The sequence below is a fragment of the Tasmannia lanceolata genome, unplaced genomic scaffold (assembly GCF_043159265.1).
Source record: "Tasmannia lanceolata isolate RefF3 unplaced genomic scaffold, GAP_Taslan_0.1 ptg000044l, whole genome shotgun sequence".
Taxonomy (NCBI): Eukaryota; Viridiplantae; Streptophyta; class Magnoliopsida; order Canellales; family Winteraceae; genus Tasmannia; species Tasmannia lanceolata.
Genome location: NW_027518721.1, coordinates 17,295,496 through 17,439,674, shown reverse-complemented (window position 1 = coordinate 17,439,674; position 144,179 = coordinate 17,295,496). Strand labels below are relative to the sequence as shown.

The 144,179-nt window shown below is 39.3% G+C and overlaps 2 protein-coding genes and 1 long non-coding RNA gene across 9 annotated transcripts; all 3 read left to right on the top strand.

Moving 5' to 3' along the window:
- The first annotated feature begins 24,677 nt into the window (after positions 1-24,677).
- Positions 24,678-28,286, top strand: LOC143863902 (uncharacterized). The gene is made up of 6 exons (XR_013241024.1): positions 24,678-24,982; positions 25,708-25,761; positions 25,892-25,957; positions 27,043-27,182; positions 27,655-27,684; positions 27,800-28,286. It is a non-coding gene; the product is annotated as an uncharacterized LOC143863902 (long non-coding RNA).
- A 14,992-nt stretch (positions 28,287-43,278) lies between these two features.
- Positions 43,279-51,361, top strand: LOC143863897 (alcohol-forming fatty acyl-CoA reductase-like). The gene is made up of 10 exons (XM_077374676.1): positions 43,279-43,405; positions 43,503-43,606; positions 43,747-43,949; positions 44,048-44,148; positions 44,365-44,557; positions 45,707-45,868; positions 46,126-46,207; positions 48,795-49,061; positions 49,972-50,099; positions 50,959-51,361. The coding sequence occupies exons 1-10, from the start codon at positions 43,315-43,317 to the stop codon at positions 51,110-51,112; spliced, it is 1,485 nt and encodes a 494-aa protein (XP_077230791.1). The 5' UTR covers positions 43,279-43,314; the 3' UTR covers positions 51,113-51,361.
- A 9,684-nt stretch (positions 51,362-61,045) lies between these two features.
- LOC143864040 (alcohol-forming fatty acyl-CoA reductase-like) lies at positions 61,046-127,177 on the top strand. 7 transcript variants are annotated; one of them, XM_077374859.1, is made up of 13 exons: positions 99,021-100,093; positions 101,490-101,616; positions 101,821-101,861; positions 105,050-105,143; positions 108,556-109,130; positions 109,838-109,951; positions 110,896-110,968; positions 111,113-111,152; positions 111,553-111,625; positions 115,350-115,415; positions 121,776-121,839; positions 122,179-122,338; positions 122,424-122,786. In XM_077374859.1, exons 1-11 carry the CDS (start codon positions 99,963-99,965, stop codon positions 121,816-121,818), a joined length of 1,377 nt encoding a protein of 458 aa, XP_077230974.1. In that variant the 5' UTR covers positions 99,021-99,962; the 3' UTR covers positions 121,819-121,839; positions 122,179-122,338; positions 122,424-122,786. The 7 variants fall into 7 exon arrangements, with proteins under 7 accessions (XP_077230969.1, XP_077230970.1, XP_077230972.1 ...); XM_077374858.1 differs by having other exon boundaries at positions 122,416-122,786; XM_077374854.1 differs by lacking the exons at positions 99,021-100,093; positions 108,556-109,130; positions 109,838-109,951; ... (5 more) ...; positions 122,179-122,338; positions 122,424-122,786 and adding exons at positions 61,046-61,185; positions 61,708-61,910; positions 62,251-62,351; ... (4 more) ...; positions 84,001-84,128; positions 96,268-96,395 and having other exon boundaries at positions 105,050-105,125.
- Positions 127,178-144,179: the final 17,002 nt, after the last annotated feature.

Here is a 144,179-nt window from a genome sequence, read left to right as displayed (position 1 = left end):
TGCTGAGATCAGGCACTTGGATTGGAGCCTAGGAGATTTCTTGCTTTCTTTCATTATTCGAGTTAGAGACTTTTGTTATTTTATTAAGGTGATCGTCTAATAAGAATTGTTTGGATTTAGACTTATGGACCTAATCTATATATGTATTTCATTTGAGCTTTAATTGAGACTAAAATTTCCGCATTTATTAGTTGCTCTGAATGTTGAGAATAGTTGATTGTAAAGGAGCCTTGCATGCTTGTAGGGGCGACCCTATGGGCATGCGGCGGCTGTCACGTGCGCCTTACCTCGAATTCTGGGTTCGGGGCGTGACAGAAAAGTGGTATCAGAGCCGATGTTGATTTTCATTGTCCTCAATTTAAATTATAGTTGGCTCTGAATAGAATATCTCTTTAGTAGGTAGGATATTTTTGGAAGCTCTATCATTTCAAGATTCAAGCTTCGTAGGTTTCCTCCTATAGTTTTTCAACTAGTAGAAAATAAGGTAGCTTCTATTTATTCAAAAGGAAAATGACAGGTCAATAATTCCTTGTTAGAAATATTGCTTGCATAACAAAAGAAAAGGCATGTGAGCCTCATCGTTTTGGACAGTTCCTATGGGGGACATTTTGGGTTATCGTATCTATAGAAAGGAGCCTTGCATGCTTGTGGGGGCGACCCTATGGGCATGCGGCGGCTGTCACGTGCGCCTTACCTCAAATTCTGGGTTCGGGGCGTGACAAATAGCCTAATAAGTTTTCTTAGACATTTGATTCGTCAGGGAGAGATTGGTCAGGATTGTCCGCTTGGCATCATTTCCATGTGGGACCCACTTAAGATGGGCAATCTACTTCGGTTTTATCAGGGGGTTGATATGGACTTCCAACTTTGTCTCATATGAGAAAGAAGAATCCTATAAAGATTTTTTTTCCCTAAACGTTTAGCCCCAAAATTCCCTCTAATCTACTCTTGACAAGTCTACACATATCCCACCCTTGTCACCTCCTTGTCGACTACTACTTGTGCGAATATATCATTTCTCTTATTAGAAATTGTGTGTCTTTTCTACATGAGATAAGGAATATTATGAAAGTGGAGTGATCATAGAATCTACACATCGGTGAATAAAAATAAAAAGAAGTGTAATTTGAGAATATGGAAAGGTTCTTCTCCAGTAGATCATTATGCTTTCCACGGATAGATTTTGTAATTTAGCGAATCTTCAAAACTAGGTTATTATCAGCCAAATTTAACGGACGGATTTCAGCACATACACGGGTGTAGTTGAGTCTAGTTTTTGCAGTGGGAGAATCCATATACAAGCGTCTTCCTATTGTGCTAGCAATCTTGCTTAGTTCTTGAGGGAGAAACAATGAGCCCAACCAACCATTATTGGCTAGATGGAAGTCATCTAGGCAATTTGACTACAGTTGAACAAGCGGACAGTGAAACCGTCCGTTAAATAATTCTTTCACATGACAACACCTCCGTTAATACTTTTCATCTTCACAAGTAAAACCGTAGGAAGTTTGTGTTTAAAAGTGAAACACAATGACAATGACAAGAATCCAAGGAAAATTCTCAGCTAAAAAATTTCGTCAAACCCTAAAATATTATGTATCTTTCTATCTTCCTTTGTTTTCGGAAACTCACCCCAAAAAGGTATGTTTGTACACATGGCCGATTCATGTTTAGGGCACCCGAAAAGATATCTTTCGATCATGAAGAGTATATTTCATAAAGAAGGGTCCCCATGTAGAATAATGGAGTTGGGGACCAAGAGTGTAACTGAACAAATAGCCTCTTAACACACTAGAAGTCTTTCTCTTGATTTTTGGCATTTTCTCCACGAAATTGGCAAAATTACTCTCATGTCCACTCTCAATTTGTTAGGTTATTTGGGGATTTGTTAGGTTATACTCTCATGTCCACGAAATTGGCAAAACTAAGTCTAGGATTCTTTGATTAGATATGTAGCTTTATACCCTGCATTTCCTCTATGCTATGAAAGCTCCACTTTGTCCAATTAAACTCCTAATGCAACCAAAAATACAATTGAATTTTTATCATTCTTAATTTAACTTCTAAACCGTGCATCGCACGGTTGGTCCCACTAGTGTATATGTGGGTGCGTGGATGGGTGGGTGCGTGGGTGGGTGGGTCAAAAGTAACATTCCTCGAACTTTGTGTAGACACCCCGACCAATTGAATTCCTCCAACTTTGCATAAACTGATAAACTACTTGAGAAGGGCAAATCATATATTCCTCCAACTTTATATAGACTAATAAGGAAGAGTAGATCATATATCCCTCCAACTTTTCAGAGACTCTCCAACTATTCCGAAGGATTGAAAAAAAAAAAAAGCATCATCAAACAGCATATCTCATCCTCTGAAAGAACCTGTCTACGAAGGTTGGTACATATATAGTCCACAGGGAAGCTACCTCTCTCTAGGGACACGACTCATTCCTCCTTATTTAATTACTAGGGAAAAATTGCCAATGGGGGATACCAAAATACGAGAATTGCCAACGGGGAACACTCATTTCAAAAATTATAAAGGGAGATCGAAAACGGGGTTATCAAGTCTAAAAGGGGTTATCAAGTATGTAAACAGTGAAAACCTGTCCAAAATGTCTCTAGAGGTTAACAAGTATGTAAACAGGGATTGTCAAGTTCATAAAGAATTGATAACCCCTGTTTAGACTTGATAACCCCTTGTGAGACTCAATAACCCTGTTGAGAACTTGATATCCCCAGGGGAGATTTAATAACCCGGTTTAGGTTAGAGTTGTTAAATCATATTTAGACTTGTTAACCAGTTGATAACCTCTTTTTAGACTTGATAACCCCTAGGGGCATTTTGGTTAGATTTTCTTGCAAATTCTGTTTTCGACCCCATTTATAATTTTTCAAAAGAGAGTCCCCCATTGGCAATTCTCGTATTTTGGTGTCCCCCATTTGCAATTTTTCCTTTCAAAAATTATAATGGGGGTCGAAAACTGAGATATCAATTCTAAAAAAGGGTTATCAAGTACGTAAACAGTGAAAACTGACCAAAATGCCCCTAGGGGGCCATCAAGTACGTAAACAAGGATTAACAAGTTCATAAAGACTTGATAAGCCCTGTTTAGACTTGATAACCCCTTAGGAGACTCAATAACCCTGCTGAGAACTTGATATCTCCGGATGAGATTTTAATAAACCTGTTTAGATTAGAGTTGTTAAATTATATTTAGACCTGTTAACTAGTTGATAACTCCTTTTTGAACTTGAGAACCCCTTTTTAGACTTGATAACCTATAGGGGCATTTTGGTCAGGTTTTCTCGCAAATTCCATTTTCGACTTTCATTTATAATTTTTCAAAACAATGTCCCCTATTGGCATTTCTCGTATTTTGGTGTCCCCCATTTGCAAATTTTCCAATTACTAGTCTCGAGCTAGGACCCTCACCATAAACAAGATGGAAGACTAGTGATTATGTGCAAGTTGACCCAATCTAAGCCCCACCCTTACCATATTTGAGATGGAAGACCCTAGTGATTATGAGAAAGTTGATCAAATCTTAAGCTCGGCTAGAGAAATGGAAAATTTGCCAAAACCTCCAACTAGAAACCCAACTTTCAAAACCCAAGAGTGCATTACATTTGACTCACCAATCCTTGGTCCTAATGAAACCTCCCCAAGTGAGAAAATTCCTCAAGGTGTAGAAGAATAAGGATTTCTTTTCCTTTCCTTTTCCTCAAACAACTAAACATATTCTTCTCTTCTTCTTTTTTGACACATCATTCCCTCAATTTGTACGACCTGGAGAACAAAATTGAATAGAGCGTAAAGATAAAGTGGATAGAACTTTTGATTCCTCTATTGTAACAATTATATGATCAAAATGGCTAGGCACATACTTCTAAGAATCATTTTTATTACTTTTTAATCCTAAGTATCTTCTCTATATTTATCCTTAGGTTTTGGTAAATGGGAGGGGCAAAACATTTTGGGGCAAATCATTTTAGAGTAGTGTAATGACTCCAAATTGATTTACCCTCGAATTAATTTCAATTGTTATAACGTAAACTAAGGGGAACCCTTTCAATACTTTGTGATAGATTGGATCATCAAAATAAGTGAGGCCACTCTATGATCCATTTCATAGTAATATTCCAGACCGTTTGAGGTGTTTAGTAATGTTTTGAACCTCTCTGGGCCAGTCCTTTTACACCAAATATATTATAGGGCTAGGATAATCTTCTTAAGAAACTTTTCGGCCACGTCCTATCTACGACCGGTACGGTTGGGGTTCGGGTCATTTTCTTGATAAAATTTTTGGCCAATGGCCTACCAAGGTGGGAACACAAAAATTAATGACTTGGATTGGCTGGATTTGATCATCTTCTTGAGACGTTTGGGCCATGACCTACATACGATGGGTACCAATAAATGAATTGTTTAGATGTTAGATCATGTGGTCGTTAGCCCTCGATCAGAGATCCGTGATGCTCTGATTGTGACCATTTGTGAAGATCATCACATGACAATCCCCAGATATGTATCGTTTTCTAAATTATTATGTAAATATTATTTTATATAAAAGTAGTTACTTTTCAAATGGGTATCTTTATCAATCTCATGGCATGTGCATTGAGGACAATAAGTTATGAAGACTGAAAATCCACACCCTCCCGAGAGAACACTGAGATTCAATTGGGAGATATATACCCTAACTATCTCTAATCCTCCCTTTTGCATGTCCTGACGCTTGGCATCAACACGTACCCCTACAATCTTCATTAGATCATGCAAATACGTGAACACTTCTTTCTGTGTGCTACATATAAATTCATATGTAAACTCCCGTTCTGCTAAATCTTTTTATACTCGCCATTTGTGTTGCAAAAAAATAGATTGCAAAGTTGAGGATCTCAGTGGATTCGAACTATCATCCCCTTGAGAAATTTTGAGGCCATAGGCCATTAGTGAGAAACTTTTTTAAAGTGACACATCTACAACAGGCCTCATATGACTGATGACGCTGCTTCAACAGCGAGAGAAACCGCGCATGTTGTGTAAGGTCAGAGTCTTATCAACTTAGTCCTTTGTGAGTAGAAGAATCAAAATTCTCCATTATCATCCAACTTAACAAAAGAAGGATTCCTTCTATCAAAATATGGGTAAAGGATAGTGTCATGTGGCTTCCATGCCTTTTAGATGCTCATTCAAATTCTCCAATATAAAACATAACGATTACTTGATCAAATTGAGGGGAAGGTAAGAAATATTTATATCTAATCCTTCAACCAAGACTCTATCCCTTTTAAGAAAACATGGCAGGGCATTTTTGTCATGTTTTTTTTACCATAGAGGTGTGGCTTTGTTTATAGCTAAATGCTTAAGCAAAGAAGAGAATCAAATCAAAGATACGATTCAAAGAGAGATAAACGAGACCAAGTGGGCTACTGTCCTAGGCTACAAGCATCCCCTCTAGCAATACAACATTTCTTGTCTTCCTTATAAATCTCCTCTCTCCTTCTCTTTGCACTACAACAACAAGAGAATTACTATAAACAAAAGCTCATATATCAAGACCAGATGTCCTCCAAATCCTTAAGCACAACTAGGCAGACTCTAGAGACGGCACCACCGCGTATCATTACAATTGAAAGAAGGCTGAGTTTGGAAAAGAGGCTTGAAACCATTCACGAGGAAAGCGAAGGCCATGGTTTTAAGGAAAAGCCTTCGGGTTTGGCGGATTCAGCAGGAGACTTAGTAAAGAAATGCCCCTCTATAGTTGTTGGGTGACGGGACTCATATGTTATTCACATTGAAGATCTTGTCTAGTGTAATTTGTAACTATTTCAGGTAAACGGTGAGATCTACACCCAAACAGGGCCTATGTGTGCGTGCGACATAGAGTACACTTTTAGTAGCTAGGGGTGCAGGGTTGGGTTTGGTTGAGTTCGGGTCGGGTTCAGGTTCGGGTTGAGTTTTTCAAACCCAGGTTGAGTTCGGATCGGGCTCAGGTTGAGGGCTTGGGCAATCCGACCTGAGTAAAACCCTACATTTTTAATCATATTTTTTTCTACTATGCTTAAAAACACGAGCTGGGTCGGGTTGAACTCGGATTGGGTTCAGGTTGATTGAGGGCAAGTTGGACTGGCTAGGTACAACCTGCAGCTACACGGTGTCTGAGAGTGTGTGTGTGTATATATATATATATAGTAGAAGAGAAATTGGAGAATTATTGTCCATTTAACACGTTAGTGTACATGATTTTTACCCTTTTTTGCCCTCCCCACTTATCTGTACATAATATCTATGAGGATAAAATAGACATTTAATTCACCCGAAATATAGCAGTCATCATTATTCTTTTACCATTAACCCTTTGCTGATATCTAACATCTAACTCTATGAGAAATTATTTGAGGGTAAAATCATAATCTACATACAAAAAGTACCAACACAAGGTTCCTGTCTATGACAATTACGGAAAAAAACTTCCGAGAAGAGGTAGAGACATATGACAAAGACGAAATAACTACTTTATATTACTCATGCCGGACACTTGCAAAATATTGACGAATTTTGAGCACCTAAAGAGGAACAACAATTACTGAAACCTCTCTCGATTGGAGAGCTAGGATCAACCTATGGAAATTATTTTATGGGTACAACCAATTGATGTTGTGTTCCATCACATGGACAGTTTGGATCAACCTATAAAGCCACATAATTTCAATCTTACCCCCCTATTTTATGCTTTTTTAATAAAAAATCTATAGGGTGATCTTAACCATCCGATTTAAGAGGAACAACATATTATGGAAACCTCTATAGATTGGAAGGCTAGGATCAGCCTATGGAAATGATTTTTGGGGCACAACCTGTTTATGTTGTGTTCCATCACATGGACGGTTTGGATCAACCTATGATGTGGTCCGTACAGTTCTTTGTCGGGGTATATATATATATATATATGAGAAAACGGTTCCTACACATATGTGTAGAGAGTTCTCTACACACTAGCTTAAAATACAGTGGGGGCCCACATTGTTTGGGTGATCCAAGCCATCCATTTTAAAGGCCCTCACATAGATAGGGTGTCTACAAAAAATCAGATCCATAGGATCATCCCAACCCTACGATTTGTGGAGGTAAAATGGATGTCTTTAAACCTTCACAAATTAGTCCATTTTTTGCCTCCACAGTTCGAATGGTTAGGATGATCCTATGGATCTGATTTTTTATGGACACCTATCTATGTGAGGGCTTTAAAAATGAATGGTTTGGATTACCCAAATAATGTGGCCCCCACTGTATTTTAAGCTAGTGTGTACATAACTTATCTACACATATGTGTAGGAACCGTTTATATATATATATATATATATATATATATATATATATATATATATATATATATATATATATATATATTAGATTGGAGGGCTAGGATCAGCCTATGAAAATGATTTTTGGGGCACAACCTATTTATGTTGTGTTCCATCACATGGACGGTTTGGATCGATCTATGATGTGGTCCGTACAGCTCTTTGTCGGCCCGTGCATCGTATGGGGTTTTTTACTAGTATATATATATATATATATATATATATATATATATATATATATATATATATATATAGGGAAGTTCCTATATAGGGGTGGCAATGGTTCGGTTTCGGTTCAGTTCGACCTCAAACCAAACCGAACCGAAATTTGAATCGGTTTGGTTTTACCGAACCGAAACCGAATTTTCGGTTCGGTTTCGGTTCAGTTCCGCCAATTTTGCCACCCCTTACTCATAATCATTGAAATATTCGGTTTCGGTTCGGTTTGATCCCCGAACCGAACCGAAATTTGAATCGGTTTGGTTTAAGCAAACTGAAACCGAATTTTTGGTTCGGTTTCAGCTCGGTTCCGGTTCGGTTCGGCCAATTTTGCCACCCCTATTCCTATAGTCCCTTTCCTCTCCTCTTGAATGCAGCAGTACTCTCCCCATTAAAAGTCTCTATCTTGTCCGCTGGCTTGGGGTTGGAACTCCCACCTGTAGACTTTTTTTGGTATTCTAAGAAGACATTCACTATTGGATTTAATAAGGGAGAGATGAATAAGCCTTGAAATACAAAGCTTGCAAGCACTCTCAAAAATAAAAAAACGTTAAAACTCTCTCTCTGCAAAAGAACGTAAATGACACTCTAAATTTTGTTCACTTCAAGAACAGTATATATAGATCTCGGTAATTTGAATGATGAAAGGACTTTGACCACATATCTACTACTTGCTATCTCTAGCGTCCTACGTAAAATAAAATATTTCAACCTCATCTACCACAAGTCCTATAGAACCAAAAGTCTTTAGTAGGTATCTAACAAGGCATATCCAAACCGTTCAAGTAAAGAGTAAAAATAAATTTTCTAGAAATCACAGTCCTAAAATTAAAAAACTCCATGAGTCGGTGGTGATTAGTTCACATGCACCACCTATATTATTCAATAGAGTTGTACTAACTAGAGGGCTGCGGACATGAGAAAAGCCATTTGCTGTAGTTGTACTAGTGAAGGAAGGTCCCCTTAATGCATCAATACCTTGCGCGCTCGCGTGCTTGCGTACTTGGGGGCCGCGTCCTAAATAGTCTAATCAAACCTGAATTATCACATTTGAGTTTCCGGTATAGGCTCTCCTACGTTAAATATGAAAAGTCTGGTGCCCTGCTCGCCATTCATTGAGAGCAAGCTCTAACTATCAGTTCTCACTCAATCCAAGGCGAAAACGAAGCATTCATTTCATCTTCTTCCTGTAGCGCATCCGGCTCCTCGCCCTATAATTTTAAGAAGTATAATAACTAGAAAACTGCTAGGCCATATGAACTTGATAGGGAAAGACGGCCCTCGAAGCAACTCATACAGAGACAGAAAGCCCACCCGAGGTGCAGACGTTCCTTTGTCTGAACCAATGTAGTCTTTATGTTGAAACTGCAATTGATCGCGACTTCCCAATTGAGATAGATGTGGGTTCGCCCGCCCTTCAGCCCTAGCTTAAAGGTGTGAGTGGATCTTTCTCTCCGGCCCGGGAGATCGCTTCGCTTCTGGTGACTAACTTCTACCACTTCAATCAATGGCAAGCTAAAGCTACCTTTCATCAATCAATGAATGAATGAAAAGGAACCTCCATGTGAGGGGTTCGAGGACCTGTTGGTCAAAGGAAAGGGGAGGTCCAGATTTCGGGATGGAGCCGTATGACGTGAGAGTGTCACGTACGGTTCCTTTGAGAAGGGTGTGGCTCACTACCAGGAAGTTGACCATTGCGAAAGCTTGACAGGGCGGTTCCCAGACGAGGACTGGGAGTTCGATCTGTCCTTCCACTTTAACAATTTCTCCCAAGAAACTGAACAAATCAGAGTTCGCCGGCTTCAAGCGGTCGTCTCCTATCATCATCTGTTTGAATGCATGATAGTAGAGGATTTCGGCCGAACTCCCGTTGTCGACGAGGATTTTCTTCAACTCCCAGTTCGCAACTAGCATGGTTATGACAATGGCGTCATCATGGGGGAGTATCAAGTTGCAAGATTCGCGCCTGAGAAGGAGATCTCATTCTCTGTCTTCATCTTTTTGCTGAATGTGTGCACGACATTGACTCGGTGTGCATAGGCCTTTCGAGCAGCAGATGATGTACCTCTGGCGGCCGGTCCCCCCATAATTGCGTTGATGACCCCATTAGGCTGGGATCGGCGCATCTCCGGCTGTGAGCTTGATGGTGGGGGAGATTGATTCCACGCAGGGGGCGGCTGTGACAGTCGAGGGGTCTGGCCCTGAAGGCTCTTCTCCCTGCGCTCTCCCCTGTGGCCGTCATCTTTGACATATTTTTTCAAGTATCCCCGATTGATCAGCAGCTCGATCTTTTCCTTGAGCTGCCAGCACTCGTCTGTGTCGTACCCGTGGTCCTTGTGGAACCGACAATACTTCGACTTATCTCTCTTGTTTCCTTTGGAGATCATCCTGGTCGGCCATCTCACGAATTCTTCTCCTTTGATCGCGGCCAGTATGTGTCTCCGGGAGGTGTTGAGAGAGGTACAATTCTCTTCTCTCCTCTGGGGGTGGCCTTTCTCTTCTGGAGACCTTATCATCCATACGCTGCTTGGTAGGGGTTGTTTTCTTCAGAGGTCCTCCTTTGGTTTGAATCTAAGGCTGCCAGAGTCTCCTCCACGACTATGTACTCCTCGGCTCCAGCCATTAGATCCGCCAGTGAGTGCGGGTTTTGGCGAGCTACTGATCGACGAAAATCATTGGATTTGGCACCGGTGAGGAGTGCATTCATGGCGGCTGAAGGATCCAAATTTGGCACTTGGAGGGCCTCCCTGTTGAATCGGCTGACGAATGTTTTCAGATGTTCATTATCCTCCTGCCGCAAGGCCATTATGGATGCTGTTGTTTTCCTTGGCCTCCGGCTGCTCATAAAATGGCGGACCAGATCGTCCCCAAAGTCCTCAAAATTGCTGATGGAGTTCGGCTTAATCCTTGAGTACCAGTCCTGGGCTGCACCGGTCAGTGTGGTCGGGAATGCTCTGCAGAGGAACCCGTCAGAGGTGCCGTGGAGCAGCATCATAGTCCTGAACGTCTCCAGGTGGTCTATAGGGTCGCTGGTTCCGTCATATTGCGGAACGATCGGCATTTTGAACCCTCTGGGCGCTGGCGCATTCATAACGTTGTTGGTGAACGACGGTCTGTTTGAGAACGTCTTTACAACAGGCTGGCCATTCTTCACTTCTAACTGCAATTACATTCAGCACTGGAAAGTGGTTGTAGAGAAATCAAGAAAATTTTGATATTTATGCATAATACCCTTTATAATCATACTTTATGTACTTTGGGTAACTGCAGAACCTTCGATATATTTATAGTGAATTACAGAAAGGGGAAGTTGAGAAGCCTGCCCATAGATAGAAGGATGATTCTCGATGGGGTAAGCTTGCTCCCTATGTTTCCTTTCATGGTTATGAATGTATAATATATGTATTAATTATACTGTGTGGCATCCTTCCTTAAGTTGCATGTAAAGAAAAAAAAGGGAAAACTTTTGAAAAAAATGTCCCACAGAACTAATAAAATATAAAAAAATTGCGAAGAAAATTCAAATAAAATCACAAAAACAATAAAGAAGATGTGAAGATTTCTACTATCTTTGAGAATACTCAACTCAACTCAACAAAGCCTTTGTCCCAAACTAGTTGGGGTCGGCTAAATGAATCCTTTAGAAAAAATTCATGAAGATGGTGAAAAGAATCTACCCGACTCTAATCCTTGCTCTAGTTGGGTTCTTCTACGTGGATCATTTTCTTCCATTCTATCCTATCCAAGGTCATGGTATCTGTTATGTTCCTAGCTATCAAGTCTTTCCTCACTGTTTCAACCCAAGTTGTTTTCGGTCTGCCCCTACCTCTTTTTACTCCATCAACTTGACACGAATCACCTCTTCTACAGATGTCTTCATTTTTAATTCTGTCTAACCTTGTGTGGCCGCACATCCATCTAAGCATTCACATCTCTGGTACATTCATCTTATGCACATGCTACTTCTTGGTGGCCCAACATTCTTAGCCGTACAACCATGCTATCCTCACAGGTTTCTTATAAAACTTTCCCTTAAACTTGGTAGGGATTTTACGGTCGCACAGAACCCTTGAGGCAAGCTTCCACTTCAACCAACCTGCTCTTATTCTATGGTTTACATTATCTTCAATCTCTCCTTCCTTATGTAGAATTGAACCAAGATAGCGAAAGATATCCCTCTTAGGTACCTCATGTCCAGTCATATTTACTACACCCTCGTCCTGCCTCCTTGCATTGCTAAAGTTGCACTCCATATACTCTGTCTTAGTCATACTCAGTCTAAAACTTTTGGATTCCAAAGTAGTTCTCCATAATAATAGGGTTAAATGCTCTTTCTCTCCTCCACAACCTTGAAATTAAAATTGTATCATATGACCCTAAAACGAAGCTCCTTAGGAATATAAATACTTTCAAATACCAAAATTACCCTTAATACATGATAAAGTGTAATACTACCTAGAAGATCAATCATCGACATAATATAAATCACAATGAATCAATGGTAACATTCATTTACATCTTGTTAGAAAATGTTAAATAAAAATTAGTTCACAAATAGCATAATAAGTTGATAATTAAGATAGTTGTAAACAATAAATTTAATGCAAATTTGCAGCTATGCATGGATGCGTGCATGTATTCTATATATTATAGGATTTGCTAAGGGACCATCGCAGAAGGCATTTTGCGGAATGGCTGTTCCATGAGTGTGCAGCTATGTAGGCTCACTTTTCAACAAATTTTGTCTTATTCATTCAATTCATCTAAGGTGGCTGCACTCTCATGAAACAGCCATTCCGCAAAATTCCCTCCAAGATGGTCCTAGCAAATCCCATATGAGAATGTCTAGACAATTTCGCACAAAGATTTTTTGTGGCCGAGGGAAGAGCAACATCATAGTCTGAGTTGTCTAGTGAACTGGGTTTTCAAGGAGCGTTGGTTTTTGTTGTCCGAGCTTGTTCCGGACTAGGAGTGCGCTCCCGGTCTTTGCGGAGACGAGCCGTGGCGAACCAAGCAGTGAGTACCCTAGTTTTAGTGAACTGGGTTTCCAAGGAGCGTTGGTTTTTGCTGTCCGAACTTGTTCCGGACCAGGAGTGCGCTCCCGGTCTTTGCGGAGACGAGCCGTGGCGAACCAAGCAGCGAGTACCCTAGTTTTAGTGAACTGGGTTTCCAAGGAGCGTTGGTTTTTGCTGTCCGAGCTTGTTCCGGACCAGGAGTGCGCTCCCGGTCTTTGCGGAGACGAGCCGTGGCAAACCAAGCAGCGAGTACCCTAGTTTTAGTGAACTGGGTTTCCAAGGAGCGCGAGGAGATTTGCAAAAGAGTTTCTATCATTCACATTCAATATATGTTTACAAAGTCAGTTTTACGCCGGGTGGTCTATCACTGGTAGTATTTCCGGAGGTTCTTTGAGTTCCAGGCATGGGGTAGTAGCTGCTCCCCAAGCGTCTCCAGCTTATAACTTCCCGGGCGAATCACCTCTTTTACTTGGTACGGCCCCTCCCAGGTTGGGGAGAGTTTTCCGACCTTCTTCGGTTGGGAGATAGCAGCTTTCCTTAGGACTAGGTCCCCTGTTCGGAATTCTCTGGGGCGTATCTTCAAATCATGATAGTTCGACACTTTCTGCTTGTAGGCGGCGACCCTCATCCGGGATTCTTCCCTGGCTTCTTCCAATAAGTCGAGATTTGCGCGGAGCCCGTCCCCATTGAGCTGTTCGTTGAAGTTGGTGACTCTGGGAGATGGGGCGCCTACATCGACTGGTATTACGGCTTCCGTTCCAAAAGACAAGTTGAATGGTGATTCCCCTGTAGGTGTGTGCGGAGTAGTACGATACGCCCATAAAACGTGAAAAAGCTCGTCTGCCGATCGGCCGGCCTTTTCGTCCAGCCTTTTCTTAATTCCCTGCAGCAAGATTCGGTTCGTCACTTTTGTCTGCCCATTTGTCTGAGGGTGCGCCACTGAAGTAAATCTTTGCTCGATCTTCAAGTCAGTGCAGAATTTTCGAAAGTTCCGGCAGTCGAATTGTCTACCGTTGTCTGTTATCAGGAGGTGTGGGATCCCAAATCTGCACACCACCGATTTCCAAAAGAAGTTCTGCACGTTTTGCTCTGTGATCTGGGTTAGAGGTTCGGCCTCCACCCACTTGATGAAATAGTCAATGGCCACCACTACGAACGCGCGTCTTCCGGAGGCCGGTGGAAAGGGGCCCAAGATGTCCATCCCCCATACTGCGAAGGGGAGTGGACTGATGATTTGGGCCATAGACATAGCAGGTTGGTGGATGGTGGGGGAGAATTTCTGGCATCTCTTGCACCTCCTGACCAGATCCAGTGCGTCTTGCCTTAAGGTGGGCCAGTATAGACCTCTCAACAACACTTTGATCGCCAGGGCCTTGCCCCCTAGGTGTTCCCCACAGATCCCCTCGTGCGTCTCTTGTAGGGCGTACGCGGCGTTGCTGGGCCGGAGGCACTTCAGGTATGGGAGGGTGTACGACCTTTTGTACAGGCTCTCACCATCGAGGGAAAACCTAGCTGATCTCTGTGTCACTTTGCGGGCCTCCTTCTTGGCTTTGGGGAGTTTTCCACTACACAGGTAGTTGATGATCTCGTCCATCCACCACGACTCGTGCTCTACCTGCATCACTTCGGTGGCTTCATTTTCGTTACTGGATTTCTGTAGGAACTCCATACATATACTCCCAAGAGTGGTGTATCCGGATGCGGCCAGCTTAGACAGCACATCTGCTTTTGTGTTTTCGATCAGCTCATTGATGCCACCGCAAGTCACGAATTGTTGAGCTTCATGGACGCCTTCTCCGGATACAACCAGATCAGAATGTATGAGTCGGACATACCAAAGACTTCCTTTATAACGGATCAGGGGACGTACTGTTATCGTGTCATGCCCTTCGGCCTAAAAAACACCGGGGCCACGTATCAGAGGCTCGTGAACAAACTCTTCCAGAATCAGATCGGTCCTAACATGGAAGTCTATGTCGACGATATGCTGGTCAAAAGCCGAAATGCACAGAATCATGTGTCCGATCTGAGGGAAACATTCCAAGTCCTTAAAGAGCACAACATGAAGCTCAACCCCACCAAGTGCACTTTCGGCATCAGCTCGGGAAAATTCTTAGGGTTTATGGTAAGCCAAAGAGGGATAGAGGCCAATCCAGAGAAGATCAAGGCCGTGGTGGAGCTCACTCCACCGAAAACCATAAGAGAAGTGCAGCGGCTAACGGGAATGGTGGCCGCACTGGGTGCTTCAACTCAAAGTCCGCAGAGAGATGCCTGCCTTTCTTCAACGGCGTCAAAGGAATCAAGACAGCACCTTGGACAGAGGAGTGCCAGATCGCGTTCGAGGAACTGAAGCAGTACTTTTCCTCCCCACCGCTCCTGACAAAACCAGAGCCCGGGGAAGAACTACTCCTGTACCTGTCCGTGAGCCCTATGGCATTGGCAGCCGTGCTAGTTCGAGAAGAACACAACCAACAAAAACCGGTCTAGTATGTCAGCAAGGTCCTGCACGATGCCGAGATCAGGTACCAGCGGGTCGAGAAATTGGCCTACGCCGTGATCATGGCAGCCAGGAAGTTGAGACCGTATTTTCAAGCCCACACAATAAAGGTCTTGACCGATCAGCCGCTCAGGCAAGTTCTCCATAAGCCGGACACCTCAGGACGACTCGTGAAATGGGCCGTGGAGCTGAGCGAATTCGATATCCAATACGTGCCTAGACCAGCGATAAAGGCTCAAGTGCTGGCAGATTTCGTGGCTGAATGCACCATCCCTCAGCAGAGCACTGAACCTGAAATTGCCCAAACCCCGGCTGTGGAGAAAGAGACCACAACTGAGGAGCAAACAGAAGATAGGACTGGAGCAGAAATCATCCCCGTATCAGCAGAACAGGATCCATCGGCCGCCGAACCGCTCTGGGAAGTGTACGTGGACGGATCTTCGAACAAGGGTGGCTGTGGAGCAGGTTTGATTCTCACCGGGCCTGACAACTTCACTTTAGATTACGCCCTGAGGTTCGGATTTCGCGCATCCAACAATGAGGCTGAGTATGAAGCCCTCATCGCCGGAATGAATCTCGCAGTCCAGACCAGCGCCCAAAGGCTGAAAGCATACTGTGACTCCCAGCTGGTTGCAAACCAGATTTAAGGTGTCTATGAGGCCCGCGACGACTCTGTTGCCATTGGATCAAAGTAAGGCTAGAAGAGAATCATGAAAAACCGCTAAAACTAAGGATCTAAAACATGAAAACCTGTAAAGTCGGATGAAAACCACTAAAATCTAAGATGGTGAGTGAGATCAGCCCACTTCAGGAAGCCCTGTTCACTCATTAACTAGGGTAATTTTGGGGTGTTTCACCCATGATCATGTGCTTATGTATCATTATTGATCCTATCCTGCAATGAAACAGCCCCAAGATCTAATAATATTAAAACAAAAAAAAAGAAGGTTGCGTTAGGTTACCTTATGATTCATAAATAGGTGGGGCCTTTAATTGGTTTGGATGCTCCTAGTGGGCCCCTTGATGCATACATGGGTGAAAATCTGCAACAATCATCCTAATTTTTGTTGCAACCAATCGACTTACCCATAAGGTGCTATTGTCAGTATTGCAGGAAGAGGGATCACAACAGACGAGAGCGAGAAACTCCTGCCCGTCTCTCCCACGATGGTTACTATCCCAGAAAAATGACTTCGGCCATCTTTGTTAGGCCGACCGGCTCACATTAATTTCACTATTCATTTAATGATAGTGTCTTTTAGTTATAGAAATTATATAGAATCAATATAACTTACGAAAAGAACAACCTAACGTAACCTTGAGAACCTATCCTCTAATCAAACAGCCCCTACGAGTTATAAGATAAAAACTACCATTGCTTATGATTCATAAATGTCAATGTTGTACCAAGTTACCTTAATTATGGGGGCCTTTAATATCATTTCCCAAAAATAAAACATGTAAAATACTCGCACATGTTCCCTTAGTTGTACTAGATGTACTCCTTCATAAAGGCGGCATACTAAGGGCATTGATGAATTCAACCCCCCGCCCCCCCTATGGTTGTGAAGCCACAACCGGTGTACAACCATACCATCTCTCTCTCTCTCTATATATATATATATATATGAGGAAAATGATTGTAAGCTTGAGCGCACCAAGCTTAGGTGAACTTGAGCGCCCAAAACTCATGCGTCCTACATTTTTTGTGGTGATCCAAACTATTCATTTGCAAGACTCCATCATAGATAGGGTGTGTACGAAAAATCAGCTCCATTGGATCATCCTAACCCCTCCAAAAGCGGAGGGAAAATGGGCAGATTTGTGGCAAACGGTGTCTGTCCATTTTGCCCTCCACTTTTGGATGGGTTAGGATGATCCTATGGAGCTGATTTTTTGTACACACCCTATTTATGTAAGGGCCTTTCAAATGAACGCTTTGGATCATCCTAACAATATGGGCCCACATGAGTGTGTATATATATATATATATATATATATATATATATATATATATATCATGAACTTTTGGACTTTTGGTGGGTACGATAACCAATACTCTCCCTTCTATCTTCTCTCTTCGATGCAAATCCTTGGTGAGCCCAACAATGAATGGTTTAGATCATTGAAGAAGGTGGACCCCGTAAAAAGTGTACTCTTTTAAAAAACCACTTCTACCTACCTAGTTCAAAGATCCTAACAGTTCATTTTTGGGGCCCAACGTATAGAGCCCTTGCCCATAAAATCTCCATATATGATCCAAACCATCGGACAACCAAACACCGGTACAACTATTACTCTCTCTCTCTCTCTCTCTCTCTCTCTCTCTCTCAACATGAACCCTTGTGGGACCCGATCCCGCGAGAGGGGTGGGGCGCGAGCCGCCACGCCTTCTCTTGGTCTCTCGTACCCACGCGATTGGCGTGTGTATTTTAATTATTGATTTTAATTCATCTTTTATGTGAACTTAGGATCACTAAGGCAATCCGAATTCAACACAAAAGAGACTGACAGAGTCGCCACCTGGATGTAGGATCTATGACCCATAATTAACCAGAAATCTAGACTCGCTACCAGTTTACGAGAATGGAAGGTATGGGGAGTTATCCACCACATGCACCATTCCTACCCGATAATCGGTCTTCGATTCCAAAAGCTAACTCTTTTAAATTTATTTTAAATGGCTCATTCAACTCTCTGTTAATATGCGAACTAAGTGACATGCATCCTATGATCTAATTTCATTATGGATCCTAAATGTGTATCTTGATTCCTTAATTTGTTTGAATTCAATCTAGGTGCAAGTTCTCCTAAGATTCTAATTTCATGAAAAGTCCTAAGTGATTTAATTAAGCATTTACAAGAAAATTAATATACAAAACCCCACAATTTGTTGTGGAGCCGACTCGCGGTTGATATGCCATCAGACATCCAAGCTGCCTACGTACCCAAGCCTCACTGGGATCAGAGTCGACGTAGTTCGGTGCACCTAAGCTAAGCTACTTATGCCTAACTCATCTAGGACACCGATCTAGACTGGATTGACTGTTTCAACAGTTTTAAGAGAAATTATTTAATTCAAGTTGAAGATTTTATTATCCGAGGATTTCATCTAAGATTCTATATGATTCTTATCTAAATGCAAGTTGTTCCTTAGACTAATGCAGGTTAGCCTACATCCTAGTTTACTAGGCTTGTCCTAGGGAAAGATTGGGTGACTAGTGTAACTAGATCTATAGCACGGTTGCTATTCATAGCAAGCGTCCGTGATGAGGCTGGACTCCTAACTCTAGGATTCCCTAAAACCTAAGACTCCCTAAAACTTAAGACAAGACACGGCACCCGTGTTCCTAAATTGGGCTCTAATGGTTCTTATGACGGAAACCGTAACCCAACGGTTCCGAGAGACACGAGATGCATCGATTTCAGTTCTTGAAGTTAATGAATTTTAGATTTTAAAGATTTTCAGTTTATGGACAATTAAGGAATACCAATGGTTCTAGGGTTCACCAATTTCGGCCCAGAATGGCATCTAAGGAAGAGAATCGTGCGTTCTTCCCTTGCGCAATTTAATACTTAGGTTATAGCACCTTATTGCCTGGCATATCTCAGGATTTCCGTGGACAGTAACCTCGGAGCCAACAACGTGCTATAGCTTAAATATTCAAATTGTCAAAGATCGAGTGCAATAGGGATACAATTATGGATGCGCTGGCCATTTTTCCGGGGAAATCTAAAGATCCTAAGATTTCTGTTTCAATGGATTAAGGAGTTAATATGTGACAGAGATTTAAGGTTCTTTAGGGATTTTCAGATGATTTTCAATTAATTTCGGATTTTCAACGAATTTTACCAATTTTAAACATATGAGTGATTTTACAAGTGAAACTGTTGTAAACGAATTTGAAATGAGTTGAAACTTCTACAGCAGCAAGATACGATAAAATGTAGCTTACTGAAAGATTTTTACAGATTTTTACCTTAAGCTCATATTTAATTTTGATTTAACAATTAATTAATCAGATTGCAAAAATAACACAGAAACTACTAGAAATAGAAATTTAAATTCAATGAAATTTCTACAGAAATAAGATATGAGTAAATATAGCATGCTGTGAGATTTTCATAAATTTTAGAAACTATTTACTATCCATTTCGGATTTGTCAATTTTCAGCCTAGATTATGAATTAGCACTACATCCCATATGAAACAAGATCCAAAGCACTTGAAAATTTTACAGCAAATAGAAATATGGAATTTAAGACTACTGTAAAAATTTTGAGAATTGTATCTGTGATCTGATATCAGTAAAAATTCTCCCACAATCTGATAGTTTTCAAAGAAAGCATAAAATAATAAACCAAAACAGTTCTAAAAATTCTCAAAAATTCATGGTAGAATGTATCAGCAGTATATTATTTTCGTACGAAAGTTCATTAATTTTGGAATTCGTTTAGTATATATTTTATTTTTCTTCGTCGAAAAAAATATTTTTGAAGAGTTTTCTATTTTTAAAACACGATTTTCGAGAAAATTACGATTCCGAAAAATGTCCTCCAACCTTGTTCTGATGTGATGAACACAAGAAAATTTTAAAATTCCAAAAAATAGATCATCCTAAGATGGCTATTTTTTCGAATTTCGTAATTACTCAGCCAATATTTTAAATAAAATACCACTCTTCACTCAAATTCTAAAAAACTGTTGATCCAATGTCCGATCCGATCCGATAGTTATTTTACTCTATTTAGATAGATCGTTGTATTAAATTTCGGGACGAAACGGAATTGAAACACCCATGTAGATCATGATTTTAAGCACACACATTTAAGATTGAATTAAAATCATTTAAATGCTTAAAAATCATGCAAAAATCTAAAAAAATACCAAATAATTTCGGAAAAATTCGAGAACAGTGTACTTACCTATGGTGGAGTTCCTCGCCGCATCCAAATGCCTAAGAACCCGAAAAATCCCACCGACGCTGCGATCCGACCCGCTTTCTTCTCTTTCTTTTTTCTTTTTTTTCTTTTTTTTTTTGTTGTTGTTTTTTTTTTTTAATTTCTCTCACGGCTGGGAGAGGGAGTGATTGGGATATGGGGAGTAAGAGAAACAATGAGAGATATAGATAGAGGGTGAAAATGAAACCAAGAGATAAGGGGGATAGATAGAGAGAGTGCCGATGCTTTTTTTTTTTAGAAATAAGATGAGATTGAGAGATGAGAAACAGAAAAATAGAACATGCAGAGAGGTAGAGAATGGGTGTGAGAGAACAGAGGGTGGGAGGAGAGAGAGAGAGAGAGAGAGAGAGAGAGAGAGATACAAAAAAAAAAACAGAGTGTTTAAAAAAACGTTAATAACACACTGTTTTTTTCGTAGTTTTTTTTTTTTTTTCTTTTTCTTTTTCTTTTTTTTTTTTTTGAAGAAGGAAGGTTAGAGGGAGAGGCCGAGATGGGGATCGCTGTTGGAGTAGGGGAAACAGAGGGAGAGCTTGGTGGGATGAGAGATAGAGAGTATAAGAGAGATAGAGAGATGAAAATGGAAACAAAGTGAAGAAAAAAAAACCAAAACTACGATCCTCTGTTCTTTTGAGCAATGGGAGAGCTGCTGTTATCGTTTTTTCGTCTTTCTTCGCAGCTCGCCAAAGCTGTTGTTGAGGGGATAGGAGATGAGAGAAAACGTGTGAGGGTGATGAGTGAGGGTTGTGAAACAGAAAGAGATATAGAGGGAGAACGAGAGAGAGTTGGGAGGAACCACTGGTGAGGGGAGAACTGAGTGAGATGCAGAGGATGATGAGAGGTTGAGGGAGATGAGAGGCTAAGAGGGTGGAGAAATGAGAGCGATCATCCGCCCAGAAAGCTGCTGCCCCTACCTCAAAAACCTTGAAACAGAGCCTCCCTTTTTTCTTTCGTTTTTTCTTCGTTTTTCTTCTTTTTCTCTAACGAGTATCTTCTCCCCCAAAAAAGACAACCGGCTCATCCCCTTTCTTAGAAAAGAAGAAAAACTTCCTTTTTAATCAATCCTCACTCTCCTTTTTGTATAAATCTCCAACCAACTTCATATGGCAACCTTGCTATCTTCTTCTAACAATAGAATAAAGTATCCTTCATCAGAGAAGGCAACATGCAATTTTCGATCAACCATCCGCATATAATTCCATTCCATGGCATGCTGGATATAGCCAATTTCCAAAGAGACCAAAAACCTTATTCCTCTTGCTTTTTATTCTTTCACTCTCAACCCTTAATATTCTCTTGGTATATTTGGATAAATCTTATTTTCTATTGGCAACATCTCTCTTTTTTCAACAGAATACTCTAAACTTTATTCAAACAGTGGTGGGCCCCACTTCGGGTGAATTCTTCTTGCACTGCACTACTTGCATTCAAATCCCTTCCATTGGATGATCTCAGCCGTCCAATTTATGGGTCACGGCCCAAATAGATTGCGCGCCCCAAATCACTTCCATAGAATGGCCTGAACTATCCATTTGATGCAACATAATGTAGATTGGCCGCGCCCCTCTAAATCATTTCTGTAGGCTTATCCGAATAACTCAACTTGATGATCGTAATAAAATTGGTTGTTAAAACGACGTCTCTGAGATCTTGACCGCTCCCTTGATGGACATCTTTATCCATTAGATCGAAGCAGGCTCAAAAACTCATTTTTCATTAAAACCATATGCGAGCCCTCTGGTTGATCCAAATCTAATCAAAATATTCAACGCGGCCCACCAAATGGGTCCAAATTCTCTCTGGTTTGGATTTTTTTAAATAGCTCTTCTCAACACTCAGCGGAAAAATGCAAAACACGGCAGAAATGATCGGAAAGATTAAGGAAATATAAGAGACGGACACGGGAATGGAAAATACCGAAGAACCGATAGAAAAACACTGACTTCTGTGTTGACTAAGGCGGAGCAAAATGGGGTGTCTACAACCCTTGGTGGGGCCTAACAACTAAATTGTTAATTTAGATCTTTGAACAGGGATGGCTTCACCCATACTTATTGTCATAACCAATATTGTCTTTCTTCTCTTTTTAATACGAACCTATAGTGGGGGCCAACAATAAATGGTTTAGATCTTTGAAGGTGCACACCATAAAAAGTGTCATTTTTGAAAAAGAAAAAACTTCGGCTCACATTTTAAATAGGCCCCAGAAACCATCTCTCTAGGATGATCATACCCCTTTGATACCGCCGCATGGTGCCATCATATTAGATTGAAGGGTTAGATCATCTGATGGAGATCATTTTTTGGGGCACAGTCTATTTTCGTTGATTCTTGACAAATGAACAGTTCGGATCAGTGATCAAAGTGGCCCAATGAATTTTCTAAAAAATTTGTGGTATGTGATGTATGCACATAGGTGCCATATAATTGGTGGGTCCAAATGTATATTGTGTTCGTTCCTAGGTGAGTATATATTTTGAAAAATACAATGAAGCCCACTTTGTTTGAAGATCCAAACCTGTTGGGACCCAATATTACTAAATTGTGCCCCAAAAATCATCTCCATTAGATGATCCTAACCCCCCTAGTCTGTATATATAAAAATCTCTACAGATCCTAGAGTTAGGATCAGCCAATGGAGATGGTTTTCGTGGTACGACATATTTACGTTGGGCCAAACAACTAAATTGTTTAGATCCTTGAACAAGCTAGGTGGGCCCCATTCTTTTTTTTTTTAAATGCATGCACATGCATACAGACACACATATTTATTAAATAATTCATTGTGGCCCACATTATTCTAATATATTGACTGTTCATTTGATGGGCCTCAGTGTTAATAGGCCTCTCCCCAAAAATCATCTCCAGGTGTTGATCCTAACTCTCCGATCTGGATCATCTTATGGAGATGATTTTATGGGCAAGGCCTCTTTACGTTGGGCCCAACAAATGAACCGTATGTTTGGATCTTTGAACCAAGTAGGCACAAGTGAATTTTTTTTTAAAAAAAATACATTTTATGGGGTCCACGTTCAATGATCTAAACCATTCACAAACCAAGGGTTTGTGATCATGAGAGAAGAGAGAGTACCGGTTGTGGTAAAAGTTGGGACTAGGACCACCAAAGTTCATGTAGAGAGAGAGAGAGAGCACAAAAGGCTTAAACTAAAGGGAAGTGATAGATTCGCACCTGTTTTTTACTTGGGACATATCAGTAAGTTTTTTACTTGGGACACATCAGTAAGTTTTTCTTGTGCCAAGAGGCACCCAACTTCCACATATAAATACATTGTAACAGCATGTAAATTGTTGTCTATCATATCCTTGTAATATCGCCCTCATATAAGGGCATTATTGTCATGTAACAATATATTTTGTATATATAAAGCAACCAGAGAGTATTAGATTCAAACTCTCTTCACATTGCAGAATCATTTTCTTTCTCATTATTTTCTTCGAAATGGACTTCTAAATGGATTTGGGGTGTATTTTACAGTCTCTGGAGCACAAAAGCATCTTAGTCACTGGTTCTACTGGCTTTCTAGCAAAGAGTATTATCCTTTTTTTCTTTAGCTCTTTTGCATTGTCTGGTATATTTGTTTTCAAATGATAGTTTTTCTTTCAAATGAATGTAGTTTTTGTGGAGAAACTACTTAGAGTTCAACCTCATATGAAGAGGCTTTTTCTTCTTATAAGGGCTACAAATGATGAAACTGCTAGGCAGCGCCTGCAAAATGATGTATGCCACTACACTTCATTCTTTCTTGTAATATCATTTTTTAACTCCTCTATCACTCAAGCCTCTTTAAGGAGGAGGTATCATACCTGTGAAACAACCAGTTACTCTAAAAGCTTAAGCTTTTGGAGACGGTGTTATATAATCTTTTATACTTAACACTCCTTTCACGTGTGTGGCCCCTCTTTCTAGGGTTGGCCTACAGATGGCACATGTGGCTCATCTTTTGGGTTTGGTCATTGCATGTGGATTTTTGGTATCAGGGAGGTTTGAACTTAGGACCTTTGGCTCTGATACCATGTGAAAACTACCAGTAACTCCAAACACTACAAGAAAGTTCACCTTCAGCGGCGCTCTTTTACCAACGTTCCAAAAAAACGTCCCTAAATGATATAATTACCGGCGTTTATTTGGTTAACTCCAGTGCATGTAAATTTCATGCGGTCCCGTTGGTAGGAATATTCACCGACGTTCACTAAACGTCCCTAAATGTTGCTAATCAGCGACGTTTGCTATCAAAACGTCGCAAAACATGCGTTTATCCCATGGCTTGGACCAAATTTTGTCTTTGTTTTCAACGACGTTTTGTTAAACGTCGATAAATCGAGGAATAATCACTTTCTGGCTTTGTTTTCAGCTACGTTCAATGAAACGTCAGTTATTCTTATGACACCGGCGGGTTTTATTGACCCTCGGTGAAGGTCTTAGTAAAAACCCAAAATTGAAAGAAATGGACCACGCACGCAAATCCCTTTTCTCCCTCCCGCGAACTGTTTTCACCCTCCTCTTTGTGGACTATCTCTCCGGTAACCCTTTCTCTCCGGCGAGTATCTCTCCGGCATCTTCCTCAATACGTTCAATTGAAGCAGTGCCATGTTGTGCTTAAAGTTTGATTAGAAATACTCTTTATATGATTGCTTTGTGTTATAATTGTGATTTATTTGTGGGTTTTTTCCATTTTGAAATCCTGTTTTAAGGATTTCTTTAGTGTTACAAATGCGATTTGTTTGTGGGTTGTTGCCATTTTTTAGTGTGGATTTGGGTGTGGGTTTTGGACTATCCCATTTTTCAACACAAGTTCCTTCTGGCATTGTTTCCAGTACAAACACATGATTATCTCAGAATTTTGGCACCGACTAGCAGCCCATTCATCAAACTCGACAAACATTGTTATTACTTATGTTTGGTAAGCAATCAAGGAGCCATGTTTCAATATTTATTATGTGCTACCATTTTAACATGGAATGGTTGGTAATAAATGTCAAACAACCTAAATATAAAGCAATCCATGCTTAATTTTTTGCAAACTGACTATGCATTCAAAATACTTTATGAACCCAATAGAATTTTAGCAAATGGTCAATCGAAAACCATGATTTTATAGCACTTCAATAAATCATTGTGCGAAAATGTTCCAACTCACATCTCTCACCTTCCCCATTTTTTAGTACATATTATAATTTTATCAAAATGTGATGGTGGGAATGTGTGTATAAAACTGTTTATTCTTGCATGTCAATTTTTCCATCTCAGATATAAAAAATTATCAGTCTGTCCAACACTAGATTTCGAGTTCTGTTACCATAGATTATAGGTTGGACAATGTTTTATAGACTAAAGAGATATGACCCTTGATGTCCTAATGTTTTGTGTTAAACAACCAGTTAATCCAAAAGCTTAAGTTGTTGGAGAAAGTGTTATTAAATCTTTTATACTTTAAAATCAGTTTCCCTTGTTTTTACATTACCTTATGGTGCTTGTTTTTATACTTTAAAATCTGTCACACTGCTGCCTTGGTGCTTGTTTGGATCAAATGTTTATTCAATTCAATTTGGACCCATTTGGTATCTTATTTCATGACAGAGCACGGAACAAACATTTGAAACTTTATGTGTTTCCACTCTTTGACAGGTTCTACTGAACTTAACAAATGATAATCCTGTAGGCTGTCAGAAAATTACTGGTGTATTACACCGAATTTATAAGCTCCCTTTGTCATCTGAATGTGTCTTAGTCATCTTGAAATCGTCTCTCCCAATAGGTTGATCTTCTTCCTCCCCGTTTTTTTTTTTTTTTTTTTTTTTTGCCCTTGCAGATTGTTTAGAAGAGAGAGGTCTTACAAGGGTGATTGATTTTGTTTCCTCTCTTAACGGCATCTGCGGTATGCCTCAAACCTATAGTCTTTCATCTCATATCTCTCATTTCACATATCAAATCTCTCATCTATCTATTAATTTCTCAGTTATTATGGTCTTTATGGGGGTTTTTTCGGTGATCAAGACAGTTGTGCTCAATTGTCCTCTGATACCATGTAAGGAATCTATCACAGGTTCCACTAGAGAAACCAAGAGAAGAGGAGCACAATAGATACATAGAGAAGACAATGTCAGTGGAGATATACTACTAACCTCTTGGTTGCTGAATTTCTCAATTAATAAATATAATGTTGCAACATATTGAGCAACAATAAATATTACAAGATATTACAAGGATAGGAAAAGAAAGGTGTTGGTGATTGACCAAACTCAAAAGGACAGAGAGGTGGCTGATTGCCAAACTCTAAAGATAGAAAGTGATAAAGTTGGCCGGTAGCCAAACCCTTAAGATGGAAAAGACAAAAACGAAGACATAATGTTTTTTGAGAAAACTCTTAAAACAAGGATGGAACCCGCAAAGTGATCTGTTATCTCTTAAAATCCCCCCACCTTCGGAGCTGATCCCATGAAGAGATAGCACTGAGGTCACGCTCCTCCGAGAGAGGTTTCCGTTACCGGTGAATACATGAACAATGGGTCAAATGGGACTTATCATAGCTCTAAAATTACTGCTGTCACCAAACTGGCAATTCTTTTCTTCTTTCACCAGTGACTTGCGTGATTTAAGTTCAGAATTTCTGTACAATATGATTCAATTTGGATCACCATCATTTTTTGGGGGATTGGAATCTAATTGTAGAATTGTAACAATTTTTTTGCAACCTTATACTGATAAACTCATTTCTTTGACATCAAGATTTTCATCTCCTCATATACGAGTATGAGATTTGTTCTTATTCTGTAACACTACTATAGATACTGTTTTTTCACAGCTTAAAGAGAAAGGTTATTTTTTCATTAAGCCCATTACTGTTTTATATTTGGGTAATGCATAAGCAGTTTTCTTTATGTGTTCCTTTCCTTAAGCTTGTATGCATGCATTCAATTACCCTGTGTAAACTTGTAATGGAAGGAGCTTTTTTTTTTGTAGGTGCAATTGAAGGAGGTGACTGATTAGATTTCTGGATTTGAGACAAGTTACTGGATGTTTTGGGATGCAAATTCACCCTTGAATTTGTTTGCAATCATAGTGAAAAGGATGCTGAAGGAGATCACAGACGTAATGCTGGTGTAGGTTTACATATCATTTTCTGAATTTCTGGGAACTTTGGAAAGTAGAAATTGTTTCTACTTCAGTTAAATAGCAACATGCAATCTGAAATCAAACTAATAATCAAAAGCAGCTAGAGTTATATAGAGATGATGAGCTTTTACAGTACTTCATCAATAGAAAACAACTCATCCAAGTAAAGTCCCAACAATAAGTTATAACCGAGGGGAAAATCAACTATAATTAAAAGAAATCAGATCTCAATATATGTCTACCAAACGAATCCGATCTACTAAATAATATCCATGGCCCAAAAAGGTGTCTAACAGGATATAAGACTAATGGAAGTTAATAGGATAAGACTTCATAGTGTGGTGGAAAGCAAATAGGCAAGGAATAAGGTTTATTAAAAAGCTGTGTTTTATGGATTTGGTAGCTATCTTATTCCAAACACTGGTTGACTTTGGATGCTTTTGAAATCCTTCCTTGCAGGATGTGTTCAATCTACTTCCAAATCTAAATGTGAGTGAACTAATCAAGGCTTTTGCAGATAATGGCATCAATGTTGCTGAAAACTGTATTTTGGCCTTTCATTCATCATCTTGTAATTGTTACATCTAACTTTTTACTCTTGCAGTGAAAAAGAATGATATGATGCTGGTTATTTTCCTTTCGTCCCTCATTCGGAGCGTAATTGCACTCCACAACCTGATAAACAACAGGGTACTGTTGTTTCTCATGATATCAATGCTCAGTTTTTAATCTAAATTCATACTCTTAAATTTCTGCCTCCATGTAGTGGCCAATTCACTATAAATTCTGGGCTCTGTTAAAAATGAAAATTGTTGATAAGTTGATAACTATTTGAATTTCATAACTACTTGAAGATTCACCTCTCTCTCTCTCTCTCTCTCTCTCTCTCTCTCTCTCTCTCTCTCTCACACACACACACAACAGAGAATTGTACGGTGTAAGCCCGTATAGTCCAGTATTTCTCAAAAAGTACAGTAGAGCCCACACCGTAGGATGATCCAAACCGTCCATTTGATGGGCCACAACGTAAATAGGTTGTGCCCAAAAAAATCATTTCCATAGGATGATCCTAGCACTCACATCTATAGATGAATTGCATATTATGGAAACCTCTAGAGATCAGAGGGTTGGGATCATCATATGGAAATGATTATTTGGGCACAACCTATTTACATTGTGGATCATCCTATGGTGTGGCCTTTTATTGTCGATCTATGGATTTTTAGAGGAAGGGATGGAACCTTTTATATAATTTTGTTTCTTGTCATTGTATTTGAAACGATGGATGCCAATATAGTGTCATTTAATGTCCTTTAAATAGTCTTTTTTTAGTACTGTTGGATGTCACACTGAGGAAGAAGTTGTTGGTATATGGGTTGATTTTAGATGGAGATGGAGATAGTTGGTTTGATGATTTTTGTTTGGAGGACCTTCTTGGGTTTAATTTAAATGGAAATGGTGGTTTGATGACTTTGGATGCTTTTTTTTTTCTATCGTTTGGATGCCAATATGTGTATATATATGTTACTTTCTTATGGTGGTACAGGTTTTATACAGGTTCATATTCACTGTGCTGCTTTATTTCCAAAAAAAAATAAAATGCTAATCACCGGCGGTCATAAAACCGTCGGTGAATAATAAAAAGAAAACGCCTCTACATCTTTTACCGACGGTCCAGAACGCCGGTGTATGTCATCTACACCGACGGTTCCAATGAACGTCGGTATAGTTTAAAGAGAAAGTCCTAATTTTTAGTCTCATTTACCGACGCTCTTGGCCGTCGGTGTAAAAAAACCTTTACCGACGTTGTTAACAACCATCGGTGAATGTCCTTTTTGCGGCTCTTTCACCCCTTTTTTACCGACGTTGTTAACAACCAAAGAAGCCTACGTATTCCCGCCTCCACGAGAATCAACGCAACGTAGTTCTTCGCGCCTATTCTAAGCTAGGATGCCTAAGACACCTAGACCTCTATCTTAGACTCGATCTAAAAGACCGGAGTAGTTATTAAAGCTTCTTAAACGATTATTTAAATTCCAGTGAATTGTAGATTTTATGACACCCTATATGCCCTAACTAAATGCAAGTTAGCCCTAAGCCAATGCAGGTGGTTCCTACAACCTATATGTAACTAGGCTGTATTTCCTAAGGAAAACAATGGGATCACTAGCGCATTCTAGACCTAGTCATCAGTCGGCGATGTGAATCGCCAACTGACCGGACGGAGGCGCTCCTATAACTCTAGGACAAACCCCTAACTCTAAAACAAGCACACAATAACCACAACAAATCAAAGACAAATCCCCTAACTCTAAAAGAAATTCTTTATTTAGGAGAAACTCTTAACTCTAAAGGAAGAGCTTTTTGAAAACACGGTTTTAAAGAAAAAAGATTAAAATATATTTATTTACAAAGTTTGGCTGGACCTGAGATAAGAATCTCAAGCTGCACTACGTACCTCGTGGAAGAGGATCAAGCCAACGTAGTTCGAAACGAACTCTCAAACTACGCTTCTAAAAGAAACACTCAACACTTTAGATTTTTTAAGGTTTTTTATGTTTTCAAATGTTTTTTTATGTTTTAAATTTCTAATGTTTTTGGATTTTAAAGCTTTTCCAATACTCTGGACCTTTAAATGTTTTCAATCTTAAAGGGAACACGCAAGTAACACCACAAACTAGGGCAAAGCCCTAAATCTAAAGGGGAAACCCCAAATAAGCAACTAGCGTCTCAAAGAGACAAACCACAACAAGAAAGATTTCGCCCCAAGAACAAAGAAAACAATCTAAGATCCCAAGCAGGGAAGGCTCTAATAAGACTAAGTTAGTCTTGAACGGAAATACTCCTAACTAATGACACCAGGGAGGGAGTAGAAATGAGTCGGAGACTCTCTAATAACACTACCAAGTCAAAGACTCGCTCTAAAAGAGGAGGCCACTCTAACATGAGGCTAGGTAAGCCTCCTAAAGGGGAAACTCTCTATATGAGACAAGGCTTGTCTCTGAGACACAAATGACGTAAACAAGGGTTCTGATGAGACTGGGCAAGTCTCCTATATACAAAGGAGGGGAGCTCTACTCGGACTGAGCAAGTCCCCTAAGGATGTGCTTGGGCTAGCGCCTTCATCGCCCTCATAGAAATGGTGGCTCGCATTCCTTTTGATCAGCCCAACAGATACAACTCAACTGGAGGAAATCTCCTTGGGGCAGATCGTGTTAACCTGCCCTAAAGGCTTGCATGCAACTCCTTCAGTTCACATTGCAGCACTGGACATAGTCAAGACCAAAAGGAAATGTCCACACGGGATGAGGCTTCATTGCAGACAACTAAATAGAACAGACGAAAACACTAAGTAACATAGATAGGACAACAAATAGCGCAACTCTTATCCATTCATCCGCAGGCCAAAACAGCCACAAGAAAAACTTGCCAAAGGTTCCCCCTCTCAATACCTCTCGCCAAATTTCTGGTCGAGTACCAACATAAAAGGTTATTCAGATTATGCCCAAGAAGACAGCAAAGTGTCTAGATAGCTCCACATGTCCAACCCCTTGGCACCAACTCTAGGTAAGCCGAAGCACATCCAAAATAGCAAGAACCCAGAAGATTATAGGAAACCATATGTTGATCTTAAAAGGTCTAGATAAAAACCTTTTACAGCCGCACATCAATAGTTGTAGATCATTGAATCTGCAACTCCAAAAATGACAGAATAGTCTGTATTCGATAATTCTGTAAGATGGAAGGCCAAGAAAACGCTGTCACCTAGAATAAGCAAGACAAGGAGACGGAAGCTTCTAGAAGAACAAACTTTCATCAATATCAACCTAAAGATCCACTCGGAAGAGCAATCAACCAAAGATCCAGTCAACCTAGACATGCGGAAGATTTAGCGGCAATTGTCATGGACACCCTGCAAGCACCAATATATCTTTCATGGTTTAGATGAAGGCATTCCAAGATAAAGCACAAAGATCGCCTTACTGGCTGTGTTTTACATGGGCGAGGCAAGCGCACAATCAGAGTTACTGCCTGAAATAAGAACTAACCCAACGAAATCAAACACAGAGGCAGCACAATAGGAATCGAGATTTTCAAATCCTAAACCCCAGATTCAGGATTCAAGGCCAAAAGAATCAGATAAGACTGGACTTATTAGATTAACCCACCTGTGAAGGTTGAGTTTCTCATAAACCTTTTTCCTGGCAGATCAGTGACACAAGAATCAATACCAAAACTAGCATTTGAAGAGATCAACTATTTTGATATAATTCAAAGACCACAACCACTAAAAAAAATGAGATTTGAAAACCATATCCACGAACTAAGCATCATCCAATCAAAGAGAGAACGAGAACCAAAAGTAATCACCCATAGCTTAAAATATGATAGGGAAGAGTTAGGGAATCAAAGAACAGCGAAGCAAGCCATGACTAACACAATTCATGCGAATGAACTTGATCGAAAGATAAAGTAAGCTGGCGATTACCTCCTCTTGGGTGTGATACGGTGATGAACGATGGCTGGCCGACGATGAAGCTATCGGAAATGAGCTGCCGGAGATCGCGGATATCACCAGAATTAGTAGAAAATTGCTGGAAATGATGCTCGAATGTGATAAAATTTGATTGAACTGTCAACGAAACTTAGAAACCTCCAAAATGAAATGAAACCCCCCCCCCTAAAATCTGTGCCAGAACGGAGCAATAGCAATCCGGCTCATTCCGATCATACGCCGAAAATGGGAGAAGTATAGAGGTAGGTGGAATGAGGAGGTGGAAAATAACCGGAGCCTGGCCGGATTCCGACCGGAATCTCTTCGGAGAAGACAAAGATGGGTTAGGGTTTGGTGATTCTCTCCTCTGCTCTCTTTTTCTCTGTGTGTATAGGTGAAAATGGGCGTAGCTGTGGTGGGAAGAATAATGGGTTTCGGGTAAGGGAGATGGGAGAATCGAATGGTGTGGGTTTGATCGGATTTCGGCAAGCTTGCCGGAGGTGGAAAGGAGGCGAAAACAGGGGAGAGGGTTTGAGGGTTACAGATGGGGTGGCTGAGAGAGGAGGGTTAATGGATCTAATGGTGGCCGCAAATGGGTGTCAAAATGAAATGGGTTTGGGAGAATATGGCCGGAATTAATGGCGGGTGCCGGAGTAGGGTTTTGAGGGTGGGGATTGAGGTGAAGGTGGTGTAGAATGGAGGAAGAAGATGAGGGTTGGAGGAGAAGGAGGGTATGGTGGTGGTGGTAGGTAGGCGAAGAAATGGGGTTGGCCGGGATTAATGGAAGCTCGCCGGAGAAAGTGGGTTTTGGCCTAATCTAGGGTTTATAGGTATTAGGGAAAACGGTGGTCGGAGATTGTCTGATGGTGGCTTGGTGGAGCTGAACAGAGGAAGAGAAGGTGGAGGTGATCAGAGAAGAAGAAGAAGAGGAAGAGGAAAGTGGTGGTCGGAGGTGGGGTCGGCGATGGAAATGGGTGGGGATGGCGGCTCCTCCCCTTCTCTCTTGCGGCTGCAGAAATCCTCCCCTCTTTCTTTTTTTTTCTTTTCTCCAAACCCTAGTCGATGGATGGGCATTTAACTAAGGGAAAATGTTGAATTCGGCCCCCCCTCTTTTCTAATGGACAGCCCACTCTAGTGTATTTGACTATTCTTTTTATATCAATAGGGGGCTGTCCAAGCAGAAAATAGGGGTAAAGATTCCCCTCCCTCTACACGATCCTAACCCTCTAATCTGATCTAATGGTTCATAGACATTGCTTACAACAGAAGCAATAATCAAAATTACCAAATTACCCTTGTAGAGGTTGTAAATCCCCTTTCTACCAGACAAAGATATCCTGCATTTTATAGATAAAAGGAAATGATATCAGCACACCCAAACTGGATGATTCACTCCCCTTCTGCTCACTTTAACAAAGACAAAACAATACAACATTGATAACGGCATAAACTTGGCTTGTCTTATTTTCTAATTTTCGTCCGATTGCCGTGAAATTTTGCAGGGGGGGCCTTGGGGTTATCAATGATCTCTTGGGGAATTTGTACTCACAAATGTGCACAACAAGACGCCCAAAACTCGAGCCTTCTTCTTATTTTGGGCCCAGCTCTTCAGGAATCTTTCAGATCAATTTCGGGATGCTCCGGGACTCGGAATTGGGAATTTTATTCGACTTTGGGGGAAAAAAGGGTCCGGTCGAAATGGGGTGTCTACACACTCTCCCGTGAAGTTGAGGTAAACTCTAACTCCTCTTGTAATTCATCAAGTAGTGATAGTGGAAACATATCTTATGATGAATTATGCATAACTTTGCATTATCAAATTTCTAAAAATAAGGTTCTTAAAAAATCTATTTCAAAATTAGAAAATGAACTTGATTTTTTGAAAAATTAGTGTTCTTCTTACATTTCTCAAGCTAAAGTAAAACTTGAAAATTTTAAACTTGAGATTAAAACCTTTAAGGGTATTTTGGATGAGAAAACTTGCCAATTAGCACAATTTCAAAATGTGGCAAGCTCTTCCAAATCTTATGAAGATGAATTTAATGATTCTTTAAATCAAATAACACATCTTCATAATGAAAATGAAAGGTTAAGATTATGTCTCCATGGATTCCTAAATGGTAATAAAATTATTGACATAATCTTGAAAAAGACTAGTCGTAGACCTAATCATGCCTTTTATGATAGGACTAGTCTATCTAATCCTCATGTTAGATGCCATTACTGTGGAATAAATGTTCATTACCAATTCCAATGTGCATCTAGAATTAGGGATTGTGGTGGAACCAAGAAATCTTGGATTCCCAAAGTCCCCATATGATTCTCTTCATATATGGTTAGATTAGGGGCTCGTTTGCTTAATTATTTGTATATCTTTGAATTTTAAAATCCCCTCTTGTATTGAATTTGTTTTCCAAATAGGGGGAGTTCTATGTTTGTCTTTTTCCTTGAAAAAGGGGGAGCTTAAAATTAAAAATTTTATCCCTTTGATTTCCTATTACCCCATCTTTTTTATAGATGCCAAAGGGGGAGAGAAATCTAGTGTAAGGAAATATATGCATGCTTTTATTGGAAAATCTCTTCTGCTTGTCATCATAAAAAAGGGGGAGATTGTAAGCCCAATGGTTCCTACATTGGCAATTCCCATCTTATTTTGATGATTCTAATACACAAGTGATTTAAGATCACTAATGTGTCTAATTGTCTAAGTTGTAGATCATAATTGCTTAAAGACAAGATTGCTTGGATTAAGGCCAAGAAGCTCTCATTAGACCACTTAGGAAGGCCAAAGACATCGGAGATCCAAGACGCATGAAGACTTGAAGAATCTATTGAAGATCAAAGTCTATTAGAATGTATAAGATCCAATCTTAGTATTAGATTTTAAGATGCATAAATAAAGTTAATCTCACACACCCTAAATTGTTTGAAGTGATTGTCCTTGTGGTGTTCCAACACTTGGGAACCCTCATTTACAATCCCAACTTGGTGTAAAGTTGGAAGGCCAAACAAATAAGAAACAGAATTGAAAATCTGCTGCTGATAGGCTTCTCGGAGCTCTGAGCTCGGAACTCCGAGAAATCCTCGGAGCTCTGAGATTTGGTCCAGTAGAATTTTTCCATCTTCTGTTTGTATTCCCGGAACTCCGAGAGAAATTCTCGGAACTCCGAGAACACTTTAACGGGAAGAAATTTGACCGTTGGGAACTTTGCCAGATTTACGAAAATGCCCCTCAAACGGTCATAATGGGTTTTCCTATATATATTGGGTATTCCAAACTTCCCCATGATTAATCCTAACACTCAAAAACTTCATTTGAACATCCAAAGAGTGATTAAATCTTGTTTATGCCTCTTATCTTCTAAGATTAGGATTTGGATAATTAGGCTCAAATTTGTACATCTTCTACAATTTGTAAACCCTTGTGAGGGATTGTTTTAGGTTCTTTCTTTCTTTATCAAGATTGTATTAGGGCGAGTGTTCGGAGAAGCGGAGCTCACTCTCCGTGGTGAAGATTGCCACCAAGGTTAAAGGCATTCGGAATTTTAATCGGCATTGATCTTCGCCGAAGTTAAGAAGATCGAATAGTGAAGCCATCAACGGGTTTGGTTGGTGGAGTGGAGTAGGCCTCGCGTTAGAGGACCGAACCACTTTAAATCTCGGGTGCATTCTCTCTTACTCATGCTCTTAATTTGCATTTGCATTTAGGATTTAACTTGTGTGCTTCATTGTCATTCTTCATCTCTTAATATTCTAAATTTGGGTTAAAGTTTTCAAAAGCATAAAACTTTTTAGCAACCTAAAATTTCCCTCCTCATAAGTTGCCGTACTAGGGACCACCCTTAGAATTTCATGCTTGATCTATGGTTCATTCCTTAGTCTAGTCTTTCCAAGATAATGTCAATTTCTCTATAAGAGAACCAGACATGAATGCATCAGGTAATTTCATACCTTCCTTAGCCAATTCTCTAACTAAGAATTGATACTCATCAATTTTTCTAAACACATTTTTACTATCTTTCATGACAAAATCCAAAAATTTTCCTATAAAATATTTCTTATTTCTAACATTTTTTAAGTGCACATTTTCTATGTAGTGCATGCTAAATATTCAAAGAATGTGTATCATAATAGTATACATTGTATAATTCATTTAATATTCCATTCAAGTTATGATAACTGCAAACATAATCAGCTTGATTCCATCCATTAAATCACATTGCGTTTTCAACTGGTGATGGTTGGGTAAGTGCAACAGCCACCCCAATTTGCTTTAATGAAAATAGAATATGTTGTTTCCACCACTTGTAATTTGAACCATTGAACTGTTCGATTTTTGAAACATCAAGAACATTGGTTACACTGATGTTTGTAACAATGGTGGAAATAGAGGAGGACTTGGGGGCCTCAGTAGCCATAATATCAAAATATGATTCTTGATATATATTGTTGGAACAATAGATGTATGATGGATGCTCAATAATATATATATGGCGAAACCGAGTTTGAAGATTGTTGAAAAAACAAATTACTAATGAAAGTGGAGAGACAGATGCACTAATCGATTTTGACGACATAACCCTTGCTTGAAAAAAAAAAATTGTTTGTTGAATGAAGAAGAAAGCTAAGTCTTTCCACTTGATCACTCTCCTTAAGTATCGTATCCGCCCCCTACTGTACAATCCAGGATCCTTGGACCAACCTCCAAGATAAAACTTCTCTTAGGCTCCAATAGACATGAACTAGCTTATTGATCTTCATAGAATCACTTAAGAACTGCTCAAACATAGAATGGATATGGAGGAACATAGTGCGGAAAAACCTTAAGGAGAAAATCATTCTTTCGTCTATGTCTATATTGTTTTTTATGTATCTGTATTCTGGGTGCTGGTGTTCTTCCTTCTTTATAGAGAATACCACCCCCAATTCGAAAGGAAGGTATGCCTCTTCAGAGAAGACGGACCACAACATTTAGAAAACGGTAATAAAGATGTTAGATATAAATGGATGCTTAAATGGAGTCTGTTCATAAATAAAAACTATTTGAAACTTAATTGTAGATTTTGGACGACAAACAAGTCATTTAGGATGTAAAATAAAAGATTTTTTTATTGATGACCAAGACCTAGACCTCGGACCATGGCCACGACCGAACGCGGCGAGTGTGTTTGTTTATTTTAGTTCATGTAAAACTTGGCTCACCCAAACAATTTTAATGCTCCTTGAAAGGCCCAAGCCTTTTCCTGTGTACCACCTCTTATAAGGAGGAAAATGTTTCTTTCACTTTTCAATATGGGATTAAATGCCTTCCATTGGCTTTCAAACACACCCTCACAACAAGCATGGTTTTGGGTTTGAGGTTCAAGGCAGGTACGCTTCGCTACCATGAATTTATTTCATGATAAATTAGCTTTTCCATGTGGTGAGGAGGCTGGGCGAGGGATTTTTTTCCCGGAATACATGGGAGAGTCAGTGAGGAGAGGATAAGAAAAGCCTGAAAAATCACGAAACAAAAAACTCTACTCCAAATGTGATGGACTTTTGCTAACTTTTTAGCCACTGCTCACCCTCGACTCATTCCTGCCCTCTCAAATTCCTCCTTCTCCCACCAATTACATGACATGGAGACACTGATTTATCATGAAAAAAATCCTGGCTTAAAAGACAAGAACCCATGGATTTGCAGATTACATACACTACTATCGTCTATAATTTCATATTCTTCAAATTAGTTACTTGATTTATGACTTAGTTTGTTGACATACAAAAAAAATCATTTATTGACATGGGGTATCCACACCCCAATTTTTAGGGCGGGATTATTCCCTAGGATGCGCACAACCTCCTGTTAACCACGCGCATCGGGGAAGCCCGGGGGATTTGAACTTGCGTCGATGGGGACCATACCTATGACTCTAAGCAAAAGAGCCACACCCGTACGGGTTACATACCCCAAATTTACCTAACAAGAAATTTTAAAACATGTTAATGCTCCTGTAATCGATCTCTCTCTCTCTCTCTCTCTCTCTCTCACACACACACACACACACACACACACACACACTAACTGTAAATAATTTTCTTTGGGATCTTCTTCATAACCTTCATGTCTTGGATATCCTTCACTTCAAAAGGCAATTTGATTCATTCAATGACATTCAGCACCGAAAAGAGGTTTTAGAGAAATCAAGAAAATTTTGGTATTTATGCATAATACCATCTTACTTTATGTACTTTGGGTAACTGTAGAACCTTCGATGTCTTTATAGTGAATTATGGTAAGGGGAAGTTGAGATGCGTGCCGATAGATAGAAGGATGATTCTCGATGTGGTAAGCTTGCTCCCTATGGTTCCTTTCATAGTTATGAATGTATAATACATGTATGTATTAAGTATAGTGTGTGGCATCCTTCCTGAAGTTGCATAAAAAAAAAGGGAACTGTTGAAAAAATGTCCATTTAACACGTAAATGTGGATGATTTTACCGTTTTTTGCCCTCCCCACATATCTGTATTATTTGCAAACTCTGTGGCATTAACACGTCGCTGGTAATTTTGAATCTTGATTTGCTAGTCACCTTCTCCAAACGCTACGTCTCGCCCATCCTTTGCAATTGTATGTATTCAGAGATTTGTCTTATTAGATTGATGAAAAACTACACCGAAATACTATTTCTTGAAAGGTTGCTAGCAATAATAAGTAAAGAAAGAAGCTAGCAATAATAATGACAATTACGAAAAAACGGGCGAGTATAAATTTGTCTTATTAAATGGGCGGGTATAAATTTGCCCACTTACCTGTCCATTTTCCCCCTCTTTCTCCTCCACAGTATGAAGGGTTGGGATGATTCTATGGAGCTGATTTTTTTGGGCACCCCTTATCTACGTCAGGGCCTATCAAATGACCGGCTTGGATCACCCAAAAAATGTGGGCCCACCAGCTAATATGAGGGGCCGCTCACAATCACTTTCCCCTATATATATATATGAGTAAATAGTTCCTGAGGTGGCGCTAGCGCTACCTTATATGAGGTGGCGCTCGCAAAACATAGGAGGGCTACTTTGTTTGGATGATCCAAAGCATTCATTTGATAGGCCCTCACATAGATAGGGTGCCCACAAAAAATCAGGTCAATAGGATCATCCTAACCCTTCCATTTGTGGAGGTTTAGATATATGGAGGTTTATACCCATCCATTTTAAGCTCCACAAATGAAGGGTTAGGATGACCCTATGGACCTGATTTTTTGTGGGCACCATATCTATGTGAGGACTTATCAAATGAATGCTTTGGATCATCCAAACAAAGTGGGCCCCCCTATGTTTTGTTAGCGCCACCCCATATAAGGTAGCGTTAGTGCCACCTCAGGAACCTCTCTCTCTCTCTCTCTCTCTCTCTCTCTCTCTCTCTCTCTCTCTCTCTCTCTCTCTATATATATATATATATATATATATATATATATATATATATATATATATATATACACTCACACACACATATGTTAATATGTCTATATTTACACACACACATAAATAGAGGAAAGTGTTTTTGCGCACGTGCGCAGGGAGCTCTCTGCGCACAAGTGGCTTAAAAAGCCACCGGTTGGTCGCGTTTTGTGGACCCTGCAGAGGTGGACCCGCCATACCAACAAACTGGTGGCTTTTTAAGCCGCTCCCTGCGCACGTGTACAGAAAGACTTTTCTCATATATATATATATATATATATATATATATAGAGAGAGAGAGAGAGAGAGAGAGAGAAAATTGTTGGTGCGCTTAAGCTCACCAAACTTATGGTGCGCTTAAGCGCCCAATCACATGGGTCCCACATTTTTTGTGGTGGTCCAAACCATTCATTTGCAAGGCCCTATCATAGGTAGGGTGTGTACCAAAAATCAGCTCCATAGGATCATCGTAACCCCTCCATTTGTGGAGGACAAAAATGGGCAGATTTGTGGACAAACAATGTCTGTCCATTTTGACCTCCACAAATGGATGGGTTAGGATGATCCTATGGAGCTGATTTTTGGTACACACCCCATCTATGTAAGGGCCTTTCAAATGAATGATTTGGATCATCCTAACAAAATGGGCCCCCATGTGATTGGGCGCTTAAGCGCACCATAAGTTTGGTGAGCTTAAGCGCACCAACAATTTCCTCATATATATATATATATATATATATATATATATATATATATATATATATATATATATATATAGAGAGAGAGAGAGAGAGAGAGAGAGAGAGAGGTTTTCACACACTACCTTAAAATACAATGGAGGGCATATTGTTTGGGTGATCCAAACCATTCATTTGATTGGCCCTCACATAGATAGGGTGTACATAAAAAATCAGCTCCATAGGATCATCCCAACCCTACGATTTGTGGAGGTAAAATGGACGTGTATAAACCTTCACAAATCTGTCCATTTTTTGCCTCCACGGTTTGAAGGGTTAGGATGATCCTATGGAGTTGATTTTTTGTAGACACCCTATCTATGTGAGAGCCAATCAAATGAATGGTTTGGATCACCCAAACAATATGGGCTTCCACTGTTAGTTAGTGCATTTATTGTGGCTCTGAAAACTGTAGATGCAATGATGTGGATCCAATACAAAATAAAGATATGCAATAATTCAAATTCAGTGGCCAAAAAAGGCATTTGGAGACATGATTTTAATAGTTCATTTTGCTAAGACCAATCTAAGGTAGATAAGTGGGGTTGGAATTTTAAAACGGTTACTTGTATTATCCTCGGCATTATAAAATCTTTTATCCTACCTAAAAATATGTCTATGGTGTATTAAAGCTTTAAATATTAGTTTTTTATTTTCAATTGTTCAAAGTTGTAAATTTTCAATTCTAACGTCCATGTTTGTGGGGTATTATTCTTTCATTTTAATACTACACTATTAGCTATAATATTGCCCAACTTATGATCAGTCTAGAGACTCATCTAGTGGGCCCTATTTTGTATATTTTCTGGCCCAGAAATCATGTTGATTAGATATCTAAGTTATCATTTTCAGCATTTAATCACTAGTGGAGCTATTTACAAATTCTTAATTGCAGGATTAAGATCTTCTAATCAGCATGATTTTTTGAAAGTGGGGCCCACAAAATCTTTGGTCCAGTTTGGTCAGAGATGGGCCCCACCTGCTGCCAGTGTGGAAAAAGGCGCCCTTCCAGATATATTTAAGGCTATGAAGTTTTTAGTTTAGCAAGTGGTGTGTGAGAGAGAGAGAGAGAGAGAGAGAGAGAGAGCTAGGATGGGTGGGAAGACTGTGGAGAGACTAGAGAAGGCAAGAATGAGGAGAGTGAGAAAATGCACAAAATGAGGAAAAGAAAGACTCTAATCAAAATACAATTTATTTTGGGGAAAATTATCAGCACATCCATGTTCTAATAATTGCACAAACCTAGTTTGTCTTTTCTTTTTTAATCGACTTGTGAAAGCTTTTTGGGAACTGTAATGACCTCTGACAATTCATTAGATAATAAAAGACAAGATGGATTAGTGCAAATATCAAAACATGGTTATGCTAATAAAAGTACAGCAATTAATACTTTCCGTAACAAACAAATAAGTTTCCCCCTTTTCTTCCTTGGGCCAACTCGTTTTATCGTAAAAAAGTAGTTATAAACTTATAAATGCACTACAGGGGGTGGCTCAAGTAAGAAATGGGGGCGAATATATCACTTCCCTTCCATTTAGTTTGGCCGGCCACGAAAAGGCAGTTACCGGGCGGAATCTTCCATTGAAGTGGATGTGAGTCATGTGACTGTGCCCCTCTTAAAATCCAGCTGGATCGCTCAAGGGCGGCAATGATATTTTCACCCCCCTCCCCCTGTAGTACGCATTTAGCCCCATTTTAAAGGTGATTTGATGTCAAACAGCGTTAAAGTTTCCCACTGTTCCAGTTATCAAGGGGCGAATGCGTTAGAGGGTAAGTGAGAGGGAAGAATATTTCAGTAGGGCTCGACCTCATTGTAATAAGATGAGGTGCACCAATGAGTATGCCGTAACTAAACCACCTTCAAATGATATGAACCGTTTGTTTGACATGTAACTCAAATTGATCTGCTATGACAAAAATAATGCCAATACCCTCTCCTTACATTCAATTACGTGTACTTTTCCCAATACACACTACCCAAGTAGTTCGTATTGGGAAATATAAATATGTGCATAACATATCTAGTAAGCATAGTAATGTGAATAGGGTGCGCCCAAAAAATCATCTTCATAGGATCATCCTAACCCTTTGAACCGTGTAGGCAAAAAATGGATTTTACCTCCACAAATCGTAGGGTTGGGATGATCCTATGGAGCTGATTTTTTGTGGACACCCTGTGTAGAAACCGTTTTCTCTCTCTCTCTCTCTCTCTCTCTCTCTCTCTCTCTCTCTCTATATATATATATATATATATAGAGGAAAGTGAAGCTACACACTAGTGTAGCTAATTTAGCTACACTGCCGGCTTAAAATACAATGGGCCCACATTGTTTTGGTGATCCAAACCATTCATTTGATAGGCCCTCACATTTGATAGGCTTCTATGGAGTCTGTGATCTATTTCTTCCATCCATATGTAGAAAACGTTTCCATCTATGTGAAGGAAACGTTCGAAAAGTTCCATGAATCCTGAGGTAAATGCAATATGAAAGATTGCAATTATCACTTCTATCTTTATGCATGAATTGCAATTTCCAATTTCCATCTATACGCCGGTGCCATTTAGAGAATATTTCCAGTACGCCCCCTCAAGTTGGAGCGTGAAGATTCTTGACACCCAACTTGACTAGAATGAAGCGGAAATTGGCCTGTCCTTGTGCTTTTATAAAGACATCAGCAAAGATGCTACGAATGTTTAATGGAATAAAGTAACCGCGATTCTTTAATTTTTTGGATGGTATGCCAATTATTTTCCAAAATAGAGACTAATTGGCAAATATGAAATTCTTAAGCATTACTTAGCAATAATTTTACAAAGCAGGGACTAGTTGGCAAAAATTCATTTTTTTTTTCCGCAACACGACGTCTTTAGGGAAAAGTAAGACATGCAAAACAGTGGCACATGTTCCCTTAGTATTACTAGATGCACTCCTTTATAAATGGTGGGCATATTAATCTTGTTCATAATTTAATATCCAAGTTTTATGCCTTTTTTGGTTATTTACGATCAACTAGCTCGCTCTCTCTCTCTCTAGTTTTTTTTTTTAACGGTAGAGAGAGAGAGAGTCTCTATAGTATTGACTATAGCTTAATTTCCCAAGATTAAAAAATACGTAGTTGGTGAACACTGGTGAATAACTATTCCTCAGTCGGTTTAGTTTAAGCGTTAATTATATGACTTAACCTGTTCGTTTAACAACATTCACCAGCATGAGTGGATGAATGTTGGATAAACGAACAAGTTTTAACCCTTACATCACAGAGGAGAATACATCTCTCTATCTCTCTCTCTCACCCTTTTGTTTTTCTCTCAACGCATAACTATCCACTTTCTTGTGCCACATCATCCTACTTGCTTGTATAAATACATTACTCACATTCGAGTGACACAACATACCTTTCTTCATTGAGGGCTTTAGCTTTACATATTATTTACTCTGAAATGGATTTCCAAATGGATTTGGGGTGTATTTTACAATCCTTGGAGAACAAAAGCATCTTAGTCACTGGTTCTACTGGCTTTCTAGCAAAAAGTATGTTCCTCACTCTTTTTTATCTTCTTTCTCATTTCTCTCCTCTTCATTATCACCCAAATGTACTGATATGTTTTCCTGTCAAATGAATGTATAGTTTTTGTGGAGAAACTACTTAGAGTTCAACCTCATGCGAAGAGGCTTTTTCTTCTTATAAGACCCACAAAAGATGAGACTGCTAAGCAGCGGTTGCAAAATGATGTATGCCACTACCCTTACTTCTCTATATAATATATGTACTTTCTTTACTCCTCTATCAATCAAGTGGCTTCAAGGAGGCAATTCAATATCACTTGCACCAAGATGTTAGGTATCATATCTTAACTTTGTTTTATTGTCAGGTTATGGAGAAGGAGGTGTTTAGGGTACTGAGAGAGAAATATGGTAAGAGTTTTTATTCATTTATATGGGACAAGGTGACTCCTCTTGCAGGGGATATTGCTTATGAGAACTTGGGAATAGAGGAGAATAGTCTCAAGGAAGAAATGTGGAGAGAAATCAATGTTGTTGTAAATGTAGCTGCTACTACAAACTTTGATGAGAGGTGATGATGGATAACAAACAGTTAATGAAACCATTTTCTTCTCTTTTTTTTCTTTTCAAATTACTAATTACTATTTTTTTTAAATTATTGACTTATAGATATGATGTGTCCTTGGTTACTAACACAATGGGAGCTAAGCACGTTTTGAAGTTTGCAAAGAAATGTGTGAAACTAGAGATGCTTCTCCATATTTCAACTGGTGAGTCTCTCTCTCTCTCTCTCTCTCTCTCTCTCTCTCTCTCTCTCTCTCTCTCTCTCATCTTATTCTTGAAGCTCTATTTTCTCCTGCTCCTTTTCTCTATATTTCCTTCGCTTCACACCTCTTTATCTTATTTTTTTGTAATTAGGAATTAGTTTCTTTTCGAAGTTTGATCTTTCAGCCCTCTAATGAATCAAATTTCATATGGTGTTCTAGCGTATGTTGCTGGGGAAAAGGCAGGACTCATATTAGAGAAACCTTTTAACATGGGTGAAACACTAAATGGAAGCATGGGTTTAGACATTGAAGCAGAGATGAAATTGGCAAAGGAAAGATTGATGGAACTTCGTGATGATGGAGCTGAGAGAAAAGCAGAAACAATTGCTATGAAAGAACTTGGAATCCAAAGGTTTGAAAAACTCAACTTGGATCCACCAAAGATTGCAAATATTAAGATCAATGTTTCTAAAAACAGAATTGATCAAGAATTGTTGGTCCCAGTAAATGAATCGTTGTGAAAAATATGAAATTTTGTAATACATAAAACTAAATGAAGTAGCTACAGAGACACACTAGTGTAGATGTTATCTACACACTAGCTTAAAATATAGTGGGGGCCACAATGTTTGGGTGATCCAAAGCATTCATTTGATGGGCCCTCACATAGATAGGGTGTGCCCAAAAAATCGGCTCCATAGGATCATTCTAACAATTCGAACCGTGGAAGCAAAAAATGGAAAGATTTGTGAAGGTTTATTAACGTCTATTTTACCTCCACAATTCGTAGGGTTGGGATGATCCTACGGAACTGATTTTTTTGGGCACACCCTATCTATGTGAGGGCCAATCAATTGAATTCTTTGGATCACCCAAACAATGTGGCCCCCACTGTATTTTAAGCTAGCGTGTAGATAACTTATCTACACTAATTTAGGAAAAAGTTAAAACATTGTTTATAAAGAAATTTAAGGAAAAGTCAAAACATTGTTTAAAAAGAGAAACCATAACTTTAAAGTATATGCGTGGTACATAATGGGATTGTTACATTTCTTTCTTTCTTTCTTTTTTCTTGTTATTCATTTACCTACACAATAAAACCTTTCGGTAATTTCGGTTTTGGAACGTTTTGCTTTCGGTGTTGACCGACATATCCGAAATTTCGGATTTCGGTCAAAATTTAAAACCTTGCTCATAACTACTTACATATGAAAATTTCATAAAGTTTTTTCATGATTACATAGCACGCTTAATGGTACAAATGCGTCATTTGTTACTCCACAAATTGATGAAATCTTTGGCTATCCCGCGACCATGATGTTTGGATTTTTCTTTCCACTCCAAAATATCTATCGGATGACTAATTAACTATAGGTCTATGGCTCAACCTAAAGTCATTGAATTCAAGTATGCTGCCTATTTTGGAAATGCCTATGGGATGAATATTGCTCAACGTATAGTAACTAGTTCAAGAATTTGCCAATTAATTCTTCCCAAACAAGCTATATGCCGTTTAATTATTCCATTTGTTTCTCCATCTCTGCCCCTTTATTTCTTTCAGGGCTCGATTCTTTGGTTGGCCAAATACCTATGTTTTTACAAAGGCGATGGGAGAAATGCTTCTTGGACGATTTAGAGAAAATGTACCTCTAGTCATCATACGCCCAACTATCATAACAAGCACTTATAGAGAGCCTTTCCCTGGGTGGATTGAAGGCAGCAGGTAACTTAAAAGGGATTTATAGAGATTGTTGCTCCGGAAATCTCTCTTATTTTTACAAAAGAAGTTATTTCCTTGGGTTCTTCTTGTAAACTTCACCCCTTGCATATTCTTCACTTAATTATAACTCTAATTTGATGAATTCAATGACATTCAACACTGGAAAGAGGTTACCATCACATGTAGAGAAATCAAGAAAATGTTGGTATTTAGGTAGAATGCCTTGCTAATCATACTTTATGTACTTTGGGTAACTGCAGAACCATTGATAGCTTTATTGTGAGTTATGGTAAGGGGAGGTTGAGATGCATACCGGCGGCACATAGGGAGATTCTCGATGTAGTAAGTTTCCTCCATATGCTTCCTTTCTTATTTATGAATGTATGACACATTTGTACGTTATAGTTTGTGTTGTGAAAAAAACCCACAATAGCAACATGCAATTTCAATGGCAAAGCAAAATGAAACAGGCAAACACAAGCAACACATGAAGACACAAAGGTTTATGTGGTTCGGCGTAAAGCTTACATCGACGGTAGAGGCTACGAGAAAATCCACTATAGGAATTGGAGATTACAAGAGGAAATTGGTAACTCTCACCAAACCCACCCAGAAACACTAATACACCCTCCGCACCCTTTCTGAAAAGCTAGGATGCAAAATAAGCCCTAAAACCCCTTATACAAATTAAGTGGGTCAAAACAAGCTTACCTGAACTGGGTCCAACTCAGTTAAATAGTGGGTCAGGTCACACATTTTAGGATCCAACCAGGTTGAATTCAAGCCACGTAACTCAACAGTTTGTGTGTGTTCTGTCACGCCCCGACCTCACTTTGTAGATATTGTCCAGTTCTGGGTCATCTACCCTTCCCGGTTATGTTTTCCAGCAACACTAACCGTGTCCGGCCCACTCCGCGGGGCCCGTCCCTTGCAAATGCTGAAAACACGTCTACACAGGGAATGTGAGGGTCTACACATAACCCATGAACTTTAGCTCTCCGGTTCCGATGTGGCCATGTAGATATTGTCCGGTTCTAGACCGCAGCCCTCCCCGGTTTTGCTTTTCCACAGAAACGCGTCTACACAGGGAATGGGGGTCTACAACATATAACCTAGGAACTTTCGCACTCCGCTTCCGATGTGGGACTATTACAATCCACCCCCCTTAAAGGGCCCAATGTCCTCGTTGGCACATCATACTAGAGGAGGTACGGCTCTGATACCATATTTGTAACACCCCAACCATCCATGTAGATATTGTCCGGTTCTAGGCCGCAGCTCTCCCTGGATTTGTTTTTTCCGCTGAAAACGTGTTTACACAGGAAGAGGAAAAATCCACATATATAGCCCAGTAACTTTTCCTCCCTTTCTGATGCGGGATCTTTCATCTTCTTACATAAGTTGCATGTGAAAAAACAAAAATAGGAGACAGGTACTTAATGTCACTAATAAAATAAGAAATGTTGTGATCGTAAATCCGGATCAAATTACAAAAACAGTAAAGAAAATAAAACAGAAACACATAGTGGAAACATTTAGATTGCTTGGCAATGTGCGTACATACACTAAGTAGATGAGAAGATTTCTACCTAGTTATAGTTACAAGCTTATCTCTCCTTCAAAACCATAGAAATTGAAATTGCTCCATGTGACCCCATGGTTTTAAATTTCGACCGAAATCCGAAATTCGGTGGAGACTGACACTGAAATTGACCAAAACCGAAACGGTCATTTATTTCCGCCGAAATTTCGGAATTTCGGTCTAAATTTCGGTCGAAATTTTGGTTTTTCCGAAATTGGACCAAAAAAAACTGTTTTTTTAATATTAATTTAATATTTTACCAAAATTTCAACCGAAATTTAATATCAAATAAAATAATCATTTCGGGTTATGTACCAGATTTCGAAATTTCGAAATTCGAGGGTCCGAAACCGGTACCGAAGCTGAAATTTTAAACCTTGGTGACCCCAAATCGGAGCCCCTTGGAGGATATAGCTACTCATTAAAAACACCAAAATTACAGTTACATAATATAAGACATCTATCACTATAAATTAATGGATAGTACCCATTTGCATCTTGTTAGAAAATATTAAAAGGTAATTAATGTTCACAAACAGTACACTCCAAGAAATAGAGATTTTGGCGATGATTTTTTTAAATCAGTCTAATAATAATATTAAACATAATTTTTTATATTAAAATAGGGATTTGCTAGTAACCATCGCAGAAGGCATTTCGCGATGCAACAGCCCATCCGTGAAATGTCTTCTGTGATGGTCCCTAGCAAATCCTATTAAAATATATAAAAATAAAAACATTAAAATTATAAAAATATACCTTTCACCACAGTTTCTAAAACTCCACCACCGGCCTAGAGTATTATTAGAGATGGATTTTAAAAGTCTATCGCTAATTTTCAATTATTGGAGACGGAAATTACTCCATCCGTAAAAGGAGTTTTTCTTTTTCTTTCGAGAAAACGGTTCCTACACACATGTGTAGATAAGTTATCTACACACTAGTTTAAAATACAGTGGGGGCCACATTATTTGGGTGATCCAAACCATTATTTTTAAGGCCCTCACATAGATAGGGTGTCCACAAAAAATCAGATCCATAGGATCATCCTAACCATTCGAACTATGGAGGCAAAAAATGGACTAATTTGTGAAGGTTTAAAGACATCCATTTTACCTCCACAAATCGTAGGGTTGGGATGATCCTATGGATTTGATTTTTTGTAGACACCCTATCTATGTGAGGGCCTTTAAAATGGATGGCTTGGATCACCCAAACAATGTGGGCCCCCACTGTATTTTAAGCTAGTGTGTAGAGAACTCTCTACACATATGTGTAGGAACCATTTTCTCTTTCTTGTAATGGTAAACTTATGGGTTTTGACATCACTTTTGCAATCTGATACAGATCCCAGGAGACATGGTGGTAAATGCTATGATAGTAAGCATGGCGGCTCATTCAAGACAACCCTCCATATTCATCTACCACATTGGTTCGTCTGTGCAAAATCCTTACAGTATCCCCAAGCTTGGGGATAATATGTACCACTACTTTTCTAAGAACCCATGCATCACAGACGATGGAAGGCCCATCAGGGTTTCTAGGACAACAATCTTCAATGCCATGGATACCTTTTGGCTATACATGACTCTACGTTACATGCTACCACTCAAGGTTGTTTTTGCAAGGATGTGACTTTTTTACCTATAAATTCATAATCTGTAAAATATATAGCGATTAGTCATCAACAATCACGATTTGGCCAAAAAATTCAACCTCTTAATTTTTTTTCCGGGAAGCCTCTACTTCGATGGATCTAGCATGGGCTATGCCGGTGCGATGGGCATTGGGTGTTCTGGAAGATGAAAGGCTGACTCAGCCAAATGGGCCTTTTCGGGTCTTATTGGAATCAAGGATTCTAATGACGCGGAAGTTAGAGCCATAACTTCAAGCATCAGATTAACAGTTTGAGAAGATATGGACACCGTCATTGTGGAGGGTGATTCCATCAATGTGGTAAGATGGTTGGATAAGAGACATCTTCACCCTTGGAGTTTCTCTGAGATGTTAGATGAGATCTTGGACTATGTGGAGGTCATCTTGCTCAACATCAACATGTTCGGAGGTTGACTAATAATGGAGAGGCGGCTAGCCATAGATGGTGCCCAGCGGTAGAGATCATAACACAGACTCACAAATTTGATGGGGTGTCCTAGATCCGAATGGAGAGCACCATTGTACGAAAATGCCCTTCATATTTTCATTGATTTATGTCTAATTATAACTTATAAGGGGTATTTCGTTAAATTAATTTTAAAAAACCTACTCAAAAAGACTCAAAAAGTAGACACGAAATCACTCCAATAAGGGTTCTGAACAGATTGAATGATTGGTCGTCAAACAAAAGCCACCGATAGGACAATTAGGGTTGGCAAAATACAACCTTGGTTGGGCTAGGGTTGGACTCAACCCGACCCATCTTGGCCCAAGTGGCACCCTTACTAAGAAGTGATGGTCATAACTGGTAGTCTCCATATTAATGGTCCCTTTTAATGCCTGTTTTTATGTTGAGTTTTCTCTTTAGGGCTTGGGATTAGCGAATGCAGTATTTTGCAAGCATTTCGATCATCTATACAATGGTCTCCGTCGAAGGTACAACTTCACCATGCGTTTGATCCATCTGTACAAACCATACTTGTTTTTCAAAGGAAGGTATGTCTACTTTCTACTCCCTATTGCAATTGACAATTATTAAGATGCTAGTAAAGATTGCATTTGTTAACCATTTTTTGGAATGATTCCCTAGTTTCATGTTTCTAAGAATGAAATATTTGAAAAAAGAGATTTGCCAGGGACCATCCCAGAAGGCATTTTACGGGAGTGTCTATTGCATGATAGAGCAGCAACATAGACTCAGATTTTGTCTTATTCATTTAATTCATCTGAGGTGGCTGCTCTCTCATGCAACAGCCGACCAAATGCCTTATGAGATGGTCCCTAGCAAAATCCTTGAAAAAATTGTTTGGGTATAAAAAGAATGATGTCAATTTTTACATAAGACCAACTTTTTTGGAGTGAAATGGAGCTCAACCATTGAGCTACACACCGAACCCCAACACAACATATGTTAACTACGAACCCCCCTCTCATCATATTACACCTCCCTCTCATCATATTACACTTTTCTTCTTGAATGTAATAAATCCCCAACCCCACAGTGTATTGTCTGGAGATGCTGTAATTATCTACAGCCAATAATTGACGACCCGTGCCCAACCCACCCCGCAGAGCCCCACCTCTTGGAGATGTTATAATTAAATACATCTACACAGTTGAGGGGAGAGTCCACATATAGAAATGAGTTCAATATGGGTATTTCTTGTAGTGATTATTTGCAAGTAATCGTGATTACTTTCAAAACGATTTGAATATAAGATTATATGCAAATTATTTTAAAGATATCCAAAAAAACCCATATTCTTCTTCTTTGTTTAAGTTAGATATCTAAAATGATTGGATACTCATGTTCTCAAAATTATTTAGCGCTTATGTTCCTACCCATGTTTGGCAGGTTTGACGACTTGAACTCAGAGAAGTTGAGGATGGCAATGAAAGATAATGGTGTGGTAGATGAGATGTTTTGTTTCGACCCCAAGTGCATCGATTGGGAAGAATATTTCATGAAAATTCACATCCCGGGTGTTGTAAAGCATCTATTCAAATGAAAAAAGTAACATGGTTGTGTGAAGTCATGCATTCAATCTTGTTAGAATAAGATCTGGCCATTAGATTGTTTTTCAGATTAGGCAACTAGATTTAGATTAGGTATTTAAGTTTAAATAAGATTATTCTTATCTTTATCTTCTTCAATTATCTTTAACTTTTCTTGCTTATCCCCTAAGTGCTCTATGTAACCATTGTTTAGGATGTGACAGTAACCAATCAAGATTTGTGGAAATTCATTTTCTTTTCAACTCTCCCGAGATAATGATCATTTTATCTAAAGTCTCTCTCTCTCTCTCTCTCTCTCTCTCTCTCTCTCTCTCACACACATCTTGTTATCAAATTCAAAAGCATCATATACCACAAGAATCAAACATAACATTGTTGCCAATGTTTAGCAAAGAAAGATGTTTCATAATGTTAGAACTATTTGGAAGGGGTAAAAACAGGAAAAAGCATATATTCTTCCAAGTTTGCATAAAATCTCCAACCATGTGCATTCCTCCAAATTTGTATACACTACTTGAGAGGGGTAAATCATATATTCCTACAACTTCGAATAGAATAATGAGAAGGGTAAATCGTCTGCTCCTGCAACTTTGCATGGACTCCCGAACCATTTAAAAGGAGCTTCATATACTCCTGCAACAAAATTCAACTTTTTAAAATTTATTTTCCGGAAGCCTCTACTTCAATGGAAGTAGCATGGGCTATGTCGGTCCGGTGGGCATTGGGTGTTTTCTCGGAGATGAGGCTGACTCAACCAAATGGGCCTTTTCGGGTGTTATTGGAATCAAGGATTCTAATGAGGTGCAATATAGAGTTATCCTTCAAGCATCAGATTAACGGTTTAGAAGATATGGATACTCTCATTGTGGATGGTGATTCCTTCAATGTAGTAAGATGGTCGGATAGGAGACACCTTCACCCTAGGAGATTCTTTGAGATGATAGATGAAATCTTGGACTGTGTGGAGGTCTTCTGGCTCGACATCAACATGTTCGGAGGTCGACTAATGGAGAGGCGGCTAGCCATAGATAGTGCCCGACGCTAGAGATCATAACACAGGTCTTCTGGCTCGACATCAACATGTTCGGAGGTCGACTAATGGAGAGGCGGCTAGCCATAGATAGTGCCCGACGCTAGAGATCATAACACAGACTTACAAATTCGATGGAGCGTCCTAGATCTGAATGGAGAGCACCATTGTACAAAAATGCCCTTCTTATTTTCACTCATTTATGTCTAATTAAAAGGGGTATTCATTAAAGTAATTAAAAAAGGGGAGTGATAAATCGACTCCCATATATCTTAAATCGACCCCCCATGTGTCTATCTCTCTCCTCTTTCTCTCTCTAACCAGAGGAGAGAGAAAGACACATAGGGAGTCGATTTAAGATATTTGGGAGTCGATTTATCACTGCCCTTAAAAAAACCCTACTAAAAAAGACAAGCCGCATTTGAAAACTCTCTCGCTCCGTCCCTCCCTCCTAACCGTAAGCCCTTAACTATGTACAGTGTAAGTAGGGACCTTAAGGCTCGATTGATGGAAACACATGCACTCTTTTCCTCTCAGATTAGGGACCCTCTCTTTAATATGGAACTTTAGCTATAAACGTATGTGTGTTCCTATCAAACTTAAACACATACATTTATAGGATTTTGGATCACACGTATGTGTCCTTCCACACTACAAACACCTTAGTGTTTCACAAGTTTAAAACACTTGGGATTTATCACTAAGACTCCTTCATGACTAACACTACTGTGAATAGGAAAAACTAACGTTTTTCACTTATGTGGGACTCAACAATGTGGGCCACACTAAAAAAACGCCAACATAACAACCATGCATTTTATACCAAAAGTCCTTTAACAATCAATTGTGTCCATTAGCTTTCACCACGGTCAGTGCTACAACTCCTTTGACAGGCAGATGTGATTGGTCTAACGTGGTCATGGCTAGTGCCACAGCCCCACTGCCAGGTAATGATATCATAGGTACCACGGGTAATCCCACAAGTGCGCATTTGACTGATCTACGTGACCACGTGCCAGTGCCACAACCCTACAGAAAGGTAGCGTGTCCTGTTTAGTTCTAGTGCCATAGCTCCATCGGCAGATAGAAAAAACCAATGCATGGCTAGTTTAATCAACACACTCGGGTTCGGTCGACTGATCACTACATTTGTTCGACCGAATCAACAATTCTGATTTTCTCCGAAATGCGAGTTTTTCCTCTGTTTCATGCAGTTTTTCTCCAAAGTCTTGAGTTTTCAACATATAATTGACAAAAAATAATTCCAGATCAACATCCTTAGTTTCCAATACCCTTTTTCCTCAATTTGAGATCGGCCTTCTTCAGAATCTTGGCAATACTAAGATATCCACGTGCCCAAAATTCATCGAAAGTACCAAAGAGTTAAGGCCAACTACGAAAACACATTGATGATCATCCCTAATCATTGTTCTTTAATAAGTTTGCATGATTCTTTACCTAAGCCAATGATCAATATATCGCTTACCTCGAAGATCATTTTCTCCATGCTAAGAATCTCCTTCGGGAGACTCTCCTTCCTCTTCTAGGGTTCCTTCTTCAGTTCTCTCTAGGGTTTTCTCCGAAGAAAAGTTATGAGCTATAGGAGTTAATGATCTTTTATAGCTACTAACTAGATTAAGGTGAATTTCCATATTTATCCACTTTTAAATCCCACAATTTCAATCATACCCATTAGGGTTAATGGACGAAATGTCCCTAAGGTTAGAGCGTTTCTATTTGACCTTCGGATTGTCCCCAAATTTTACAATGGTAACTCATGCCAGGGTAGAGTGTATCAAATCGACCCCAATTTTCATTCTTGTCCATTTTCTAGCACGTTCTAGTTTTTCCGAGGCTTTCCATTTTTTCCGGTGTCGCTTCTTCTTTTTCCTTCTTTTCTCCTTCTCTTCTTCTTCTTTCTCTTCTTTTTCTTCTTCCTCCTCTTTCGAGTTGCAACGATGGTCGTCGGCGGTGGTAGAGATGAAAAAATGGAAAAAAATTAGAGAAGATGATGACATTTGTCTACCCTTCATATGCATTTGAGGGCAAAAAAGTCTTTTGGACCGCATGCCGCATTAAGTTAGGGAACTGAAATTCAACCACCATCCATTGACAATTTAATAAATTTGACGCTATAGTCATAGTGATCCTCCTATTCAACTACTTCAACCATTTCCGAACACCTCATATCATTCTCAGGGCATACAATGGTTCAATCATCTATGGACGATTCCTCCCACGTCCTGATCTTAGGCCCTGACTCACCCTCCATGGACGAACCTTGCGGAGGAACCCTTAGGTTTTCGGGGCATTGGATTCTCACCAATGTTTGCATTACTCAACCTGACATTCTCGCTTCTGCTTCGTACAACTCTATTGCACCGCAATTGGCGCATTGGTCTTTGCAGGCTTAATGCTTTTTGCTAGTTGGTTCCATTATCACAAAGTTGCTTCAAAATTGGCTTGGTTCCAAGATGTAGAATCTATGTTGAATCACCACTTAGCGGGGTTACTAGGACTTAGGTCTCTTTCTTGGGCAGGACACCAAGTACATGTATCTTTACCGATTAACCAATTTCTAGACGCTGGAGTGGATCCTACTATGTTGAGCATCGCTCCCCTATTGCCTTTACCCCGCATCGTTGGTTGGTACTCCGCCCAAACATCTGCATGTTATTGAGTGAAAAGGGTGTTCTTCAGCAGTGGTATATCATCTTTAAGGAATTCTCCACTTAATTAAGGATGGTTTCAGATATAGAGGATCAAAGCAATGGAAAAGCAAGGGAACGAGGTGACTGGAGGGAGGGTTTGGTATGGTAGTGAGACCCACAGTGAGACATGACTAATAGGCTAAAGCGGGGCCAAAAAATGGCATCAATGTGTTGTTATGTTATGCCAAGCCAATATGGATTGCCACGGGAAACTAGGGACATTTCCAATACCGACACTCCCCTCCCACCCCCTCCCCAATTCTGGTTCAGGAAACTAATCTGAATTATAGATCTACGACACAATCAAACCCGAACGAACAAAATGTTGAATTGAATCGTACCAGCCTCTACCGGGGGTTATTACTCATTTTTGTACTTGCTGTTTTATTTTCCAATTATTTCTTCAATTGAGAGAAAGAAAGAGAATAGTAGGAATTCTCTAATCCCATTCGGAAGGATATCATCCTCATAATTATCCATGACTATTAATGATAAATTTTCACTTTTGGGGAAAATGATAAATTTTCACTTTTGGGGAAAATGATAAATTTTCCATCCTTTCTTCCCCGGTCCACCCCCTTGTGGTGTAAAAAGAGAATCATAAATACACTAGAGGGGCTGGACTGGGGACGAAAAGGGCGAAATTATCAGTTCTCTTTTGGCAAAGAAATTATATAGAATAGAATTTATGAGGGATTTGCTAAGGACTATTGTAGAAGACATTTCGCAGGTCGGTTGTTCCATGAGAAAACAGCCGCACAGGCTCAGCTTTCAACAGATTTTGTCTTATTCACTTTTCAACGCAAATAGTTTGTGCTCCAAAAATCAACTCAATCATCCTAACCCTCCGGTCTAATACGACGACACCATATATGAATCTCCACTAATCGTAGATCATCTTAGGGAAATGTTTTTTTTTTTTTTGGGCAAGGCCTATTAACATTGGGTCGCAACGAATGAATGGTTTGGATCTTCGAACAAAGTAAGCCAAAGTGATTTTTTTTTTTTCAAACAAAATAGATGTTCATGGTGTCTACCTCCTTCAAAGATCTAGAGCATCCATTGTTACACGTTTTTATGTGGTTTAACCCCTTATAGTCAAGTATATGTAAAAATAGATGTGTTTGGAAAAAGAGTGGAAAAAGAGAGAGTATGCGGCAATGCTAATATTTATCTCCATATTCATTTTAGAACAATGAGTGCACATGATGTGACTATAAAAATTGAGAAAGTAAGCTTGAAAAATAAACAAAGAACCTCTAATCATAAAGCATACGGTCCCCAACTTCTTATAATCTCAACCAAAGATGACAATATGCAGTCCCCACTTCTACTCTCATTTAAAGAAGCTGGCATGCATTCACCACCTACTTCAAAATGGTCCATCAACCAGTCGTTACCATCTTGAGATTAGGCACCACCTCTGAAACGGATTCATGCTACTACCTACTTGTGGCCTTGTAGATATCGTACCCTCTACTTGATACATTGCCTGAATAGACCATCTCCTCAACATATAATGGTCGGGTACCTTCTTCAATTGTTTCGTATCCATAATACGAAGGATATGTTTGCATAAGATCCCCTCCCTTTCAAACTTAGCACAATCGCATTTGACAGTCACACCATCGGAATCATCATAAAATACCCTAAACCATCTACTCTTCAAATCATTTCTGGGACCTACCAAATATTTTTCCACGGCCCCATCCTTGCTCAAGTGGTCGTATCAACAACCAGTACACTCGAAGAAATGTCAGCATGGACATGTATTTAGCAAGAACCGGTAAATTAAAATAAAATTAAAAGTGTGTACCTCTAAATGAGAAATTTCCAAATTTTATATTTGATACCTTGACCCATCAACAGATGCTTCATTCCTTGATTTTTGGAGGCAGTCTACGAAAGGATTTTTTGCATTGAAATTATTTACATGCTCCGACGGAAAATCTGCTTGGAGGAGGGAGAGACCAGCGACCAGTGATTTTGGGTTTTCGCCCCATTTCCTTAACTTTTGAATGGACGCATAGGATGAAACACATCCGACGGCTGGTAAGTAGTGCGTTGGAAACGCTACCTACGCCAGTGTCTAGGAAAAGTCTCTCTCTCTCTCTCTCTCTCTCTCTCTCTCTCTCTCTCTCAATATATATATATATATATATATATATATATATATATATATATATATATGAGGAATGTGTTCGTGCGCTTGAGCTCTCACATCAAATGGTGCGCTTGAGTGCACCAATCACATGAGTCCCACAATTTCTGTGAGGATCCAAAGGATTCATTTGCAAGGCCCTATCATAGATAGGGTGTGTACCAAAAATCAGCTCCATTGAATCATCCTAACCCCTCCAAAAGTGTAGGGCAAAAATAGGCAAATTTGTGGTCTGTCCATTTTGACCTCCACAAATGGATGGGTTAGGATGATCCTGTGGAGCTGATTTTTTGTACACACCCTATCTATGTAAGGGCCTTTCAAATGAATGCTTTGGATCATCCTAACAATGTGGGCCACATGGGTTTGAGAGCTCAAGCGCACCATTTGATTGGAACGCTCAAGCTCACAATCCTTTTCCTCATATATATATATATATATATATATATATATATATATATATATATATATATATATGAGGAAACTGTTGGTGCGCTTAAGCTCACCAAGCTTATGGTGCGCATAAGCGCCCAATCACATGGGGCCCCACTTTGTTAGGATGATCCAAAGCATTCATTTGAAAGGCCCTTACATAGATGGGGGGTGTACCAAAAATCAGCTCCATAGAATCATCCTAACCCATCCATTTGTGGAGGTCAAAATGGACAAACCTTGTTTGTCCACAAATCTGCCCATTTTTGTCCTCCACAAATGGAGGGTTAGGATGATCCTATGGAGCTGATTTTTGGTACACCCCCTATCTACTATAGGGCTTTGCAAATGAATGGTTTGGATCACCACAGAAAATGTGGGACCCATGTGATTGGGCGCTTAACCTCACTATAAGCTTCTCCTCTCTCTCTCTCTCTCTCTCTCTCTCTCTCTCTCTCTCTCTCTATATATATATATATATATATATATATATATATATATATATATATATATATATATATATATATATAGAGAGAGAGAGAGAGAGAGAGAAAAAAAACGGTTCCTACACACATGTGTAGATAAGTTATCTACACACTAGCTTAAAATACAGTGGGGGCCACATTATTTGGGTGATCCAAACCATTCATTTTTAAGGTCCTCATATAGATAGGGTGTCCACAAAAAATCAGATCCGTAGGATCATCCTAACCATTCGAACTGTGGAGGCAAAAAATGGACTAATTTGTGAAGGTTTAAAGACATCCATTTTACCTCAACAAATCGTAGGGTTGGGATGATCCTATGGATCTGATTTTTTGTAGACACCCTATCTATGTGAGGGCCTTTAAAATGGATGGCTTGGATCACCCAAACAATGTGGGCCCCCACTGTATTTTAAGCTAGTGTGTAGAGAACTCTCTACACATATGTGTAGGAACCGTTTTCTCATATATATATATATATATATATATATATATATATATATATATATATATATATTCTCGAAATTTCGGATGAAATTAACGAAATTCCGAAATTTCGGCAAATTTCGATTTCGGTGGCAAGAGATGAAAAAACAAAAAAAATATAAAGAAGAACTTGGAGGGGCAAAATGGTCTTTTAGACTGTATGACACCCTTCATGAGTGGAAAGTGTTGAAACTGTCAACCATCCCTAAATTCAAACTTCCTTTTAAAACCTAAAAACCTTCATAAGAAAAATCCAAAAAAAAAAAAAAAACGATATAAATAAGAACACATGTGCATATATGTACCCAATACACTCGAAGAAATGTCAGCATGGACATGTATTTAGGAAGAACCGGTAAATTAAAAAAAAATTAAAAGTGCGTACCTCTAAATGAGAAAATCCCAAATTTTAGATTTTGATACTTTGACACATCAACAGATGCTTCATTCCTTGATTTTTGGAGGTAGTCTACGAAAGGATTTTTTGCATTGAAATTATTTAAATGCATCTTTTGATTATTCATTTAATTTTTCTCCACACCTCCTGCAACGCATGGGTTTTCTTATATATCTAAGGTCGACAATCGCATTTGACAGTCACACCATCGTAGAAGAAGGTTTCGTGTAAATTCGTAGAGGTGTATATTTTTCTAATTTGCAACATCTTTAAAAAACCCAATAAAATATACAGATATAGTACAATGCGAAAATTAAAGGGATTAAGAATGAATAAAATAAATGGGATTTTGCAAAAGACGTCCACTATTTATTTGCAAAAGAGTAATGGTAGGGAGACCGAGAGTACGAATGAAAATATAGCTTCTCACCACAACGTCACGAGTGATGTAAGGCAGCCCTTAGGTTTAGGTAAATAAAGAAAAATAATAATTTTTTTTTGTGAGCATGGCACATGCTAATTGTTGGGCTATCCCATCGGTTCTTCATATTATTATTCTTTGGAAAAAATATCTTATAGTTTGATAATTTGCAAATAGAGTCACCACCTTTGTGTGAAATTTGCAAATCAGGTCATGTCATCAATTTATGATCTGATCATACTCATAAAAAAGAAAAAAGAAATCAATTTCTGATCAAAATGGCCGTGATAGATTTTCGGAAGTGATATATCTGCCCCTTTTGATCACCAGGAACACCCACTGTCAGTGTTTGTGGCAATCAAGGGGCATTGAATTCTTCTGACATAAGTACAACAACCCCTCTTTAGTCATTGATACATTGACAGGGGGTGTTCCTGGTAATCAAAAGGGGCGGTATATCATTTCCCTAGATTTTTTTACTTGTAAAAGACCAAAATGTCCTTATTTGTGAAAAGATGAAAATTACCCTGTAAAAAGACCAAGATACCCGTGAAGCTCAGTGATATGTTTTAATAGCATGGGTCCCACCGACCCAATTCAAACACGTGCACCTGGTGGGGCCCACTATTTTGCCTCATTCTTTGATGGCGTAGGTCCCACGATCTTCACCCGAGCCCTAGTATATGGTGGGGCTCACAATTTTACACGTCATGTTTTGCTTTGATGGGGTGGGCCCATTTTTTTACACCCAAGCATAAGAATTCTAGTATACATAGATATGATATTACCACACCCTTGATGCAAAACTTATCTTTGATTGTCATGTGTATTTTGGTCTTTTTACAAGGTAACCTCTGTCTTTTCACATAAAAGGACATTTTGGTCTTCTTCAATGAGTAAAAAAAAAAAACACTACATTGGGTATTTTGGTCACAAATTGATGGCATGACCTGATTTGTAAAATTCACCCAAACGTGATGGCTCTATTTGCAAAATCTCAAGTTACCTCTCTCTCTCTCTCTCTCTCTCTCTCTCTCTCTGTACTTAGTATTGAGTCCATTGACTATGGATTAAGGGAAATGATATCAACACAACCATCTTTTGATATATATGCGCTCACCTATCAAAGAGCTTTCAAAAGGTCATTATGTTCCCGAAAGTTTTTTACAAACCAATTAAAAAAGAAATACATGCTAGAGCGAGCCCATAACAAGAAGTAGGTGCGCTGATATTATTTCCCTGATTAAGATCATATCATTTTAAAAAAAAGATATCATTTCCCTAGACTAATTACAGAAGATTAAAAAAAGTGTAGAACGCTGGTGAATACCTATTCCTCTATTGGTGCAATCCAAGATTTAATTATATGCCTAAATCTGTTCGTTTATCAACATGCACCAGCATGAGTGAGTGAATGTTGCGTAAAGGAAACAAGTCAAGAACAGTCGAGTTTTTAACACCCACCCACACCCACACCCCCCCACCCCCTTCTCTCTCTCACTCACTCACATAAGGAACCACGTTCTTGTGCCAGAACATCCAACTTGCTCTTATAAATACATTGCTCACATTCGAGGGACAGAACATACCTCTCTTCACTCTGGGCTTTCATATTTGCAAATTCTTTTCTTTGAAATGGCTTTCCAAATGGAATTGGGGTGTATTTTACAATCTCTGGAGCACAAAAGCATCTTAGTCACTGGTTCTACTGGCTTTCTAGCAAAGAGTATTAGCTCCCGCCCCCGCCCCCGCCCTTTTTTATCTCCTTTTTCCTCTAGCTCTTTTGTATTGTCTGGTAAATTTGTTTTTAATGATAGTTTTTCTTTCAAATGAATGTAGTTTTTGTGGAGAAACTACTTAGAGTTCAACCTCATATGAAGAGGCTTTTTCTTCTCATAAGGGCTACAAATGATGAAACTGCTAGGCAGCGCCTGCAAAATGATGTATACCACTACACTTCTTTCTTTGTAATCACTCAAGCCTCTTTAAGGAGGAGGTATCATATCTGTGAAACAACCAGTCACTCCAAAAGCTTAAGCTTTTGAAGACTGTTATTTAAGTTTAACACTCCCCTCACGTGTGGCCCCTCTTTCTATGGTTGGCCTACACATGGCACATGTGGCCCCGCTTTTGGGTTTGGCCATTGCATCTAGATTTTTGGTATCTGGGATGTTTGAACTCAGGACCTTTGGCTCTGATACCATGTGAAAACTACCAGTAACTCCAAAAGCTTAAGCTGATGGTATTAGAGAATGAAATCAAATCGAGATCAAATATTCTGAGATTAGAAGATTTGATTTTATTAGGCTATATTGGTTGGTTGGGTTAGATTAGGCAAGTGAATTTATCTAATCTTTTATAATTTAACTGACTTACCCATTAAAAAACTTAAAACTTAGTTTTGTCTTTCTAAAACATCGAACCAAGATGTTATGTATCATATCTTAACTTTGTTTTATTGTCAGGTTATGGAGAAGGAGGTATTTAGGATCTTGAGAGAGAAACATGGTAAGGATTTTTGTTCATTTATATGGGACAAGGTCACTCCTGTTGCAGGGGATATCGCTTGTGAGAACTTGGGAATAGAGGAGAAAAGTATGAAGGAAGAGATGTGGAGAGAAATCAATGTCATTGTAAATGTAGCAGCTACTACAAACTTTGATGAGAGGTGATGTTGTAATGCAAATACTGTCATGTAGTATACGAAAATGAAACAGGTTTTTAAAAACTCAGACTTGGACGAGAACTCAATTTAAGTTAAAAAGGAATTGACATAAGCAAGTCCATAATTGGCGAGGTCAATATTTTATCGATTCGGGCAAGTTAAAGGAGTTTTGACTTTGTGATGACAAAACTCAGGCTTGAATGAGAACTTGGCCAAGACAAAACCGAGTTGAGTTGTGCGAGTCCATATTTGACTCAGTGCAGTTTTTAAACAGTGAACGAAACCTTTTTTTATTTTTCTTTTGAAATCTCAAATTATTAATTTTTTTAATAATTGTCTATAGATATGATGTATCTTTGATTACTAATACCATGGGAGCTAAGCATGTTTTGGAGTTTGCAAAGAAATGTGTGAAACTAGAGATACTTCTCCATGTGTCAACTGGTGAGTCTATACAGTGAGTTACCAAAGGATAGATGATTATCATTATTTTTATCTCGGCTATGAACTTATTCTTGAAGTTTGATTTTCTACTGCTCCTCTTCTCCTACTCATCTTCGTCTTCTCTATCTTTTCTTCTTCCTCCTCCTGTTTTCTCCTCCATTTATTATTTGATCTATGTGTTTGTAATTAAGAATAGATTTCTTCTTATTGTTTGATAATTTAGCCCTCTAATGAATCAAATTTCATCTTGTGTTTTAGCATATGTTTCTGGGGAAAAGACTGGACTCATTTTAGAGAAACCATTTCACATGGGTGAAACACTAAATGGAATCATGCGTTTAGACATTGAAGCAGAGATGAAATTGGCAAATGAAAGATTGAGGGAACTTCGTGTTAATGGAGCTACTAGAAAAGCAGAGAGTATTGCCATGAAAGAACTCGGAAACCAAAGGTTTGAAACACTCAACTTGGTTTGAAACACTCAACTTGGATCAACCGTAGATTGCAAATTTTGAGATCAATGTTTTTTAAATCAGATTAGCCCAGAAATAGGCATGGTAACCAAAATACTAAGTTGAGTGTAGGTGTGTCACGCCCCCAAACCGTGCGCACGGTTGACAACACGACAGCGTCGTACACCTGCAAAGTAAATATTAAAATCATTAACAACTATCTAATTTCTGAATAATATTAAAGATCCAAAATAATCAATGATTTATCACTCTCTCTCTCTCTCTCTCTCTCTCTCTCTCTCTCTCTCTCTCTCTCTCTCTCTCTCTCTCTCTCTCCTCTCCCCATAACATCAATAAAGTCTCAAACACATGTCCGGATCAATACTCACTGTCTAAATCAAAATAGATAAACTACTAAACGTTCGTGGTACATCCTAGGCTTCCGCTTCATTGCCAAGGCCATGAGGTTCAAAATCTGAAATTGTTAAACCACAGTCAACCGAAGTCCAATACATAAAAACAAACTACTAGAGTGCAGAATAGCATGCCAAGAAGAATTCAAGGAATGATAAGTAAAAAAGAATCGATGTTCAAAATTGATGTTTATTCAAGACGTCAAATCTAAGGTCGAAAAGTCTATAGTCCATATCTAGTGTAAGAAGTCCACAAGTGCGAATATCATAGTTCTTATAGGTCAAAGTTCAAAGAGATAGCAGATCGAAAGTGTTCAAAGGGGTCAAAGTTCTTATGACACTTCTTCTCATTGGCTTAGTCACATAATACAATAATATACATCACAATATAGCGTGGTTCTAATGACATGCTATTTTGCACCGACTTTCCGCGATGTCAGAACTAGTTCCTTGTTCTTAATCCAATACCTGTTGATAGGGCCAACGGATGGCTTGTGCCATATATGCCCCACTGGTGAGGGTCTTTTTCTGAGTTCTCGATTCTGAGCTTCATGAAGTGTTCAACATTCATAGGTTCAAATGGGTATCAAATTCATAGGGTTGTATAAGTATCAAAGGCATGGCAATGGTTTTCAAAGTTCATGATTCAAGGTATATTCAAAGTCAAAGGTTCTTTGCTCAGTTCAAAAATGATAGTCATATTTTATTGAATTCAATAATTGAACAAACTATTGCAATAATATTCAAAGAGAAGTATTCATATGATTCACAACAAATAGGGTCTCATCATGATGGCATGCTAAAATCACATACAATCTCAAATCAAAGCTTCGTCTCTGGTGAGGATCATAACATATTGTCAAGGAATTGAGGTGAAGAACATATGAAAGAATCAACTACACTAAATTGGTATGTTATCACGTACCTCAAAATATCTCTTATGCTTTCCGACTTGAAGACCTATTAACCTGATGAAGTGTGTAACAAACATCACTAAGGGGCCTGAGGAAGTACCTCAAAACGAAAATACAAAATTCAAAAAGAAATAAATTTTTCATATTTCTGGAGGTTCGGGCGCCCGACCCATCCCCTTCGGGCTTCCGAACAATCCTTCGGACGACTCTTCGGGCGTCTCTGAGATTTTTCCAAAATTTCCAACTCTCGGGTTTCGTTGTTCGGGCACCTGAGTCAGGAGTCCGAGATCCCCTTCGGACGTCCAAATACTTAGGTTCAAGCATCCGAATCTCGTGATTTGGGTTTTTACCTGCGACCCGTGAGAACATAGAATTTTACTGAATTTCATAATCTTTTAGGATTTGCATCTTCTTTGTTTGGCCTCCGTTTTGCGCAAGGTTGGATCTGATGGATTCCTTGTGACGAAAGGGTTCCATTAAACCCAATCAAAGCACAAAAGATTTGCCAGACGTCGATTAGAAAAGAAAATAAGATTTAGGACAAAAGTCATGCAACTCTCAATTCTGATGACCAAATAGATTGATCTTCAGTTTGTTGGGGATTTAAGAACGTAACAAACCCCAAGGAATCTGAGATCAATCACAAAGATCATCCCACCACAATCGTATGCCCAAAATGATCTTCTTCCTTTATTCTCAACACAAATCTTAGGGTTTCTAAAGATCAAAAGTTAATCTGGATCATAGTTCGTACCTCGGACTACATTCCAAGATCTTCCACACACATCTTCTCCAAGGGTTGAGAAAACGTGTAGCTCTAGGGTTAGGTTTTGCCAAAGTTCACTTAGTGGTGTATTTATAGGGAATTAAAAGAATCCCTAATCTTTATGGTTTCTCAAAAGACAAAATACCCTCTCTTAAAATAGGGGACGGATTTTCATTTGGGGGTGTAATAATATTTCAAGGTGAGACCAAGATGATAGGTTTTTTTTCTTTCCACTCCAAGATTTCTATGGGAAGGTTATAGCTCAAACTGAAGTCGATCATTGAATTCTCGAATTGGCCTGTTCTTGAAAGCCACAACACCATTTATTCAATAGGCAGTGATATATTCGGCCCCTTGTTTTACTAGGGAAAGCCCCCTTAAGTGTAAAAGAGTAGTCATAAATACACTATAGGTGGCTGTCCCAAGTAGAAAAAAGGAGGGAATATATCACTTCCCTAATCAATTTATTTATACAATTCTGCTACTTTATATATTCCAGGGCTCGATTCTTTGGTTGGCCAAACACCTATTGTTTTACGAAGGCAATGGGGGAAATGCTTCTTGGACAACTTAGAGAAAATATACCACTAGTTATCATGCGCCCTACTATCATATCAACCACTTACAGAGAGCCTTTCCCTGGCTGGATTGAAGGCACCAGGTAACTTAAGAAATGTTGAATGTTTACCAGCTTTAACAGTTAAAGCTTGTAATGCTCTGCCTTGATTTTTTATTGATGTTTATTTAATTTAGAGCACTGCTAGGAAAATGGGATCCCGTTTTGTGAAAAAAAAAAAAAAAAAAACCATTAGTGCCACGTCGACTAAAAGACAAAGTAAGGGAGCTCAAATCCTCATAAAAGCAATAAATACACCTTGAAAAGGGTCGATGATGTTACTCCTGTTTTTATTTTCTACACGGAATCCCTTTTTCAAAGTGTTTTCCTTTAGGCCACGTTTTGATGCCTCATGCTTTTGTATTTAGATTTGCATTTGAGTTTTGGATACAAAATACATCAATCATCCTTATGCTCAGGATGTGTGTGTGTGTGTGTGTGTGTGTGTGTGTGTGTGTGTGTGTGTGTGTGAGAGAGAGAGAGAGAGAGAGAGAGAGAGAGAGAGAGAGAGAGAGACGTCTGACTGCTGCGGCAGCATGGTCGAGGAGCGGCGGGGATGAAGGTTAAAAAATTGAAGGTAATTGCCCCTTCGGCATAAAGTCATGAGTTTGCTCCCTGGAGACGAGTGTTCGAATCCCACCCGGACTTACCTTGATGCAAGTGGTTTGTGGGCCACTGCGTGCATACGTATAGGAATAGTCCTACTCCCGAAGGGGGTGGGGACACTCTGCGTCATAAAAAAATAAGGATGAAGGTAATTGCCATAAATATTGATTTCCAAATAATTTCTTGCAGAACAGATTTGAAAATTAGATTTTTTTCACTGTTGTAGCTGATTTGGAAATCTAAAGATCTAATCCAGTCCAAATGTGAGAAATCCAAATCTAAATCTTGTGGGTATCCAAACGTGGCCTCAATTTATATTTTCAATCAAACTTCAAATATTCCATAACTTTTTACAACATCAAACTCCGCCAAATCATTTCTATTAATCTTCGATGATGTTTATCAGCAATAATCAGTGCTTATATATGGACTTACAAATAAACACAATAGAAGATAAGGATAATCACAATAATGGTAAGGGAAATGATAAATGCGCCCCTTTTCATCACATGGGACAGCCAACTGCAGTGTACGTGGCAATCAAATCTATTGAATCCTTTTGACATGAAGTACATCAGCCCCTCTGCAGTCATTGATACAATGCTGCTGGTTGTCCCAAGTGATGAAAAGGGGCGCATTTATCATTTCCCTAATGGTAATCCTAATCTAAACCAATTTCCTTATTTATTCTACTACCTACGATCTAATCCTAGATGATCCAATGGTGAGAGATCCAATGGGATCTCTCACTCTCTAACAAAGATTTGTTCTAACTTTGCAAAAGGTTTCGTGGGGAGAGAGATTGAGGTGAGGAGATGTTAGGAAAATAGATGGGTGATCTGTAATATGCCGTCGCCAAAGACAAGGAAATTGTAGCTAAATGCTTATTCGCGATGCTTAAAATTCCATCCCCATATTCCCCCCCCCCCCCCCCCCTCCCAAAACGGATAAAATCCCCTCCTTTAATGATTTCTGTGAGAATGGTTCACTGCTTGAGGTTAAATTCACCCCTTTAATGTTTTTCTTTGCCTTTAAAACTTAACAAATAATGTTAAAGGGGGGGATTTTATCTGTGAGAGATATCATTTCCCCATATTTATCATTGCGAAAGAGTTAGGGCGAAGTTATATGAACTATATTATATTATATGCATTGGCAACTGTATCCTCCGTCGCTGAATGTTAATTTTTTATGTTTAAAAAAATAATGTGAACTTTATTGGAGAGGGTACATATCCGTCTCTTTAAAAATATGACGACAGAAAATATCGTCGCCAATTAGTATAACTTTTTTAAAAATGAATTTATCTGGAGCTTACCATTGGCACGCCAAGTAATTTTATTGTATGCATATGATTCTTTGCATGATTTTGTACATAATGTTTGATGCTCAAAAAGACATTTTTTTATACAAACACTGCATTTCATTTTTAGTAAAAATAACTAGAATATATTCAAAATTCTCTTCTGTACCACCCAGATTACATACAAACATTGTGTTTCACTCATTCAAAGTACATCCTTCGACAAAATTGCATCATCTTGAGACTGATCCATTTTCCACGCCTTGAAATCTTCATGAAAATAATCCATGTTTTTCTAAATCTTCAGTGTCACCATTGAAAAGGATCCTTATATTTCACCGGAAGGCTCCACATAGTGCAATCCTACATGACTTTCCACACCAAAATCTGGTTCTTTATCGATGTAAATTCCTAGCGGCAAAAGCGGCAAATTATGCGAAAAGCAATAACTCTGACCGAAACCCCATACCAAAAACCGTAACCCTAATCTTAGTTTCAAAACCATATAATTCACTAGTAAAACTATTTGGATTCATTAGTGTATAACTTTTAGCATTATCGAAGCATGCAATAACAATACATTCACCCCCTACAAGTTTTGCTATTACACGTGAAGACAATACATCCACCTCCTTCATCTTCCAACGCAAGAGTGAATTAATCCACCCCCTTCATATTCCAACTCAAGAGAGAACTGAAGCGAGGTGCTGCTACTACATATGGGGACAACAGAACCCCCCTTCATGTTTCAATTCAAGAGACAACTGAAGGGAACAAGTGCTACTATTACATATGGAAATAAGTACATCCACTCCTTTCATCTTCCAGCTTGAGAGAGAAGTCAAGTGAACCAGTGTCATCACTACATACGGAGACAAGTACCTCCACTCACACCTTTTTTCTCAGCCAAACCCAATAGACATCGGTCACCATCTCTCCTTAGGTTAAAGCATTCCTATGAAGGCTTCAAATGGTTCACCGGTACTAGCTTTTAGCAGATATATTCACCATTCTATCTGTCAAGGGCTCAGGCCCCCTAAGCTTATCCTCAGGGTACGGTACGACTTTTCCACACTATGAAGTGGTTTCTTTGAAAAGCTTTGCTTCAACATATTTCAAGTTTTTCTTTCCTAGGTTCAACATTTCCATTTATTAAACCAAACTCGCAAAACCTTTTAAGCATAAGAAGGTGCTAGTTTTACATTCATATATTCAAGGACATTCAAAATGAATAAACCATTGATATTATAACATTTTCCTATAAATGCATTATTTTTTCTTAAAATAGCCTTGTAGTGAGTTTCAATTCATTCTGGTTGAGAAAAGCCCTTGACACCAAGTTCCCTGTATGTCCAGTACATGCAATACTTCTTGAAGAGCAAGTATTTTTTCAGGAGCTAACATCGGTAGAGCCTTGCATTTTCCAATGAATTTTGAGGTCTGTGAGTTGCCCTTGTAGACTTGCTCTCCTCCTTCAACCGTTAAATAGTTGCAGCAAGAGTTTCCGTCTCCACAAATGTTCTTAGAAGCACCTATGTCCAGTGCCCACTCATTTAGATTTTACACCAAGTTCACGGATGTCACGACAATTGCAATCATATCAGCTTCAATTAAATTAACTTTAACATTGTCTAAAACAAACTTCTTTCGATGTCGACAATCCTTCCTATAGTATTCAAGTTTTTCGCATTTAAAACATTTCCATTTCCTTTTTGGTATAGTTTTCTTGAACTTGTTTTCTCTTTTCATCTTCATGTTCTTAAACTTCGCATTCTTTCGAGTAGAAGAAGATGATGGTTTTTCAATCATAAATTTAAGTACATTCAGAACAAATAAACTATTAGCATTATATCCTTTTCCTATAAATGCATTATTTTTCTTAGAATAGCCTTGTTCACTTCAAAAGTGAGTTTCAATCTATTCTTGTTGAGAAAAGCTTCTGGCACCAAGTTCTGCCTCATATCCGGAGCATGCATCACCTCTTGAAGATCAAGTATTTTTCTTGAAGTTAACTTCAGCATTTACCAATGAAATTTGAGGTCTGTGGATTGCCCATGTAGACTTGATCTTCTCCTTCAAACATTGAGTAGTTGTATAAAGAGTTTTTGTCTCCACATATGTTCTTAGCAGCACCTGTGTCCAGCACCCACTCATTTAGATTTTCCACCAAGTTCACCTCTATCACAACTGTTACAATCATATCAGCTTTGGTTGGACTAACCTGAACACTATTCCAAACAAACTTCTTTCTATGTCGACAATCCTTCCAATAGTATTCAAGTTTTCAGCATTCAAAATGGTTCCATTTCTTTTTAAGTGTAGTTTTCTTGAACTTGTTTTCTCTTTTCATCTTCATATTCTTAAACCTCTCCTTCTTTGTTTTTACTATAATTTCCTTAGAGATAAACTCTTTGGCTTTTTCTTCTTTTTCTTTGATTCTGTTATTTTCCTCTATCTTAATCCGAACTACTACTTGATCTATTGTTCATTCCTTAGTCTTGTGCTTCATTCCAATTTTGAAGTCTTTCAAAGATAATGTCAATTTCTCTGTAAGAGAACCAGCCATGAATGCATCAGGCAATTTCATACCTTAGCCAATTCTCTAATTAAGTATTGATACTCATCAATTTTTCTAGACACATTTTTATTATCTTTCATGACAAAATCCAAAAAGTTTCCTATAGAATATTTCGTATTTCTAACATTTTTTAAGTGCATATTTTCTACCTAGTGCATGCTAAATATCCGAAGAATGCGTATAGGAATAGTAAACATTGTATAATTCGTTTAACAATCCATTCAAGATATGATAACTGCATACATAATCTGCTTGATTCCATCCATTAAATTTTGTAGCGTTTTCAACTGGTGATGGTTGGGTAAGTGCAACAGCTGCCCCAATTTGTTGTAATGAAAATAGGATATGTTGTTTCCACTACTTGTAATTTGAACCATTGAACTGTTTGATTTTTGAAAAATCAAGAACATTGGTTACTCTAATGTTTGTAACAGTGGTGGAAATAGAGGAGGACTTGGGGGCCTCAGTAGCCATAATCAAAACATGATTCTTGATATTGTTGGAAAAATAGATGTATGATGGATGCTCAATAATATATATGACAAAACCGAGTTTGAAGATTGTTGAAAAAACTAATTACTAATGAAAGTGGAGAGGCAGATGCACATATCGATTTTGATGACATAACCCTTGCTTGAAAAAAATTGTTTGTTGAATGAAGAAGAAAGCTAAGTATTACCACTTGATCACTCTTCTTAAGAATCGTATCCGCCCACTACTGTGCAATCCAGGATCCTCAGACCAACCTCCAAGATAAAACATCTCGTAGGCTCCAGTAGACATGCACTAGCTTATTGATCTTCATAGAATCACTTAAGAACTGCTCAAACATAGAACGGATACAGAGGAATAGTGTGCGGAAAAATCTTAAGGAGAAAATAATTAGTTGTGTCTATGTCTATGTTCTTTTTTATGTATCTGAATTCTGGGTGCTGGTGTTCTTCCCTCTTTATAGAGAAGAACACCCCCAATAGGGGAGGAAGAAATGCCTGTTCAGAGAAGACGGACCACAACATTTAGAAAACGGTAATAAAGACGTTGGATATAAATGGATGCTTAAATGGTGTCTGTTCAAAAATAAAGATTGTTTAAAACTTAATCGTAGATTTTGAACAATAAACAAGTCATTTAGGATGTAAAATAAAAGAATATTTTATTGATGACGAAAACCTAGACCTCAGATCATGGCCACAGACTAGTGCGGCTCATGTGTGTGTTTATTTTAGTTCATGTAAAACTTGGCTCACCCAAACAATTTTAATGCTCCTTGAAAGGCCCAGGCCTTTTCCTGCGCACCACCTCTTATAAGGACGCAAAAGTTTCTTCCACTTTTCTATGTGGGATTAAATGCTTTCCATTGGCTTTCAAACACACTCTCACTACACGCATGGTCTTGGGTTCGAGTTTCAAGGCAACACTAAGGGCACACTTCGCTACCATGAATTTATTTCATGATAAATTAGCTACTTCATGTGGTGAGGAGGCTGGGAGAGGGATTTTTTCCGGAATACGGGGGAGAGTCAGTGAGGAGAGGACAAGAATTTCAGGAAACAAAAAACTCCACTCCAAATGTGATCGACTTTTTCCTAACTTTTTAGCCATTGCTCACCCTCGACTCATTCCTGCCCTCTCAAATCCCTCCTTCTCCCACCTGCCTTACCCCTATTACACCACTTGGAGACACTGATTTATCATGAAAAAAATTCCTGGCTTACAAGATGAGAAGCCACGGATTTGCATATTACATACACTACTATCGTCGATAATTTCATATTCTTCAAATTAGTTACTTGATTTATGACCAAGATTGTTGACTAACCCTAATTTTTTTTATGACAAGGGGTATCCACACCCCAATTTTAGGGCAGGACTATTCCCTATGGATGCGTGCAATCACCTGTAAACCATGAGCATCGGTTAAGCGGGGGGATTTGAACTCGCATCAATGGGGAGCATACCCATGACTTTAAGCCAAAGAGCCACACCTGTACGGGTTATATTCCCCAAATTTACCTAACAAGAAATTTAAAAACATTTTATTGCTCCCGTAATCTCTCTCTCTCTCTCTCTCTCTCTCTCTCTCTCTCTCTCTCTCTCTCTTACTAACTGTAAATAATTTTCTTGGGATCTTCTCATAACCTTCATGTCTTGGATATTCTTCACTTCTAACTGCAATTACATTCATCACTGGAAAGAGGTCGTAGAGAAATCATGAAAATTTTGATATTTATGCATAATACCCTTTCTAATCATACTTTATGTACTTTGGGTAACTGCAGAACCTTCGATGTATTTATAGTGAATTACGGAAAGGGGAAGTTGAGAAGCCTGCCCATAGATAGAAGGATGATTCTCGATGTGGTAAGCTTGCTCCCTATGTTTCCTTTCATAGTTATGAATGTATAATATATGTATTAAGTATACTGTGTGGCATCCTTCCTTAAGTTGCATGTGGAAAAAAAAAAAGGGAAAAGTTTTGAAAAAAAATGTCCTACAAAACTAATAAAATACAAAAATATTGCGAAGAAAATTCAAATAAAATCACAAAAACAATAAAGAATATGTGAAGATTTCTACTATCTTTGAGAATACTCAACTCAACTCAACAAAGCCTTTGTCCCAAACTAGTTGGGGTTGGCTAAATGAATCCTTTAGAAAAAAATCATGAAGACGGTGAAAAGAATCTACCCGACTCTAATCCTTGCTCTAGTTGGGTTCTTCTACGTGGATCATTTTCTTCCATTCTATCCTACCAAAGGTCATGTTATCTGTTATGTTCCTAGCTATCAAGTCTTTCCTCACTGCTTCTACCCAAGTTGTTTTCGGTCTGCCCCTACGTCTTTTTACTCCATCAACTTGACACGAATCGCCTCTTCTCACTGGAGCATACAAAGGCCTACGTTGGATATGTCCAAACCATCTTAAGCGGTGCTCTCTCATCTTCTCCTCAATTGATGCCACCCCCACCTTTCTACAAATGTCTTCATTTTTAATTCTATCTAACCTTGTGTGGCCGCACATCCATCTAAGCATTCGCATCTCTTCTACATTCATCTTATGCACATTATGCTTCTTGGTGGCCCAACATTCTGAGCCGTCAAGCCATGCTATCCTCACAGGTGTCTTATAAAACTTTCCCATCAACTTGGTAGGGATTTTACGGTCGCACAGAACCCCTGAGGCAAGCTTCCACTTCAACCAACCTGTACTTATTCTATGGTTTACATCATCTTCAATCTCTCCTTCCTTATGTAGAATTGAACCAGGATAGCGAAAGATATCCCTCTTAGGTACCTCATGTCCAGTCATATTTACTACACCCTCATCCTGCCTCCTTGCATTACTAAAGTTGCACTCCATATACTCTGTCTTAGTCCTACTCAGTCTAAAACCTTTGGATTCCAAAGTAGTTCTCCATAATAATAGGGTTAAATGCTCTTTCTCTCCTCCACAACCTTGAAATTAAAATTGTATCATATGACTCTAAAACGAAGCTCCTTAGGAATATAAATACTTTCAAATACCAAAATTACCCTTAATACATGATAAAGTGTAATACTACCCAGAAGATCAATCATCAACATAATATAAATCACAATGAATCAATGGATAACATTCATTTACATCTTGTTTGAAAATGTTAAATAAAAATTAGTTCACAAATAGCATAATAAGTTGATAATTAAGATAGTTGTAAACAATAAATTTAAAGCAAATATGCAGGTATGCATGAATGCATGCATGTATTCTATATATTATAGGATTTGCTAAGGGACCATCGCAGAAGGCATTTTGCGGAATGGCTGTTCCATGAGAGTGCAGCTATGTAGGCTCACTTTTCAACAAATTTTGTCTTATTCATTCAATTCATATGAGGTGGCTGCACTCTCACGCAACAGCCATTCCGCAAAATGCCCTCCAAGGGTCCCTAGCAAATCCCTGAGAATGCCTAGACAATTTCACACAAAGATTTTTTGTTGCCAAGGGAAGAGCAACATCATAGTTTGAGTTGTCTTATTCATTCAATTCATATGAGGTGACAGTTTTCTATTGAAAAAGAGAAGCTCTGAAATACTTTTTGTGAAATTGCCTAGCCACTTCATAAATATGGGGAAAATGTTTATGGTCGATTGACTTGATCTTTTCTGGTCCATTGACCAGAAACATAGTGGGACCCATGTTGTTTGAGTGTTCCAAACCATTCATTTGATGGGCCCTGACATATATAGGGTATTCCCAAAAAAATCAGCTCCATTGGATCATCCTAACCCTTCGATTTGTGGAAGTTAAAATGGAGAGATTTGTGGAGGTTTATACCCGTCCATTTTAACCTCCATAAATCGAAGGATTAGAATGATTCTATGGAGCTGATTTTTTTGGCACACCCTATCTATGTCAGGGCCATCAAATGAATGGTTCGCTTAACCCAAACAGTGTGGGGCCTGTAGACACCCCATTTTGATTGTGCCCTACACCTCCATATTTTTGTGCATAACTTTTTCAAATTAGTGTGTTAGGACCCCAAATTAGACCCTATGCTAGCTTAGGGTCCCACCAAGGTCCCTGTAAAATTTCGTCAATATCCGTGCACGTTTGCCTAGCAAACGAGCTAAGGCAGTATCGTGGTGCAAGTTCAGAATGGGGGGTGAAATACGTCATTTCCCATTTAAAATAGGGCACTCTTGGCAATTTTAGGTTGCTTCCTTCACGAGCAATCTTTGGTGGCCATTAGATCAGATCAGTGGGTTAGGAATCATGCATAGGTGAGTGAATTTTCGCCCTGTTTTCTACTTAGACCACCCCTGTTAGTATAAAAAAATAGCGAGAAATGCATTGGAGGGGGCTGTCCGGGGGAGAAAAGGGGTCGAATATATCACTCCCTTTTTTTATAAACCCAGCGAATTAGGGTTTGGGAGAGGGTCTCATTTCATTTTTTTTTACACAAAGAGAGGGGGGATGAGGGTTTTTGGTGGCTGGCCACCATTTTCTCCCCCACGGCTACACCTCACCACCGGCACCACCTCACCATCAACAAACCCCATCCCCCTCTCCTCCGGCCATCATCATCTCTACCTCCTTCTCCGTGCTTTCTACACCACCACCCTCAGCCACCTCCACGTTCACCCCATCTTCTCCGACCACCCTTTGCTTCCCCACTACCTCAGCCATCATCTCCATATCAAAGCCACTTCAATTTCACCTCTGCAATCTCCCACCATCACTTCAACCTTCTTCTCTTCATCTACCCCGATTGCCATCACCGGAATCCGGCCAAAACCCATTAAAGCCGCCACCTCTAAAACCCAAAACCCATTAAATTCGACAAACCCTCCTCCATTTTTGCAAAAAAAAAAAAAAAAGGATTGGAAGACAAGAGAAAAGCAGAGAATAGAGGGAGAAAGAGGGAGCCGAAGGAGATAAAAGGGGAGTTGGGTCCGAACCCACTTGTCGCCACCGACCACCGGGCTCTTTGCCGGTAGCCAACATCATCTTCCCCACCTTGTTTGTCTTCAAAGGGGTTTTTCTTCTTCATTTTTGGGGTTATACAGAGAGAAAGGGGGAAGAAGATTAGGAGGAAGGTTTGCTGCCCATGGTCACGATCTCCATTATCTCGACCCTCCCTAGCAGCCACTACCTCTTCTATTGCAGCCACAACCAAACCCTCTTCCATTTCAATCTCTTCTCCACCATCATCATCTACCACCATAGCAGCCCCATTTCCACCATCGCCTCCATTTTTACAACCCTTGACCCCATTTATTCCCCTTCTCTATCATCTCCCCCACCGACCATACCCCACTTCCTTCTAATCCACCATCAACCACCATCACTAAGGCCATCTCATCTCTAAGCTTCAATCATCATCTCCATCGTCCCCACCTTGTCTGTCACCATCGATCTCCCTACAATCTCAACCCCCTTTATATCATCTGCTTTAGGGTTTAGATCATAGGAAAATGAGAAGGGCTAGCTGAAAGAGGGTTTGAACCCAAGAAGAAAAGAAGAAGATCGAGAGGGTCTGCTTGGGGCTGCAAAAGGAAGAAGGAGGAGAGAAGAAATTGGGTTAACACACTATGTCCAGGTAATGGTCCTCTTCTTTTCCTATTTTTGTGCAAGTTTTATGTGGTTATTCTTATTTTAGCTCTTTTAAGTGGCTTTAGTCCTTGAACTATAGTATAGTAGCTGAGTTTGGATCTCATCTTTGTCTTTGACCTCAGTTTAAATGTTTAACTTGGTGCCCTGTGTTGTAAACTTATTCTCCATTTTAATGCCCTGTGATTGCTCGGATAACTCATGGATGACAATGATTCTATGATTATCAATAGATTTGGTGATGTTTTTATAGTCCAGTGGGCTCTGTAGTATGGAATAGAGGTTTCACACTTGTAGTCCATCTTTGTTTCCTATTGGGGCTTCATCTTAGCCCCTAGTTTCCTTTATCCCAATTCAATTCATATATTGTGGCAAATGCGAATGAAGAGATTCTTGGACCAAGCTTAGTTACTGTTTGGATTCTATAGGATAATATAATCACTCTCATAGTGGGATTCTGTTCTTGAAACCCAATGTCAATTGTCAAAGGATTGTTCTGTCCATAGAATGGTAACACAATCATCTATTTCAAAAGTTCCCTCTGTCTAATCTTGGCTAGTGGAAATAGTATTACGAACCAATCTCTATAAAGTTCTTATATATAAGGAAATCCAATTTGATGTCCCTGTTTAATTAGTTAGGTTATGGGAATCCCGGAGAAATCTAACCACTTCTAAGATAATTGGTTATTGGTTCTAAATGTCACGACTTGTTTTTGTACAAATCAATGTCGTCCTTATGTGGGTGGGGTTGTAAAAGTCTCCTCTGGAACTCTTACAATCTCAAGAGGCCACTCCAACAATGAGAGACAAGGTGGGTCGGTGCATTGATGAAAGGAAGGTTGTTACAATTTTCTTGTAGATTATCATCTTTGTCGACAGTGAGAAATGAGGTGGGGTTGCGTCAATTATTCAAACTAAGTGTTGTACGTAATTAGTGTTGTTGGTTATTGGTGTTGTCATTGATGTTTTGGATAATTGCGTGCTCTCAGTTTCTATTTCCCATTTTTTTTAGTTAGTTTAGTCCATATGCAAGCATATTGTAGTCTCTGTTATGATGAGGTCACTCGTAGTACCCCTTTCTTTTCCTTTTCTTCCCTCTCCGGCCTTGGGTTTCATTTGCGATTCTTTGAATATCTTCTTGTCATTGGGAATTCGCATTAGAGTTTAAGTTGTTTCACGAGCATTTGACTTACTCTTTGTTTCTTAGGAGCTTTCCTCTTGGGTTGGGGCGATGACAGAATGTTTCTTGAGCCACCCCTTTGCCCTTCAGGTTTCTTTGCATATCTCATCACTTCTCATGGGGCTTAGGGATTCCATCTTTTTTAGGATTATCACTTCATATAGGGTCTAGGGGTTCCCTTTCTTGTCTTCTTATGGGACTACTTTCTTAATGTTCTTTGGGGTTCTTGTTGCGTTTCGGAATCCCATCGATTTTGGGAATAATTGATGTCGGGTTTTGGCTATAACGGACGACAACCTCTTGAGCCAACCCTTGGCCCTTCATGTCGCTCTCTTATCCCATCGCTTTTTATGGGGCTTAGGGGTTTCCTTTTCATTGAAGGCCTCACTTCTTATAAGGTCCAAGAGTTCCTTCACTTCCAGGATTGTTCTTCGTGCGTTCCTTGGGATCCTCTTCGAGTTTCGGAGTTCCATCAATCTTGAGAACACTTTGTCGGGTCCGGCGACGATTGAACGTTTCTTGAGCCAGCCTCTTCCCTTTTTGCCTTAGAGTTTTCGCAGGTTAAGAGATTCCCTCCTCTTAGAGTGTTTAACTAGTTAGGATCCTTAGTTAGTGACTGATTGTTTAATAGTTCTTCTTATAGGGTTTTTGTCCATCTCTTCTGTCTAGAAGTTTACCCTTAGGGTTAGAAGCTTTTCATCTCCGTTTGTTTAGGGTTTTCTCTCGCAGGTTAGATATCGTCTACTTTGGAGATTGATTAGGGCTCGTTAGTTTTGTTTTCTTCTCTTTGAGATTATTTTCTCGTATAGGAATTTTAGTTCCCTCGTTTGTTTTCTTTCCACCTAGGCTTTAGGGATCATGCTTCCCTCTTTGATACCCTACCGTAATATGGTAGGTATAGAGGCTCTTCTATCGGATTCCCTTTATCTGAAAGGGTGTTAACTCGCTTTAGACGCCTAAAATGTAAAAGCATTTGAAAATTTCAAAACACCAAAAACATCGGAAATTTAAAAATATAAAAAGCATTTGAAAACCAGAAAAATTCAAAATCATTTAAAGTGTTGAGTTTTAGTAACGTATTAGGAAAGTTCGTTTCGAACTACGTTGGCTTGATCCTCTTTCACGAGATACGTAGTGCAGCTTGGGATCTTTATCCCAAGTCCAGCCAAAGTTTTGTAAATAGTATTTTAAATCTTTTTTTGAATAAACAACTTTAAAATCTTGTTTTCAAAAAGCTCTTCCTCTAGAGTTAGGAGTTTTAGAGTTAATAGTTTGTCTTTGATTTGTTGTATGCTTGTTGTGTGTTTGTTTTAGAGTTAGGAGCATGTCCTAGTTAAGAGTGCCTCCGTCCGGTCAGTTGGCGATTCACATCGCCGACTGATGACTAGGTCTAGGATGCGTTAGTGATCCCATTGTTTACTTAGGACACACAGTCTAGTTACACATTGGTTGTAGGAACCACCTGCATTAGCTTAGGGCTAACCTGCATTTAGTTATGGCATATAGGATGTCCTAAAATTCACAATCCACTAGAATTTAAATAATCAGACAAGAAGCTTTAATAACTAGTCCGGTCTTTTAGGTCGTGTCTAGGATAGAGGTTTAGATGTCTTAGGCATCATAGCTTAGAATAGGCGTGAAGAACTACGTTGCCTTGATTCTCGTGGAGGCGGGGATACGTAGACTTCTTTGGATGAACATCAGATCATCTAAAGACTCGGGCTTAATCATTAGAGTCTTAGGGTCTATTGGTAGCACTTTAGGGCTTATGTTTGCATATTGATCATGATTTTCGCATAGGATCATGATAGCGTGTGTTCATTTCCTTGCTTACTTACGTGCTTAGCTATAACATTTACCTGCTTATGTGTTTTACCTACTTGCTTAGTTGTAGCTCTTACCTGCTTAGCTGTAGTTCTCACATGTTTAGTGGTAGTTCTCACATGCTTAGCTGTAATTCTCTATCTTTATTAGGTTACTGATTATTATCCTTTACTATCATCTACTGACGTTTGCTCATTGTGCAGGTTTACCTTCTTAGCTGTAGCGCTTTATTGCTTATTCTATCTGTCATTTACTGCTTTCTAGATGAGATGTGTTAGGATTTTATTTTATATTAGGCGTTATGTATTCGCCCCAATGTAGATAGGCGCTATGTATTCGCCATAGGTTTTCATTACTGCGTTTTCTATCTGTCATTTACTGCTTTCTAGATGTGATGTGTTAGGATTTTATATTAGGCGTATGTATTCGCCCCAATGTAGATAGGCGATATGTGTTCGCCATAGGTTTTCATTACTGCATTTTCTATCTGTCATTTACTGCTTACTCGATGAGATGTGTTAGGATTTTATTTTATATTAGGTACTATGTATTCGCCCCAATGTAGATAGGCGCTATGTGTTCGCCATAGGTTTTCATTATTGCATTTTCTATCTGTCATTTACTGCTTTCTAGATGGGATGTGTTAGGATTTTATATTAGGCGCTATGTATTCGCCCCAATGTAGATAGGCGCTATGTGTTCGCCGTAGGTTTTTATTTCATTATTCTTTTATTTGCTTGGCATTTTGTTTATTCCTTATTTCATTCACTATTTCTTAATTCATTTCATGATTAACTGCTAATTTTAGATTTCCTTTCCTGTACAGACCTTATACCTTTAGTTGTAGCATGCATGTGCTTGTCCACCAGAACTTAGACACCAGTTAGGTATGTCACTCATAACCTAGCTGTGATTAGGCAGCACTTCTTTAATTTATTTTGTACATATTTATTATTTTATCTCCGGGTTATGCATGTTTAGGTAGACGTCCACTCGGGGATATTTGTTCTCATTTCACATATATTCGTCCAAAACTCTTCGAGGTTAATAATAAATGGCATAAGAGACCAAGTGCTTGCACTCAGACGAATTGGGGGTGCTCTTCGGACCTTCTCCATTCGTAATCAGGCACGGACCCATATATATTTCTGGTTATCCATTGTACAGAGGATTTGTTTTGGGGGTTCCATGGCCTATCCATGGATGGCGACTCTGAGTTATTTCAGATACCTCTTGGTTTCGAGCCCTGGCTCCGGATCGAGAAGTATCTCACTCATTTTGTATCGTCACTCATGCTATGCTATGAGGGTGGCACCTGTTTTGAGAGTTCCTTGGTAGAGCTCTCCTTCACGATGTGGAGATCTTTGAGGATTGCAGGGGATCTCGCATCCTCAGCACTCGTCCTCTAGGATCGGGGTCCACAGGGCCCACTATGTTTTTGGTTGATGGACTAGATTAGTTAACTGGTAGATCAACCAAAAACAATTTTCCTCCCTCTCTCTCTCTCTCTCTCTCTCTCTCTATATATATATATATATATATATATATATATAGAGAGAGAGAGAGAGGGGGGGCGAGTAAGGGGTTTCTACACTCGAGCGCAGATAAGCTTATCTGCGCTCGAGTGCAAAAACAGGGTTGGGCTCACATTGTTGGGGGTATCCAAAGCATTCATTTGGAAGGCCCTTTCATGGATAGGGGGTCCACCAAAAATCAGCTCCATTGGATCATCTTAGGGTGTCCACCAAACTCAGCTCCATTGGATCATCTTAGGGTGTCCATTTGTGGGATGAAAAAATGGGCAACTTAGTGGACAAACCTGTCCATTTTCACCCCCACAGATGGACACCCTATGATGATTTAATGAAGATGATTTTTGGTACATAGCCTATTCATGATGGGGCCTTTCAAATGAATGCTTAGGATCACCCCAACAATGTGGCCCCACCCTTGTTTCCTGCACTCGAGCGCAAATAAGTTATCTGCGCTTGAGCGTTCTCTACACACTAGCTTAAAATACAGTGGGGCCCACATTGTTTGGGTGATCCAAGCCATCCATTTTAAAGGCCTTCACATAGATAGGGTGTCTACAAAAAATCAGATCCATAGGATCATCCCAACCCTACGATTTGTGGAGGTAAAATTGATGTCTTTAAACCTTCACAAATTAGTCCATTTTCTACCTCCACAGTTCGAATGGTTAGGATGATCCAATGGATTTGAGTTTTTGTGGACACCCTATCTATGTGAGGGCCTTAAAATGAATGGTTTGGATCACCCAAATAATGTGGCCCCCACTCTATTTTAAGCTAGTGTGTAGATAACTTATCTACACGTGTGTAGGAACCGTTTTCTCGTATATATATATATATATATATATATGTATATATACATATATAGCTAGAGAAAAAAGAGATTTCTTTTCTTTTTATCTAAGATTTACACGTCAGCATTAATATTTACATTTTCTGCCATCCCAACTTTCACCTTTAATGATTTTTCTCCAAAAATGCCATGAATGCCCTTATGTGTCTCCAAAATGACTCCCCCTATCACTGCTAAACGATGGCCACGTCTTTCTCTTTGTCTGTAATTGTCATACTTTGTGGCATGTGCATTGTAGTTTTTACTGTAATTGTCATATTCTGGGACAAGCTATTGGTATTTTTTTCCTCATTTTCCGACTTTGGTACCATGTGACCGTAATTTGTCTATAACACTTACCACCCATTATGATTTATTGCTACCCACTTGTACACAAATACTTCTGCCAATCTTTGCAGCTTCCACACTTCAATAATAATAAGACAAATATCTTAACAAGTCAACAACAATGGGCTAACATCACATGACCACATGCAATTGCAAATGATGGGCGAGAAGTAGCTTTGGAGAAGATAAACAAAATGTTATATGAAACTCCATAGGATGATCTAAACCGTCCATTTGATGGCCTTCAAACAAGTGTTTTAAAAAACAGTTGTTTTGAGAAACCACCATAGGATTCATCCAAACCGTCCATATGATGGACCTTCAGAGCAGTTTTTTATAAAGCACCATAGGATGATCCAAACCGTCCATTTGATGGAGCTTCAAACCAGCTTTGACTACGGCAGTGTTTTTTTGGGAGGTGATAAATTCACCCCCTTCTAGGATGAATTCACCCCGTATTTTAGAAAAATGGAATGTACAACCTACACCATAGGATGATCCAATTGACATATAATTTGAGTTTAATATTCAGTTTTGGACTCACAACACATTTTCAAATTCCACAACAAACACGGCCTTAGATTTTCACTCAAAAACTGATTATTGGGATCAATATTGCGTTTAATTTTTAGTCCAGTATAACCATTTAAAAAAAAATTAATGTAGTCCAATATTCAGTAAACAATAAATAAAAATGAATATGAATGAACACAAGAAGCAATTGTTATGGACTGCATCTCACAGAAGCACATTTTATCCAATGCTTAAATTAAGATTTTCCAATTCAACCTCATTTCTTTGTACATTTTGATGCATCTTTTGTTTTTTGCTTAGTGAACAAATTTTCTAGGTGTTTTGTTTACCATAGCTTACTGAAATAAGTTAGCTTCTATTGGATTTAATTTGTTGGGGTTTAATTTTAGAAATATTTCCTTCTTTTGAACTTCATTTTTTTCTTATTTTTTGGTTATTGACCTCTTCAATTTTCTTTTTTGAATACATCTGTAAAACAAAATTTAAATCATACCTTTTTTTCCTGTCCCGTGCATCGCACGGGGTGTTTTACTAGTATATATATATATATATATATATATATATATATATAGCAGAAGAGAAAAGAAGAGAAGTTTTTGAATTTTTTGAAAATTCTATGAGAATTAAACATCACTTTTTTTTTCTTTTTCTAACAAATGCACCCATTCAACCCACATATTTTCAATCCTACCCCCTCCTTTATGCTTTTTAACAAAGGCACCCATTAAAGCCACATAATTTCAATCTTACCCCCCTCCTTTATGGTTTGTTAATAAAAAATCTATAGGGTGATCTTAACCATCCGATTTAAGAGGAATTATGGAAACCTCTATAGATTGGAGGGCCAGGATCAGCCTATTGAAATGATTTTTGGGGCACAACCTATTTATGTTGTGTTCCATCACATGGACGGTTTGGATCAACCTATGACGTCGTCCGTACAGTTCTTTGTCGACCCGTGCATTGCACAGGTTTTTTTACTTGTGTGTGTATGTGTGTGTGTGTGTGTGTGTGTGTGTGTGTGTACATGGGATTTGCAAAGCAATTTGGCATAAAGCCATTTCGCGGGTCACTTTTTCAGGAGAGAACAACAACCTCAGATGAATTAAATGATAAGACAAAATTTGTTGCTAGGTGGTTGTTCTCTCATGACAAAATCTCCTGAATGGCTTTATGTGGAATTGCCTAGAAACTCCCTGTGTGTGTGTGTGTTTTTTTTTTTTTTAATTAATGAATGTATCTTAAAACTGGATCAAGCTTATGGATTTTGACATGAGGCTTGTAAGTACAGATCCCAGGAGACATGGTGGTAAATGCTATGATGGTGAGCATGGTGGCTCATTCAAATCAACCCTCAGTATTCATCTACCACATTGGTTCGTCTGTGATAAATCCTTTTTGTATCTCTAAGCTTTTTGATAGTATGTACAACTATTTTTCTAAGAACCCATGGATCAAAGAGGATCGAAAGCCCATTAGGGTTTCTAGGGTAACAATCTTCAACACCATGGCTAGCTTTCGCAGATACATGACTCTACGTTACAAGATACCACTCAAGGTTGGTTTTTGGATGTATTGATATCTATAAATCCCTAATCTATAAAATACATACTAATGGTCATTAACATCTATTTGGTTGTGGATTCTTCTCTTTAGGGGTTGGGATTAGCGAATGCAGTATTTTTCCAGCATTTCCACAATCTATACAGTGATTCAAGTCGAAAGTACAACTTCAACATGCGTTTGATGAGTCTATACGAACCTTTCTTGTTTTTCAAGGGAAGGTATGTGTACTCCCTCTTGCATCGATCTGGCAATAATAAAGATGTTAGTAAAAGCTACCTTTGTTAACCATTTTCTAGAGCGAGTCGATATCATAACAAGTGGAAGTCTATATGCCACTGCCTTCAAATCTCTCTCTCTCTCTCTCTCTCTCTCTCTCTCTCTCTAAAGTGAAAGACAATCTACCACTGCCTTCAAAGCTCTCTCTCTCTCTCTCTCTCAAGTGGAACTATGTACCACTGCCTTCAAAGCAATCTCTCTCTCTCTCTCTCTCTCTCTCTCTCTCTCTCTCTCTCTCTCTCTCTCTCTCTCGTTTTACACTTTTCTCCTTACTAATCCCAAAAAGTTATCAGTAGCCAATTATTGAAGCAAAGAATAAAGATATGGCTACCTAGGGGTGCAAGTTTGGCCCTGTCAGCCCTGAGCTCAAACAGGGTCTGGGCTGGATTTTCCAACCCTGAGGGCGGGTCAGGGTTCATTTTCTAGGCCCTGAGTCAGGGTCGGGTTGGGTTTAGGGTTAATACCTCGGGTCGGTCCGACCCAGCCCGACCCGACCCTAAGTTTTCTGTTATAGAATTGAACCATTTGTGCATGTTTCTTTTGCTAATGTTTTCTATTATCTTGGATTGATGTTTATTTAGATTATTATTATTAATTGATTGTCTCTGTTGCCCATCATCTTGTTGAATTCATATTGTCTTATTTTGTTCCTTTTCTCTATTTATTGATCATTTTGTTATATATGATATGTAGTTCTTTTATTTTTGGCACTCTTAATAGGTATTTGCACTAGGGTCATTCAGGGCTAGCCCGGGCCAATCAGGGCGGGCAATGGGTTAAGGGCCGAGATAATGGGATCCGGGGTTGGGCTAGGGTTTTGAAAAACCCGACCCAATCCGACCCTATTGCAGCCCTATGGCTACCAATATAAAAGCAGAGTGAAAGAATCATCTCCCAGAAAATATATGTTTTTCCTGTGGGATTTGCTAGCATCCATCGCAGAAGGCTTTTCGTTGATGGTCTATTGCATCTGACAGCAGCCACAGAGGCTCACTTTTCAGCAGATTTCATCTTCATTCACTTTGTGGCTGCTGTCAGATGCAACACACCATCCTCGAAAAGCCTTCTGCGATAGACGCTAGCAAATCTCTTTTCCTATAAAGGGAAACTAAAAAGGCTGCTGATATTCACACCACCATGTTTTCATAATGAGACTAAACTCACCTCGACTTTTATTATTTAACCAGCTGTCAAAAGAAATTACAATTTCCAAAAAACTCTCAGCGGTCAACTAAAAAATAAAAGACAATGTGAGTTTGTCTCATTATCCTAATATGGTAGTGCAAATATCACTAGCCTTTAAAAAAATCAAATTTTAGGATAATAATTTTTTTTCAAAAGTAGGCAAAATAAATAAGGCTATAATGTAATAATGTTCATAAAAATGTAAAAATGACGTAGCTATATCTTGATATGGAATTTGCAGGGGATGAACGCAAAAGGCATTTCATGGACCAGCTGTTGCATGGGAGAGCACCACATAGGCTCACTTTTTAACAGAATTTGTCTTATTCATATAATTCATCCGATGCGGCTGCTCTCTCATGCAACAACTGGTTCGCAAAATGACCTCTGTGATGGTCCCTAGCAAACCCCATGTGGATAAATATTTAAAATAACGTAGCTATATCATTAAATATATGAGGAATAAGATTGTGCGGTCGACCGCACCAAGCTTAGGTGCGGTCGAGGGCCCCAAACTCATGTGGGCCCACTTTGTTAGGATGATCCAAAGCATTCATTTGAAAGGCCCTTAAATAGATGGGGTATGTACAAAAAATCAGCTCCATAGGATCATCCTAACTCATCCATTTGTAGAGGTCAAAATGGACAGACACCGTTTGCCACAAATTTGCCCATTTTTGCCCTCCACTTTTGGAGGGGTTAGGATGATCCAATGGAGCTGATTTTTTGTACACACCCTATCTATGATGGGGCCTTGCAAGTGAATGGTTTTGATCAACACAAAAAATGTGGGACCCATGTGTTTGGGCCCTCGACCGCACCTAAGCTTAGGTGCACTCAACCGCACACTCCTTTTCCTCTCTCTCTCTCTCTCTCTCTCTCTCTCTCTCTCTCTATATATATATATATATATATATATATATATATATATATATGGGGAAAGTGATTGTGGGCGGCCCCTCATATAAGTTTATATGAGGTGACTGCTAAAATCATGGTGGGCCCACATTTTGTGGTGATCCGAACCGGCCATTTGATAGGCCCTGACATAGATAGGGGGTGCCCAAAAAATCAGCTCCATAGGATTATCCCAACCCTTCGAAGTGTGTGGACCCCGATCCGAGAGAGGCGGGGGGACGTGCCCCCACGCGAGTCTCGGGATCATCCACGTGAAGGAGAGCTCCGCCAAGGAACTCTCGAAAGAGTGCCCCTCACAGCATGAGCGGCGATGTGAAGTGAGATACCTCTCGATTCGGGGACCAGCCCGGATTCGAGACGCACCTCGAATAAAGAAAGAGTCGCCATCCAAGGACGTGGGCCCTGGATCCCATGCTGTGCTCTGTCGCAACAGATAACCAGAGATACAAAGGGTCCGTGCCTGATGACGAATGGGGAAGGGATTAGGCGCCCCCGATTCGCCCAAGTGCGAGCACCTGGTCTCTTATGCCATTTATTATTAACTTTGAAGAGTTTTGGGCAAAAATCATGTGAAATGGGAACCATCATCCCCGAGATAACGTCTATCTAAGCATGCATGACCCGGGGATGGGCAAAGAAAGTGAACATCCAAATCCTAACTCATCACATCTAAGAAAGCAATAAACAATCGCATGCAGAGCTACAGCTAAACAGATAATGACAGATATAATGAGATAAGGAAAGCAAATATCTAAGTTTAGACAGATAATCAAGCTAAGACGAATGGATAAACGCTATAGCTAAGCAATCAAAGCAGTAAGGTAAACACACTAGCATGCGAGCCTATGCAAGAGATAAGACTAAGAAAATGGCAATCGATCGCACGCTAGAAGAACAAACAAACTAGAATGCATAAGAAATATAAGATAAGCGCACAGCAAGCTAAAAGGTGTAAGAAAAGAAAAAAATTAGAAAATCAACGGCACGTGAGAACCAAAATGCCAGGGGAAAGAAGATGGAACACACGATAGGCTCAGAGGGCGATTCAAAAGGAATCAAGCCCAGCGATCCTAATCTGCTGAAGATCGGACAAGTCTCGCGATCGTCATAACCTATCGTTGGGCTCAGCGAGGGCAATCCCTGTAAAGGGGCCACGCTACGTCATCGCCCGTCCCAAAACCCGATAAAACATCAGAAAACCGATGGAAACCGAAAATCACGATGAAAACCGAAAATGGAATGAAAAGAGGGCTCCGAGTGACCTGGCAATCACCGTCCTTGCCCATTTTTTTTGCTTTTGTTTTGAAATGTTTGAGAAATATTTACAAAAATGGTGAAGTGGTATAAAAAGAGTGGAAAAATAATGGTGACTGCACTCAGGATGCCAGCAGCACGCCTGAGCTGCCTACGTACCCCTCAGCTAGGGATCAAGCCATCCGTAGTTCGGAACTGGATTTCCTAACTACTCCTAATGACTCGAGTTTTTGGGATTTTTGATTTTTCAGATGTTTTTGATTTTTTCGACACAAGAGGACAAAATCCTATCATCACAAGGGGAGGACAGACTCCTGATATCCCGCAAAGGTTGGACAGCATCCTATGCTTTGCGGGGGGAATGAACAGAATCACAATTCTGCAAGGGTTGGACAGCATCCTATACCCTGCAGGAGCGGACAAAATCACATGACTTGATGAGAGGGTGGACAGAATCCTAACCCCTATGATGATAGGACAGACCCCTGAAAGACTGAAGGACTGACTCCTATACTGAAGACTGACTCTGAAAGATGGAAGGACGGAATCCTAAATTTTATGAAGGGATAGGACAGAATCCTAAACTCTACAGGGGTAGGACAGACGCCTAAACCCTAGGATGGTAAGACTGACTCCTAAACTCTCTAGGACTGACTCTAAAGAGGAAGAAATCCCTTAACCTGCGAAAACTCTAAGGCAGGAAGGGAAAGGGTTGGCTCAAGATACATTTCGTCATAGCCTGGACCCGCCGAGACGACTTCTGAAATCAATGGACAACCTCTCAAAAACCTATAAGAAACCCTAAGATTTAAGGAAAATCCTAAAACTAAGAGGACCCTTGAAAGGGGAGGAAAGAGGAAGATTAGTGTGGGCTCCGAGTTGGGGTTGAATCAGATTGGGGTCGGGTTATGGGTCCGAGTTGGGGCTGAATTGGATTGGGTTAATGGTTAAGGCCAAGTGCGGGTTGACTTGGCTTAGACTGGATTGGAACGGGTTGAGCCGGGGCTGGACCGAGTTAGGTCCGAGTTGGACCGGAGTAGCTTGGGCCGAACTGTGTTAATTTGGGCTGAGTTGATTTGAGTCTGGGCTGAGCTAGGTAAAGTTGGGCGAATCAGATTGCAAGATTGAGTTCGGGCCGCATAAGGTCCAAATTGGATCAGGAGGAATTGGGTCGCGGATTGGGCTTGGGCTGGGGTTAAGGGTGCGGGTTGAGACACGGGTTTGGGTAAGAGCTGAGTTGGGGTTAGGATCAGGTTGTGGATTTGATCTAGGGTTAGGGATTTGTAGGCGTAAAGGGAATTGGGCTGTGTCGAGCCGGTAAGGGCTGAACTCGGCTGGGTTGAGTTGGGTCTGAGTTGGACTGGGCTCACTCGGATTGGGGTCGGGTTACGGGTCCGAGTTGGGGTTGAATCAGATTGGGGTCGGGTCACGGGTCCCGAGTTGGGGCTGAAATGGATTGGGGTCGGGTTACGGGTCCCGAGTTGGGGCTGAATTGGATCAAGGCTGAACCGAGTTAGATTGGGGATGGAACTGGGCTCACTCGGGGTGGGCATTGCCCGGCGTGGGAGGCCGGAACTTCGGCGAGACACCGGAGAAGACACGGTCGGGCCGAGCCTCCCTCTCTCTCTCTCTCTCTCTCTCTCTCTCTCTTCTGTATATTTTCAAACGGAAATGGGGGTTTTCAACAGGGGAGGTTGGGGGAAAATCGTGGCTTACCGGGAGAGTGGCCGGAGGATGTGAAAATGGTGGCTTGGCCGTAAGCTGCAGAGAGTGACTCGAATGGGTTTAGGTGGTGATGGCCGGCCGGTGGGAGTTGTAGATGGCTGGCCGGACGATGAAGAAGGTGGTGGCAATCGGTGAAGAAGGTGGCGGCTGATGGTGGAGGACCGGTGATGGCCGCCGGGGAAGACTAGCCCAACACCTTCTTTCCCTTCTCCCTCTCTCTCTGTTTCTCTCTGTTTCTTCCCCTCTCTGTTTTACAGAGAAATGGGTTTTTGTGATTGGGGATTGGTGGGTGTGGCCGGCCGAATATGGGGTTGGCCGGTGGTAGAGATGGGTTTTTGGTGGGGTTTCGGTGGTATAGGAGATGGGGATCGCGGCCAATGGGGGGTGGAGGAAGAAATGGGGGTGGTGGCCGACGGTGTGGTGAGTTTGGGTTTTTGAAAATGGGTTTTAGGGGAAAGGGAGTTGCAGAAAGTGGGTTCGGCTTTAGGGTGGAGATGGTGGATGGGCGGCGGCTTGGGAGGATTTTCGAAGGGTTTTTGGTGGCTAGAGGTGGCGGTGGCCGGTGGCGATGGAAAAATGGCTGGTTTGAGTTTGAAGAGGGTGGTGGCTGTTGATGTGGGTTTGAGAGGTGGGTTTAAATGCGGTTGGGTGAAGGCCGGCCGTAGATGGTGGTTGGTTTGCAGGTTTTTATGGTGTGGTGGTGGTGGTGCCGGTGGGGGGAGATCTGGCGGCAGAGAGGGTGGCTGGTAGGGATGGTGGAGGTGCGGTGGTGGCCGGAGGAAGTGGAAACGGGTTGCAGGTTTTTATGGTGTGGTGGTGGTGGTGGTGGTGCCAGTGGGGAGAGATCTGGCGGCAAAAAGGGTGGCTGGTAGGGATGATGGCTGATTGAAGGGTTTGGTAGTGGTGATGGTGGTGGTGGTGCCGGCGGGGAGAGAACTGGCGGCAGAGAGGGTGGCTGGTAGGTATGGTGGTGGTTGTTGAAGGAGAAATGGTGATTGTGGAGGAGGTAAGGTGGTGGTTGGGAGGTTGATGGTGGCTGTTGAAGGAGAAATGGTGTTGGAGGAGGTGTAGTGGTGGCCGGATTTCAACAGGGGTTTGGGTGGTGGGATTTCGGTGGAGGTTGGAGGAGATGGAGAAGATGGAGTGGATTTTTGGTGGGTTGCTGGCCGGAGATGGGTTTGGCCTCGCCAGATTCCGGCTGACGGTGGAGGTGGAGAAAAGAAGGAGAAGAGGAAGAAAGCAAGGTGGAGGGGAATCGGCTTGCCGGAATCCGGCAAGCCTGCCGGAGAAGAAGATGAAATTTTTTTGTTTTTTTTTTGTTTTTGAAATGGGTTTTGCTGATGGAGGCTAGGTGGAGCTGAGTTTGTTCTTCTCTCCCTCACTCTTTTTCTTCCTCCCTCTGTTGCAAGAGAAAAAAATGAAAACCCTTCCTTCCAAGGAAAAAAAATGAAAAACCCTCCCCAAACCCTAATCAATTTGGGTTTTTTAAAGGAAATGGGTGATAAATTTGTACCCCTCTTCTTTACCTGGACAGCCCTTCCTAATGTATTTGTGAAGAAATTTTAACCAAAGGGGGGGGGGGCCAAGTAGAAAACAGGGTGAAGATTCTTCTTTCTCCAAATGATCCTCACCCTTAGATTTGATCCAAGGGTCCCTAGGGATTGCTTACACCCTAAGTATTATGAGAATTCCCAAAAATACCCTTCTAAAAGTGACAAACCACCATTTTACCAACAAAAATATCTTGTCTTTTTTGGAAAAAAGGGGGGATATCCACACAACCATGCTTTGATAATTCACCCTACCACAGCCCAACTTTAATTATCCCACATACTTCGCCTGTCTTATTCTTCATTTTTCGCCCGATTGCCCTGAAATTTTACAGGGGGATTCTCGAGAATACTAACAACCTCCTGGGGAATTTGTACCCAGGAATATGCGTAATAAGGTGCTCCAAGACTCGAACCTTCTTCTCATTCTGGGCCCAGTCCCCAGGAATTTTTGAGATTAACTTCGGAATACTTGGGACTCGGAATTTGGGAATTTTATTCAATTTTGGGGATTTTTAGGGCCTTGTCAAAATGGGGTGTCTACAGAAGTGTGGAGGTGAAAGAGGGGAAAATGGACGGGTAAGTGGGCAAATTTATACCCGCCCATTTCCCCCTCTTTCTCCTCCACAGTTCGAAGGGTTGGGATGATCTTATGGAGCGGATTTTTTGGGCACCCCCTATCTATGTCAGGGCCTATCAAATGACTAGTTCGGATCACCCCAAAAATGTGAGCCCACCATGTTTTTAGCGGTCACCTCTTATAAGCTTATATGAGGGTCCGCTCACACTTTCCCCTATATATATATATATATATATATATATATATAAGTTAAGGGTTTCTGCGCTTGAGTGCAAAAACAGCGGTGGGCCCACATTGTTGGTGGGATCTAAAGCATTCATTTGAAAGGCCCTTTCATGGATAGGGTGTCCACCAATAATCAGCTCCATTGGATCATCTTAGGATGTCCATTTGTGGGGTGAAAAAATGGGCAGATTAGTGGACAAACAGTATATGTCCATTTTCACCCCCTCAAATGGACACCCTATGATGATCCAATGAAGCTGATTTTTGGTACATTCCCTATCTATGATGGGGCCTTTCAAATGAATGCTTAGGATCACCCCAACAATGTGGCCCCACCCTTGTTTCATGCACTCGAGCGCAGGAATCCTTCTCTCTCTCCCTCTCTCTCTCTCTATATATATATATATATATAGAGAGAGAGAGAGAGAGAACGGTTCCTACACATATGTGTAGATAAGTTATCTACACACTAGCTTAAAATACAGTGGGGGCCACATTATGTGGGTGATCCAAACCATTCATTTTTAAGGTCCTCACATAGATAGGGTGTCCACAAAAAATCAGATCCATAGGATCATCCTAACCATTCGAACTGTGGAGGCAAAAAATGGACTAATTTGTGAAGGTTTAAAGACATCCATTTTACCTCCACAAATCGTAGGGTTGGGATGATCCTCTGGATCTGATTTTTTGTAGACACCCTATCTATGTGAGGGCCTTTAAAATGGATGGCTTGGATCACCCAAACAATGTGGGCCTCCACTGTATTTTAAGCTAGTGTGTAGAGAACTCTCTACACATATGTGTAGGAACCGTTTTCTCATATATATATATATATATATATATATATATATATATATATATATATATATATATATATATATGTGAGTTGCTAGCCATTTTCGCAGCTCGCTTTTGCATTGGATGACAGCCTCACATGTTGACTTTTTGGCATATCTTGTCTTACTCATTTAATTCATCTGGCATGGCCTCATCACATGCAAAAGCCAGGCGCGAAATAGCTTTCCGTGAAAGTGGCTAGCAAATCCCTATATATATATATATATATATATATATATATATATATATATATATATATATATATAGATATATATATATATAGTGTTTGTGAGCTAGAGCTCATATAAGCTTATATGAGCTAGAGCTCACAAACACACACAGGGAGCCCACATTGTTTGGATGATCCAAAGCATTCATTCGATAGGCCCTCATATAGATAGGGTTTGCGTAAAAAATTAGCTTGATAGGATCATCCTATCCCTTCCATTTATGGATTTTAAAAATGGGCAGATTTATGGAGGTTTATACTCGTCCATTTAACCTCCACAAATGGAAGGGTTAGGATGATCCTATGAAGCTGATTTTTTGGGCACACCCTATCTATATGAAGGCCTATCAGATGAATGCTTTGGATCATCCAAACAATGTGGGCCCTCTATGTTAGTGAGGTCTAGCTCATAAAAGCTTATATATATTGAGAGGGATAGAGAGATAGGTGATATGACAAATACCAAAATCAATAAAAAAAAAATATCCACTTCTCAAACCCTGACATACCTTCTATTCTGTTAACAATAGCTTAGTAAATTTATTTGAATTACATAAATTACTGACAAAGTGGCTCTAACAATTTATGGCTTCTTTGGATGCCATCAAAATTAGTTCTTATTTGTAAATAATATAAATTGATTTACTATTATTTGTAAATGAGATGGCATTTTTCAAAGCTAATAACTATATAATTTCTATGACTACTACAACCGTTATTTTCAAGTGATCATGATTAAATTCAAATGCATTTGAATATAAGATTATATGTAAATTATTTTAAAGATAACTAAAGAAACCCTCAGTCTTCTTCTAAGTTATATATATATATATATATATATGAGAAAACGGTTCCTACACACATGTGTAGATAAGTTATCTACACACTAGCTTAAAATACAGTGGGGGCCACATTATTTGGGTGATCCAAACCATTAATTTTTAAGGCCCTCACATAGATAGGGTGTCCACAAAAAATAAGATCCATAGGATCATCCTAACCATTCGAACTGTGGAGGCAAAAATTGGACTAATTTGTGAAGGTTTAAAGACATCTATTTTACCTCCACAAATCGTAGGGTTGGGATGATCCTACGGATCTGATTTTTTGTAGACACCCTATCTATGTGAGGGCCTTTAAAATTGATGGCTTGGATCACCCAAACAATGTGGGCCCCCACTGTATTTTAAGCTAGTGTGTAGAGAACTCTCTACACATATGTGTAGGAACCGTTCTCTCTCTATATATATATAGAACGTTCTCTCTCTCTCTCTCTCTCTCTCTCTCTCTCTCTCTATATATATATATATATATATATATATATATATATATATAGAGAACGGTTCGAGAGTTCTCTACACACTAGCTTAAAATACAGTGGGGGGCCACATTGTTTGGGTGATCCAAGCCATCCATTTTAAAGGCCCTCACATAGATAGGGTGTCTACAAAAAATCAGATCCATAGGATCATCCCAACCCTACGATTTGTGGAGGTAAAATGGATGTCTTTAAACCTTCACAAATTAGTCCATTTTTTGCCTCCACAGTTTGAATGGTTAGGATGATCCTACGGATCTGATTTTTTGTGAACACCCTATCTATGTGAGGGCCTTAAAAATGAATGGTTTGGATCACCCAAATAATGTGGCCCCCACTGTATTTTAAGGTAGTGTGTAGATAACTTATCTACACATGTGTGTAGGAACCGTTCTCTCATATAGATAACTTATCTACACATGTGTGTAGGAACCGTTCTCTCATATATATATATGAGAGAACGGTTCCTACACACATGTGTAGATAAGTTATCTACACACTACCTTAAAATACAGTGGGGGCCACATTATTTGGGTGATCCAAACCATTCATTTTTAAGGCCCTCACATAGATAGGGTGTCCACAAAAAATCAGATCCGTAGGATCATCCTAACCATTCAAACTGTGGAGGCAAAAAATGGACTAATTTGTGAAGGTTTAAAGACATCCATTTTACCTCCACAAATCGTAGGGTTGGGATGATCCTATGGATATGATTTTTTGTAGACACCCTATCTATGTGAGGGCCTTTAAAATTGATGGCTTGGATCACCCAAACAATGTGGGCCCCCACTGTATTTTAAGCTAGTGTGTAGAGAACTCTCTACACATATGTGTAGGAACCGTTTTATATAGGAATAAGATTGTGCGGTCAACCGCACCAAGCTTAGGTGCGGTCGAGGGCCCCAAACTCATGTGGGCCCACTTTGTTAGGATGATCCAAAGCATTCATTTGAAAGGCCCTTACATAGATGGGGCATGTACAAAAAATCAGCTCCATAGGATCATCCTAACCCATCCATTTCTGGAGGTCAAAATGGACAGACACCGTTTGCCACAAATCTGCCCATTTTTGCCCTCCACTTTTGGAGGGGTTAGGATGATCTAGTGGACCTGATTTTTTGTACACACCCTATCTATGATGGGGCCTTGCAAATGAATAGTTTTGATCAACACAAAAAATGTGGGACCCATGTATTTAGGCCCTCGACCGCACCTAAGCTTAGGTGTGCTCGACCGCACACTCCTTTTCCTTATATATATATATATATATATATATATATATATATATATATATATATATATATATATATATGTGAGAGAACATTTCCTACACACTTGTGTAGGAAAGTTACCTACACACTACCTTAAAATACAGTGGGGGCCCACATTGTTTGGGTGATCCAAACAATTCATTTGAATGGTCCTCACATAGATAGGGTGTCCACAAAAAATCAGATCCATAGGATCATTCCAACCCTACGATTTGTGGAGGTAAAATGGACGTGTATAAACCTTCACAAATTAGTCCATTTTTTGCCTCCATAGTTTGAATGGTTAGGATGATCCTATGGATCTGATTTTTTGTGGACACCCTATCTATGTGAGGACCATTCAAATGAATTGTTTGGATCACCCAAACAATGTGGGCCCCCACTGTATTTTAAGGTAGTGTGTAGGTAACTTACCTACACAAGTGTGTAGGAAATGTTCTCTCTCTCTCTCTCTCTCTCTATATATATATATATATATATATATAGAGAGAGAGAGAGAGAGAGAGAGAAAACGGTTCCTACACATATGTGTAGATAAGTTATCTACACACTAGCTTAAAATATAGTGGGGGCCACATTATTTGGGTGATCCAAACCATTCATTTTTAAGGCCCTCACATAAATAGGGTGTCCACAAAAAATCAGATCCATAGGATCATCCTAACCATTCGAACTGTGGAGGCAAAAAATGGACTAATTTGTGAAGGTTTAAAGACATCCATTTTACCTCCACAAATCGTAGGGTTGGGATGATCCTATGGATCTGATTTTTTGTAGACACCCTATCTATGTGAGGGCCTTTAAAATGGATGGCTTGGATCACCCAAACAATGTGGGCCCCCACTGTATTTTAAGCTAGTGTGTAGAGAACTCTCTACACATATGTGTAGGAACCGTTTTCTCATATATATATCATCTAAAATGATTTGATCACATTCTCTTAAAATTGTTTAGCGTTTAACGATAATAATTGTGTTGTGTAGATTCGACAACTTCAACTCAGAGAAGTTTAGGGCAGCGATGAAAGATGATGGCATGACAGATGGGATGTTATGTTTCGACCCCAAGTGCATCGATTGGGAAGAATATCTCATGAAAATTCACATCCCAGGTGTTGTAAAATATCTACTCAAATGAAAAATAGTAAAATAGTTGTGAGTTCACCCATTGATCGAACTCTTCTCAGCTTATGATTATGCCATTCTTCTATTTGTGTAATAAGGTAAAACATGTACTCATGTTTTCATGTACTCAAATTGTTAAATAATTTCTCTTGCCACTCTACCATTTTTCTACGAAGATAAAACAGGTACTCAAACTGTTAAAGAATCTCTCCAACTTAATTTGCCTACACTCTTCAACATTCGCATGTTGGAAGTTTCCATATTTAGACTTTCTGAAACTGATTGTGGCCTCGCATTTAAGCAACCCTTTTCTTAATTAGCTAATCTATGTTTGGAAACATCTTGGAAGGCAAGGTTAGCATTAAAGACACTTGATAATCTTGTGCCAAAGAGATCCAAAAGAATTTTGCTTTATTTGGAAGCTTTATGGGAGCTTCATTGAATATATATATATATATATATATATATATATATATATATATATATATATATATATATGAGAAAACGGTTCCTACACATATGTGTAGAGAGTTCTCTACACACTAGCTTAAAATACAGTGGGGGCCCACATTGTTTGGGTGATCCAAGCCATCCATTTTAAAGGCCCTCACATAGATAGGGTGTCTACAAAAAAGCAGATCTATAGGATCATCCCAACCCTACGATTTGTGGAGGTAAAATGGATGTCTTTAAACCTTCACAAATTATTTAATTTTTTGCCTCCAAAGTTCGAATGGTTAGGATGATCCTATGGATCTGATTTTTTGTGGACACCCTATCTATGAGAGGGCCTTAAAAATGAATGGTTTGGATCACCCAAATAATGTGGTTCCCACTGTATTTTAAGGTAGTGTGTAGACAACTTATCTACCCATGTGTGTAGGAACCGTTCTCTCTCTCTCTCTCTCTCTCTCTCTCTCTCTCTATATATATATATATATATATATATATATATATATATATATATATGAGGGCAGTGTTCCTGCGCAGCTGCTCAGTTAGCTTAACTGAGCAGCTGCCCCAAAAACTCATGTGGCCACATTTTGGGTGGGATCCAAAGCATTCATTTGATGGGCCCTTTTATGGGTAGGGTGTCCACCAAAAATCAGCTCCATTGGATCACCTTAGGGTGTCCATTTGTGGGGCAAAAAATGGACAGATTTGTGGAGAAACAGTATCTGTCCATTTTTGGCCCCACAAATGGACACCCATTGGTGATCCAATGGAGCTGATTTTTGGTACACACCCAATCCATGGAAGGGCCCATCAAATGAATGCTTTGAATCACCCAAAAAATATGGGGCCACATGAGTTTTTTGGGGCAGCTGCTCAGTTAAGCTAACTGAGCAGCTGCGCAGGAACACTTTGCTCATATATATATATATATATATATATATATATATATATATATATATATATATATATAGGGTTGGGATGATCCTATGGATCTGATTTTTTGTGGACACCTTATCTCTGTGAGGACCATTCAAATGAATGGTTTGGATCACCCAAACAATGTGGGCCCCCACTATATTTTAAGCTAGTGTGTAGGTAACTTACCTACACAAGTGTGTAGGAAATGTTTCCTATATATATATATATATATATATATATATATATATATAAAGAGAGAGAGAGAGAGAGAGAGAGAGAGAGAGAGAGAGGCTTTTAGTCGCTCTTTCTCTCACCACAAAGTTCCAACTCTTTCTTGAGAGTTCTCACGTTCATGTCAACCCGTACCCGCAAATTTGCTAGTGGGTTGGGTTGACCCACGGGCACGGATCAATTTTGCCAAGTCTACAAAAATCCACAATTAGGAAAAAGTAGAGGTGGCAACGATATGGGCCCGCTTTAACCCAATAGCATAGACCTATAGGCGAGGCCCACCATAGGTCTCATTGTGCACACCCGCGTATCACATTCTCTGTCTTGACACGCGTCCAAAATTCATGGTTTTTATTCAAAGAAACATATTTTGGGCGGTGATAAATTCGCAGTAGAGCAGGATATGGGGCAAACTAACACGTTAAAGGGGTGCGAATCATCCTAAAGGGGGTACGAATTTATCATTGCCCTATATTTTTTGCAAACAGTGAGTGTGAATCGGCGAGAGGGAGAGATCTTGGGTATCACAGTTATTGATAAAGACAGAGAGAAGGTTAAGAGAGAGAGAAAATGGTTTGAAATTTCGGTTTCAGCATAAATTTCGGACCTAGCCGATACTTAAAACAAGAAATGAATTATGTTATTAGATAGCGAGAGACTATATTACTAGGGATTTGCTAGGGATTGATACTTAAAACAAGGTCAATTGGATGTCTCTTAAGCAAGATATTTTTTTATTCCTCAGTCTGTGCCCGAGCTGATAAATTCACCCTTTTTATTATTCTGAGGACACCCACTATTTATTCTCCTTGAAATCGGCTAAAATAGGTACTCATATAGTCATATACAATTAAACAGTGTTTCCTGAAATGCCGAAAATACCCAGATAAGACAGACCACATCCCTGGAAACCCTCACATTCCCGAACGAGGACGTGAGGAAGAGAACTACATGGGTATTTTCGTCATTTGAAGAAATACTATTTTGCTGATAAAGGGGCGCATTTATCAGCAACCTTCTCGTTTTACTATTATATTTTATTATATACTGTTGATGATAAACAGTCTAAACCCTAGAAAGGAATAAACCCTAAAACCATCTTGTTTTCTGCTCAAATTTGCAATCAGAAAGTTTGTAAGGATCACACCACAGTCTCCTGCCGAGAACTTGAAGAATTTACAGAAAATAAAGAAGGAGAAACCAAGGGGACTAGGATTCTTCGTTGCGGCTGATTTTTTTTTTCTAGGGTTTTCTCTAGGGTTTTTTGAAACAACCAATTGATCCAAAAGCTTAAGCAGTTAGAGTTGGTGAAAAACAGTGCTAACCCTAGATAGGAATCGACCTTGAGATTGCCCTGTTTTTGAGTGATGATAGATTTTATTAAAGAGAGCAAACTCAGAGACTGAGATACCATTCAAAAAAAAAAAACCCTAGATATTGAGGTGGTTAGATACAAAAAAGGAAAGTTTGGAACACTATTTGCGGTGTTCCTGGTAGTGAAATGGAAGAAATTAAGGAAAAATCCAGAAGGGGAAGGAAGAAAGGCACGGGCCCAGGAACGAAGAAAAACGAAGTGGGTTTGAAGAGAAAGGCGGTGGAAGATAATTCAAATTCAGTGGATCTTACATTGGATAGAAGCAATGCTGAAATTATGGTGGAAGAGAATTCAAATTTAGTGGATCATACATTGGATATAAGCAATGCTGAAATTACAAAAGAGGAAAGTTTGGAACGGTCTTTGCCACCTTCCATGGAAGAAATAAAGGAAAAATCCAGAAGGGGGAGGAACGAGGAAAAATGAAGTGGGTTTGAAGAAAAATGCTGTGAAAGAGAATTCAAATTCAGTGGATCCTACATTGGATAGAAGCAATGCTGAAATTACGATTGAAGAGAATTCAAATTCAGTGGATCCTACATTGGATATAAGCAATGCTGAAATTGCAGTTTCAATGTTTGATTATTCAGTTGAGAATCACTTTCAAGCGATCAAAACGATTTCTTTGCTTTGCGGAATTACGGACGAAGAGAGTTTTGTTGAAAGTGAGATTGAAAGGTTCTCCTTGTCTGTCACTTTCTTAACGTGAGTCCAATTTCAAACCCCATTTTTTTCTCTTGATTTTTCGTTGTTGCTTTTGTATTTCAAGAGATGGAAAAAAGACTTCTGTTATTAAATCATAATTAATGATTAAATAAGTAAATCCCAACTAGAGGATATAAATTTCGATCGAAATAATGTAAAATTCGGTAAAAAATTTCGGAAAATTTGGCCGAAATTTCAGCAATTTCGGTGGAAATCTTGTAAATTTCGCTGAAATCCGGTAAAAAACTGATTCAATGTACTTTCGGTGTCGGATTGGAACAAAACCGAAATATTTGGGCCTAAATTTAAGATTTCGGATGAAATTTAAAACTATTGGTAATAGGTTTCCATTGTAAATTTCATTCTTGCAATTGATACAAACATTAAAATTGCATTGGTTTCTATACTAAAGGCCGTGCTTTTATTGATTGAGTGATATTTGTTAGCATCATTCTAAGCTAAATTAGGTTGAACTTGAATTCTTTTATGATGAAAAATGTTTTTTCCAGCAGGGGAATATGTGTCCAAAGTTTAGCTTGCGAAGATGACCTCGAAGTATGCATGTTTTTTTTAATGTTTGATAGTACAAATTTTGCATTAAGTTTACGTTCTGTAATGTGTTCTAAAAACAGTTGGCCATCTTAGAATAGCAAGCACTTGGGTGCTTCAATTTCAGATACTTATAGAAAGTTTCATTCTTTGGACATAATCTGGCATCTGCTCTTGAAGACTTTGATAAGGGCCTGTCTTGTTCTTAGCAAATGTAACTTGGTGCTACTCCCTCTCTAGAATTTTGCTCCCACTTTGAAACCTGTTGTAGATTATGCTGTAGCTACCACTTTCGTGGTTCCATCAATATTGATTTTAGCTCGGTCAATTTGATGCTATTTTGTAGTGTCTTTTCATTTTAGAATCTAAATATTGTGAGTTTTCTCAAGTACAATCCCTTTAGTTAATTTTTTTATTTAGCAAGTCTACTTATTTTTATAGAATATTTGTTAAAACCTACTTAAGCTTGAAATTGTTGGCTATAACCTACTTTAAAATGTGTTAGGTGCTAAAGTCTGCATGATTTTGGATCTATTTAGCAAAACCCACAAAAGGACTAAATTTTTTAATACTCCTCTTAGTTGGAGCATTTTCCCATGTGCTACAAGAAAAATAGTCCACTCAATTTAGTATCATTTTATTGGTAATGTGTTTGCCATTTTCTCCTAACATGTTGATGCTTTATTTTTTCTTATCTTTGCTTCTAGCATTGAGGATATGTTAAAAATGATTATACACAGTATATGCCTCCTTGTTTTGTTTTCAATTTGTGAAGTTCTCCACCTATCGTCAACTTTTATGAGTTCATTATGTCATCCTGATAAAATGTATTTGTGTATGTATACAGAGAATGGAAGCACCATTATTACCAACCAAAAATCATTCGGTTCGCTTATGAAACAAGAACCTCTCAAGTAAAAGATGCTGTTAATGGGGTAAGCTTACCCCCGTTTTCTGCTGCAACTGTTCCTAAGGTAGGTTGCGATGAGTCGGTTCGTTGGGCTATTGATTTTTTATAATCCTTTTCTTTTTCTATATTTCTTTTAGTTATTTTTTTTTTAAAGAAAGCCATACTCGCGCTTTTTTGCTACGTACTGCTTTAAAGTGAGCTGGATGTTGCATCTTGGACCTTATTTACCATATCCTTTTTTATTACTGGATTTGATATATTGATGCAGATGGAGAAACTATCTGGTAGTACCCAATTTTTGAATTCCAGGTATGTTGGTTTTATTTAGTTTTCCATGTAGTTCTATTTGAAGATCTTCTTCCCTTAAAGTTGTAACAATAACTCAAGAATACACCCCGAATTTTATTTGGATTGATTATCACTTCACTTTCTTGCTCTCTTTTTTCCTGTTTTCATGCAAGTGAACTTGGTTTTGTTGTTATACAAGATTATTATGCGTGCATGCTTTCATCCATAAGTGTGAATTTCATTAGTAAAAATAGAGAAATTGGTTAGCAATTCTCTTTTTTTGAACAGTTTGATTTATTTACATTGGTTAGCAATCTCCATCAAAGGAAGTAAAAGTCCTCATTGTAGGAAGAAAGAAATGGCCAATGTTGGATAACAAAGCAAACCCGTTTTCTAGGAAATCCTGTCTTGAGACCATGAGGAAGTACCAGTTACAAACTACCCCGCTACTAGTCGACAAGTTTGCTGTTCCCCTCACTATTCACTGACTGGTGGTTGGGGAGATCTAGATGATATTTAATGGGGACACCTGGTCCATACTCTGGTCAGTGATGGATTTAATTTTATTCTTGCGTGCTTATTACATATTTTTAATGGCAAATTTTATTAGCAGAAAGGGAAAGGAAACAATAAGGTGAGTGAGATGGTTAGAAAAACACAACAAACAAGAAATGGAAGAAAAAAAAAACATCATCTGACATCAAGGGAGGAGAAAGACAAAGGTCATAATCTCCTCCCGAGTCAAATCTGGAGCGAATAGGCTAGTAGTCAACTCAACTAAGCCTTTGTCCCAAACTAGTTGGGGTCGGCTAGCGAATAGGCTAATCAACCTCGGAATTGGTTGATCCCCAAACATGCTATAACACCACTGAGTAGCCCTCAATTCTGTCCTTGGACTTCCTCAATCACGTCCATAAAGTGCCAAGGATAACTGGCACCTTCACCCATCTATTCACATTCAACGGGTCTCCTTCCACAATAAGGTCCTTTAGAAGATCTTGACCCGCACTACAAATCCCCAATAGGAGAGCGATGACTTCGGCAGTGTTGGAATCACGCCTTCCAATTGGGTCAGAGAAAGCCATACTAACTTCCCCCTTGTGTCTCGCAACAACCCCCCAATGCCGTCGGACATGAATTAAACTAGACGATAAAGGGTGGAGGGGGGTTGCTAAGCTGATTTTCATCACAATTCCTCTTAATTGTCGAGGCGGAGTAATTATGGAACTCAGGGAGAACCTTTGCCCACTAGGCAATATCAGCTCCTGAAATGCTCACACATTTTTCGGAACACCCTCAGAAACTCTATTGTTTATTTCCTTCCAGAGGATCTACAGAATTGCAACTAACACCAAACCCTATAGAATTCACCCCTCATCGACCATGGGGCAAAAGAGCACTAATCCAACAAATCAGCGGCTTCGCTCACAAAAGTACAAGCAATCCCAACCATCTTAATGCAAAATACAATACCTTTTTTTGAAAGATAGGGAACAAAGATATGGTCCACTGACTTCCCATCTGCCACACGTAGAGCAAGAGGAACAAGGAGCCGGTTGAATTATCAAATTGAGAACTTTCCATTCGACTCAGGAATACAGATTCTTCTGTCTATGCTGTCACTCTTAATGTCGTCTGGATTAATTCTTCACAAGTAACGCCCCAACTCTGGATTTCTCTCTAAAAAAGTTTATGCAGAACTGAATATTCCAATCCACCTTACCAATCAGCCTAGTAAAACAATCATTGGCATACACATGGAAAACAATCGTTGGCATACACATGGTTAAGTGCATTTCCTTAAATTAGGAGGGTTGTATATCAATTCGATTCTTACAATGCAGGTCTATTTTTATTTGTCGCGAACTATTCTAATTTACTATGTTTTATTGAAAAATTGTGAATTATTGGTTGAATTCCATGGAATATAGGGAGAGCTAATTATTTTTTGTTGAATATCTCACAATTTTTTCATGGAAATTTTCCATGAACATTTTGCTCCTTTTTCCCCAAAAAATGACAAATTTTGTAATTATTAACTTTTTATTGAATATCTCACAATTGTTTCATGGAAATTTTTTCCAGGAACATTTTCCTGCTTTTTTCCCCAAAAATTACAAATTTTGGAACTATGAGACTATTATGACTCGCGGCAATTGAGTCATGGTGAGATGTGGCAATGTCAATGTGAAACGTAGAAATTGCAATCATCAATGGAAAAATTGCTAACACGATGAGGACCCTAGGAAGTTTTAGCGACGATGATATCATTAGAGGCAAAATACAACCATAAAAGTCAATTCGATATTCTGCCCCATTAGAAGAGCCAATGGAAGAGGATATTCATGCTTGAAATTTTTGGACCCTACATCAAGGCCAAGAAAACTTGTAGTGCGCGCGCGCGCAATCACACGTGCGTGTGTGTTTGCATGTGAGCATGTGTGTGCGTGTGAACATTATGTATTTCAATTTCCAATGGAGATAGTTTGTTTTGGTCTTGTAAACGACTACTTGTGAAGGGATTATAGCACCTTCTCTTGTATTTTGCATTCTATAGTAATGTCTATTTGGCATTGGGCGTGCTTCAAAGGCCTTGGTTTTCGCAGATGCACATGGTCTTCCAGTTTATACCCCCTGCTCCCTGGAGTTCTGCTAGAAATTAATGTAACCTGGAGCGTGTGTGTGCGCGCACGCGTGTATGCGTGTGTGCGTGTGTTGTGTGTGTGCATGGGGGGGAGGGGAGGGGGCGTTTTGCTTGGGCTCATCATGGGTTTGCGCCCCACTGGAGATCTTAACCAGGATGGAAGGTGGAAAAGCTTTTCATAAACATTTTTGATATCACTAGACTAGAGTATTTTACAATATTGTATTTTTCGTTTTAAGAAAGGAAAAGGTTGATTTTGTCTCAACATTATGTGCTTTTAATTGTTGAGATTGGACATTTTCTTCCTTTTCTCTACTCTTGCTTTCCTATATACTTAAGAACAAATTAATCCTTACATACTTTTCCAATACTTAGTTAAGTCAGTGTATTTGTTTTATAAACAAAACTATTTAAGAAAATTGTGGCATACATTCTCAAGACAATATTCTTATGCAATTAATTACTATCAAGATGTCATTACATTTATATCATTTTCGGCATTTCCATTTCTTCTAGTTCATTCCCTCATACATTGTAGAATGCTACTCATAAGATTTTGTTGCAGCAAAGATTTCATATTGCACGTTGGTGGGCCTGTTTGGGCATTGGATTGGTGTCCTAGGATTCATCAAAGGACTGAGGATCCTATTAGTTGTGAGGTACTTTCAAGTTTCAACCTTGAAACTGGTATTATTTCCCTTTTGCACTTATGGATTCACAACAGCGACACAATACTCTTTTACCTTCTGTTACTGTATGTTTGATGGGAAAGGATTTGGTGCTTAACTTTTTTCTTTTTTCCCCTCTCCTCTGCACCTTTAATTCCGCACATGTGTGCCATGAGATTGAGCTGTTTGTTCAATTAGGCCATAGCCCGTGTCCCACTTTTTTTTTTTTTATCAATGCTACCGTCTGGAGGAATTTTGAGGACTGCAAATGGAATGTTGAAAAAAAAATTGAACAATGGTCATATTGGGCCAGGAGAAGTCCTCCAGCCGGATTGTTAGGATACTCCAATCAGTGCGAATTTTGGGCAATTGTCATCCATGGTGGGGCTTTCCAAAGGAACGGTCCGAATCTCATGCGTATGGGCTACATTTGTAGGTTCAAGGTTGCTGATAGGAGGAGAAGAAATAAGTCTTGAGCACTTTACTAGATAATATCTATGCATGTGGATATATCTATCTATCTACCTTCTGTATGTTTACCATATGGATAGGTATGTGTGTGTGTGTGTATAAAATATACGGATGATGTGACATAAAATGTGACACAGTTGCTACATCCCTAGTAGCTGTTTCGTGTTGTGTTGTTCAAATGGGTAGTCAGTTTTATTTGTCTGTATATGTTCCTTATCAATTAGGTATTAGGTAGTGTTGTTTGATCAATCTTAGGTATTAGGCTTTTGAGATTGATATATGAAGTATACTCCACACGAGACGCTGAATACTATATATAAAACCTCAGAATCATCTCGGTGCTCTCTGTCCTAAGTGAGTTGTGAAAAAGAGTTTTTATTAAGGAGCTGTCATGCTGAGAGCCCAATACATAAAACATGATATAGTTGCTATATCCTATGTGTTATTTTCTGGTTCGTATGATGTAGTGCAAGAGGGCAATTCGTAATGACTTATTGGGTTTTGCTAAATATGAGTAAGTTGTTAATGTTGTTTAATTAATTTTTGGTATTACGATTTTGAGCTTTAATATGTAGGTATTCTCCCTACAAAATGTGAAGCAGTAAATTTAAAACACTAAGTTGACTTCGTACTTGCCAAGGGCCTGAAGAATTTGGAAAAAAGAAGAAGAATGGCTCTCAAGAATTTGAAAAATTAAAAATGAACAAACTATGGGGCATGTGTGTTTCGTTGTCTCAACAGGTTTGTGGTTGTGTGATGGGGACTATCCAAGATGCCATGAAGAATTAATAAGTTAAGGCAGGGCCCAACGTTAATGTTCAAAGAATTTTAGTTAGTTTTTAGAGTATTGTTTAAGTCTTTTAAGTCACAGGGGGTAGTAAAGTCTTTTCTTATCAAAATCACTCAAGTTCTTTGAGTTGTAAGTTTTTAAGTAGGCCCCACACATATATTATGAAAATTTTAAGTGGGGAGAAAGTATTTTAAGTCATTGATGGCATTTGAGTCCAAAAGTGGTGTTTTTTAGTTTGGGGTTCTAGAATATTCTAGTTCTCTTTCTTATATATGTAGTGTCATGTTACTTTTCTTTTATGCTATGATAGAATGATTAAAGAATTGAATTTTTTTACTCGTGTGGATGTGAGTATGGTTTTTAAATTTCGGCTGAAATACTGAAATTTCGACCTAAATTTTGGATTTCGGCCGGGACCAAACCGCTACCGAAATTTAAAAATTTCGGCCGAAATTTAAACTGAAACTGAAATTGCCACCGAAATTTCAATCCTTGGATGTGATTTATGTTCTTAGGATGCGATGCCTTGATCCTCATGTTGCAATCTTCTTTTTCTTTGGTTTGATGCTGAGGAAAACTCTTGGTGGGCTGTCTTGGGATAAATGTCTTGTTTCTTCATTATTTGCAATCTATATTTTCACTATTTCTCTCTTCTTTTCTTTGTATCTTTCAGAAAAAGAATTTGCCTAGGAATTGGAAATATTCCTTTCCCTTCCCTAAAAGGTCGAAACCATAATTTTTTCTTTTGTTTTAAACATCTCATCTCATCCTAAACCCTGTGTCTCTTAGTCTTGCCAAAAGCTTTGCCTCCACCTTGTCAACATGTCTGTACCTTTTCGGTATACATCTACAATTTTTCGACATGCATCTACACCCTTCCAAGCCTACCCTAAATCTAGTAGAAATATTTTTCCAATCTAATCAAATAGTAAGATCCAAAACCCTAAATTTTACCCCCATTCCCTACTACAATAATATACTCTTGCCAGTTAGTTCAAATATCTATAGCTTGCATAGAGTATTTCCTTTGTCCGTACCTTATTCTTCACCCTAGTCGGTTAAAACCTGAGTCTAATATTTTAAAGATACCCCCTTTCATAGATTGCCCCGCCTCATTGTATTTTTAGTTAGTCAAATAGAAATCATACAACTACAGTAGGAGCTCTAATAATTATTATTGCGGTTGACGGCATTTTATACAAGGTATCAGTGAGTATTAATTTCTAGATAGGTGTTGTCCATCCCCCTACTCCTAGCCATGTGACACTTCCTCTGTCCAACTCTGTCCTTGCCTTTACCATGTTTCTGATGCACAAGGTTTTATTCCTATCTATCTGGCCCTCCTATAACCCCCGACAAGCAAGATTTTAGTACTGTTGCCCTGCCTACATCTACCATAGGAGTTTGTGCCACTGCCACGCCAGAGTCCATGGTTGTTACGACCACCACAATGAATTCCAGTGGAGATTGAACATATACTACATAGTGACTTACAGTATGTACTTTGAACAGCATTATTGGCCATATGCTTTGAGCAACGTTTCATAAGAAGGTACTCACTTATGTCTTATATCACTGGTTTTTTTAATTAAATATTGGAAATATGACGGTATAAATTACCAGCATAGGAACAATGCTGGTTCGTGGTTAAAGATACACTAGATTATAAATTTATGAGCATTTATTGGAGTCCAAGCTGTACATATGTACTACTTGAAGCTTGGTTAGGTCCAAAACGAAGTGAACTGACAAGTTCTTAGTTGAGAAGGCGCCAGTTCACAGTTGAGAAGGCAAGTTTCTAGACACCGGTTGAAAGTTAGAAGTGTTTATGATGGAGCCTATTAATTGATGAAACAAAGTCTGAGTTACTACTTTGTTGCTTAACCCTTTTCAACTAAAAGAATGGTTTTATTAGCATTGAGTGCATTCATTTTTTCAGATGTTTTAACTGGTAATTGGATTTCAGTACTGGATGAAGTATCTTGGCTTGGAAGTTGTCATTTTTTCATGATTACGAAAACCAATGTTTTTTAATTACCTTACCATCTTGTTTCATTTTCAGTATCTTGCTGTTGTCATTTTTTTTCATGATTGTGAGAACCAGTGTTTCTGAATTACCTTACCGTCTTGTTTCTTTTTCAGTATCTTGCTGTTGCTGCTCATTCTCCTCACTCTTCATATGACAAGATAGGTGCCCCATTGACTGGCAGAGGTGTCATTCAGATATGGTGCCTTTTAAATGTTTACAGAAAAGAGGAACCAATTCCATTGAAGCCCAAAAAGCGGGGTAGAAAGAAATCAGTCACATGTGAATCTTTAGATGATTTAAGTAGTAACAGTGAAAGAAGATTAATAGTAAAGGGTGACATGGGAGATAAGTCAAGCCAAGGTGGCTATAGTGATAATATTAATCCAATTTTGGCAGCCATGAATGGGGAAAATAAATCTTCTGATGCAGTGTCGCAAGCAAATGACAGCTGCAGTCAGGACGTGATGGCACTGGGGTCGGAGGTTGTCCGTGAAGGTTGCCTGGGAGTTAGCATGGGTAGTTCATTCCTTCCGAAGGATGTTGCTTTGCCTAGGGTCATGTTATGTCTGGCCCACAATGGGAAAGTTGCATGGGATGTTAAATGGCAGCCTTACAATGTTAATGATTCTCAATCCAAGCATCACATTGGTTACCTTGCTGTATTGCTAGGAAATGGTTCTCTAGAAGTGTATGATATTCTCCTTTTTGTATTTCTGTTTTTTTCTTGTCATAAGTGTTCATTATTTATGTTTTAATTTTTACTTTATTAGTTATTAAATGCCTTATTTAAAAAAATTGCTGCACCTCAAGAACTGCATTGTTTTATGTCATACTAAAAAACACATGCCGAAAGACTCTCTGGGTGCATACATGAGGAGCCTGTTGAGTTCTATTAGTTGGTCATTCTGTCCCTAATATTTATATTTTGATTACATTCAGCTTTTTCATTCATGTATCCATATCATTATAGTCTACTTTGATAGTACATTTTGCAATTGCCTCGGCCATTCGGCTCGGCCCGTTTTTAAAATTTTCCGTCATTCAAAAAGAAAAAATTTCTCAGCTTCTATAGAATTGAAATTAAATTGATAGTTATTAGTATCCTTGCAGTCTGGCCACAATATTGGACCATATAAGGGAGGATATGTCTATCCCTACTTATGCCATGTAGATATTCTCTTCTATTAGTCTTGGTTGCATTGTTCTGAAAAGGTTTACTCGGCACTTGAACCTATGTTTGACCGCCTCTTATTTTCCCAGTTTTGGGGGCCTTGTCCTTGACCGTTTCTTATTTTTGCTTGACACTTGAACCTATGTTAGGACTACCTTATATTTATTTTTTCACTTCAGAAATTCTGCTTAATGACTTCTGATGATCCTATCAACCACATACAGGTGGGAGGTTCCTTCTCCTAGCATGATCAGGACTTTATATAGTTCTCGGTGCAAAGAGGGGATAGATCCTCGCTTTATAAAACTAACGCCAGTATTCAGATGCTCAAAGATAAGGTGTGGGGCCAGGCAAAGTTAAACACTAGTTTGAATAATAAAATGTGTTCTGTAGTGCATTATGGATTTCTGGCCGTGAAAGATGAAGTATCATGTGACTTTTAGCTTTCAGAATCCTGAATGTTTTATATCATTCACTTGATTTCAATTGTAAACTATGAGAAGATTATTTTCTGTTTTTTTCTTCTTGTAGTTAATAGTTTCTTTACATATGATTTAGAAAAGTTGATAATTATAAAAGATGAGCTATTTTGACAATTATGAACGTAGAAATGGCTGTAAATTTGTTCTAAGGGAACAACGTCCAATCACTAGGTTTTCATTAGTTGCTTCTTCTCAAAATTTTAAAAGGCACTTTTTGTTTGATCGTCTCCCTATTGACATGACTCATACTAGCTAATCATTATAATTCATGAGTCCCTTGGTTCTATACTGTAGATTCATGAAACTGGAAGATGGGACATACCCTAGCTGAAGTCTCTGTTTTAATGTGTGCAAGTATAGCTCAAGTTTATATAATTGACTTGGAATTTCTCACATCCTTCTTTTGTCTTTCATCTGGTGCAGTTTCTTTGAAAAATTATATATATATATTATATATGTGTGTGTGTGTGTGTGTGTGTACATATGAAAATATATATATCGGGGGTGGGTGGGGGGGGAACTTGCTACAAAATTTCGCTGAAAGCCATATTGCAGCTGGCTTTTGCATGTGCAAACGGCCACACAGGTTGACTTTTTGACATGTTTTGTCTTATTCAATTATTCATCTGAGGTGGATATTCTCACGTGCAAAAGCCAGCCGCAAAATTGCCTAGCAAATCGCTATATATATTTATATATACAAACTTTGTGAAATTTTTAGTACTTAACTGTCCTGTTGCTCTGTCCACATTCTTATTCTCTATTTCTCTCTGACTATCTAGAATGTGTTGTTAAAACAGCATTCCTCTTACAGTGAAGTGGTCAACTTCAGCCCCTCATGAGTTAATCCTAGCTGGATGCCATGATGGAACGGTAACTTTTGCCACATGCTCTCTAGGAAAATTTATTAACTATGCCCAGTTTTTTTGAGACGTCTATTGTCGTGTTAAAAAAGTGGTTGTCTTGATGGTAATTTTGAGATTTCTTATTGGAATTGATACTTGTCCATACATTCAGGTTGCATTGTGGAAGTTCTCTGCAAGCGGTTACTCTCAGGGTATTGACATTACATGCTCCAGTTATACAATTGCCTTCTTATTCTTTTTACTTCACCATTGTGATTGAATATCCTTTTAAACAATAACAATGTATTGGCAGAATCTATCCTTTGTAAACTTGTAGGATCATTACATAACTTCTAATCTTGGTGGAAAGGAAAAGGGTGTAAATAGTACTGATTCTGTATTTTTTGGTCTTATAGGCAGAATTTATCCTTTGTAAACTTGTAAGATCATTACATAACTTCTAATCTTGCTGGAAAGAAAAATGGTTTAAATAGAAGCGATTCTTTGTTTTTTGGTCTTTAGTAGTGATTTTATATTCTAAGAACCATTCTTTCACTTTTAAAATACGCTGGCATTTAAGAGTTGAATTTCACTCTGCCTGTCTATTGGCAGATACAAGCCCTTTGCTTTGCTTTACGGCTGATACTGTTCCTATAAGAGCTGTAGCTTGGGCGCCTGACGAAAGGTAAGCGGTGCTTTATTATTGATTTTGATGTTAGCATTCTTTTTAATGTGTCACTTATCTTATTAAATCTCAGTACCAGTTCTCCTTGTATAGTCCAGTGGGTCCTGAATTAGGTCACATTACAATCTTGGAAAGATATTTTTTCATACATGAAACTGATGTTTTCAACATGCTATTTGATAACTTGAATTAGGCCACATTACAAACTCAGATGTACAATTAACCTTGCTCTGGCAGATCTAGATTCGACCATGCGATGTTCAAGAGGGAGACAAATGTGTGTGTGTGTGTATATACATAGAGAGAGAGAGAGAGAGAGAGAGAGAGAGAGAGAGAGAGAGAGAGAGAGAGAGAGATTTGTGTGGCTTGTCTGTAATTCATCCTCGACTCTAAAACATTACAAAATATACATCAATGACATGTACAATTACAATAATGCCCAGTATCTAATGTTGCTCTCTCTAACACCAAGAATGTTGGAGCTCAGAGAAACAAATTAAGAATAAAATATGAAGTTAGCTCGTTGGGGTGGATATAAAGAATAAAATCCCCTTAGAATAGCTATAAAACGGGACTAAATAAGGCTAAAATAGGAAGACTTAAAAAAAAAACTTAATCTAGAATGTCTAGAAAAAAATCTAAAAAAAGTAAAATTTTAGAGGAAATGGAACGGAAGAATTGAAACAAATGGCCCGAGTGCGTAACGAAATTCAGACTGAAAAGTTCGGCATGATTATTTGTAGTGGTTCCCTTACCAATATGATTATTTGTGCCGGTTTCCTTACCAGTATGAGACGGCATGATTATTTGTATCGATTTCCTTACCGGTATGAGATGTTTCGTCCGTTTCGGATATAATTAAATGGTATTGATAACTTAGCATATAATAGAGACATGTTGGGATCTTATTTCCCACTTGTGGCAAAGATTTGGAGCTACCAAAGCACATATTTGCTACTACAGAAGAATATGCATTGGCCTAGATGATGCTTGGCGGTTCATGCGTTTTGTTCACTGAATTTGAACTACTTGGATTCCGTGGGATGGCGGAAAGTGCGAAGTATGCCAAAGGGTTGATCCTTGCAACTTAAGTGGGCGGTAGGTGATATTCAATTCCTGCAGGGTAGAACTAGCAACACTCGAGAAGCAGTTTCAGTGACTGGGGAATGTAGGGATACCGACATGCTAAATTGTACTGTGACGGTGGCTCCATACCGGATAACAACTAAGCTACGGGTCGGAAGGGAGACAGCTTTTTTGATTGGACTATTTCGGACGCGCGCGCCCACGGCTAGAACGCTTCCCCTCGGGTTGAGTAGTCAATGAATTGGGTTATCCACCCGATACCCTAGAATAGCCATACCTTACACTACTATGTTACTCGCAACGTTAGCCTACATGTAGCACCTTAAGCAGCAATCAAAGGAGTATCATGCCATCCTGCCCTCGTGTCTTAGGCCAAGCTGCGCCAACTTGCGAGAGGTTGTGTGTTAACGACGTACATAGCATAGCGTATTCGCGTACAAGACACCAAGCTGGGAAAGCAACAAGAAGCCGCTTGACTAAGAGTGTATATTTGTGGTTTGGAAATTGTCTGGGCGCCGAGTCCCGATTAGAGCTGATGTAGTTGATTTAGATCGTTTGGAAGAGCAAATAAAATCTTGCTTTCTCAGGAGAATTCCCCTTAGCCCCTCGTTTCGTATACTCCACTCGTTCCCTTTGTAAGGAAGCTATTTTTAATCCATAGATTGTGAGTGAGCTTAATGCTCTGGCTCATCGTGAGACCTTTTTGTTGGTATGCTTGCCAGAGGACTGGCAAGAAAGTCCCAAGTTCACCTTCTGACTTCTAACTAACCTCCGACTCCTAGGTCGATAACTAATTAACGGCGGTCGTGTTGGTGTTCCGCTTAACCGGGCTCCATACACCGCCGCCTACCCTACATGGGCCATTCTCGTCGATGTTGCGCCACGTTTGGCGTGGTTATTTGTAGTGGTTCCCTTACCAATACGGGACTATACGATTATTTGTGTCGGTTTCCTTATCGGTATCAGAAGGTATGATGTTTCGTCCCTTTCGGACGTAATTAAACGGTTTTTTTTCTTTTTGAAAGTTGACAAATTTCATTAATGTTGAAATAGCATTCGGGACCAGTAGTCCCAGCCTGCCGTTACAAACATTACAGATGTTTCCCGGATAAATCCGAGGTATTACAAAAAGGCATGTTTGCCATTACCATGCCTTAATAGGCTGCATTAATTACAGATATGAAGTTATATCAAAATCCTCCCGATTTGCTCCCGCCTTAGCCAAAGTGTCCGTCATCTCATTTGCTGATCGTCTGCGGTGTTCAAGTGTTGGGTTGAGGATTCGCATCAAATCCAATATTTCCGCGACAGTCTCCTGTAGTTGCCAAGGGCCCTTTGCTGTTTCAGTAGCCCAAGCCACTACATTGGATGAATCTCCTTCCACTATAAGTGGATGCTGATCATGTCCGCACGCCCATCGCAAGCCAAAGAGTAGAGCCTTTACCTCAACTTCATTAGAGTCGCATGTCCCACACGGTCCTGAGTATGTCATGATAATTGTCCCAGATGAGTCTCTGATTACTCCTCCAATCCCTGCCCTTCCTGGATTACCAAAGGAGCTGCCATCAAAGTAATTAAACAGTTTTGATAACTTAGCATATAATAGAGACATGTTGGGACCTTATTCCCCACTTGTGGCAAAGATTTGGAGCTACCAAAGCACGTATTAGCTACTGGAAAAGAATATGCTTTGGCCTAGATGATGCTTGGTGATTCATGCGTTTTGATGGGACATTATCATAGTCTTCTAGTATGTTATGTTAATTTTCTCAAATTAAGTTCATACCAGAATTTATTTCCAGAGCAATGCTGTTTTGTTATAATATTTATATAGATAGATTTAAGGAGACTATTTGTTGTGAATCTCAATCTTATGGGTGTTCACTTCAGCTTTATTTTTTTGCTACTCATACCTCACAACTTGAGAATCGGAAACCATAGATGACTGTTTTTGTCATATGACAGCAACGGTGTTTTCTGCTTTTGTTTTAGGAGAATTTTGTGCTTGGATTGCTTGAATTTCTCAGGCTTGGATGAAAAGGCCTTAAAAAATAATTGATTTCCCTTTTCGATTTTAAATTTTAACATGTCTGATTTTAATAATTATTAAACTCGAATATTTATCTCAAATAATTGCATTGAGAGCAACCGTTTTTGCTTGGCTGTTGGCTGGAGATTCTGTCTTACCTGGGATCCTATATTTGCTGGCTGGATCTTTGAATGCCATAGGGATTTGTTCTTTGTGATATGGAGGATTTGGCTCCCAATATGTCTCACTGCCAAATTTTGAGGTCGCATGGATTTAATGTTGTTCTTGAGGACCCTTGGTTCAATTGTCAACGTTGATAATAACAATTTAACGATCACTGACCACACACTGGGTTTGAGTTTTTCTCTTTCATTACTGTAGGTTGACTCATGAAATTCCTTTATATTTTCTGCATCACACCTGCAATGGATGGACACCAAATTTAATGGATAATGAATTGGGAAGTCTTGGGGTGCTGTTAAACTTCGATGTTGCAAAAATAAATTCCTGTGCTTGGCCTAAGGGCAACATCAAATGCCATTTTAGTTTTAAATTTGTTCAGATCTTTTATATATTTGAAATTTCTGAAAAGTAATATATGGTTTACAGTGATGCAGAAAGTGCAAATTTAATAATGACTGCTGGACATGGATGTCTAAAATTTTGGGACATACGGTATGTATGAAACTATGAATACCTGCTTGGTTTCATTAGTGTTTTCAAACAAATATATATTTGCTCTCTATCTTTTCATCTTTGCTAGCAGATCTGTTATTTGGTGACTGTCTTGCTATTGCCAACTAAATTAGGATATTCACATTTTTGGGTTTTGTTGTTTGGATTGGAGGCATATCAACGCTAATTATATTTGACATCGAAGCTTCCTTGTCCTCAAACAAGTGTATTCGTTTCAATCCAAATCTCTCAAAAACCCCATAAGATTTCATTGCCCAAAGGATGGGTCCATTATTTTCAAGTTGGTATATGCTCTAAATTTTGAGAAGGTTTTAGCACTGATTCTTGAAAGACCCAATGAATACCACAGAGGTGAGCTGGAGTTGAGACCTAGATGACAGCACGAAACTTTTTTGCGCAGAGTAGGGATGGATCCCAAGATGTACTTTGTCTGGGCAGCTCGATTGGAAGGGGAACTTGTAGTTGTGGCTACAAGATTGAGAGCCTGAAAGACACCTATCTCGATATTATAGAAGCAGGCTACTCAGTTTATGAGGCGCTTCAACTTTGGAAATACATAGAGACTGTTGTAGAAAGAACCCCATCTTAATCGGTAATGGGAAGAATATCAGCAACTCGACTCGCTCGTCACCTTGATGTAACCATGAGTACTCCTATGGATCTGGTAGTGATAGTGAACGGCAATCTTTTGGTCGAAGGACCTTACAGATTGGGAGGCGAGATGGTCGAAGGGAAGAGGTCTTCAAACTAGATAACATCAAACACCATTATGGATCTAGTAGTGAAGGTGAGCGACACGATTTTGACCAAAGGATCTTGTCGAGGGGAAAAGGAAATGGGAGAGGTGTGTCTAGATTCAAGCCACACAAGCGAATGGCAAAACCTTCCGGGGAGGATTGGGAATGCTCTAGTTGTGGTTATTATAATTTTGGGGGACGAAGTCGATGTAGAAAGTCCTTTGTGAAGACTTTGGAAGACATTGCGTTGCCGGAGTTTGATGGCGGAGACCCCTCTAAATGTTTGGAGGTAACAAATGATGTCACTGGATATCATGGCAAACTTCTGGAGTTAATTGTTTATGGTAAAGAGATTGAGGAACGCATGAAGTTTCTCAAGTTGCTTGATGGGGCGTATGAAAATTAGAAACTGGAAGCTTGATGAGGCTTGGGTGTGGGCAAAAAAAATGGTGGGGAATGCCCAATCTCTAGAAACCTATGTTAATCAACACCAATGAATTTCTATTCAGATTTGAATCGGAAAAACTAAGCAAGAGAAGTTTTATATTGGGGAAGCGAGGCCATGGGAAACTGCTTTGCCTCTTTTGCAACCATGGCATCCAACTCTTAATAATGGGGTTAAATCCATTTGGATAAGATCCTATGACATTCCACTTCACGCGTGGATACCATCGACGATCGAGTCCCTTGGTAAGTTATTTGGTCAGGTCCTTCAAGTTAAAATGCATGGATACCATGATCATTGTATGGCGTTAACTTACCAACTTCTCCAATAGCTTAAGCTGTTGGGGAAAGGCATTATTTATTTTTTATATTTTTAACACTCCCCCGCACGTGTGGCCCACTTGGCAAACACGTGGCACATGTGGTCCCACTTTGGGCCGACCATCGCATGTGGATTTTTGCTATCCGGGAGGTTTGAACTCAAGACCTTTGGCTCTGATACCATGTTAACTTACCAACTTCTCCAATAGCTTAAGCTGTTGGAGAAAGGCATTATTTATTTTTTATATTTTTGCTTCAACAAAAATTCTAAACCTACACTGGAAACATTTATGTCCATTTATTAATTTGAGGGTTGAGAATAGAAGTTTTTAATAAGAGTCATGAGCATTTTGGAAGAAGAGATTATTAATGGTGGGATGAACACTAATGACACATCCCATTTGGAAGATATGTCCCACCCTGCGAAAGGGGACAAGTCCGGTATATTGACACTTGAGGATAAGGTAATCTCTGGCGAGATGAGGAAAGGAAAACCAGCTCGAGCCCAAACAGGCGAACCGTTGAAGAACCCTGAATTCAAATTTGAATTGGGGTCTAATAGGGCAAAAAGATCATTGGCTGGAATGATGAGATCTCCACAAGCTGACAGAGATAAAAAAAGTTGTACATCAGGGAAAGGACAAAGGACCGTTGTATCCTAGTTTCAAATTTGATTTAGGATCAAAGGAGGTTGTGTCCTCATTGGCCGGGACGATGAAAACAGGGCATCACGCGGCTGAAGATGGTTGGCTCCTGGAAACGACTAAGAGTAGGGCATTAAATGACCCTGCCGGGGTGTGAAGAAAATGGGGAGTCAGAATAGAAGGGAGGCGAAACAAAATATTAAATATCGTTGAGTCTCGAGGATGGAGAGAGATGTCATTTCACCGGTAAGAGATAACCATCATTTGGATCCTTGTGAAACCACCTATAGATTTACTACATCGCGTCCCGATTCAAGATATCGAGGAAAATACGTGAAAAGGTATATGAAAGGATTTCATACTAATCCTGCAACTTACATGCGCCAAAGTTACGAAATCGAGAAAAGTTATCTATTAAGGCACTCAAGAGTCGATTCATTCCTATATAAAAAAAAGGAGGGTAAGGGTTTTGGCAGATACGAATCAAAAAAGAAGAAACTTGTCTCTACCCTCCTTGATCTCTTGGAGTTTGTTCACATGGACAGAAGTTGCAGCTCCTTTGAGGAAGAAAGAAGGCTTGATCGAACGGGTAAAAGGAAAATGCCGAGGGGGGAAGGCTTAGGAGTTGATGAAACAACGTCATTCAAAAAACAAGGCCATGCCAAACGATCGAAGCGCCAGCGATCAGCCTCACGTGGTGAAATTACACAGACGTTTCTAGAGCATCAGTGGAAGAAACTCTTAGAGGAAACTAAAGGTAAGGAAGATGAAATTGAAGCCCTTACAGGAAAGAGATCGATGGAAGAGGTCTGCATCCCTCTCCATGAGCTGCCCCATTTCAAAAAGGCGTTGGCTTAAGAAAAGAAGACTTTGGAAGTGGAAACGGATTCGGGGGAGGTGGATTGGGAGGAATTAGTCAGTAGTCAGGAGACTGCTTAATCCATAGACTCCATGGATGTTGACCTTAGCGGGATGATTAAGAGTTGTCTGAGAAGGGCCGAACAGGATTCGGTGGTTGAGAATGTGGAAATAGTGGATAAGGAGGAGCAAGCTTTTCGAGAAGAATTTGATGAAATGTTCAAAGTGGGCAAGAACCTGGGAATTGGTTTTGAGGAAAACGTGGAGAAGATAAAGGAGATGCTTCTAGAGATTGAGAAGCGTGATGCGATTGAGAAGGGGAAGACGCCAGCTAGGGGGAGCAGGGAGCTAAATGCTCTCAAGAAGTAAGGGGCTCTTATACTTCTCTGGTGTAAATGTTTTTTGGGGGTTTTCTGTGTTTTTGTCTTGGAGGTCTCTGTTTTTCTAGAAGGATTGTGAAGGTTGTTTGTGTCTTGTCTTTGTCTTGATGGATGGAAGGGAAGTTGCTGATGGTTTGGTTATGTGACTCTCTACCTTTATTGAGGAAATGCACCCTTAATGAGATTTTCTGAGCGTGCTTGAGGGACTTTTGGTCTTTCGCTGCTCGAGGATTTTTCCTCCGTGGATCTCTACTTTTGCTAGGGTAAAGGGTGCATGAAAATTTTTTTTATGAAAAGTTTTTTACGAGCTTCTGGATGAAGTTACTCTCGGTTTAGTGAAGTTGGTAATTTGGTGAGGGGGGGAGGGGAGTATGTACTTTCCGTAAGAGTTTTTGGGCATAAGAACCTGTTCTTGTTAACGATTTCAGTATATAAATATATTGTCAATTTTCAAAAAATAAAAATAAAATGAATACCATAGCACTAGATAGTCATGATTCATGCCTTTCATCCATGTTGCGATGAATGAGTAGTTGATTGTTCAATCTCTTCTTTCTTACACAGCGTGCAAATGTTCGCTAAGCTATATATATATATATATATATATATATATATATATATATATATATAGAGAGAGAGAGAGAGAGAGAGAGAGAGTAAACAGTTCCTGAGGTGGCGCTAGCGCTACCTTATATAAGGTGGCGCTCACTAAACATAGGGGGCCCACTTTGTTTGGATGATCCAAAGCATTCATTTGATAGGCCCTCACATAGATAGGGTGCCCACAAAAAATCAGGTCAATAGGATCATCCTAACCCTTCCATTTGTGGAGGTTTAGATTTATGGAGGTTTATACCCATCCTTTTAACCTCCACAAATGGAAGGGTTAGGATGATCCTATGAAGTTTTTTTGTGGGCATCCTATCTATGTGAGGGCCTATCAAATGAATGCTTTGGATCATCCAAACAAAGTGCGCCCCTATGTTTTGTGAGTGCCACCTCAGGAACCCACAGAATAAGAGCAGGTTGGTTGAAGTGGAAGCATGCTTCAGGAGTTCTTTGTGATCGTAAAATACCTACCAAGTTGAAGGGGAAGTTTTATAAGACAGTTGTGAGGCCATCCATGCTGTACGGCTCAGAATATTGGGCCACCTAGAAGCAGCATGTGCATAAGATGAGTGTAGCGAAGATGGCCACACAAGGTTAGATCGAATTAAAACTGAAAAAAACTGAAGCCATTCGTAAAAAAAGTGGGGGTGGCATCAATTGAGGAGAAGATGAGAGAGCACCGCTTAAGATGGTTTGGGCATATCCAACGTAGGCCTTTGGATGCTCCAGTGAGAAGAGGTGACTCGTGCCAAGTTGATGGAGTAAAAAGGGGTAGGAGCAGACTGAAAACAACTTGCGTAGGAACAGTGTGGAAAGACTTGAGGGCTAGGATCATAACAGAGAACATGACCTTGGATAGGATAGAATGGAAGAAAATGATCCATGTAGATGAACCCAACTAGTGTCAGGATTAGACTTAGTCAATTTGAGCCGGGTAGATCCTTTCACCTTCTTCATGAAAATTTTCTTAAGGATTCATTAGCCGACCCCAACTAGTTTGGGACAAAGGCTTAGTTGAGTTAGGTTGAGTTGAGTATGTATATACCATTCAAATATATATATATATATATATATATATAGAGGAAAAAGATTATACGCTTGAAGCGCATTTCGTTAGGTACGCTTGAGGAAAGAGAAGTCTTCTGATTGGTTGAAATGGTGGGCCCAAATGGCATTTTCGAAAACAAATGCTGCGGCGTTACGGAGGGTGGGTCTTCGACGTACCCTCGAAAAAAAATTAAAACAAAAATAACGTCGTTCTCTCTCACGGAGTTCTCTCTCTCTCATTGTGTTTTTAAACCCAAACCTCGAAAGAAAGAAAAAACCCATCGGCTCACGGAGTTCTCCATCTTCACGGTTTGGATCACCCAAACCCAAACCCATCGGCTCTCCATCTTCATCTCCTCTCTCACGGAGTTCTCTCTCTCTCTCTCTCTCTCACTGTGTTTTAAAAAAAAAAAAAAAAACCCAAACCCAAACCATCGTTCTTCTTCTTCTTCTTCTTCCATCAAACCTTCTTCTAACAAAGAAAACCAAAACCTACACTCTTTAGATGTTTCTATTGTATCCTTCAAGATGCGTTGGGTTCACTCCATTGGAAGACATAGAAATCAACCCAAAACCTCTCTCACTCTCACTGTGTTTTTTTTTTAAAAAGAAACCCAAACCCATCGCTCTTTTTAAAAGGTTTTGGGATGCTTCTATTGTATCCTTCAAGATGCGTTGCCTTTTGCTTGTTTAGATATTTTCCTTCAGGAATGCATAGCTGGGTTTGCTAGCACAAGAGTTATTGGGTTCACTCCATTGGAAGACATAGAAATCAACCTTACTTCTGCGATAGAAATCAACCTTCTTCTTCCAGCAAACCTTCTTCCAACAAAGAAAACCCAAAACCTACGCTTCTCTCTCTCTCTCTCTCTCTCTCTCTCTCTCTCTCTCTCTCTCTCTCTCACTGTGTTTTTTTTAAAAAAAAAACCCAAACCCATCGGCTCTCCTACCCCGATCTCTCTCTGTCTGTGAAGAAATTAACCCAAACCCATCGGCTCTCCTACCCCTCTCTCTCTCTCTCTCTCTGTCTGTGAAGAAATTTGGGAGAAAAACAAAACCTAAACCCAAAACCTACGCTCCTCTCTCTCTGTCTGTGAAGAAATTTTGGGTGAAAAAAAAACCCCAGCAAACCCTCTCTCTCTCTCTCTGTTGGATTTTTTGGGTGAAAAAACCCCCAAAAGCTCTCGTACGCTTTTCTCTCTCTCTCTCTCTCTCTCTCTCTCTCTCTCTCTCTCTGTTGGAATTTTTCACCCAAAAAAATTACCCAAATCGCTCGTTGAAGCAAACCCTCTTTTGTAGAAAAATCAGAAATCTGGAAGAAGAAGAAGCGAACCCTTGCTGAATCTCTCACCTCTTCTACCAGGTGCGTTTCTTACTCTTTCTGCAATCCATCTCTTTTATTTTTTTTTCTTTTTTCATCTTCATGAAAAAATAGGGTGAAATCTTCTTGATTTTTAATCTTCTTAGTTTTTCTGGAAATTTGGGATTTTTTACTTATTTGTGGTCTTCTGCCAAATGAAACCCTAGTTTCCCACTTTGCAAGTTTCATTATTTGCACCTAAATAATGTATTCATCTGTAATCAGCTGAACGGAATAGTGGAAATGCCAAATGGGCAGGGATTAGTGGGCATTTTTTGTTGTAAAATAATGAATATTGAGGTCATATGATTTGTGTTCCTTACAATTGTATATTCTATTTAGAGAAGCGAATTAAATGGCATCCTCAAGCAACTACAGTGCTAATTCACGGGGCATGCGACCACCCGAATGTGACTGTAAAGAGATGGCAGTTCGCAAAATTACTCGCAGTAACACAAACAACAATAGAGGCCGGCCATATTACAAATGTGCTGGAATCAAAGTGAGTATTTTATTTGGTAGTTTTTATCTATTTAATTCTTAACATGTATAAATCTTAATGTTGGAAACGACATGCAGGGCTACAGGTGTGAGTATTTCGAATGGGCTGACCTTGATTTCGACGGTACTGAGTCACCCACTTACCCAAGGATTCACAATCGACGAGAAAGTATTGGCGAAAATAGAGGGATCGAAGACCGCATAACAGCACTCGAGAATGAGAATATCATACGGAAGAATGAATTTAACATGTTTAAAGGGTTTGTAATTATGGGGTTTATGTTTGTGTTTTTTGTGTATCTTTTTACCTTTAGGTAGTAGTAGTAGTATCCTTTTGTATGGTTCTACCGTTAGGTAAGTAGTAGTAGTATCAAGTAATTGTATGAAGTGACATCGAAACTCTGATTGTATTACTTATGGTTCAGGAGAAATGAAAAAATCTTGGTGTTCATATTGTGGCTTGTTTTATTATTTTCTACTTTCAATTTAATTTGTGCACGATTGGATCAGATTCGCCCGGTAGATTTGCTCAACAGATGCCCAAATTTTGAGTATTTCCGATTTAAATCAGACACCAACAAAAAAGAAACTAGAATATCTTGAGATTCACCCTTTCTGAGACATTTCTGAGACAAATATTAGTAAGTAGGGCCAGCCGAAGCTATTGTTAAAAAGAGATACTTTGAAATTCCAAAATTTGTATCTTGTGCCTCAAAATTTCATGTTTTTGGTTCTAGTCATCTTGGTAAAACCCGTCTTGCCACTTAGGAGCAAACCCAAGAATAATCCATCACCATTGGTCCCACCTCCCAACTTATGCTCTATTCTTTGGCACCATGTGCCTCTGCTGCTCTTTAAAACTCTTCTCAAAGCATTGTAGTCCTTACTTCGTGAAGGGCCCACTTTGTCATTGCTATAGCCATGGGGAGCTCCACTCTAACGGTATTTTCTCTATGTATTCTCTATTTCTTCTTGCTAAGTGGTTGCCTTCGAGCTTCTTATTCCTTGACCCTCCCTGATCCTATTACAGGTACTTATTTGGGAGTTAGGACTTTTTTTTCTTTATTACTGTTTGTTTTGGTTTTGGGTCTTTTCTTGTAAGGCACTAAGAAGGGTGATTTCTGGTGTAGCTGCTTTGTGTGCTGTGGTAAATTGTGGGGAAGGGACATGTCAGGCTTCTTCAAATGGTTCGAAAATGCTATTTGTCCCGCACTTTTACACACCAAAATGCCATTTGTCCCCTTTTAAGGGGATCCATGTAAACATAGGTACCTTTCCTTTGGTGTCAACCTATTTTATGGAAGTTTTGCCCTGCGGCTTGGGAATAGTATAAGTATCTCTTGCACGTATAAGGACTAGAGAATTGAGTGCAGGTGAACTAGAGAGGTGACATGTATATAGGGGTTCATTGCCCCAACAATATATCAGGTGTTAAACTTGCACACAGAATTCACGCAAAAACACATCTCGATATACATATATGTTATGGTTTTGTTTCTGGTAACAACCTGTTGTGGTTAAGAGAACCCCAAAATTGTGATACCTCCCAGTGAGAAACCTCAACGCCAGATCGACCCAACTCCACAAATCGAAGGGTTTAGAATGCTACATGTATGCATCTAAGTATGAAAAACCTGACAAAATGCATCAGCAGAGGCAAATAAGACCTACATATTTTAAGGTATTTAACAAAATTTTCCATTAAAAAAAAGGTACCTTACAGATTTGCATTCCATGAAAAGGGTTTGGCTGATCCTTTAACTCAAGTCAATCTTTTCAAGTCAGATGCAGATTGCAGCTCAGACTTTGTAGAAAGGCATGGCAAAAATTTACATACAGAAAGAATATTGGGAACTTATTCACTTGCTTGATGTACTGGAAAACAGGGACAAAGAAAAACTCTACTCAAAACAGAGTTTTGTTGCCTGCTCAATCCAACAACCCCCCCTGTCCACAATATGAAAAAAAAAAATCACAGTTGCCAAACATGGCCTTAGTGTCATTTTGATTCACATAACACCATGTCCTCCCCATGGTGAAATAATAGATTACATTATTACAATCATGAGTCCAAACCCAAAGTTTCCATTAGAGCAGACTCGTCAAAGAAATGGGCTCCACAGAACAAGAAGTCTGTCAGGTTGATCACCTTTAGATTTGCTCTTTTTCAAGAACACACAACCCTACTGGTTGCTGCCCTTTACATGCTGAAATGTAGATTACAGTGCACAACTTGGCACCTCAAAAGATGAAGGCGGATTACAAACATGAGCTAATCTTAGTACAAAATGAACAATGATCGACAGAAACTTGGAAAGAATACTGTTTTGATTCATTATTTTGGGAACAAACATAAAAGAAGTTTTAACATCTTCATAGGAGCAGAACCATAGCAACAAAAAGTCAGTATCAGATAGGATCTATGCCCTTTGATCGCCTTCTTTCCTCCTCTTCAGCTCTTATCCAAGCAGCCTGCAAACACATATATGATGAGATAACTTGGAATTGTCTACAACACTAAAAGATATGAAATAAGAATTAACAAGTAACTGGCTGTTGAGCTAGGTGCGACTTTGTTTCAAGTCTTGATGGGTTCTTTGTTTGAAGAGCTGCCATTTTTTCCTTTTCAAGATTAGATACATGCACCTTTTTTATTTGAATGACAATCAAATATCATTGAAAAGCAAAAGAAACAAGACCAAGGTCTCAAGAATAAAAGAAAAGCAAAATACACCACACACCAAAGGCATCACCTTATTTAGAAGAATACCAGCTGCTTTACAAAGAACCTCATATTTCCTATCAAGTTTTCTACAACTGACACCAGAGAAACTATACACTCACTACAAGAAACACATAATGCAGGCACAGAATATAATATGATATTTTTTTTTTTTTTGAAATGGCTATAAAATTCTAATAACAATATAATATGATATTGAATGATATATTTCTTATATAAATAAATGGCATTCATAGAGAAAAATAAATGCGTCGATACACAATAGATGGATTGCAGCTATGCCTCCAGTTCTGCATCTTCCATATGAAACCACCATTTGATTGTCACGACATGGTTGTTTCCATTGACAGAAATAGAGAATACATAGAAATACAGAACCCTGACGTATTTCTTCTTGTCATCTGTCCTAATTCCTACACTGTGTTCCACAACATTACCGTTCTTTCCCAACTTATCTTTCCATAAGGCAAAATTACCCATCATCTCTTCTTGGAATATGGTGAACATCTTCATCGTATAGAATTCCCCAGCCTTTCGTTTCAATGGGCTGGTTGTGTTCAATTTGGCAATTGTATTTTTAGACTTAAAATCTTCTTCGGATTCAGCTTTACGCCGCTCAACCAGTGCCTTATCGTATTGACTCAAGAATTCAACTAAAGAAGTGTTCTGGTTAACATAACCATCAAAGAATGAATTTATACTTTCACTCCGTTGACTAGATGTCATTACTGCTGTGAATGTGTCTCTCCAATAGGCGGGGACCCAATGCTCACGGAGATCCCACATTTTTCCTAACTAATGACTTTCATCAATACCATATTTATCAACCATAGTTTTCCATTCTGTCTCAGAATCTTCTATTTTCCTCCTAAAAAACCAATGATTGTAATCCTTGTAGAAATCACTGTCGGCATCTCTCATGTCTGCAACATGCTCAAGGAGATGCTTCTTTATGTGCCACGAACAAAACCGATGTCTGGTCTGTGGAAACACTTTCCTAATTGCATTTTGCATAGCTCTGTCCATATCAGTTATTATAGCACCTGGAGCTTTACCAAACATACACGTGAGCCACTGCTCAAATAACCAGGTGAAAGTCTCCTCTCTCTCGTCTGCAAGAAGTGCACATCCAAATAGAGTCGACTGCCTATGATGGTTAACTCCAGTGAATGGTGCGAACGGCATGTTAAACCTGTTCGTTTTGTAAGTGACATCAAATATGATCACGTCACTAAAGGTAAGGTATGCTTCTCTCGCCCTTGAATCGGCCCAGAACATCGAACGCAAAGCCCAGAACATCGAACGCAAAGTTCCTACACATATGTGTAGATAAGTTATCTACACACTAGCTTAAAATACAGTGGGGGCCACATTATTTGGGTGATCCAAACCATTCATTTTTAAGGCCCTCACATAGATAGGGTGTCCACAAAAAATCAGATCCATAGGATCATCCTAACCATTCGAACTGTGGAGGCAAAACATGGACTAATTTGTGAAGGTTTAAAGACATCCATTTTACCTCCACAAATCGTAGGGTTGGGATGATCCTATGGATCTGATTTTTTGTAGACACCCTATCTATGTGAGGGCCTTTAAAATGGATGGCTTGGATCACCCAAACAATGTGGGCCCCCACTGTATTTTAAGCTAGTGTGTAGAGAACTCTCTACACATATGTGTAGGAACCGTTTTCTCATATATATATCATCTAAAATGATTTGATCACATTCTCTTAAAATTGTTTAGCGTTTAACGATAATAATTGTGTTGTGTAGATTCGACAACTTCAACTCAGAGAAGTTTAGGGCAGCGATGAAAGATGATGGCATGGCAGATGGGATGTTATGTTTCGACCCCAAGTGCATCGATTGGGAAGAATATCTCATGAAAATTCACATCCCAGGTGTTGTAAAATATCTACTCAAATGAAAAATAGTAAAATAGTTGTGAGTTCACCCATTGATCGAACTCTTCTCAGCTTATGATTATGCCATTCTTCTATTTGTGTAATAAGGTAAAACATGTACTCATGTTTTCATGTACTCAAATTGTTAAATAATTTCTCTTGCCACTCTACCATTTTTCTACGAAGATAAAACAGGTACTCAAACTGTTAAAGAATCTCTCCAACTTAATTTGCCTACACTCTTCAACATTCGCATGTTGGAAGTTTCCATATTTAGACTTTCTGAAACTGATTGTGGCCTCGCATTTAAGCAACCCTTTTCTTAATTAGCTAATCTATGTTTGGAAACATCTTGGAAGGCAAGGTTAGCATTAAAGACACTTGATAATCTTGTGCCAAAGAGATCCAAAAGAATTTTGCTTTATTTGGAAGCTTTATGGGAGCTTCATTGAATATATATATATATATATATATATATATATATATATATATATATGAGAAAACGGTTCCTACACATATGTGTAGAGAGTTCTCTACACACTAGCTTAAAATACAGTGGGGGCCCACATTGTTTGGGTGATCCAAGCCATCCATTTTAAAGGCCCTCACATAGATAGGGTGTCTATAAAAAAGCAGATCTATAGGATCATCCCAACCCTACGATTTGTAGAGGTAAAATGGATGTCTTTAAACCTTCACAAATTATTTCATTTTTTGCCTCCAAAGTTCGAATGGTTAGGATGATCCTATGGATCTGATTTTTTGTGGACACCCTATCTATGAGAGGGCCTTAAAAATGAATGGTTTGGATCACCCAAATAATGTGGTTCCCACTGTATTTTAAGGTAGTGTGTAGACAACTTATCTACCCATGTGTGTAGGAACCGTTCTCTCTCTCTCTCTCTCTCTATATATATATATATATATATATATATATGAGGGCAGTGTTCCTGCGCAGCTGCTCAGTTAGCTTAACTGAGCAGCTGCCCCAAAAACTCATGTGGCCACATTTTGGGTGGGATCCAAAGCATTCATTTGATGGGCCCTTTCATGGGTAGGGTGTCCACCAAAAATCAGCTCCATAAATGAATGACAATCAAATATCATTGATCCGGCTTCCTTCATATGTGCTGTGGAATCCGAAGAACCCTATGTCTGGAAATTTGAAGAAGGAGATCAGTTGGCAGAATCCGAAAGGCCATATGTTTTATCCTGGAACGATCCTGATGTGGCTGGGCCATCAAACCAGTCATATATTTTCCAGTGTGAAGATGAGGAGAAAGATTCTGAATCTCTATATGTCTTAAGGGTGAGTGATGATGAGGGAGAAGAAATAAAAACCCCTTACACCCTTAGGATAGAAGATGAAGATTTGTTGCTCCTGAACGATCAATGTGATGAACTCCGCCACGTCACACGGGGTGGACGAGTCTTTAAGCCAGCTGAACTCAGAGTTGATAATCCCGCTGAAGTTGCGAGAGGGGTTGATAGTCAGAGGCAGAAACAGAAGCTTGAGGAAGAAGAAGATAACTTGTTGAATCAGCTCAAGAAGACACAAGCCAATGTGTCCATTTGGGGTTTATTGATGGCATCGCCGAAGCACAGACAGGGTGTACTTCATGAATTGAACTCATCCCAGGTATCAGTTGAGATCACTCCTGACGAGCTGGTCGGTTTGGTGGCCATGACCAAGGCTTCAAAAGCCTTATCTTTCTCAGATGAGGACTTGCCGTCAGAAGGGAAGGACCATACTCGTCCTCTCAAAATTACCCTGCTTTGCAACCAGAAGAAAGTCTCCGAAGTACTGGTAGACAATGGGTCAGCTTTGAACGTGTGTCCTTTGAGCACTGCCACTACTCTGGGTTTTGGGCCTGAAGACTTCATTCCGTCTGAGCAAGGCATACTGGCATATGATGGGACTCGAAGAGATGTTATTGGAACATTGGCTACTGAGATTGTCATTGGAGGAGAAACCTTTGACATTGAATTTCAGGTGTTAGATATCAAGACTTCTTTTTGTCTATTGCTTGGTCGACCTTGGCTGCACAAGGTTGGAGTTATCCCTTCCACACTTCATCAAAAATTGAAATTCATTCGAAACAATCGGGTGATCACTGTCAAAGGAGATCCCGAGCCAGAAGTTGGACAAATATCTCAAGAGCTTGTTACTGAAAACACAAGAGATATCAGTCTGACAGGATTTTCAATGGAAGTTTCGGCTATCACCATGAAAGAGGCTATGAGTGAAGAAATTATGTTTCTCTCTAGCACCAATACTCGGGTAGTCAAGATGATGCGCCGATTTGGGTATCTCCCAGGGGCAGGTTTGGGAAAGAATATGCAGGGTCTGACTGAGCGGCCCGAGTTGAAAACATCTGATGGGTTGTTTGGGTTGGGATATAAGCCGACTCGCAAGGAGGTGCAGGAAATGAGAGCCTACATGTTTAAATGGGCAGAATGTCGCCGCAAAGGTTTAGAGTTTCCAATGGGACCTTTCAGCAAAGTCATGAATGGCAGATTCCGAAAAGAGGGAGCTGATTGCCCTTATTATGGTTTCTCAGAGCCATGGTATGATGAGGATGGGACCAAGCTGCCGGGTCTTGAGATTTTCTTTGCAGATGAGCTGCCAGCAGAATTTTACAGTAAGCAGATTACAGAGGCAGTAGTGACAGAGGAACCAGACTCAGACTGGGTTGAAAATTTTGAGCCAGAATTCCTAGATTCTTTGTTTCAAACTGAGGCACCAGTCATTGCTATGATTGGAAGAGACGCACCTTTTCTGAACCCAGAGGACTATATCACCCCAGCCGAGGGACCTCTGGATAACTGGACCTCACAGGTTATACCCCAAGTAATCCCTCAGTACATTCTAGTCCCTTCAAAAGAGTCAGTTATTTCAAAGTATGTGTCAGTTTCTGAGTCCGTCCCAGAGTCTGTTATTTCTAACTTTTCTTTTGATGCAGGTACTGTAGAGGTCGGGTCTACCTCTGAAGTAGATGACGAGTCTGTCCTTGATGGTGTCGATTCTAAGTCTGAGGACGTATTCATTGATTCTTCGTCTGTGTATATTTCTGGTTGTGTCGATACTGATGTCGACTTATTTTTTCATTCTGTTTCAGAGTCTGTAACGCCTGATGTGGGCAAGTCATCTGATGTAATCATTCATTCTGATGAAATAAAAGATTCATTTGCTTACATTCCTGTACTTGTCTCTTCTACTGATCCTGCTTCTAAACCTGATCAAGTAACTAATAATGATAATCAAGACTCCCCCTCTAAAGAGGAAGCCGACGAAACTCCCCTTGAAATCAAGCATATGATTCAACAAGAGGAGAGTCGCCGCGCAAAACCACTTGAAGAGGAAATTGAAACCGTAAATATAGGTGATGAAACCTTAATTCGGGAAATACGAATTGGCAAAATTTTATCTCCTGAGGAGCGTAAAGAATTAATCACCTTGCTAAAAGAGTTTAAGGAGGTTTTTGCTTGGTCTTACGACGACATGCCGGGATTGAGCGAGGATATTGTCCAACACAAATTACCTCTAATCCCTGGCATCAAGCCGAAGAAGCAAAAACTCCGAAAGCTTAAAACAGAATGGGAATTGAAAGTTCATGACGAGGTTAAGAAACTACTCGAAGTGAAATTCATCGAAGTAGTTGAATACCCTGAATGGCTTGCAAATATTGTACCGGTGCCCAAGAAGGACGGGAAAGTCAGAATGTGTGTCGATTTCAGAGATCTGAACAAGGCAAGTCCAAAAGATGATTTTCCGCTTCCGAATATTGATCTCCTGGTTGACAATACCGCTGGACATGCACTCTTATCCTTTATGGATGGATTCTCAGGGTATAACCAGATCAAGATGGCGCCTGAGGATATGATGAAGACGGCATTCATTACTCAGTGGGGGACGTATTGCTACAGAGTGATGCCATTTGGTCTCAAGAATGCTGGTGCCACCTATCAGAGAGCTGCGACTACTCTTCTTCATGACATGATTCACAAAGAAGTCGAGGTCTATGTAGATGACATGATTGTCAAAGGCAGGACTCGGCCAGAGCACACAGTCGCTCTGAGAAAGTTCTTTGAGCGAATCCGAAAGTTTCAGCTTCGCTTGAACCCTAATAAATGTGTATTTGGGGTCACGTCAGGGAAGTTGCTTGGATTCATGGTCAGTGAAAGAGGAATCGAAGTAGACCCTCAGAAGATCAAGGCTATCCAAGAAATGCAACCACCAAAAACAGAAAAGCAGATTCGTGGATTTCTTGGCAAAGTGCAATACTTGAGGAGATTCATATCTCATTTAACTATGACATGTGAACCCATCTTCAAGTTATTAAAAAAGAATTCTTCCAAGAAATGGAATGAAGAATGTCAGGAAGCATTTGAAAAAGTCAAGCAATGTTTGTCTTTGCCTCCTGTTTTATCCCCGGTCATTCCTGGTCAACCGTTGTTGATGTATTTGTCCATCACGGATACAGCAATGGGTTGTATGCTTGCTCAGCAGGAGGAAGGGTCTAAGAAAGAAAAGCCCATTTACTACATCAGTAAGAAAATGTTGGAGTATGAAATCAAGTACACTGTCTTGGAAAAGACGTGTTTAGCATTGGTCTGGGCGACTCAAAGGCTTAGACATTATCTTCTGTCGAACAAGATATTTTTGCTCTCACGGATGGATCCGTTGAAGTATTTGTTCGAAAAACCCGCTCTTACTGGAAGAACAGCCAGATGGTTGCTATTACTGTCTGAGTTTGACATCACTTATGTCACTCAGAAATCAATTAAGGGGCGGGTCATCGCTGAGCAGCTAGCTGATGCTCCTATTGAAGAGAATGCTTTTCTGAAGGCTGATTTTCCTGATGAAGAGATTATGGACATTGAAGAAGAGATTCCGAGTTCCAAATGGCTTATGTACTTTGACGGAGCTGTCAATAATCATGGTCAAGGAATAGGGGCTGTTTTGGTATCTCCAAAGAAGGAGTACATTCCGTTATCCATCAAGTTGCAATTTGAGTGCACCAATAACATGGCAGAATATGAAGCATGCATCGCAGGACTTGAGGCAGCTTTGGCTTTGCGAATTCAAGACATCGATGTATTTGGAGATTCAATCCTGATCATTTGTCAAATAAATGGGGATTGGAAGACAAAAGAGGCGAGGTTGATCTCATATCATACTTATCTCGAATCTCTGGTCAAAAAGTTCAGGAATGTCACCTTCACTCATCTGTCGAGGACAAGAAATCACTTTGCTGATGCTCTGGCTACTCTGGCATCAATGTTGGACATTTCTGCTACAATGGAGGTTCAACCTTTAGCTGTAAGGTTGCAATGGGCTCCAGCACATGTGAATGCCATTGAAATATCTGCCAGGTGTCCAGATGGAAAGCCATGGTATACAGATATCAGAAATTTCATTTCAGGCAAGGGGCATCCGCTTGAAGCTTCCAGCAAAGAGAGGAAAACTCTTCAGAAGTTCGCTGCCAACTTCATCATTTGTGGTGAAGAGTTGTACAGAAGGTCATTTGACGGTATTCAGCTTCTGTGTGTTGATGAAGATCAGGCTGCAGAGCTCATAGAGCAAACACATGAAGGTGTTTGTGGTCCTCACATGAATGGTAAGATGCTGTCAAGGAAAATCCTAAGACTTGGATTCTATTGGCCCACAATGGAAACAGATTGTTTCGCATTCGTGAAGAAATGTCATAAATGCCAAGTCTATGCAAATCTTATTCATGTGCCTCCGTCGGAGCTGCATTCTATGACCTCGCCGTGGCCATTCTCAGTATGGGGAATTGATATCATTGGCAAAGTTTATCCCAAATCGTCAAGTGGGCACGAGTACATCTTGGTGGCCATTGATTATTTCACGAAATGGATAGAAGCTGCTTCATATGCTTCCATAACTTCCAATACAGTTGCGAAGTTCATCCGTGCGAATATCATTTGCAGATATGGAGTACCTCATGAATTGATTTCTGATAATGGATCTCATTTCAAGAAAGAGGTAGTGCACCTGTGCGAAGAGTTTAAAATCAAGCATCACAAGTCATCTCCTTACAGACCGCAGACAAACGGGGCGGTAGAAGCAGCGAATAAGAATATCAAGGTCATAATCAGTAAGATGACCGAGACTTATAAGGACTGGTCGAACAAGCTTCCTTTTGCTTTGTGGGCTTACAGGACATCGATCAGATCTTCTACAGGTGTAACTCCATACTCTCTGGTGTATGGAATGGAAGCAGTCCTCCCTGTTGAAGGGAGAATCCCGTCTCTAAGAGTTATGATGGAAGCGAATCTGCCAGAGTCTGAGTGGGCCAAAGCCAGACATCAGGAATTGCAGATGATTGATGAAAAGAGGCTGAGAGCCTTGTATCACATCCAAGGGTATCAGAGAAGAATTGAAAGAGCCTTTAACAAGAAAGTCAAGGTCCGGGACCTGAAACCAGGAGATCTCGTCTTGAAGTCTTACAGGGCACCAGTGTTTGATCCCAGAGGGAAGTTCAGGCCAAATTGGTCTGGTCCTTACATTGTTGATGAAGTCCTGCCTGGAAAAGCCGTAAGACTCCTCAATGAAAATGGAGAAAAATTAACAGAACCTACAAACCTGGACCAACTAAAAAAGTACTATGCTTAGATACACCAGGAGGCCGTCTTTGATCGATCAGAGCTCAAAAGCCAACAACCTCAAAGTCAAAAAACCATTTGCAAACACTTTGGGCCTAAATAAAAAAAAAAAAAAAAAACACTTTCATTCTTTGATAAACTCAAACCAGGGGCATCTTTTATGACTTGCGTCATAAAAGATAATAGCCTGAACTACGTCATGACCTGATCCCTCTTTATAGGGTACGTAGGTAGCCTGATCAATTCGGGTTCGGTCAAATCCTTCAAAACTTTCAAATCTTCAAAAAAAAAAAAAAAAAAAAAAAAGACAAAACAAACAAATTTTGAAACCCAAAGGGGCGAACTACGCGGGCCTGATTCCCATTCCTTTGGGGATACGTAGGCAGTCTGGAGGGCCAGATTCGGTCAAATACATGAAAACTTACCAAATGTTAACCTGTTTGAACCCAAGCCTACCTAAAAGTCCTTCTGGTGTACTTAGGCCCAGGTTTGTAGAGAAACAGAAAGAAAATAAAAAAAAATAATGGAGTCTTAGACCCGCTAGACTGAAAACCCGCAAGGGTGGTCTAGGCAAAAGTTAGGGTCATTCGCCCGCTAAGCTGAAAACCTGAAAGGGCGGCTTAGGCAAAAATTAAGGCATGCGGTCCGCCAAATCGAAAACCTGAAAAGGCAATTTGGTCATGGCAGTGACTTCATAAAGGACAGAACCTCTGAAAGCCAGCAAGACTTTCATTTCTTCGGCAGCACTACTTCAAAAGTCTGAGTAAGCACCGACAGAAATTCTTCTGACACTCTCAAGGCTAAGGGGTTAAGACTAAGCAATCCAAGGGAATAATAACCATGATGGAAATACTGGAAAAAGGAATGAAACACCTTTAAATACGGTTTTCAAAAGATTTTAAGAGTGGTAGACTGTACCATTTTAAAAATACTTATCAGACTAAGAAGCAGATTCAGTCTCTCTTAGAGTTTAAGTCATTGTGCCCGTCGAAGTTCTCATTTGCTGGTTGTCCAAGTCTTTTTCTATGTTGAGTCAAGGTCAAATTCCAGAGTCCTGTGTGGTTAATATTCCTCCCAAGGCTGGGGTGATGAAAAAAATGATGAATTTATATCCCCTCAAGGGTGATGCGCAGCAGAGTGAAGTTCCGAAGATGATTGATTCTCAAGTCCATATGGCAGGCTTTCAAGCCCATATGAAATGGCAGAGATCGTCAGAATTGAAAGGCAATTGTCAGGCAGATACAGCCTGTTGTAAACCTGAAAGCTTTGTAACCGCAAGTATTCAATGAAATGAAAATTTTTAACCATTTCCTGTGTTTTGCTCTCTTACGAATCTGTTATGGAAGTATTTCATACTAGGGGCATCTTTTATGACTTACGTCATAAAAGATATCAAGCGTGATGATAACTAGGATAGCTATTCTCAGCAAATGAAAACCAGAGAAGCTTGAGTACAATCTTTGAGCCAGTCTCTTCAATCAAATTGTTTTCTTTTAAAGTCAAGTTTTCAGAAAATTTTATCCCTAGCGGAGTCTAGAATTTGCTCCTGCAATCGTCAAATCCTCAGCAAAATGTTTTTCACTCATTCTAAAAGGGTCAATACCTGAAATTTTCTTCAAGTTCCTTGAGTTTTATCTTCGGCAAAGATCATGCATTTTCAATCATTCTTGGCAAAGAATGATTTTTTTTTCACCTTGTAAAATCGATCAAAGTTGGTCATTTCTTTCACCATTTGAAAGATTTTAAAAGCTGTTTTAGCCAATGGCTCCGCGATTTGGAGTTTGGTCATTTCTTTCACCATTTGAAAGATTTTAAAAGCTGTTTTAGCCAATGGCTCCGCGATTTGGAGTTTGGTCATTTCTTTCACCATTTGAAAGATTTTAAAAGCTGTTTTAGCCAATGGCTCCGCGATTTGGAGTTTGGTCATTTCTTTCACCATTTGAAAGATTTTAAAAGCTGTTTTCGCCAATGGCTCCGCGATTTGGAGTTTGGTCATTTCTTTCACCATTTGAAAGATTTTAAAAGCTGTTTTCGCCAATAGCTCCGCGATTTGGAGTTTGGTCATTTTCTTTCACCATTTGAAAGATTTTAAAAGCTGTTTTCGCCAATGGCTCCGCGATTTGGAGTTTGGTCTTTTCTTTCACCATTTGAAAGATATTTTTAAAAAAAAATGTTTTCGCCATGGCATTTAAGTCCATTTTCACACGGCATTCATAGTATTCCGAGCCCGTTTTCACACGGTATTCAAGTCATTTAAGTCCATTTTCACATGGTATTCTAAGTCCGTTTTCACACGGCATTCAAATATTCCAAGTCCATTTTCACATGGCATTCCAAGCCTGTTTTCACACGGCATTCAGGGCATTAAAAGTCCGTTTCCACGCGGCATTCAAGTCCGTTTCTACAAGGCATTCAAATCCATTTTCTCTCCAAATTTCAAGATCATTTACAATCAAATCTGTCATTTAATGTTTTGCAAGAGAGGCTATCTCGTCAATATGTACTGAGTTAAGAGTTGGAGAGAGGCTATCTCACCAACGTTTCCATAGTCAGAGTCTGGTGAAAGGCTATTTCACCATATATCTTGTGGATATCATTTAAAAAAAAAAAATCAAAAATCAAAAATTTTGAACTCTTTAATCTTGGGCCAGTCAAAATGTGTTGTCAGTTCAGCTTTGACATTCGCGCGACAAGCACGCTCTGCCAAAGAGGGGCATCTGTAGACACCCCATTTTGACCGTGCCCTAATCCCTTCGTGTTTGAGCAAAGCCTCATCAAATAAATGAGATAGAACCCCAAAATTTCACCCCAAGCTAGCTTAGGGTCCCAGCTAAGCCCCTGCAAAATTTCAGGAAGAGCCGAGCGCGTTTGCTCAGCAAATGGGCTGAGAGAGTATAAGTAGTGCAATCAAGGGATGGCCCACTAGGTTTTGATTTTTATCCCAAAATCCTTGCTTTTTAATGAAAATCTAGGTCAACCTAATGCTTCAAATGCCCATGAACACGTATTTAGAAGCCTCGAGACTTCCGAAAAGCCCCTGCAAAATCTCAGAAAAATCCGACGAAAATTTTCGGAAAAGACAAGCGGAGTTAGTGCAGTTATCGAACTGTAGGGGGGGTGAATCATCCGGTCAGGGTCGCACATTTGTGCGCTTATCAGTGGTAGTGCCAATATCATTTCCTAAATTTTCTATAAAAATGAAAAAATCATCAGATAAATGAAAAAAAGAGAAAAAAAAAAGAAAAATCGCAGAGAGATTAGCGAGAGAAACCCAAAACCATTTTTTTTCCGATCTTTTCCGATCCTTCTCCGACGGGATTCCGGTTGGAATCCGGCCAAGCTCCAGTTATTTTCTGATTCCTTCTTCTTCCTTTCACCCAAAGCTCCATCAAGAACCTTATTTTCATTTTCTCTACTCTATAAACCCATATCATCCACCCTTTCTCAAGTTCCGGCCAAAATTCCAGCCAGCCTCTGATCTGCTATCTTCTACCTTGATAATCATTAGATCCGATCAACAAAGCATCGGTGGATTCCATTTTCCGGCAGATTTGAACTCCGGCCAAAAGTCATCTTCTCCGGCCAGATTCCGGTCATTCTTGTCAACAGCGAGCTTTTCTTCGTTGATTTTTTTTTTCTCTTTTGTGGCTTCATTAGCTCCTTTTCTTCTTCTCCACTCGGATTTGTCCTTTTCTATTTCGTTTGAGCTCAAATCTTGATTTTCACTATATCAAAACCCTTGGCCATAGCTCATCTTCATCTAGGTTTAGAAAATCCTCACTCTGTAATTCTGATCGGTGCAATTTCCGGTGAATCTCATGAAGTCCGGCACCTCACCTACTAGCCTCCATTTCATCTTCTCCGAAACCATAGCTTTGCTAAAATCTTAGATCTGGTTATTCTTAGCCAGGATCGATCAAAAATCTGTGCCAGATTCTTATCTTAGGCAAGGCAAATTTCAAGTTCATCATTTTCAGAAGGAAATAAGAGAAGGATTTGCTAATTTCAACAAATCCAAAGCTCAGGTTGAGATTCAGCGAGACTTCGTTTTGGCAAGATCTTTCTTGTTGATCGTTCTTCAATTTCTTCTGTATCAAATTTGAAATTTGACTTTCAATAAAGTGTGTGGAATCGTTCCAGGTGAGTTCCTTTATTTGATTTATTCCAATAGCTCAGATCTGTTCTATTAAGCTGTTACTATTATAGATTTGTATTTTTCTCTGTTAGTATTTAGTTTAATATGTTCTATTGTTTCTTCGATTTAAATTTGATTTCATAAGTTCAGGTTTTATTAATAACGTGTTGATTTATAGTGAGCTTCTTCATATTCTAAAGCAAGTTTTGTCCATATAAAGACATTAATGGTCCTGATATTGTAGTAAAGGTATTTAGCCTTCATCTTATGAATGAAATCACTAAGATTTTTCTTGAAGTTAATATAAAAGACTAGATTATATTCATAATCCCTGGTTTGGGCAAATATTTGTATTTGTTGATCTAAAGCAAGTTTCGTGGGAAGCATTATATCTCTACAATTTAACAAGCTTTAGAGAATTTAATAGTTGTGGATCCATTTGGTGGAAGGGTTATTAACTACATGGATTAACTTTGTACAACTTTGTACATAACTAGCTTACAAATTGCTGCTCCTAAGCCTTGGATTGGAATGTATGTTTGGTGTTTAGTGAAAGGCATGTGAAAAGATCCAAAATTTTGCTTAAAAATATTAATTATTATTATTTTCTCCCTTTTTATGATCATTTGTTAATCTATCCTTTGAAGTGAATTAACTAGCCCTGTCCAAGAGAATTTTAAACATTGTTGTTTTTCATAAATTGGGACATTGGTCATCTATGGTTGATGCTGGTGTCTGATTTTATTGATAAAAGTACAATTTTTGAGACCACATGAGTCTGGCAAGTTACTAAAAGATTAGCTGAATATCTCTTATTAGAATGAGCTTCAATTTTTACAAGAAACAGGTCATGGGACCATTTATAATAGACCCCAACCAATGGTTTGACAGTTTTGCTTCCTGTGTGGCTGAATTTCATCCATTTCATTCAGTGAAACATAAGTTCCACATTTGGCTTCTCATATTAAATCTGTTGGCATTTGATTTTGACAGGCACCTTTAATTGGAAGAGGTTCATTTAATTTCTTTTGAGTCCTTGCCAATTCATGAAACTTCTTTAAGGTTTAGGCTATGTATTCCCAAACAGGTTTCAAATTCTAATAAAGGTTGACCCACCTCATCCAGCTGTACTTTGAAAACAGCAGGCTTGAGGAGTCCATACCTTCAAGCTTAAATAATTTGCCCTTTTTTCCAAAGCCTTTTATTGACTGGGAACCATTTGCAGGACAAGTATCTCCATCTTAGGACTCCTCAGCAGCTTGATCTAGATGAATTTTAGGACGAATTCTGCACAGAATTTGTCATACATAATCATAAATTCAGGTTTTGGTTTTGAATGTGCTAGCTTATAATATGAGGACATTAAGCTTTGTGTCAAAATTCTAGCTTACTCTGCTGCACTTGTAATTCTTGTAATCAAATGTTTTGAACTTTCAGCCCCATTTTGTTTTCTAAATCATGACAAAACTCATAACAATTCCTAGCTTGTTGTTGAAATCTGTTGATGTTTATAATATCGAGTACTACTATGGTTAGCCAAGGTACTGTCATGCATTGATGCTTACATGAAATCAGTTTACTTATGTCATTATTATTGGGCTCCTTGCCCATCATGAGTATATTTATGGAAAGAAGCAAGCATGTCTTGTATAATTATGAAAAATGATAACATTTATATTAATATCCCTTCCTTTGTATAGCACCATTATTTTCCTGTAAATGCCTAAAATCTATCCCCAGCAAGAATATCCCCTGTTTCAGTTTAAAATAACACCATGTTATTAAAATTACATACTTTTCTTATGGTTTTGTTTTATTGTTTCTGATTGGCATATAGAGCTTTATGATATTTTTAGAAATACCTAAATATTCTGAATGATAATATTTTAAGTTGGAATGATGTCATTTCTTTAAGAAAGGTATAGACTGCTGACATCTTATTATTATAATGTTTACAATATTTCATTTTTGTATTAACAAGACCTTCCTGCATTTATTTTTTATCATTATCTCATTTGATCATTTTAAAATATTCTATGCAATCTTCTTGGGCACCCCAAATCCGGTAATAAATAGATTGTTCAGGTGAGATGATTTCAAAGCTTATTATACTCATTCCTATTTATTTAAATAAATTGTTAATAGGAAGAAGGAGATCAGATGACTATTCTGTTCGATATTATCGACATGAGTACTGTCTGATCTCAAGGTGGGATTAGAAATATTATCATGTGTATTTGATATCAGATGATTACTTTGGCATCATCTGATTTCATTGGAGTCCCCGTATTGGGGTTTGTGGTTGGTTTTGAAGTATTTGATATTGTTTTTACTTTATTAGGCTATCCAGCGGCTGGTCTGGACGAATTAATGTTGTTATCATTTTATAATTGCTATAGATCGTTTATTGTTCTATTGAAAATTTCTCTTTGTTTGGTATTTGATTTATTTTTATAAGAATAGAATGGAATTTGTGTTTATCTGTTAGACTTTTCTTCTCTCTTTGATAGACTAACACAGTCTTTTAGATTTTTGTTAAATTCTTTAAATATTAGAATTCCCTCTCGTTGCAAGGGCGATGAAGGCGATAGCCCAAGCCCATTATTAGGGGACTTGCTCAGTCCAAGTTGCATACCCCTCCTTTGTATATAGGAGACTTGCCCAGTCTCATTCTCTTACTAACCCTCCTCTTTGTGCGTCGTTTGGTTTTGGGAGAACACCCTACTCGGCTTGGCTTCATACCCCTATCCTATATGGGTATCTGGTTGCACATTTGTTGCACCCTAGGGCTAGGTAGCTGTCCGGCCCGGCTGGGTGTTTTACCTTTGCCAAATATGCACAGGGTCTTTTATTCCTTTTTTACGTCATTTATGTCTCGGAGACAAGCCTTGTCTCATGTAGAGAGTTTCCCCTTTAGGAGGCTTACCTAGCCTCATGTTAGAGTGGCCTCCTCTTTTAGAGTGAGTCTTTGACTCGGTAGTGTTATTAGAGAGTCTCTGACTCATTTGTTCCTCCTCTCTAGTGTTATTAGTTAGGAGTTTTTTTCCATTAGAGACTAATTCAGTCATATAGAGCCTTCCCTGCTTAGGATCTTAGATTATTTTCTCTGTTCTTGGGGCACTATCTTTCTTGTTGCGGTTTGTCTCTTTGAGACGCCAGTTTCTTGTTGTGGATCGTCTCTTTGAGGCGTTAGTTTCTTGTTCGGGGTTTCCCCTTTGGATTTAGGGCTTTGCCCTAGTTTGTGGTTGTTCTTGTGTGTTCCCTGGAAGATTGAAAACATTTAAAGGTCCTGAGCATTGGAAAAGCTTTAAAATCCAAAAACATTAGAAATTTAAAACCCAAAAACATTTGAAAACTTTAAAAATATCAAAAACATTTAAAAATATAAAAAACCTTAAAAAAAATATAAAGTGTTGAGTGTTTCTTTTAGAAGCGTAGTTTGAGAGTTCGTTTCGAACTACGTTGGCTTGATCCTCTTCCACGAGGTACGTAGTGCAGCTTGAGATTCTTATCTCAGGTCCAGCCAAACCTTTGTAAATAAATCATTTACCCATTTTAAGAAAAAATACCAAAAATCTTCAAAACCTTGTTTTCAACAAGATCTTCCTCTAGAGTTAGTAGTTTGTCCTAGATAAAGAGTTTTAGAGTTTTGAGTTTGTCTTTGATGTGTTGTGTGGTTTGTTTGTGTTTGTGTTAGAGTTAGGAGTTTGTCCTAGAGTTATAGGAGCGCCTCCGTCCGGTCAGTTGGCGATCCACATCGCCAATTGATGACTAGGTCTAAGATGCGATAGATCCTACTGTTTTCCTTAGGATATACAGCCTAGCTACACATAGATTATAGGAACCACCTGCATTAGCTTAGGGCTAACCTGCATTTAGTTAAGGCATATAGGGTGTCCTAAAATCTACAATCCATTGGAATTTAAATAATCACACAAGAAGCTTTAAAAACTAGTCTGGTTTTTTAGATCGAGTCTAGGATAGAGGTCTAGATGTCTTAGGCATCATAGCTTAGAATAGGTGCGAAGAACTACGTTGCCTTGATTCTCGTGGAGGCGGGGATACGTAGGCTTCTTTGGATGAACATCAGATCATCTAAAGACTCGGGCCTAGGTATAGATTAGAGTCTTAGGGTTGTATAGTATCGAGTCATTTTTCTATGTTTTGCAGTGTTTTCTTACTTTATTGCGCAGACCTTATACTTTTTGGTGTGTCGTGCATGTGTTTGTTCATCAGAACTTAGACACCCATTAGGCATGTCACTTATAACCTAGCTATGCTTAGGTGACACATGTCTCTTTTATTTTATCTTGTGTGCCTTTGATTTCATCTCCGAGACATGCATGATTAGATAGACGTCTTCTCGGAGATATTCATTCCCATTCCATATGATTTTCGCCCAAAGCTCTTCAAAATTATTAAGTAAATGGCATAAGAGACCAGGTGTTTGCACTTGGGCGGATGAGGTGCTCTTTAGACCTTCCGAATTCGTAACCAGGCACGAACCTTATTTTATATCTCTGGTTATCCGTTGCAACAGAGCATAGTATGGGATCCAGGGCCCATTTGCCTTTTCCTTGGATGGCGACTCTTCTTTGTTTAAGGTACGCCTCGAATCTGGGCTAGTCCCCGAATCGAGAGGTATCTCACCTTTCATATCGCCACTCATGCTGTGAGAGGCACTTCTTTCGAGAGTTCCTTGGTAGAGCTCTCCATTCACGTGGAGGATCCTGAGACTTAGTGTGGGGCCCGTTCCCCGCCTCTCTCTCGGATCGGGGTCCACAGGCTGGCGACTCTGCTGGGGATTTCTTGGAACATTGCCTAACTCTGTTAAAATGCCATTTGTTGCTAATTTTGAAGAATTTTGAGCTAAAATCATTATAAATGGGAATTTAAATTGCTTAGAATCCAGGGGCACCAGATAGGTGTTTAAAATAAGAGATTCACACACTGCACAGCATACATCATTTTGTTCTTTATTTTCCTTTATTGATTTTCTTATTATTGGCTCCACGGGATAGATATAATGCGCGCCTCATGGGATATCACTATCCAGATGGTGCTGTTGTATCTATTACCAAGCTATGCGCCAGTGCTGCAGTCGTAAACACTCGGTGTACTTGTGTTTACAGCAGCCGGTGAGCAATGAAGCATACTGTATATAACACTCGGTGTACTTGTGTTATATACTTAAAGTATGGATCATATGCATAGTACCTGATAGAGTCCGGAGCTCTATTTTCATTTTACATATATTATGTACTTGGATATATTTGTTGATTTAGTAAAACCCAATTAGGATCTGCATGTGCTTATATATATATTGCATTCATATAAAGACGAACATGTGTTGCTTACACATGTTGGAGCTTAGATTTAGGAACCATGTCCTATCCATAGATTATTGCAGTTCACCTTATGTGGCTACAGACGCAGTCCTAATACACTCACATGTCTGTCTTGAGTCAAGCTTCTTGACTCTATGGGATCATCTTTTAGGGCTGGTGCCCCTGGTTAGGATATATATGTATATCTATATTTTGATTATCAGATTAGAGCCTACTCATTAGTGAGGCTTCCTTATCTAATCAAATTAGTCATATCAGTCCGTTCTTCGGATCTAGACCCGACCAGTGGCTTTTACTTGCCCTCTCATGGTCGTGGCCTATCTTTTGCTCTAGTCATGGAAATTTTGTCCATATATCTTTTGATTATAAGATTAGGACCTACTTTCTAGTAGAGATTCCTAGCTTGAATCAATCAGTCGTGTATATTCATCTCTCAGATCTAAACCTAGCTAGTGGCTTCTACCTGTCACACTCATAGCTATGGTTTATTCTTGACCTAATGATGATAAGTATTACCTGTTTTCATCCTTCAAATGCAAACCTCATTTATCCATTCTTTTGTTGTATTACTCAAATTATTGTTCGTCCTGTCTTAGATATGGTTGATAGCTTGTCTGCTGTCCCTATGACCATAGTCTATCATTATTGATCTTCTTGATCGTACATTTTTGTCGTCCACCTTTCAGATTTAGATCCGGTCTATGATCTAATTTTGTCATTTTATGACCGTGGTCTCTTCCCTGAGTTTCTGATCATCTTTGATCATCAATGGAACATTTGATGTCGCCAATTATATCCTTCTTGTGATTATTGGTTAAGTCCATCTTTATTCTTTGTTTATTCCAAGTTATTCTCCATTCCCTAATTATCCCATCCTATTCTTTGTGTTTAGGTTAAATCATGGCGAATAATTTGTTGAAAGGCTGGATAAGCGAGACTATTAGGACTCTTCCGCTAGAATCTTCGAACAGGAGTATGGCTGATCGGTTCATCTGTGCCTTCAATCATTTGAGTGTATCCGATATAAATTGGAAGTTTCTCCAAGCAGCCGCTAGATTCTGGGATCCTAATCTTCAT

What these genes read in the sequence shown, in the direction of transcription:
- LOC143863897 (XM_077374676.1), top strand. Translation starts at nt 43,315, where the DNA reads ATGGATTTCCAAATGGATTTGGGGTGTATTTTACAATCCTTGGAGAAC. An exon ending in GTTACATGCTACCACTCAAG is followed by an intron (nt 49,062 to 49,971) that starts GTTGTTTTTGCA and finishes TTTTCTCTTTAG; the next exon opens with GGCTTGGGATTAGCGAATGC. An exon ending in TACTTGTTTTTCAAAGGAAG is followed by an intron (nt 50,100 to 50,958) that starts GTATGTCTACTT and finishes CATGTTTGGCAG; the next exon opens with GTTTGACGACTTGAACTCAG.
- LOC143864040 (XM_077374854.1), top strand. Translation starts at nt 61,072, where the DNA reads ATGAATGTAGTTTTTGTGGAGAAACTACTTAGAGTTCAACCTCATATG. An exon ending in AAAGAACTCGGAAACCAAAG is followed by an intron (nt 62,803 to 65,395) that starts GTTTGAAACACT and finishes TATATATTCCAG; the next exon opens with GGCTCGATTCTTTGGTTGGC. An exon ending in CATGAAAATTCACATCCCAG is followed by an intron (nt 96,396 to 101,489) that starts GTGTTGTAAAAT and finishes GTATGTATACAG; the next exon opens with AGAATGGAAGCACCATTATT.